The sequence below is a fragment of the Pyrus communis genome, chromosome 10 (assembly GCF_041283825.1).
Source record: "Pyrus communis isolate YQ-2024b chromosome 10, ASM4128382v1, whole genome shotgun sequence".
NCBI lineage: Eukaryota > Viridiplantae > Streptophyta > Magnoliopsida > Rosales > Rosaceae > Pyrus > Pyrus communis.
In genome coordinates, this window is record NC_142574.1 from 21513525 (window position 1) to 21657703 (window position 144179).

Consider the following 144179-nt stretch of genomic DNA (forward strand, 5'->3'; position numbering starts at 1 on the left):
AAGGAAAAGAATACACACACGTAAATATTGCCCTGATCAATGCTAAAACATCTATGTGTGTGTGTGTTTGCACCTTGAAAGAGAATGTTGACACACCCCAACCAAAATCAAGGCGTGACAGTCAACACGTTTTTATTTTGGCTTAGACGGGAGACATGTTATGTTAGTTGTGTCTATACAGGATGTCCCGTGTTGGCGAAGGATGTTGTTATGCTCACTAACCTCATTCCGTTGGATATTGTTGATTTTGATGTTATTTTGGGCACATATTGGTTACATTATAATCATGCCAATATAGATTGCTACGGTGGAGTCGAACCCGGGATATGGTGGAGGCCCAGGCCGGGATGTGACAAATGTACCCAAAGAAAAGAATGTACAAAAATTGTACAATTCACCAAGAAACACTCAGCATCATTTGTACACTGCCACCCAACTTAACACAATGTGAACCACAAGCGCACCGTTAAGACGTAGGCATTAGGGAACACTATGCTCTGGGCTTGGAGGATCTCTATGGGGAAATTGTCGGTGTAGGCAAAGATTTGAGGGATGAGGCCATATACCAAAAGCGGTTACGCCTACAATGGAGGTTAATTAACACACTACACTAGTACAAAAAACACTTTGCGCGACGCAGGTCCTTCGTTGCGCAAAGTCAAAAAACGTTGCCTGAAAATTAGCACGACGAAGCCTTCATTGCGCGCCAACCCTCACACCAAGGTAGTGAAAGCAAGGTTTGCGCGACGAAGAAGTAACATGTCTTTGCGCGACATAGGGACCTGCATCGCACAAAGACACTTTGCGAGACGCATGTTACTTCTTCGTCGGGCAAACTCTTGGATTTTTTTTTTTTTTTTTTTTGGGGCAAAAATATTTTTTATTTAATTTTTAATAAATATTGTAATTAAATTCTAAACAATAATTAATAAACCAAGAAAAAGTATTTAATTATAAAATATTTGAAAATGTACATACAAGATGTCCGAATAAAAAAGAAAAAACTACAACAAATAGTCTTCTAAGTTTGATACATCAAGCTATTGGGTATCGATTGGGCGAAGTGGTTGGGAGGTCAAAGGTGGAGCAAGATCGGGTGCTGGCATCGGGATTTGGAGGCCGAACATCTATAAGGCCCGTACAATAATACTCATCTGCTTACCATGAGAAGCTGACCTTTTAGGGTTGGCACTTCCTCCTTCAAGGCATTGAAATCTCTTGTGGTTAATCTGGAAGATGAGGCACCTGTTTCACTAGGGGTGGGCACGGTGCGGTTCGATGCGGTTCCACCCCTAAATTGGAACCGGAACCGAAATATATTAACGGTTCGATTCGGTGCGGTTCCACTTAAATTTATGACTAGAACATTACGGTTCGGTCTACACCGGTTCCGATTCAGTTCTTGCCGGTTTACGGTTCCTAATAATAAATTATTTGAACACCAAATCATTATGCATTCAAATACATCTTCTAAAACTGATTACATAAAGTTGCATACAACACATCTTTTTAATGCAAATATCTTTGGTAGTGGCACCAAGTCAACAAAAAGAGACAACTAAAATACATATGCACTGGTCAATCAGTCAACAAACAAAAAAATGATGAAACAAATTGCAAGTTTTCAGACTTCAAAGAGCAAGCAAGAAGCAGCAGCTCCTGTACACAATTTTTCAACCTATTTTTCAACCTATTATACCATGACATGTGTGTGTATATATAATTTATTTATTTATTATTAATAAAACGGTTCGGTTCGGTTCTGCCTGTTCTTGGTCATTCGAAACCGGAACCGGAACCGGTTTGAACGGTTCGGTTCGGTTTTTCACTCAAAGTTGACTTTTCCGGTCAACACGGTTTTTTTCGGTTTTTTTTTCTTACGGTTCGATGCGGTTTTGCGGTTTGGCGGTTTTTATGCGCACCCCTATGTTTCACAATCCAGCAAATTTTCACAATCATAAAACTAATAGTTTTAAAATGAAAAATAAATAAATAAATAAATACAACGTAGTGAGAATTAGAAAAAAAAACTACTTGGATGGGAGGCCCCACCCTTGACTCTGGATGTCAAGGAAGTGTGATAAGAAGGCTCCGACTTGTGGCGGTGCTGGTGAGGCCGTCATGCACTGAACGGTTGAACCGACACTGATGACATCAATGATGCAGGCACCTGGGACGCCGTGGGAGTAGCCTTAATAAGGGGTGTAGGCTCCCCAATCAATGGAGCACTCACGCCTAGAGTAGAAGATGCTGATGATGCGGGAGGCGCATTGGTCACACTCCAACGACGAGTGATCAACTATGACATCTATACACTTTTTGAACCATAAAAATAACATTAGAAACTAATCCTTTCTTGCATTTGAAACTAATCAATTAACAGCCAAAGTAATATCATATCCTTTCTTGCATTTGTTCACATATATATAAAGCAATAATGCAACGGTAGAAACAATACTAATTAAAGATGTCAACTATACTTTAAACCAAAGGGATCAGATGTTAACACGGTACACAACTTTAATCTGTCGTATTTTTATTTGTTGTACTTTTATTGAAGATATCATGACAACATGTGTAAGAAGCTTGAAGGCCTCAACCAACTTTGATTATAATATGAAATTATGCCAAGAACGTGTTAATACTAGAATTTACCACACTATAAGCTTAGACTATGGCTAGATAGCCTAGTTCTTTGACCAAAATTAGTTCACTCTGAGACCCTTCAGGTATGGACTCCAATTAAATGGAACTTGACTAGACACATTGTCGAAAGAGAAAAACCAAAACCAGAAGGTTTTCTGGATTGAAGGTCAACCAACATAGTTAGTCGACTTCTTCATTAGCCAGCAGTTGGCTGAAGACCCTTACAATTTAAATATTCCATGCAACTGTCAATCACACTTCAGACTGAAGTTAAGACAATAAAAGAAATATCCACTAAGTTTCTTCAATCCACTAGTGTTACCTTGTGTTTTCCAGACTCCACATATCTGAGAAATGGAATTTTATTAAAAAGCTAAAATTGAGATGAAAAAACCTATTGAACCAGAGGTCCACCCACTATATTATACAGCCCTAGAATCAAATCCAAAAATACACCTCTAACATTGCAATACAACTCTAAAAACTATCCTACAACAGCTCCCCAATTTAATAAAATTACAGAAAATGCAAAATCTCTAAAGGGTTGGAGAAAGCAAGAAACCATAGTACACACAAGAAGGAAGTTAAGCTCATGTCATTACCCAAGAAAGATAGGGAAAAAAATGCAGACAATTCATTCATTACCTCACTGAGAATCCATGACAACAATGCAGGCATCCAATGCAACAACAAGAACCCAAGTGCATAGCATAATTAGCAGTTAATCACCATTGAAAAGAAAAGTGAATTAGTAATTAAGCTATGTATGTGGGTGCATTACATCGTAGTGCAATAATTAATTGTTATTTACAATCTTAAAGCAAGCAACACTCATGTTTTCTGGGCAGAAAAGAAAGAGAGAAAAAAAAATTCATATGCCACTAGGGGATTATACTGCCCTACTCTTGTGGAGATTATACTACCCTACTCTGTTTATGATTCTTTGTTTCTATCTTTTTTTTCTTCTTATAACAGGTAAGAATACAGTTGGGGATAGCATGGCCTGAGGAAATTGATAAAGCTTTTTTGACTAACATGATTATGATTCTTTGTTTCAAAAATATTAATGTCTTGAATATATTGTTGAACTAAAGCATCAGATTCTTTTGGGGGTCTAATTAGTCTCTATGAATCCTATGTTTTCATCTTTAGATTGTGAAAGAAAATGGGATACAGCTGAGGTGACCATTGATGATCAATATATTTTGAAAAATAGCAATTTTGGGTTTCTTATTTCTTGACATGGAAGTGGTATTCATATCAAGATCTTTAACCATAATGTTTAGCTTCATAGTTGTGCATCCTTTAGTTGATCCCCTCTCTTGCAGAAATATTATCTTAATTACCGGATCATTGCAATAAACAACATATGAAATTACCAATGATTTCGAAATGCAATGAAAACTTACCAGATGGCTTAGACCAACACTGTTTTAGCTCCTTGGAAGTTTCTAAGGTATCTTTTCCTCCTCTTCCAGGAAATTTCTCCTGTATAAATCAAAAGATAAGAAAATCACACAATATCCCTGAAACCGATGCTCAAATCTATCTGCTGAAATTAAAGAATGTAAACTTTATAAAAATAAAAAAATAAAAAATAAAAAAATAAAAAAAACTACATGAGACTTGAACTCTATGCAACTCTTCTAGAGCGAAAACGCCGAAAAGTGAAGTGTGCCAAATGACTGAGGGGGAAACATACAAATCTTTTGGATAACAAATCAAATTCTTCAAGCAATAGAAATGTTTTGAATATTTTAAATCACATAAAAATGTCACTACCCAGAAATCTTTCCTTAACTATTACAAAACTTTAAGTTTTGCCTCTCAATTTTGACCAAAGGAAGGTTCATAATTGGAACTTAAAGTTCTTTTGTGTGTTATAACTATATGAGTTTTGATAAATTATATGGTGAGATCTATGGCTGGTTGTAGAGGGTGAAGAATCCACCATTACCGTTGAAGGACTTTGCCAGTATTGAATCCTAACCCTAAAATTCAATTTAACACTAAAACCCCCAATTTCTAATTTAATTTTCCAAATTGAATCTAATTACAATACCAAAATCTTCAAATTAAGGCATTAAAGCCTGATTATGACCTTAGAAAGAAGAAAAAGTACGAATTTAGAAAAGATAGATACCTGATTCTGAGATGAATCTATGGCACAGTTTGCAGTCAAGAGTGGCTGAGATTAGGGATGGAAATAAGCAATGAGAGAGAGGGAAGGATGAGGAGGATGAGGACTGGCTGAGATGAGCGATGAGGAGGACGGATAAGGAGGAGTGATGAGGAGGAAGCTACGGGAATAAGAGAGATACCGAGTGAGAGAGAAGGAAGAAAGACCGACTGTTTTTCAATTGCACGGTTTGCACCTCCATTTGGGAAAATTTAAAAAAAAAAAAAAAAAAGCGCCTATTTTTTACATGGCGGGACCCAGGTATACATTTTGGCGTCGCGGAAGGTATTGTTTTTTTTAAAAAAAAATTATTATAAAATATACTTAATATGTGACTTTACTCCCTTCAAATTCAATTTAAATAAAACCCACAATAATATATTTTTCTAACAAAAACCCGACCCGAACTACAGTAATAAATTTAAAGCTACTTAATAAATATACATACGCATTGTACGAAACTAGTTTCAACGATCCAACCGTCAAACTTGTTTGTATATTTACACTAATGGATACCACAAAATCTTATGTTATACTTAATGAAAGTATAAATAAACTCTAAGTGTTAGTGAATCTATCGTTTTGATGGGATACGCATTCTACGAAATTAATTTCAACGATCCAACCGCCAAACTTTTTTGTATATACTTCGAGATCACATACGCCAAAAATCGCAAAAAACAAACATTCAGATATCAAGTAATGGGATAAAACTTTTTGACGGTTATAAATGAAAAATCATGATTTAACGGTAATTTTAACTCCGATTTTGATGATTTTTTACAGCTACACTCCTTGACCCTATACGAATATAATGAACTAATTCGGTCTTCAATTTAAAATATTTACACGATTGGATACCACAAAATATTATGTTATACTTAATGAAAGTATAAACAAACTCCAAGTGTTAGTGAATCTATTGATTTGATGGGATACGCATTCTACGAAACTAGTTTCAATGATCGAATTGTCGAACTTGTTTGTATATACTTCGAGATCGCATATGCCAAAAATCGTAAAAAACAAACATTCAAAGATCAAGTAACGGGACAAAACTTTTCGATAGTTATAAACGAAAAATCACGATTTAACGGTAATTTTAACTCCGATTTTGATGATTTTTTTTTACAGATACACTCCTTCATTTTATACGAATACAATAAACTAATTCAATCCGCATTTGAAAGTATTTACACTAGTGGACCACAAAAACACTTTGCGCGACGCAGTTTGTTTCTCCTAGAAACAACCTTTCGTGACGCATTAGTTGCTACGTCGCGCAAACAGTCTTTGTGTAACGCATTGGTTGGTGCGTCGCGCAAAGTGTGTTTGCGCAATGATCCAATTGTGACATCGCACAAGTTAGTTTTTTATTTTTTATTTTTTTTTTAATTATTATAAAATTTACTGAAAATGTGACTTAACTCATTTCAAATTCAATTCATAAAACACAATAATATATTTTTCAAATAAAAACCCAATCCGAACTACAATAATAAATTTAAAGCTGCTTAATAAATATATAGAAAAACTAATGAAAATGGTTTGAAAACTTTGAGTTTTAATGATAAGGACAAAATAAAGGGTAAAGTGAATAGTACCGGGATTGACTTCTTAGTATAAAAATGTGGTTTTTCGTTAAAGTGAACAGTACCGTGGGCTTTTCGTTAAAACTCCCTAAATATATATACCATTCAATTTCTTAAGTGTTATAACAAAATAAATATATTTAAAGCTACTTAATAAATGTGACTTTCTTCAATATAATTTTTAATTACTTGCGGTGCATTAGATTTACCCTCAATTCAACCGTATAGCACAAATCAAGGAAATTTCAAGGGGAACCCAACATTTCTTACAAGTTCTTCAGTGTAAATATATAAGTTAACCCCGATAAAGTTCAAATGCTAATTACAAATGAAGCCCAAACAAGTCTTCAGCAATATATATACAGTCTCACTCCTTTTAATAGGTAAAATTAATAAAGATTAATTAAAAATTCAATCCCACAAAACACCACCATTACCAAAAAAGCGCATAGCAAGTAGGCAAAGGTACATATACAAAAATCCCATATGCAAGTTGAAGAAAATACCTTCAAATTCGTTTTTCAATGATATTTTGTACAAAAATCATGTACAAAACAAATTTAGTAGTGTGGAAAAATTCGTTGACTTTGCGCGACGAAGGTGCAGCTTCGTTGCGCAAAGCTATTTTGCTCGACGTCAGTCTGCGTCACGCGAAGTTCTATTGCACAAAATGTCTTTGCATGATGTTTTGTTGCCATCGTTGCGCAAACATACTTTGCGCAATGCAATTTGCTCTATCATGCAAATTGTCATCGTGCAAATATGTTTTTGTACTAATGTTGCTAACCGTGAAGGTAATATAACTCATAAAAGTTTTCAAATTTCAAATCCCTAAAATTTAGGCCAACCAGGTCAACTTTCCCGAAACAATCCAACAAAATGATATGTGAAATTTAATAATACAATTTTGAAAAGAAAAATCAATTAAAAAATGACATGTGGACAATGTCAAAGGACTTTGATCAAAAACTTAAAACCAATAAGGTTTCAATCAATACTATATAACAATTAGGGATGATAACCTAATTTCTCCATAATCTTTTTTTATTTATTTATTTGTCATTTGGCTGGAGATAGTTTTTCCTTCCAATTTAGACTAAATGTGACGTACAGCCCTCGAATGAAGATGATATTAGTTTTTATAAGACGAACTTAATTAAGTTGAAGATGTAACTCATATGCATAGATTTTGTTCCATTTTTTATTTTATAAGACACACTAAATTGAATATTCTGTTTCTCTTTAACATTTAAAGTTACTTCATAAATAACAAGTCATTGAACTCAAGACACCTTAGTGTGAAACTCTAAATAATCAATTAGTGTAACACAATTGAATATCTCAATACATATGCTTTTTTTTTTTGGTCAAAATCTGAAAGCATATGCTTAAAGTTAATCACTTGAAAACAACTAACGAGATGACAAAGCATCATTGGTTGGCATCCTAAATTTTCAAGCACACCAATCACCCTAGACCTAATTCTATAAAAATCTCATGATCAAGCAACCATTGGATACCACTACAAGGAGCACAACATTTTGTCAATAAGGCGCATATGCTATGCAAATTCAAAGTTAAGCTGTATTCTCTAACAATCCATCAATTGCTCAACATTTCTCAAGGGCACTTTGCTAACTCCCTTGAGATTGAATCTACTTTATAAAGATAATTTTTTTAATTAGATTATTGAAAAAAGACTATTATTCATCCCAACTTGTAAGTGAGAGGTTTTAATTTGATTTTTCGTGCATGACGAATTCGATACCAAATTATCATAGTTGGTATATTGTGTGTGGCTTTAGCCCGAATCTTCCACTATTTAGTATAAATGTCACATCCCGGCCCGGGGCGGATCATTTCCCGGGCCGACTCCACCACCGTAGCACGATATTGTCCGCTTTGGGCTTACCATTCCCTCACGGTTTTGTTTTTGGGAACTCACGAGCAATTTCCCAGTGGGTCACCCATCATGGGATTGCTCTAGCCCTCTTCTCGCTTAATTTCGGAGTTCCTACGGAACCCGAACCCAGTGAGCTCCCAAAAGGCCTCGTGCTAAGTAGGGATGAGAATATACATATAAGGATCACCCCCTGGGCGATGTGGGATGTCACAATAAATAATATCGCTTTATTGAATAAAAATTGAAAAAGAGACAAAAAAAATATTGCATTTTCAAAATAAAAACACACCCGACAAAAGATAATTGAGACATTCATAACTAAGCCCTCGTTTGGTATAAAGATTGGGTTTTGAAAACCCCCTACATTTAAGGCATATTGAAGATGGAGGAGAATGATTTCTCATTTTTGAAAGGATTAGAAGAAAATTAAACACGAAGAAAACTTCTCTCTTCTAATCCTACTAATTTGGAAATGCTTAGAATTGATGAATTTCTTTTTTAGGAATCGTTCTCATACCTCTAATTCTGTCACAAATTTTCATTTCTTCTTTTACCATATGTTAACAGTAGTGTCTTATCCATTCCAATTTGTTAAAAATCTCCTAGTTAAAAATGAGACTTAAGCTATAACGAGTAAATGTCAAGTATTGACAACGACGGGGTGGTGGCGCAGTTGGCTAGCGCGTAGGTCTCATAGCTTCTGAGTGATCCTGAGGTCGAGAGTTCGAGCCTCTCTCACCCCAAAATTATTTTTTTCGCTTTCAGTTATTTAGGTTGGGCCTAGGCCCGGTCAAATTCTGGGCTCCCATACTCAATTAGAAAATCATTCGGGTCGGCCCAAAGTCAGCTCCACAGCGACCCACGTCCCAAAGTAGATAAACCCTAAGCGGCATCAGAGCTCCATCTTCTTTCACTTTCCCCAAAACCCTAAACCGATTCAGGGGCCTCCTCTCTCTCTCGTCTCCTTTCTCTCTCTACAGCTTCTGTTATTCATTTCAAGGACACCCAACGATGGTGAAGAAGAGCAGAAGTAAGCCTCTTAACGTTACTGAAAGTCTCTCATTTTTGTTAATTATTGTTCTTTTGTTGAATTAATTGGAATTTGAATTTAATGGGTTAGAAAGATTAAGAGTAAGAGAGAAAATTTCACCGAAATTTTATTATTTTTGTTAATTTGTTTTGATAATTTTGTATTTTGTTTCTGGAATTGATTGTAATTGGATTAATGGGTTGCAGAGAGCAAGAGCAAGAGAGTGACGTTGAAGAAGAAGTACAAGGTCATAAGGAAGGTGAAGGAGCACCACAAGAAGAAGGCCAAGGAGGCCAAGAAGCTCGGCTTCAAGAACAAGAAGGTCGAGAAGGACCCTGGTATCCCAAATGACTGGCCCTTCAAGGAGCAGGAGCTCAAGGCCCTCGAAGTCCGTCGGGCTAAATATATCGAAGAAGAAGAGCAAAAGAAGGCTGCTCGCAAGGAAAGGGTACTGTTTTAGTATATTAGTCAAGTATTGCTGCATTGGTTTCTGTTTTTGTGATTGGTTTTTGTTTGAATTGTTTTAAGTAACAGTTTACAAATTAGAGTTTATTGAGTTTTCGAGCGGTTGGATACGAAATACAGACCTTTCTATTTACTTATGCATTTGACATTCAGCTTGGCAATTGAAATTGGGTTTTAAAGTTCATAGCATATGATGCATTAATAGCTGAGAATGAATGGGTATTTTTCTTCATCGATAGAGTATCCATTTTGTGTGCATATGAAGTTTCGATCTTCGAGTTCTAATGTAGAAGTTGTCAATAATATTTGCTCAGCCTATTTGCGGATTTCATCGTTTAGATACAGTCACTTGGCTGCTTTTAGTACACACTTTCAGCTTTATCTTATTGGTAAGAAAACTCTTTATTCTTATTCAGGCTAAAAAGAGGAAGATGGGGATTGTAGAGGACGAAGATGTCCCCAGTTCAGAGGAATTGGCAGAAGAAAGGAGTATTGATGAGTCTACTGGCTTTGGGAATAATCGGGGTATGTTGTTACTTGGTGTTTTTAAGGAAGGTTCAGCTTGAATATATCACTACCTTTTCTATTTCTTTAATTGTTCTTGAAATGCTTTTTGCTCTGTACAGATAGCTCAGATAGGGCTTTCTACAAGGAATTGGTTAAAGTTATTGAAGCCTCAGATGTTATTTTGGAAGTTCTTGATGCTCGAGATCCCCTGGGTACCCGATGTATTGATATGGAAAAGATGGTGATGAAATCGGGTCCTAATAAGCATCTCGTCTTACTTCTGAACAAAATTGGTAATACATTGCATGCTTTCTAGTATCTTAAGACATTGATTTGCACTTTCATTTATTTTCTTGTTTCTAAGCTTTAGCCTTTATTAACTGTGATGGTTCTTGGATCTCAGATCTTGTCCCGCGAGAAGCTGCTGAGAAGTGGCTGACTTATCTTAGGGAAGAGTTACCAGCTGTTGCCTTCAAGTGCAACACCCAAGAGCAAAGGTCAAACTTAGGGTGGAAATCATCTTCAAAGAAATCAAAACCAAGCAGCCTTCTCCAGACGAGTGACTGTCTGGGAGCTGAAACTCTTCTTAAATTGTTGAAGAACTATTCCAGAAGTCATGAGGTACGAATATCATCTGTTCAGGAAGCAATGCCACACACACACACGCAGAGGCATATTATATATATCCCTCTGAAATTAGGGTTTTCATTGCTGGCATAAGAGTAGGTTTGAATAATTTCATCACATTATTTCTGGTGTAAATGTGAGCTTTTGTCCTTCACAGATCAAGAAATCAATTACTGTGGGTGTTATCGGCCTTCCTAATGTTGGAAAGAGTAGTCTGATTAACAGTTTGAAGAGAAGCCGTGTTGTCAATGTTGGTTCTACTCCAGGATTAACAAGATCGCTGCAAGAAGTTCAATTGGATAATAATGTCAAATTGTTGGACTGCCCTGGTGTTGTAATGCTTAGATCTAAAGAGAATGATGCCTCTATAGCACTTCGAAATTGCAAAAGAATTGAGAAGTTAGAGGATCCAATTGCTCCAGGTATTTACCCATTGTCTAATTATTCGGTTAACCCTTTTAATCTGCTTGAGTGCCCTAAGCATGCATTGATCTACCATGAATTTCTTATAGTGCTGTTGTATATGAAACTTACATGTATTGCAATCCTTCGGGAATTTAGTTGCAAACTAGATTTACTCACTTTACCCTTTGTTGAACAGTAAAGGAAATTTTGAAGCTTTGCCCAGAGAGACTTTTGGTGACTCTATACAAGCTCCCAAGTTTCGATTCAGTCGATGACTTTCTGCATAAGGTGGCTACAGTTAGGGGTAAGCTCAAAAAGGGTGGTGTTGTAGATATCGGCGCTGCTGCAAGAATTGTTCTGCACGACTGGAATGAGGGTACGCATTGACCTTCTTGCATTAGACAAGAACTGTGTTGAACAAAAAAATTCTGTAAATATGCTGAAAGATTTGATAATTGATGTTAAATGTTCGATGTGTTTCAGGTAAAATTCCATACTACACTATGCCCCCAGTTAGGAATCAAGATGAACCTTCAGAGGCAAACATTGTTTTGCAGCTGGGCAAGGCATTTAACATTGATGAAGTATACAATGCTGAATCTTCATACATAGGAAGCCTCAAGTCCGTTAGTGATTTCCATCCTGTTGAAGTTCCTCCGAGTTGCCCGCTCAATTTTGATGAAGATATTGAAGAGGTTTGAACTCTGTGCTAATACCATATCACTCCTGAATCCTTTTCTGTTATTCAGCTTTGAAGTAGTTAAACTATGGTAAATCGAATTGTCTCTGCATGTTTTCGGGTACATTCAGTAGTCTTTCTAGGAAGCCGACCGATTCACATTTGATTTTAAATTTCGTGAAGGATTATCAAATTCTCAATGTAATTTGTTTTCGCATTTTGTCACACACCAGGTTGATGCGGCACAAGGACCATCAAGTCACGTCGATGAAAGTCCTGAAGATATGGTTGATGGAGACGATGACCAGTCCATGGCATGCGAAGAAGAAGATGCCGGTAAACCCAAGGATAAGAAAGCGACTAGAACTATCAGGCAAAATGAGAAATTGTATACAGCTGAAGGTATTCTCAATCCTAAGCTAAAGAAAGCAGAGAAGAAGAAAAAGAAAAAGGCAAAGTCAGCCACAGCCTCAGTTGACGCTATGGACGCTGACGGTGACTACGACTTTAAAGTGGATTACAAGAAGGGATCTGCTATGGATGTTAGTGATGGTCAAGGTATTGGAAAGGTACCCATGTCTGGTACTGGATTCGATGAACCGGAGGAATAGCCAGGACGATGGAATATAATTGTATCATCAGAGGCGCTTCAAGATGCATACCCAAGTTTGGTCTTGAGTTAGCCTGCTTTTTTGTTCTCTTTAAATTATATTTGAATACTGCTGGTTTTCAGATTATTGTTTACGGACCGGAGTTATATCTGCATACAATAGAAAAGCTTTGATTCAATTGTTGGTCCTGCTCTCGCTAAACACACATGATTGATAAATAATTTGATATGGCAACCGCAAAATGCTGTATGCTATAAAGATTGCGGCTTACTCGGTTGCCCTCACTGAACCGACCAAAATCTGAACTGCGATTCAGGTCAAGTCTAACTGAAATTGGATTACAATATCGCAATGGAGGACGTATAATGTAGCTAGCATGTGTATTTCAGTCATCAATTGGCACCCCTAAAACCATGTCATCATCGGCAGGATCTTGTTTATCCTTAGTTGTCGACGGAGTTGGTTCAGTCGAGGATTGATTCACAGGAGTGACGATAGTCGTGGTGGTTGTTGAAGATACTGCTGTAACGTCTTGTTGATTGTTACTAGTGTTATGTCTTCTGTAGTGGATGTCACGATTCCTTGTGCCTCCGCAGTCTAGCGTGCTGCTCTCTCTTTGGCCTTTTGCGCTCTTTCCAGTACGTCTTCCTGTGTATAATCAACAAATCAAGCGTATGCCTTATAAAACTGACGAGCAAAAATGGTGTGGAGGGGAATGGCCTCGACGCACATTATTAGCACAAACACCAACATACAGAAATAAACAGGGGTGTAGAGGGAGAAAAATGGTGTGCAGAAATCACTTCCCGTAATCAACCCCCCACATTATTCCACATGAAATTTAGAACAACCAGTAACAGAATCATGTAGCCGATGATCCCACGCTATTCGCTATAAAACTGGGAATATCGAATTATGTAGTGCATATCAAGTAGAAAGATCTAAAACAGATTTCAATCCATCAATTCTGGAAATATTTTTCGCTACAGAAGTGCTGACAACAAATTTATAAAGCAGAAATTTCACAAGGAGAAAGAATTCATGAGTGAACCAAACCCCGGCAACTGGAACTTCTTACCTGAAACTCGTCAACTTGCTTCTGCTGCTCAGCTTGCAGCCTACCAATCGTGCTCAAAAACTCGCCTACACCGGACTCAATGCGCTCGTTTATAGCTTCACCCAGAGCTTTCCCCAAGAAAAAGGCATCCAGAACACTCCTGCTATCACCCTCACCTGCAACATTCAGCCATCAAACCTTCGCAAATTCCAATTGAAAATTTACATTTCACCAATAAAACTCGACAATTCTGGAAAAGGGTAACGACATACTCTCAATCCATTACCAAAAAATTACTGTTCATCAATGAAATATTAACGCAATGAAAACCCAGTAAGCACCTCACAGAACTAACAAAGAACCACAAAGCCTTGTTCTTTCTTAATTTAGAGAAAACCCCAATTCATATATATCAACAGTTTCCACCACAACATTCATTTCAACAGCAAGCACAGAAATTACATATAAAAAAAAAATTTAAAATTTGAAGAAACAGAGGTAAGAACAATACCAAATCCGGGTCCACCGGGTCCTGCGCTGCTACTGCAGTGAAATATGCTTCTCTGAGACCCTTTTCTTCCATAAAATCCGTCGCTTTTGAGCTTCAAATCTGTGTGAACCTTTCCAGAGCTTGAAGACGATGCAGAGAAAAAGCTGCTGCTTCTGGGTTTAGAAAACCGGGAAGAAAGTGCTTGTGTGGGAGCAGAAGCAGAAGCTAAGACCCCACAAATCATGTTTTACTTCAGAGTCTCAGATTCTGTCACTTTCTCGTTGTTTCTCCCCTTTTCTTGTCAGCTCAACAGAACAAAAATCTTCTGAGTTCACTCGTTGCAGTACGGTCGGGTTCGGGTTTAGGGTTTGTAGTTGGTATTAAAGACATGGGCCAAACTCGTATACAAATATGTCGACATACAAAACAAGTGCAGTCTCTGCTAACTTAATACACGTCTCACACACCTTGCTATCAAAACTTATGTTTCTTGAGTTTGATGATGATTTGATTTGACAATACTATCTTGCTATCAAAACTTATGTTTCTTGAACTTCATGGTGATTTGATTTGACAACACTACGAGCTCAAGCACATCTGTTTGTGGGATTTTGTGTGCTATGGTGTTTGTTAGAGTTTTGTTATTATCAATTGCTTTCATGTGTTTTAATTGTAAGGACGAGGAGATTAACAGTTAACAAGTGTATGAGTTGGGATTGAAAAAAAAAGTTTTGTCAATCCGGTTGTAATATATCGTCATTCGTCATCTGGACCGTTGTCTTGTACTTGACGGAAAAATTCTCTTAAGACTCGTTTGGGTGTGATACTTTATAAATCGCTTTTTATTCACAAGTGTTTTTGTTCGTAGCACTTTTTAGTAGCGTTTTTACGAGTAAACAGTTTATTGTTTTACAAGCAACCAACTAGTTATTTTGGATTCTATAGAAGTGTTCTTGATATTAAATAGTGTTCCACTGTGAAATGAATGCACTTTTAGTACTAATAAATTAACGACTTTTTTCTCAAGATTTTTTGCATAAGTATTTTTCTTATATAATTAGCATACAACTTGATTAAATTGTTGATGAAAATTCAATTAAAAAATTAATGATCGTTAATAAAATGATAAAATACTTAATTGAAAATATATGTAGTTGACAATTTGTTTCTTAAAAACAAAAGTTCACATTATAGTTGCGTGACAATCAAATGTGAAATAAATATTAACCAGACATAAGAAGATTAGCAATTCTTTCTTGTTCAACATCTATCTCTCGCCTATGAGTAAAATTTCATCAACAATTTCTTCATCTCTATGGTCTTCCTCGTGTCCAGGCAAAAAATGTGCAATCTAAACTGGTAAAATCCTGTTTTTGATGTTCTATTGTTGAATGCTATTATACAATAATAACTGGTTTCTAAGGAACCTTGTGTTGCTTTGACTGATTCAGGAGAAGATGGTCGCTCGCAACCATGCTCTTTGCATGTCAGCGAAAGAGGCATATACATCTTATCTGTTAGCCTATAATTCACACCCTATGAAGGACATCTTTAGTGTTCGCCGGCTCAATCTGCAGGTACCCATCTTACTATTGACACTGTAAGGAAACTGTTTCTTTTTTCAGTTCTGCTGTCGTGGTGGGGGTGTCAAAGTGGTTTCTATGTATGTTTCAACTCGTCTAGCTTAGGGTTTCTATATATTACTGTGCATGTAGGATGGTAAGAGATGAAGTAGGTCGTAGAACCTGTGTAGAAGAAGAAAGAAAACTGATTCACTCCTGGGGCTTCCGACTACCACATAAAATACCTGTGTGTGTTATAACTACGAAAGATGATTGTTTTGACATGTGTTTCGACCAATTAATTCTGTTATGTTAAAGGTTTTTAGTCCATTTACCATTCAGTTCAGGGGCGGAGCCATATGAAGGCCTGAATACGCCAGGGCCTATTTTGGAATTTCACTCATTCATATCTGTTGTCTGCTAGTTTATACAATAAAGAGTATCTAGTCCACTTTAAAGTTTCTAGCAAGTCATGAGTTCGATACTTATTTATGCAAACAATTTTATGATTTTCTTACCATCTAAGCCTTATAACTGGCTTTCTGTTTTAGGTAAGTTAGTCAAAATATAGTCTCTTAACACCTTCTTGACAATTTGTAATGTTTCTTTACTTTCAATTAATAAACATTATTTTAGATTGGGTTTTTTTATTAGTAGTTTAGCATCCCACATATTGTTGAATACACCCCACATAAATATGTATTATTGAATCACTCATGTATCTTAACATGAAATGACTATTTAGCCCCCAAAAATTTAAAAGAAATTGAATACACAAATTATTTACTAACATGAACCCTAACTCTAAATTGGTTGTCTAAACCCAAACCCTAAAATCCTAAAACCCCTAATTGACAAAAACCCCCAAATTAATAGAAACCTAAACCCTAAAAATAAAAAAAAATGTTACGAATTCGTAACCAAACATACTTCATTATGGATTTTGTAAGAACTACAACTTTTTTTTGTTATCAAAATCTATAACTACTCCAAAACAAATTTTCGATTTCTCCAAAAAAAGAAAAAGAATAAATCCATTATAATATAAAATAAAAAAAATTTCTCTAAGTGGTAAGCGTGGCAGTTGGCACTACTTCCTTTTAAGTTTTGTACAATAAAAAGAATAGAACCCATTATAATTTTGAAAAAAAAAAAAAAAAAATCCCATGTCCTATCATTTTTTTTTGGGTCAAAATTTTGTGAGATTTGACTCTAGAGGAGTAACAGAGACGGATAAAAATTTTGGATTTGTTCTCTACTAGTAAAATAAACCAACAATCGAATGTCATGTAGTTGATCTCATAATTAGCATTTATATGTTTAGCATGAGTATTGAAATTTAGAGGTGGGTGAGAATGAACAATGAGAGAATGTTGAATGTACGTGAAGAATGTGGGTTGTATGTAGAAAGTTTGGGGTGTGAGGGTAATATAAGAAAGTATGTGAGGTATATTAAGATAAATTTTGATTGAAAAAGTAGATGTATGACGTATTTAATATATGAAGTGTATTCAACAATGTGTGGAATGTTAATAAAACAAACCTTTTATATTCCATTTGTTTGTTCGTCGCTTACCTTGATTATCAACTTCACCATAATTACCATCACAAGCACAAACACTGGTACTCATTACCACAACTAACACATCTGCATTTAAATGGACCTCTAATTATATACATCATGGTAATACAACTGGACCCACATCTCCAATTTTACGTCTTTTCAAGACAAAACTAGCATTCTGTTTTGCTATATAAGCCTTCTAAAGCCAACATTTTTATGATTTTTTTTTAAACTAATTCTTTTTTTCTTTGTCAGTTCATATAATACAAAATCTATATAATGTAGAGGAAGATCTAATTATGTTGAAAGAAAAATCACATGGTAATAATAGTTTCGAACTATCCTTGACTTTAATTTTTTTTCAAATCTAATGTGTTGATCCTTTTTTTATTAAAGCTCGTAAACAAACTTTGTTGTTATGATATAATGATCTCAAATACTAAATTTTTATACAAATTTTAATGCTCTATCAGTGTTGTTTAATTAAAAGTTTCCAAGACAATACAAAACAATAACAAGAAATCTTTGATCGTTCTCCAATTAATTATATTTGTAACTATTTGTTTTTTTCTAATTTCTTTCATGAGTAAATTGTAGCTATAGTCTCTTAACTTTAACTCAATTGGAGCAATAGTTCCTCAACTAAAAATTCATTACCATTGGTCCCTCAACTTTAATTCAACTGGAGAAATGATCCCTTAACTTTAACCCAATTGTAGCAATGATCCTTCCAACATAATTCGTTTTGACAAAATTTTTGACGTTGTTGACGAAAATAACCATAATTACACATTTTGATGAGTTGATGGACCCTAATTATATAAATGGTCATTCCAACATAACTTATTTTGACAAAATTTGACGAAATTGATGAAAATGACTATAGCTACACATTTTGATAAGTTGAGGGACCATTGCTCCAATTTGATTAAAGTTGAGAGACCATTGCTACAATTTACTTTTCTTTCATTAGCTTAAAGTCCCTCTTCTAATGAATTTCTGCCTCGTCACCAATTTTGTTGGAATTTAATGTACGTTTAGGCGGTTGAAGCTTCACTTTGCTTTCCTAGACCCCCAAGGTGGAGTTGACCTAGTTTGAGTGGACGATGGACATAGACAGCAATGCATCAAATTTGTTCAGGAAGAAGGAAGAGGCGCACAAACATAGTGGGAACTGATCGGAATTTTTTTTTTCCAGTAACAGAACTGATCTGATTGTTCATTGATGGTTGGTTGAGTTAAAATATATGTTGTTTGTGCTATATATGCTATTGTGATAAGGATTCGCTATGGTCAATCAAGCATTTGAGCTTTTCTATAGTAGACACGCGTGTGTCTGATCGTAGCACTCCCTCATTATTATAAGGTACAAGGAGCTATGCATGTCTCCAAGTTAGAACAAGAACAAGAACTTGAAAATGTTGATGGTATTAGCATTGAAATCACCCAGTAAATTTTGTTTAATTCTTGTATTTACAACTCATTTTTTGGCTCATCGTCTTATGCGGACTGAGATTTTCGCTGGCATTGGAACGATGTTTAAGAAATACGTGTATGTTTATTGATATAGAAAATTTTATTTTAATCTTTGGCAAAGATGATTTTCAGATTAAAATCATGAGTAAGATCAAGATCTAATTTTAGTCATTTGATACATTGATAACCTCATTTATTAATTATATTTTGATTTTTTAATTATTTCTCTTTTCCTTTCTAATTTTTAATGTATTAATTTTATTTCATTATAATTTTCATTTTCATTTTATTTATCGTAATATATTTTGTTGTAAACATTTAGATAAACTAATTTTTGTTATACAATATATTTTGATGTACATTGTATTCTTCATTTAGGTACATTAAATTCATTATAATACATTTTAGTGCATACATTTAGGTACATCATTTCGATACAAACATTTAGGTAAATTAATTCAATATAATACACTTCGGTATACACATTTAGGTACACATTTCGGTACACACATTTAGGTACATTAATTTAATATATTACATTTCGGTGCATATATTTAGGTACATACATTTCAGTACTAACATTTAAACACATTAGTTCAATATAATACATTTCGGTACACACATTTCGGGTACTAACATTTAGGTACATTAATTGAGTCTTTCAAGTTTGAAGAATGTTAAATAAAATTAATAAATTAGAAAACTCTTTTTTGGTCAAAAAAAAAAAATAAAATTTGTATGTTAATAAATTTAAATATTTAATGGGAGACATTAAATAAAATGCACATTAATTATTTTGAATTAATGACACATCAAGTGTCACATCCCGGCCCAGGGCGGATCACTTCCCGGGCCCGCTCCACCACCGTAGCACGATATTGTCCGCTTTGGGCTTACCATTCCCTCACGGTTTTGTTTTTGGGAACTCACGAGCAACTTCTCAGTGGGTCACCCATCATGAGATTGCTCTAGCCCCCTTCTCGCTTAACTTCGAAGTTCCTACGGAACCCAAAACCAGTGAGCTCCCAAAAGGCCTCGTGCTAAGTAGGGATGAGAATATACATATAAGAATCACTTCCCTGGGCGATGTGGGATGTCACAATCCACCCCCTTAGGGGCCCGACGTCCTCGTCGGCACACCACAGCCAAGATTAGGCTCTGATACCAAACTGTCACATCCCGGCCCGGGGCGGATCACTTCTCGGGCCCGCTCCACCACCGTAGCACGATATTGTCCGCTTTGGGCTTACCATTCCCTCACGGTTTTGTTTTTGGGAACTCACGAGCAACTTCCCAGTGGGTCACCCATCATGTGATTACTCTAGCCCCCTTCTCGCTTAACTTCGGAGTTCCTACGGAACCCAAAGCCAGTGAGCTCCCAAAAGGCCTCGTGCTAAGTAGGAATGAGAATATACATATAAGAATCACTTCCCTGGGCGATGTGGGATGTCACATCAAGGGATTATAATCAATATCTAATCTAACACTAGGTTTATTTTAAATTTCAATCTCTCTTGAAGGATTAAAGTTAAAAAAAACCCTTATTGATATTATACCTTAATGCATAAATTCGTTGTCTGTAATTAATAATACAAACATCAAAATGTTGAGCAAGTTTGTGTTTAAACATAGGACATTATGAGTTAAAAAGAAAAGTTCAAACTAACAGGTTATTACCATGAAAATTCAAGGCGTTGCCTTATTGAGATAATGAAGAGCTCGTTTAGAAGTGCTTTTAAAATGACTGAAAACGCTTTTAGATAAAATGTTTTTGGGTCTCAAAAGTACTTGAAGTGTTTTCTGCAAAAAAACACCAATTATTGTGCTTATTTTAGGAAGTACTTTAACTGCTTTTTCAAAATTTAGTTACATTTTTACTAAAAATTGATCCTAAAAATATTTTAACCGAAAATGTTTTCAGCAATTTTGAAAACACTTCCAAAACGACATTTATCAAGTCTATCCAATAAAAAGTAGTGATCCACAAAATTTGAAATGGTAGTAAACTACGTACGGAATTTCCAATCCAATGACAAGGATATAATTAATTTTAATTTTATTCCCCTATTTGTAATTGATAGGTGGATTGTTCACTCCGCAACAATTAGATGTCAGATTAAATTAGGAATTGTCAATATACCATTAATTAAAAAAAAAAATCTCATTGTTTACTGGAAATGAAAAATATAAATATTTTTGTGAAGTACGAGGGAATGGACAAACTTTATGATGAAGTCAAGTTTATCTGGGTTCCCTAAATTCTTGAGATCATGTTCTGTAACCACTCTGGCACCACTACATTTATCTAATATTATTAATATTATGTGCTTGTAACAAACAGATACATCGAGCCACCCATCTACTAATTCTGGATTAAAATTTATCATATTTTTCTTATGACGTGAATGAAAAAACAAGAGTCGGACTGTCATTTGGCTCATCTTGAACACGTGAGAGCAGTACTGCTACTGAAGTTATAAACTTTATAATTATCCCATTTTAGAAAACTCATGGAGCATGTGTTTGTAGTTTTACTTCGATTATTTAGAGCTGGGAATTAAAAATAGGGTTTTTATTACAAATGATCTGTGAAATTGACTTAACTTATCACTTAGGTTTCTCAATTTGCAATTCAATTTATCTCGTACTTGAATTTTGTCTTTCACATCAATATGGTCTCTGCCATCAAAATTGTTATATTTTATGTTAATTTGATACATGGCACATAGAGCTTACATAACCAATAATTTGACACCATATGGAAGATACAAATCCGATGTGGCAATATTAAAAACTTAATACTACTGTCTAGTAGTATTTATAGTATTTCTCCTTCACTTATAAGCCAGATATCTTATAATCGTTTTTGGTTCGTACAATAACGGGAGAGGTGGACCGGCGGTTGGGATTGATTCTCTGCAACCAGGTCGCCATCAACTCCGTAATTGAAATCCTTTCTCTTTCTTCCAAGTTTTTTGATGTTATGACATTGTTTTGGTGGTGTTTTGGGGGGGGGGGGGGGGGGGTGGTGTTGTTGCTGATGGTGGTCTAGATGGAGAGAAATAGAGGCGGATGGGGATGGGGGAAGTTAATTTTAAAAAAATTATTTTTTAATTTGTCTATGCAGCACCAAGTTATTGGCTATGTAGGATGTCATCATAACAGAAAATTTATTGGATTTTGACGGTAAGGATTACATCGATGTGCAATAATGAATTTTAAGGAAGATATTGATTGATTTTCAAATTGAGAAACCAAAGTAATGAGTTAGTTCAATTTTAGAAACCATTTATAATAAAAACCCTTAAAAATATGATGATCATAAAAAAAGTTTGGGCTGATATTAATGAATAATTGGGGGCAGTTTTTAGGTTTCGCTTGAGGAAATTAGTGCTTAGGTCATATGTTTCCATTGAAATGCAACCTGGTTGGTGGACCATCACTTGGATGTCAACTCAAAATTATAAGTACTTAATTGGGCAGTAATCTTCTTTAATATGGAGTACTTGACATTAATGAATGAAAGCACTTAATATTAACAAAATTATCCAAGGCTTATAGTTTTCAAGGTTTAACTATTGAGCTTTCGTTTTAATTTTTTTTTTTTTTTTTTTTTTTTTTTTTTGGGAAAAAAAAAAAGGGTAGTGCAACCAGCTACCTTATTTGGTCTCACCTTTTTTCTCAAATGCATACAAACTTTCTCTTGTATTTTGATTAATATAACTTTATACTGATACCACTAACGACAACATATCAATTTATTATTGGATGATCGCACAAATTTGATCATATGTTCCGTAGACGAAAATTATCTCCATTCGTCAACATTACTTTAGTAAATAAAAATAGAGTTCAAAATTAAGAAAAAAGTAAAAGAAAGAAAAACGTGTTGGATGAGGTCCTTTGATTTGAAAGAGTTTTGAACATTCTAGTGGGGGCCTATGAGCGTCTCCTTGACTTTGGTAGAAACGACCATTCAAATGTTTCCAAGAACTTCAAAATTCGACCGCAGCTCAGAAACTGCGTGGCATTTTCGTTATTTAGTCTAAAGTTGGAGGGTAGCTTAACAAATTCACAACAAAGACCCCGTCGCTACCTAGCTTCTCATCTAGGCAAAACTCCTCTCTCTCTCTCTCTCTCTCTCTCTCTCATCACGATAAAACCACCGCGACTTTGCTTCTCTCTCTGCAACAAAAATTAACCCTCAGAACCTCCGCCCTCTCTCTCTCTAATCCGCAACCGAAACCTCCACTCTCTCTATCCTAGGTTTAGGGTTCGGGGATCGAATCGATGGGGCAGCAGTCGTTGATCTACAGCTTCGTGGCGCGCGGCACGGTGGTCCTCGCAGAGTACACGGAATTCACCGGAAACTTCACCAGCATAGCCTCCCAGTGCCTCCAGAAACTTCCGGCCACCAACAACAAGTTCACCTACAACTGCGACGGCCACACCTTCAACTACCTCGTCGATAATGGCTTCAGTAATTCCTCTCTCTCTCATCAGATCTTTTCTGATTTATGTTTTTAGTTTCCGGTCCGATCCGCGTCTTGGTCATGGATTTGATCCGCTAATTTTGCTCGATTTGGATTGCCTCCATGTTTCTATGCTATTTTTGGAAAATCATTTATTTTTAGTTCGATTGGCATAGATTTTTCTCGCTTTGAGGCTGTAGGATAAGATTCGTATAGATTCTCAAGCTCGTAATTTCTTGTGCGTTTTTCTCGGATTTTGTTAGGCTGTTTGGTAGGTGAGAATATGTTTGCGGAGAATGATAGAGTCAAAGTTTGTGCTGTGAAAAGGAAAAAAATTGGTAAAAGTAAACCTCGTAACCTGCTGTTGTGAACTTAAATTGATTCGTTTGATATGAGTGTTGATTGGTTCCTGATACGAGAGAAATAAAATTCACGATTGAAGTTTTTATTTGGGCTTTTCAGGATTCAGTTAATAAATATTATTGTATCCGAATTATGTTAGTTGTAGCTTTCTCAAAAAGATTCTGCAAGACAGATGAGCATGGCTTTGTGTCTCTTCTGGTTTTGTAAAGCTTATTCACTTGTGCATTCTAATGGCTTTCAAAAATTCAAAGTGTTTCTTGTTTTCAGATTTAACCAACGAAAAAACTCTCAGCTGAAATAAGTTGAATGAGTACGGTATTTTAGCTTCTACTTTTTTTGTAATTACCGGATTATACTATAGGAAATATGGCAAGAAAGTCATTAATCGTCAAATCTGAATTAATGTTTTATTGTTGAGTACTGCTACACTTACTATCTATTTATACCATCATTTGTATCATCTCTCTATTAGAAGTAGGGCCACCAACACATGTGAGTCCCATCTCTATTGAGCGATGATACAAATAGATGGTAAGAATAGCATTGTTGTTTATTGGTATGTATGTTTCTACCAAGTTTGTCAACATTACCAAAACATAATTAGTTGAAGAAGTTGAAACTGAATTGTCTCACTTTAAGGAACCTGTGGAAATGGAGTACCATGATCGGCCACTGCGAACAGCTCTTATTAATTAATCTGTCAAGATCATTTCTCTGACATGAATGCTTGCACCAGAACCTTGAGTTTTTGAAGCCCCTTGCTCTTGCTTGGGGTCGGAGGCAGCTAGATACCTCCTCCTTTCTTCCCTTCTTCTTTGCCTCTCCTACTTACTACAACCTAGCTCCCTCCCTTCCTTCCGTTTCCTTCCCCTTTCCCCCCCACACACAACCCCCCCCCCCCCCCCCAAAAAAAAACTTTTCCCCTCTTTGCCCCCCTCTTTTCCCCTTCCTCCTGTCTCTTTGTCCCCCTCTTTTCCCCCCCTTTTCATCTTTTTTATTCCCCGCATTCCGCTCTCAATCGTCTCTGCTGGTTTGAGAGTTGGTGGTATGTGGGCTCAGCGTTCTTCGCCGCTTACCCAGCTTTTATTGCCAGTTTTTGCTGTCTTATTTTCCTCTGTTTTCCACCCCTCCTATATATGTATCATGGTATCACCGCTTTTCAAACCCAAGCCTCCATCCTCTTCCATCTCTTCCCTCTACCACCCACCCTCATAATTCATCCACACCCCAAACTATTGCTCAAATCCACGAGCGACGAGCTGAAGATGGTGGCCAAATCCATTTTTGTTTTTCATTGCCCCTACCCCAACCGGCATGCCGGATTCTTTGGCTTCTGCCAAAGTAGGGGTATTTCACATACCCCTTAGCCTCACCACTCTTCCATCTGTTACTGGATTTGTATATATTTGCAGGGTTTGGTGAAGGTAATCTAGATTCGGTGGCTATCGTTCGGATCGGCATTTCTGTGACGAATTTTGGTTGCGGTGCTCATTTGGTTATGGGTTTGTAACTTTTGTGCTATGATGTCTTGGTTCAATTGTTCACTCAGTCGTTTTCTCCAGTGTGGCTGCCTTGGTGACTGCTGGCAAGGTGTTCATGGCGGCGGCGGCGGCAGTTGTTCACTGCTCTTGGACGATAGGATTTAGGGTTCTGTTATGTCTTTCTGCTTATTGGGTTGGGCTTATGTGTGTTTGGTTTCTCCCAATGTTTATTGGTTTCCAGCATCCCTTTGGTTGGCTCCATGTAACCCTTCCTTTGTGTAATGAATTTAAGTTTTCGACCAAAAAAACAAAAAAAGAAGAAGAAAGAGCTGCCTGAAATTACTTTTCAGTGGCAAAACATTTCAGTTTTTATAAGTAGTTGCATGGATATTTAGTTTTTATACATTACACGTAGTTGGATGATGGGTATCTTTTTATTCATTTTTGTTTCGCTCTACTCTTTAAAGTTTGATACATTTATGTCTATAGGAGTTGAACTAACTTTACTCATTCGATGCTACAGCATATTGTGTAGTCGCAGTTGAGGCGGTTGGTCGACAAGTTCCCATTGCCTTCCTTGAGCGGATCAAGGAGGATTTTACCGGTAGATATGGTGGGGGAAAAGCTGCAACAGCAGTTGCAAATAGCCTGAACAAGGAATTTGGGTACTGTTGCTTTTTTGTTTTCCATTCATTGAATTGAATGCGCTTGCCATTTCCTATGAAGTCCTTCTAATCCCACAATTTTGGTGGCAATTTATAGGTCCAAACTGAAGGAGCACATGCAATACTGTGTGGATCATCCCGAAGAGATCAGCAAGCTTGCAAAAGTGAAAGCTCAGGTTTCCGAAGTCAAAGGAGTTATGATGGAAAATATCGAGAAGGTAAGGCCTTGTGACTATTTATATGTACAAAACAAAAAAACCTTTGTTTAGTTTGATCTCTATTTCTTGTGGACATTTTTTTGCGGGATTGATAAAATTTTAGAGATTGGGATTAATGTGGTTCGACATTATTTGATTGATTATGTACTTTGCAGGTTCTTGATCGCGGGGAGAAGATTGAACTTCTGGTGGATAAAACTGAGAACCTCCGCTCACAGGTTAGTGACCGTTTGTCATTTTTATTGTATCCTGCCATAGCTGAGTCAATTACTTAGCACCAGTAACCCTTAGTCGCTGTAGGCTTCGATTAATTATCTTTATCTTTTTGTTGGTTGTGCATTTTGTTTCAGTTCCATTAATTTTCTTCTTTATTATATGTTACTGATTGATTTGGGTGATGCAGGCACAAGATTTCAGGCAGCAGGGGACCCAGATGAGGAGGAAGATGTGGTTGCAGAACATGAAGGTCAAGCTGATAGTTTTGGGAATCTTAATCGCACTGATTCTCATCATCGTTCTATCCGTGTGCAATGGCTTCAAATGCTGATGTGTCCATAGACTCTTACTGCAGACTGGATGACGTTCATTCGTCGCGCTGATTTCTGGTCTACGTATAATTATTTTTGGCACATCCTACTTTCCGCTATATTTTGTATCGTAAGACCGTTTGTATAGCTTGTATTCGTGAATTCTTTCTATAATAGGCCCGCTCGGAAGTGTGAATCGCTCTTTGATTCCTTTTGTTCCGTGGAACTTATGTTGTAGCACTTTGTGACTGATTTGGCAAAACAACTGTGAGTGTTTCTAGATTTGATATTCAACAAGTGAGAAGTGTCGAACATGCAAACGAAAGGTGAAGGAAATGTGTTGCTTTTCGCCTTCAATTGAGAATCGAAAACACGAAGGGAAATGTCCCTTGAGAATAATGTATGAAAATGGCTTTTGCCAAACAGAAAAACGAGTCCAAGTTTTTCGACATTCTTCTATGTATATGAAGTACGAAGTACCAAGACAATGGTCATATGTTGATCTCCATGTTGTCGATCAGTCGAACCTTTCCAAACCAGGCAGCGACACAGAACACAACAGGCCTTCTGATCTTTTCTACCGACTCCAAGCTTTCTTGGTCGACAATCTGGCCGCATAATTCACAAACAATTAGAAATTTCGAGCGAAGCTTCGTTAAGTTTGCTGAAAAATTAGCTTACAAGACGTCTCCCGGAAAGGAGGAACAAATTAATACAAGAAAAACGAAGTAAGGTACAGATTCTTTCAAAATAGGGGTTTTAAAATGCAAAGCTATAAGAAAAGCCAATGCAGTAAAACAAGTTCATTCTACGACGCTCACCTCAGCATAATCAACTCTTCCACCGGCTTCACTAATCGCTTGGATGACCAAGTCTCTCAACTCTTTACAATTAACTTGTCCCTTTTCTGCAGAAGATCTAGCTTCTGACAATGACTTGCTTATAGACAGTGCCTGCATATCACCAAAAATAACACACTAATACTTGAACAGAAGACACTGCTAGAGCAAGAACACTGCACAACTCAAGTTCTATATTCGCAAATAATGAGAAAGGCTAAGTGCAGTTGCAAACCTTTTCCCGTTCTTCAGGTGAGAGGCGCACATTGCGTGAACTCATTGCCAGGCCATCGTCTTCTCGCAGTATTTCAGACCCTATCACTCTAACGGAAAAATCGAGATCTCGAACCTGTACAAATACAAAGAGAGCGATAATCAATAAGCAGCTTCCAACAAATGTGGCTAAACATCATTTAATCAGAATGTCATGTCTAAAACTACTGCAGCAATTAGGTTTGAAATAGCCAACTTAAGTAAAGCAAACAAAGTTTTTGAAACCGGTTTTAACCCAAACCCGAAATATATGATCTGCAACAATTATCCATTCAATTACCGCAAGCAACTCAAATCTTCAATGAACACAACATTGGCATCAGGTTCACACAATAAGTTCTCACACCGAACATTTTGTCATTTCTTATATGAAATCCATCAAAATTTATCCTCCCATGTGCCGCAAAAGTGACAATTTCGTACAAGAATTTAACGGAAGTTGACATACACACGTCCTCGAATTCAAACACTAAACAGAATGCAAACAACAAAGACAAAAATTGGATGCAATTGAAAAAGTAGCGACAAGACAAGAGGTACTAAATCATGTCTTGGCCATCACTTTTCCGACAAAATCTTTCAAAGTTTTACACTTTCATGCTCCAATTCATTAACTTCTAGAAGCTTATGGCGCGGCGAAAATTCCACGAAAATAGATTTCATCATACATTTCGTAGAATTCGCAAAACCGATTGAAAATGGAGCTCAAAAAATTGAACAGGAACTCACCATCCGCTGAATTATCCGCCATTGTTGATAATCCTTCTTCCCAAACACCGCAACATCAGGCTCCACGATATTAAACAACTTGCTCACAACCGTCGCAACCCCTCTGAAAAACACCGGCCTGCTCCGCCCGCACATCCCCTTCTCCAACCTCTCGACCCTAACCCACGTCTCGTGCCCCACCCCCTTGTCCTCCAAGCACGACACCGTTTCGCCGCCGCCGCTCTTAACCGCCCCATTACTCGCACGTGCGCTTGCGTCCGTGCTTCCTCCGTAGTCGTACAGGTTGTGGGGGTTGAAGACGACGTCGACGCCGCCGGGAATTTGTGTGAGCTTCCGGATGTCGCCGTGGAAATCGGACGGGTATGTGGAGAGGTCTTCGGAGGGGGCGAACTGGCCCGGGTTCACGTAGATCGAGACGGCGAGGACGTCGGCGTGGGTGCGGGCTTCTCGGATGAGGGAAACGTGTCCTTCGTGGAGGTAGCCCATTGTGGGTACTAATCCGATGGTCTTGCCTTGGGCTCTCATGGCGCGCGACCACCTCCTCATCTGGCCCTTGTCCCTGATAATCTCTGGTTCTTTGGCCGCCATTGTATCAGCGTTTTGAGGAGGAAAGAGAGAAGGATTGGTGGAATTTAAGAAAGCAAAGGTGAAGTGACAAGTGAGGAGGAAACCGTTTATGTGGCGGGTAGGTTGGGTCACGCCTGCCTAAGCTGACCGGAATAAGGATACGTTTAATAATATAGAAAATTGTAGCAATAATTCCTCGATTTTAACCTAATTAGAGTAATGGTCATCTTAACTAAAATTCCATGACTAATTTGTCTCTTAACTCCTTAAAACGTGCAATAGTTATTTTTATGAACTCCGTTAGAACTTTCGTCAAAACGAGTCACATGTCACGCACATGAGGCTGAATCGAAAGACAAATATGAAAAACTAAATGCGAAAAATTGTAGCAATGGTGCATCAATTTTAACCTGACTATGGAAATGGTCCCTTAACTTTAACTCAATTGCAGTAATGGTCCCTCAACCTTAACCCAACTATAGTATTAGTTCTTCCAACATAACTCATTTTGATGGAATTCTAACAGAGTTAACGAAAAACGAAAATGACCATAGTTGCACGTTTTGATGAGTTAAGAGACCAATGGTTATAAAATTTTAGCTTAGGGACCATTGCTCCAAATTTATATGAAATGTTTGAACCCGAGCAAATTCTCGTGGAGGTAGCCCATTGTGGGTACTAATCCGTTGGTCTTGCCTTGGGCTCTCATGGCGTGTGACCACCTCCTCATCTGGTCCTTGTCCCTGATAATCTCTGGTTCTTTGGCCGTCATTATATCAGCGTTTTGAGGAGGAAAGTGTGAAGGATTGGTGGAATTTAAGAAAGCAAAGGTGAAGTGACAAGTGAGGAGGAAACCGTTTATGTGGCGGGTAGGTTGGGTCACGCCTGCCTACGCTGACCGGAAAATAAGGATATGTTTAATAATAGAGGAAATTGTAACAATATTTTTTCAATTTTAGCCTAATTAGAGTAATGGTCATCTCAACTAAAATTCCATGACTAGTTTGTCTCTTAACTCCTTAAAACGTGCAACTATAGTCATTTTTATGAACTCCGTTAGAACTTTCGTCAAAATGAGTTACATGTCACACACATGAGACTGAATCGAAAGACAAATATGAAAAACTAAAGAGAATTTTAACGAAAAGCTCCCGGTACTGTTCACTTTAATGAAAAACCATATTTTTACACTAAAATGTTAATCCTAGTATTATTCACTTTACCCTTTATTTTGTTCTTATCGTTAAAAATCAAAGTTTTTAAGCCATTTTCATTAGTTTTTCCAAAACTAAATGAGAAAGGCAAATATTCGTCAAAATGAGTCACAAGTCATGCACATAAGATTGAATCGAAAGGCAAATATGAAAAACTAAATGAGAAAAAATTGTAGCAATGGTGCATCAACTTTAACCTGACTGTAGAAATGATCCCTCAACTTTAACTCAATTGGAGCAATTGTCCCTCAACTTTAACCCAATTATAGTACTGGTTCTTCCAACATAACTCATTTTGATGGAATTCTAACGGAGTTAACAAAAATCACCATAACTGCACATTTTGATGAGTTAAGAGACCAATGGTCATGAAATTTTAGTTTAGGGACCATTTGTCACATCCCGGCCCAGGGGGACCACTTCCCGGGCCCGCTCCACCACCGTAGCACGATATTGTCCGCTTTGGGCTTACCATTCCCTCACGGTTTTGTTTTTGGGAACTCACCAGCAACTTCCCAGTGGGTCACCCATCATGGGATTACTCTAGCCCTTTTCTCGCTTAACTTCGAAGTTCCTACGGAACCCGAAGCCAGTGAGCTCCCAAAAGGCCTCGTGCTAGGTAAGGATGAGAATATACATTTAAGGATCACTCCCCTGGGCGATGTGGGATGTCACACCATTGCTCCAAATTTGTATGAATGTTTGAACTTGAGCAAATTCTCTTGGAGAATACTTGTATTCCCTCTTGGAGAATGTACATATTTCTCCACTTATAAATAAAGTATTTTCATCATATAAATTTCCTAATCGGAAATGTTCAATTTCTTAATCTTCATTTGAAAATCATTCTTACAAAAATCATTTGAATTGGAGATCGTTTAGTCATTCAAATGTATCAAATAACCAAAGATGTAGGTATTAAGTATCATATTAATGATGAACCGCTCATTTATTTGATACATTTAGATGACTAAACGATCTCCTATTGAATGTTTTTTTGTAGAGATGATCTTCAGGTTTAGGGTTTTATTGGTAAAGATATGTCATTTGCAAGTGAGGAGCAAACTCATTTCTTCAAGGGAGAATACAAGTATTATTCGATTTTCTTTATCCATACATTTATCATTTAAATATCATTTATATTTTAAATAATACTTGCATTCCCCCCTTTCTGGGATGAGGTTATTCTTTCACTTGTGAATAATTTATCTTTATCGTAAAAATTTTCATAATTGGAACCGTTCAATGTCTTAATTTTGATTTGAAGATTATCCCACGGAGGAAATGTAGGTATTATTCAAAAAATTTATTCAATTTAGAGGCTATTTAGTTATTCATATAAATTAATTCTTTTTTTTTTTTTACTACACACTTGCAAATAACGTATCTTCATCGTTTAAATTTTATAATCGAAACCATTCAATATATTAATTTTGATTGAAGATTATCCTGAAGGAGGAGATGCCTCATGCAAGTATTATTACAAAAAATTATTCAATTCAAAGGCTGTTTAGTTATCCATATAAATTATGTCTTCTTTTTTCTTTCTAATACATACAATATTATCTACAATGAGCTAAAAATGGGCTAACCATAATAATTTGACTCAAATTCACTTTTGGCGAGAATCGAACCTAAGATCTCTCATTTACAAGTGGAGAGGAATGTGACTAGACCATACTACTAAGTGACAAAACAAATCAAACATACTAACAATTATTCATAAAAATATGACTTGTCATCATAACGATTGATTTGTTCAACACATATGAATTGTTAAACAGTCACTGAATTAAATAAAATTTTCAAGACTTGATATAAAAAGAATGAACAATTTGAAGTTGAATACGATAAAATGATGTAATATTATGTAAAGAGTCAAGTATCATCCAAAACATAATACTTTGTTGGGAAGACTAGCACTGATTTGGATACGAAATAGAACCACTAAATTGTTGGTTCTCAATTCACTTTCTCATTACCAACTTAATTCTCTCCAACACAAGCGTCACCTTCCTCACATTATGTACAAAAGGGACCTTATTCTAATTTACCCACCCAACACAACAAAGCTTCTCTTTTTTGTTGTTGGGCCTAACTAAACATACAACCTCTTTCAAATTTTAACACATCTACATATGAACAACTAGAGAAACACTATTAGCATGCCACTTGATCTCTAAATTAAGAGATCTCTTCAAAGATGGGAAGCCTTTTAGATCTAAACGGACCCCATTCATTCATCAACTGCTCAAGCCCCTTCACAAAATCATCATCTATGCTCAATACATCCAATGACTCTGGCAAACAATTCATAGACCTCAACTCCATTAGCAACTCGTCCGCTCGTTTCCTCGACTTGCTCTCCTCGGATCCTGGAAGTCTACTGTGCACCACGTCTTCGAGAACCAAACGGGCCTCTTCGTGTCGGCCCTGTTTGATCAGGCACAAGCCCAAGTTACATGCCTTGTTCGAGTTAGGGTTGATCATTTGGGCCTTTCGATACACAACCTCCGCCATCATGTAGTTACCCTTTTGCACATAGGCCCATCCCAAATTGCCCTGTAAAATGTATCCAGATAAGTCACATTACTAATGTAACATTTTACTAAATTGTGAATCGAGACAATTGACAGCGTAACATACCAGTAATCTTGAGGTCTCCTGTGTAACTGAAACCTGAAACTTCTTTCCGTGAGAGCGGGCGATTTTAGTTGGTTTTCCGTTGAAGGCGGCGCCTTGGTATATCAACCTAAGCTTCCTCTTGAGCAAGTCAATTTGCTCCTCAACTTTGCCACATTTCTTGTACAAGTCAATGAGGACATTATCAAGTGAATCTTGGGCTTGTTTGGAGCAAAGGCCTCTAAAGGACTTGACAGCTTCAATGGCCTCATCAGTTCTGTCCAGTTGCTTCATCACCACAGCCATGTCTTTTAGGGCACTGTCCACTCTGTCTCCTGCATTTATTGCCTTCCAAAACAAAACTATTGCTGCCTCCGGATCCTTTTCAACTAGCTGAAATATTACACAAAAAAAAAAAAATTGGGCTTGATAAGGATGAAAAAGTTGGGCTAGTATTTGGGCTCCCATGGAAAGGCCCATATATATAAGAAACTGTCACTCTCTCCCTATTTTTCACAGACTGGTCCAGATCAAGTGGGCCAACACTTACTATTATTTTTATGACAGTCAAAAAAGAAATACTAGGAATTGATTTTTGTTGTTAAGAAAAAGTATTCAGGCAATTAATTACGACCGTCGACATTCGGCGTAATGCACATATATATAATTAGGTTTTACCTTTGTGAAAAGAAAAAGAAAAAAAACAAATGAGTTAAAACTTATGGGAGGATTTGCATGCATACCTTAGTATCAATTAGGATACCTAATATAACATTTGAAGTGGTTTAAACTTCTATTTTGTACGCAGATATGAACTTAGATAAATTGGTTGGAACATTGTATTTTTTTTTTTATTTTTTTTTATCTCTATGATAAATTGCAAAATATTCACTATTTGCTGTGTTCAAAATATTAATATAGGTGGAAGTATCGATATGCAAATTTATAGAAATATTGATAGATATATCGACATTGGTTGCCTTTGACGGAAACTATGGAAATTTATACTGGATGGGTATATATAAAACTTTTTTTTTTATTTTTTTTATTTTATTATTTTACAAATTTATTATTATTAAAGGGAGGGGGAGGATTTGAAACTTACAATAATTAAGGGGATGATGAGTTTCGAACCCAGGACTCTATCTATTAGAATGTTAGACCACATGGAAAGTTATGGAGTGGGTATATCACCCTTCCTTTCCATATTGATTCTTGAATTTTTGGACATTTCGACAAAAATATCAACAATTTTATGAATATTTTAAACACTGGCTGCGCGCACGTATATATACAACTTCTATTGTTCTACATTCTACGAGCCCAAAGTTAACTATTTCACGAAATTTATTAATGATTAAGCTATTTGGTTTAACGAAAGTATGTATTTAATTATGGATAAAACTTCACTATTGCCTAGGTGAAGATACATATCTTGTAATCAATTACCACATAGTTTAACTATATGTTTGAGATCTGATTTACACCAGTGAATGACATTGAGATCTGACTTACCACTTAACCCCATATAAACAACCTAATTAATTATTAAAAAGAGCCATAAAATTATTGAAAAACGAGGTCGATATTTCGATTGCATGGTAGGCAATAATCAGCTGTGAATTTGGGAAAAGAGAAAAGAGAAAGTGTGTATGAAGTTAAATACAATCATGTATTTTTCAATTGTTGAGGTGTTTGAATTGGGAAAAATTGAGGAAGTATTGGAGCATCAAAAACAAAAATGCTTGATTTGGTAATACTATAATCTCCATGGCAATTGGAGGAACAGCTGGACTCAAGCCTAAAGGGCGCGCAAAACAACAAAGCAGATATAAATGAGAGAGTTTTAAAGATGGATAATACATCAAAGCAAGCAGAAAAACATAGGCATAGCTGGCGATCTATCTCTCTTCTATTTATTTCTTTCGTCACGTAAGTTATAATCATAGTAATGAGGATGTATTTTTGTTTTACGTGCGACATAAAAATGCAATATATGCAGCTAAGAAAAATACATCTTGCCATGGAATTAAGCATGTAATTCAAACTCAATCCCTACTAATCAAACTCATCATATCCAGCAAAAGCAAGATAAGGGGTTTTATTAGGGGTGGTTTGGTATAGGATCTCAAACCAAAAATTTTCGGGATGGAAATTTGAAGATCAATCCCAAACTAAAATTTCGGTATTTTCAATTTTTGGGAATTCCGAAATATTTTTGGTATTTCGGGATGGTTTGGTATTCCCAAATTTCATACTAATTGAAATAGTAATCATTCATACCAAGTTAAATTAACATGCAACCAAAATAAAATAAGTAACAAACCCAAAAGCAAAAAAAATAAGTTACAAACCTAATCTATATGTTTGAAAACTAACAATACAATTTTTTGATTTCGTGTTGAAGAAATGGACACATTTGTGAGGGGTTCATACTGACAAATGTGGTGATAAAGGGCTATGGTTACTACCTTAGACCACACCAATTATATTGCTACTAGTAGTCAGCAACAATTCAAATGTATAATAATACATATATATATATATATAATCATATATATTATTTATTTTCGATTTGGTATGGGATTACCGAAAGATTGAGTAGACAATATCGAATCCCCAACCGAAATTTTGGGATCAGTTTGGTATTTGATCCCGAAAATTTCGGGAATTTTGGTTTGGGACTTTTTTGGTTTGGAATCGGGATTCTTTTGGTTTGGTTTGGGATTTTCGGAAATTTTTTCCAGCCCTAGGTTTTATGACATGAACCAGCTTAAAATTGACCAACGATAACCCCAAAGACTAGATCGCGGACTTAACCGTCGTCAAGTTTGCTACAGTAGTGTGTTCTGCTTTTACACACCCAAACTTCGAATTCTCTTTTTTGTAGTTTAGATTTTATATCGCTATGTTACGAAAAACGACTAAATTGAAAGAGTATTTAGGCTTGGAGACGAACCTGAGCATGTTTGGCTCTTACATAAGGACTATCACCAGAAGGAACCTTGTGAATAACATGATAAAGATCATCTTTCTTCCCCTTTGTGCTGCGGCTGTTCGTCTTCCAACTTCCCTCCATTCTTTCTCCTTTTCCCTCTTAATTTCTCTGGATTAATTGGCTACAATAATAATAATAAAAAAAAGAAAAATAAATAAAAACAATAATATTGGAGGAGCAGGGTCTTCTCTCTCCCTTTGGAAAGAGAGAAGGATAGAAATCACGAGTCCAATTTATACAAGCATCATGAACATTGTTCTATATCACGGCCCCGTTCATATTTCGTATGTTTGTTCTTACGCAACAGCCAATCGAGTACCCAGCGACGTGTCGTCCGGGATACGTGTCACGCTGAAATTCAACCTTTTTGGGATTCCTTGGGCCCCGCTGTAGGGTTAATTTGTTACCATTAGTCAAACCAGTTGCCAATACTAGCTAGATGTATATTCCACTTTAATCCTTTTGATTAGGGATAATGTAATCTTGTTCATGTGATTAATGAAAGTTGAATCTAACCTATGGCATAAACAGATCGGTCGTCATATTTTTCTCGGTAATTATTAAAGGTGGGGTTAGTTTTTCAATTACCTAATTAATATAAACATATAATTCTTCCCTTACCTTATAATCTCAATTTTGGGATGAACTTGACGTGATTATGTTGAGGCTCTTCTAATAACAAGCATTGTGTGTAATCGATGAAAGTTATGCATATGTTGTAAATAAGTATTACGAGATTTCTTATTATATATACAAAAATATATACTATCTGATTGTGTATAAAAATTGACGATTACACAATGTCGATTCTTCTGGCCAAGCTACCGTAACCCTTACCTGCATGTTGCATATCGAACGCTAAATTGCCTTTTATTTATTGTATTAATGGATAGATTAGCATCAGTGGTCTCTCCTTTTTGTACCAAATTCATGTGAGAGCCGAGAGGAAATGGCTTTTTTTCTTTTGAATAATGAACTGTAATAGTATTTTACCACCTAATCATTGTTAGTGCATGCGTCCACTTCGACTAACCAAGCTAATTACATTGCATTCTACGTCCAAATTAAGAAATGAAGAGGTGTGTGGAAAAACAAAAAACATAAAAAGGAAGACAATCTTTTTGAGACAAAGGCGATAGATGTATTGATGAGAGGAAAGAGGATTACAACAAAAGGAGCAGTCAGACCTCAGACAAACAGTCTTCAAGTAAAACATCTCAAATAAAATTGGGTGATTCTTCAAACCAAAGACCAGGGCTGGTGGAATAGAGACTATAGCGGGTAAGTCTATGAGCAACTTTGTTTGCTTGGCGCCTGATGTGGGTAAAACAAATTCCAGTGATCCCTGAAGAAATCTTTCTGGAACCCTCAACAATGAGACCAATATCGGAGAGGTCCAACGAGGAAGCGCAAAGAGCTTGGGTGATCTGGAGCGAATCATTCTCAAGAACAATGTTTTGAAAACCCCTGGAAGACGCCAAAGCAAGACTCTTCCTGACCGCTAAAGCTTCAGTAAAGAGGGGGGAATGGACATGAGGAAGAGACTTAGATAAGCCTGCCAAAAAATTTCCTATCGAGTCACGGAGGACCGCCCCCTATTCCACTAATAAGGCAATTACCAACAAGGCGATTTGCATTCCAAACTCAATCTACATTTAGCTTCAGCAGGCTAGGCCTAGGCTTTACCCACTTTACCCCTGGAGAGGTCGGGAAGCGGCAAAGGGAAGAAGTAGGAGTAGAGATGAGGTGGAAAATTCTCGTCCAGGAGAAAGTGCGAGGGACCATGACATTAGAAGGATCATATTTGCTAGACCAAAGCATAGAATTCTGAGCAGTCCAAATATCATAGGAGTGCATCAAGATTAAATCAAATATATACTTATCCAACATAGGAATGAGAGATATCATCCACTCACCGACCGTGGGAGATAAATTGCCACTGGGTAGACGGCCCAAAACCGATAAGCTCCACACACAGGCTGCAAAAAGATAGTTGCGGAGGATATGGATGCCAGTTTCACCTTCACTGCAACAAAGCACACACTGGGAATTAATAGTAATGCGGCATTTGACTAGGTTGGACTTGGACGATATGATGTCCTTACAAAGGCGCCACGCATTCATTTGGACTTTTGGCGGGACTTTTGCTCCCCAAACCTTCTTCCAAAACAGAGAAAGTTGAGACTCCCTAGAGGAAGAGGCTCGATTAAATTTTCCCGTAGTCAAATCAAGATCAACATGGTAAGCGCTATGAACCGAGAATAATCCTTTCTTATCAAAATGCCAAATAAGCCTTTCCTCCAGGAGACGATGACTAATGGGAAGTGAAAGGATGAGGTTGGCCTCAAATTCCGAGAATAAAGCCATTATAACATGGGATCTCCAGTATTTCCTTTGCGCATTGATAAGATCGCTAACAAAAAGAGAGTTGCAGTATGGGGGCCTGCGCAACTACTTTGACCAGAATCTCACGACTCGTCGAACTTAAGAGCTTCATTTTCCAGTTTTGGAGTCGCTTCCAGAGACGTTCTTTTATAAAGTTGAAGCATTGGCCTATATTCCTTCCCACAAACGTTGAGAGGCCTAGGTACTTGTCATGTTGCGCCATCCGTGTCACCCCTAGATTAGAGGCCAAAGAATCCTGCAAGTTTCACTTCACATTTATGCTAAAAGAGACTTCGCTCTTCTGTAAGTTGATCATTTGGCTCGAGGCAAGTTCGTACTTGTGAAGGATTAGCTTAATTTGGTGGCACTCATCTTCAGTTGCTCTCGCGAATAGAAATCTATCATCCGCAAATATGAGGTGGTTAATATAGGGAGTATTGGAGCAAATCAAAATACCATGGATAAGCCCATCTCGTTCCTTTTTTGCAATCAACGCCGAAAGACCTTTGACATAAAGGAGGAAAAGATAAGGTGACAACAGGTCTTCTTGCCGTAAGCCTCTCGATGGGTAGAGGTAATCTCTTGGCACACCATTGATTAGAAATGCATATGAAATTGTCTAGACACAAGTCATAATCAATTTGGTCCATTTGCTACAAAAACCGAGACACAGAAGGACATTTCTCAGATATCCCCATTCAATTCGATCATAAGCCTTGCTTATGTCGAGTTTCAAGGATAAAAAACCTTTTTTTCCCCTGTGCCTCTTGAACATAAAGTGAGATAGCTCCGTGGCAAGAATTATATTGTCAAAGATTTGTCGACCTAGAACAAAGGCGCTTTGGTGATGGGAAATAACATGCTGGAGAATTGGCTTGAGACGGTTTGCAATTACCTATGAAGCAATTTTGAAAAGCACATTACAGAGGCTAATGGGCCAGAGTTAAGACATGTCTTCCGGGGTCTTAACCTTTGGAATGAGAGTGATGTAGATGTAGTTCACTTTCTTTAGATGATTGCCCGAGTTTAGAAAAGAAAGTATTGCTCTTGATATATCTTCACCAATTATACTCCAAAATTTCTGGAAGAATAGAGGAAGGAGCCCATCAGGGCCAGGGGATGTTGAAGGTTGCATCTGAAAGACAACCCTTTTAATTTCAGCGGGATCAAATTTCTGCATTAGAGAGGCATTCATACCCTCAGTCACACGTTTATCAATGGCTTCAAAAATTTCCCCATTAGCTAGAGGGTGGTTGGAGGTGAAAATATTTGAAAAATAATCAGTGACCACACCCTCAATACCTCCTCATACCAAACACCATCATTGCCCTTCAATTATGCTATCTAGTTCTTGCTTCGGCAAACGGATGCCCTTCGATGAAAAAAGTTTAGTGTTCTGGTCTCCATCTCTCATCCAGCTTGTTTGGACCTTTGTTTGAATAGGTATCCTCTTGGGCTAGAAGAGAATCAAGTTGCTGGGCGAGTACCTGTCTCCAATAGGTTTCCTCTAGATAAATTTGATTGCTAATTATTAGGGTAAATTACATTTTACCCCCTCAGGTTTCAGTGCAATTACAACCTCATACAACATCTTTAAAACATTTTAATCTCATACATTTAGTATTATTTTATTTTAATTTCATACAATTGTTAAAAAATCTGTTAAGTTTATCGTTAAGTGATGACATGGCAAATATAGGATTCCCATTTGTGCTGACGTGGCTGCAACATTTGTGCCACATGACTTAACCCTTAATAAAAAATTTAAAATATTAAAATAATTAATTAAAGAAAACAAAAAAAAAAACAGAAACCCTTTTTTCATCTTATCTACCTAAGCCACCCCTTCATCCCTTCCACGGCTCCACCCCTTTCCCCCATCACTTCTGCACCTTTCTCTAACCATAAATCTCATCATCTTCCTTATCCTATCACCAATCCTTTGCCCCAAAATTTTCCCATCCCAGGTCGCAGGCCGATCCACCCCCTTCCCCCATCACTTTTGCGCTTTTCTCTATTCATAAGTTCCTTTCTTCATCTTCATTCTACCATCACCAACCCTTAGCCCCAAATATTTCCCACCCCAACTCGCACGATGTAATCGCGCCTTGCCTATCATGAAGGAATTGCATGAGGTGGGTCCAATTTCAGGCAACAACAATAACAGGATGCGGCTCGGTGGCGCAGATCCGGCTCGGTTTGGTGTCAATGCTGGAAGTCCCGATTCGAGGAGGCTTGATGTCGTTGTAATTGAACATGAGCTTGGTGGTTGGATAAGGGTGGTTGAAGAAGAAGGTCGAATCATTGGAAAACCAGACGGTGACAGAGGTTAGGGAGAGGTGGTGTGTTTGACGGGGAAGATAGGTTTTTGGGTTTTTTTTTTTTTTTTTTTTTTTTGGGGTTTGAGAAGGAGTTCAAAATGGGGGAAGGGGTGGGTGATGGGGGATGGGAGAAAGGGGTGAGCTCGGGTGAGGAAGACGAAGGGGAATTTTGGTTTTTTTATTTACTTTTCTTTAATTAATTATTTTAATATTTTAAAATTTTTTATTAAGCGTTTAACCACGTGGCACAAATGTGGTAATCACGTTAGCACAAATGGGGACTTCATATTTACCACGTCATCACTTAACGGTTAACTTAACAGATTTTTTAACGGTTGTATGAAATTGAAATAAAATAATACTAAATGTATGAGATTGAAATGTTTTAAAGATGTTATATAAAATTGTAATTGCACCGAAACCTGAGAGGGTAAAATGTAATTTACCCTGATAATTAGCGATCAAATTTATCTATATTTTTTTTATCAAATCCAAATTCTTTTCTTTTTCTTTCTTTTTTTTTTTTAACAAAAAATCTTTTCATTTTTATGCGAGGAATATGTCACTTTAAACCATCTAACTATATTGTTTCGAGTAAATTTGAACAGGAGCAAATTTTCTTGGATAATACTTGTATTTTTCTTTTGGAGAATGAACTTATTTCCAACACTTATAAATAGCGTATTTTCATCATAGAAATTTTATAATCGGAACTATTCAATTTCTTAATCTTCATTTGAAAATCATTCTTACAAAAATCATTTGAATTAGAAGTCATTTTGTCCTTCAAATGTTTCAAATAAATCAACGGTGTAGGTATTAAGTATCGTATAAATGATGAACCGTTCATTTATTTGATACATTTAGATGACTAAACGATCTCGGATTTGAATGGTTTTTTGTAAGAATGATCTTCAAATGAAGATTAAGAAATTTATTTGATAAAGATACATCACTTGAAAGTGGAGGAGTGAGCTCATTTCTTCAAGGGGGAATGCAAGTATTATTCAATTTTCTTTATCCATACTTTCATCATTTAAATACCATTTGTAAAAGTATTTAAATAATACTTGTATTTCCCTTCGGTAGGGTGGGCTCATTCCTCCACTTGCAAATAACATATCTTTATCGTAGAAATTTCATAAAGCCGTTCAATGTCTTAATTTTGATTTGAAGATTATCCCTAAGGAAGGAATGCAAGTATTATTTAAAAAATGTATCCATATAAATTATGTCTTTTTTTTTTCTCTAATACCTACGATATTATCTAGACTAAGGGGTGGGGGATGGGTTAAGCCTCACATGAGCTAGCCATAATAATTTGGTTATGTTGCCCTTGACAAAAATCAAACTTAAGATATCTTACTTACAAGTGAAGATGAATAACACTAAGTGGAAAAATAAATCAAACATATTGACAGTTAATCATGAAATATTACTTGTCATCATATTGACAGTGAATCATGAAAATATTATTCGTCATCATAACCGTTAATTTGTTTAACACATATGAACCTTAAACAGTCGCTGAATTAAATAAAATTTGGATACCAAATCGAGAACCACTAAATTGTTGGTTCTCAATTCACTTTCTCATTACCAACTTAACTCTCTCCAACACAAACTTCATCTCCCTCACATTATGTACAAAAGGGAATTTATTCTAATTTACCCACACAACACCAACTTCTCTTTTTTTTTTTTTTTTTCTTTTTGGTGAACCCAACTTCTCTATTTTTGTTGTTGTTGGTGGTCCTAACTAATCACACACACTTTTTAAATTTTTAACAGACCTACATATGAACAAAAGAACAAACTATTAGGTATTAGCATGCTACTTGATCTCTAAATTGAGAGATCTCTTCAAAGATGGGAAGCCTTTTAGATCTAAACGGACCCCATTCATTCATCAATTGCTCAAGCCCCTTCACAAAATCATCATCTAGGCTCAATACATCCAATGACTTTGGCAAACAATTCATAGACCTCAACTCCATTAGCAACTCGTCTGCTCGTTTCCTCGACTTGCTCTCCTCGGATCCTGGAAGTCTACTGTGTACCACGTCTTCGAGAACCAAACGGGCCTCTTCGTGTCGGCCCTGTTTGATTAGGCATAGGCCCAAATTACATGCCTTGTTCGAGTCAGGGTCGATCATTTGGGCCTTTCGATACACGACCTCCGCCATCATGTAGTTACCCTTTTGCATATAGGCCCAACCCAAATTGCCCTGTAAAATGGATCCTAATAAGTCAGATTACATGTTACTAAATTATGAATCGAGGCAATTGACAGCATAACACACCAGTAATCTTGAGGTCTCTTGCGTAACCGAAACCTGAAACTTCTTTCCGTGAGAGCGGGCGGTTTTAGTTGGTCTTCCGTTGAAGGCGGCGCCTTGGTATATCAACCTAAGCTTCCTCTTGAGCAAGTCAATTTGCTCCTCAACTTTGCCACATTTCTTGTACAAGTCAATGAGGACATTGTCAATTGAATCTTGGGCTTGTTTGGAGCAAAGGCCTCTAAAGGACTTGACAGCTTCAATGGCCTCCCCAGTTCTGTCCAATTGCTTCATCACCACAGCCATGTCTTTTAGGGCACTGTCCACTCTGTCTCCTGCATTTATTGCCTTCCAAAACAAAACTATCGCTGCCTCCGGATCCTTTTCAACTAGCTGAAATATTACACAAAAAAAAATTGGGCTTGATAAGGATGAAAAAGTTGGGCTAGTATTTGGGCTCCCATGGAAAGACCCATATATATAAGAAACTGTCACTCTCTCCCTGTTTTTCACAGACTGGTCCAGATCAAGTGGGCCAACACTAAACAGATAGACTGCGTCAAAATTTATTATTATATTTATGACTGGCAGAAAAGAAAAAAAAGTAGTCAGCCAATTATTTATGATCGGCGAGATTTTGGCGTAATGCATGTATATATAATTAGTTTTTATCTTTGTGAAAAATGAAAACAAATGAGTTAAAAGTTATGGGAGGATTTGCATGCATACCTTAGTATCAATTATGACACCTAAATAACATTTGAAGTGGCTTAAACTTCTAACTTCTAACTTCTAACTTCTATCCAGATATCAACTTAGCTAAATTAGTTAGAACATTGTATTCTCTATCTCTATGATAAATTGCAAAATATTCACCGTGTGCAACGTTTAAAATTCCGATATAGGTAGAAAAATCGATATGCAAGTGTATTGTCGATATATCGATTGCATTCGACGGAAATTATAAACATTTGTAATGAGGTGGGTATATCAATTCATTCAGATTTAATTGAAATTTATAAATAAAAAAAAATTGTTCAAAAAAAATTAAAAATTTTGAAATTTATAATGGGTTCCAACAAATTAGTATAGTGAATAAGTAAATATCATCGGTATTTATTTATTATCCTATATCCCACCGATATAGGTGAAGTTTGCAATTCACTCACCCTTTCTATATTGATTCTTGATTTTTTTGAATATTTCGACGAAAATATCAATAATTTCGTAGATATTTTAAACACCGACAGCGTATCGCGTATATAAACAACTTATGTTCTTCATTCTACGAGCCCAAAGTCAACTATTTCACAAAATTTATTAATGATTAAGCTATTTGGTTTAACTAAAGTATGTATTTATTTTTTTAATACAACTATATATTTTTACACTAAGAGGATGACGAGTTCGGCTAAGTCACGTAATAGACAACCTAATTTAGTATTCGAATTCGCCATCCACGAGATTCGAACATAAAACCTCTCACTTACAAGTGAAGAAGAATACCCACTAGACTGTAGTCCTGAGTGGAAAATAAAATATATATTTAATTATGGTTTAAACTTCACTATTGCCTAGGTGAAGATACAAATACCGTAATCAATTACCACGTAAATTAATTATACATTTGAGGTCTGATTTACACCTGTGAAAGACATTGAGATCTGAACCTAATTAATTATTAAAAACATCCATAAAATTATTGAAAACCGAGGTCGATATTTCGATTCCATGGTAGGCAATAATCAGCTGTGAATTTGGGAAAAGAGAAAAGAGAAAGTTTGTTTGAAGTTTAATACAATCATGTACTTTTCAATTGATGAGGTGTTTGAATTGGGAAAAATTAAGGACATATTGAAGCATCAAAACAAAAATGTTTGATTTGGTACAACAATAATCTCCATGGTAATTGGAGTAGCTGGAGTCAAGCTGAAAGGGCGCGCAAAACAAAAAAGCAGATAGAATTGAGAGTGTTTTAAGGATGGATAGCTAGAGATCTATCTTTCATCTATTTATTTATTTCGTCACGTGACTTATAACGAAGAATATATGTTTGTTTTTAGTGAGATAGAAAAATGCAAATATGCAGCTAAAATAACCTAGCCATAGAATTAAGCATGTGATTCAAACTCAATCCCTACCAATCAAACTCATCATATCCGGCAAAAGCAAGATAAGAGTTTTTATGACATGAACCAGCTTAAGAACTGACCAACGATGACCCCAAAGACTAGATTGCGGACTTGGCCGTAATCAAGTTTGCTACAGCAGTGTGTTCCCCTTCTACACACCCAAACTTCGAATTCTCTTTCTCGTTGTTTAGATTTTTTATCGCTATGATAAGAAAAACGGCTCAATTGAAAGAGTACTGAAGTTTGGGAACGAACCTGAGCATGTTTGGCTCTAACATAAGGACTATCACCAGCAGGAACTTTGTGAATAACATGATAAAGATCATCTTTCTTCCCTTTTGCGCTGCAGCTGTTCATCTTCCAACTTCCCTCCATTCTTTTTTCTTTTTCCCTCTTAATTTCTCTGGATTAATTGGCTGCAATAATATTAATAAAATAAATAAATAAATAAAAACAATAATATTGGAGGAGCTGCTAGGTCTTCTGACTCTTCTCTCTCCCTCTGGAAAGAGAGGAGGAGAGAAATCACGAGTCCAATTTATACAAGCACATATCTGATAATATTTTAGATTTGTAAGATGATCATGAACGTTGTGGTATATCACGACCCGATTCATCTTTGTAGGTATGTTCTCACGCACCAGCCAATCGACTAGATACAACGTGTTGGCCCGGAAACGTATCAAGCTGAAATTCAACCTTTTTGGGATTAAATGGGCTCCGCCCTGGGGTTAATTTGTTGCGATTAGCCAAACAAGATCATATAAGTCGTGCAAACCGCTTGACAATATTAAATGTATGTACATTCCACTTTAATCATTTTGATTAGGGATAATGTAATCCTGTTCATGTGATTAGTGAAAGTTGAATCTAACCTACGGCATAAACAGATCTGTCGTCACGTTTTTCTCGGTAATTATTAAAGGTGGGGTTAGTTTTTCAATTACCTAATTATTATAAACATATAATTCTTCCCTACGCTATAATATTTCAATGTTGGGATGAACTTGGACGTGATTATGTTGAGACTCTTATAATAAAAAACATCATGTGTGATTGATGAAAGTTATACGAATGTTATAAATATGTATATATTAAGAGAATTCTTATACATATACGACAAAACGTAGTCTCTGATTATATACTTAATGTCATCTCTTGTAAAGTTGACGATTACACAATGTTGATACTTCTGGCCTAGCTATGGTAACCCTTACATGCATGTCACATAGCGAATGCTAGATTGCCTTTTATTTATTGTATTTAACGGATAGATTAGCATCAGTGGTCTCTCTTTTTTTGTACCAAATTCATGCGAGAGGAAACGGCTATTTTGTTTCCTTTCTTAATCATGAACCGTAATTATTATCTTACCACTTAATCCTTATTAATTAGTGCGTGTCCAATTCAATTAACCAAGCTAATTACATTGCATTCTACGTCCAAATTAAGAAATCAAGAGGTGTGTGGAAAAACAAAATAAGAAGAAAGTGTTAATGCCCTGCGGTGTTGGGGGAAAGGTCTGCGAAAATATATGGATGAACCTGGACAGGTTCATTGGACTAGTTAGGAAAAATGGTTCCAGAAGAGTAGACGTATCAAAATTTCATATTGTTTGTTTCTATAGTTCAACTATATATCTATCAGCACCGCCTTATAACATTTGATGTATGAAGAACTTGCACTAGTACAAAAAATATTTTGGGTGACGTAGGTCCTTCGTCGCGCAAAGTCAAAAAAACGTCGCGCAAAAATTTGCGTGACGAACATTCGTCGCGCGACGCGCGTCGCGCCACGCCTGTGAAAGAAGGTTTTGCGTGACGAAGAAGTTACATGCGTCGCGCAAAGAGTCTTTGCGTGACGTAGTACCATGCGTCACGCAAAGTGGGTTTGCGTGACCTTGGTGTGCGTCACGCAAAGTGGGTTGGCGTGACCTAGGTTTGCGTCACGCAAAGTGGGTGTGGGTTGGCGTGACCAAGGTCTGCGTCACGCAAAGTGGGTTGGCGTGACCTAGGTTTGCGTCACGCAAAGTGGGTGTGGGTTGGCGTGACCATGGTCTGCGTCACGCAAAGTGGGTTGGCGTGACCTAGGTGTGTGTCACGCAAATTAAATTTTTATGTTTTTATTTTTTTTTTTTGACAAAAATATTTTTGATTTATTAATATTTTTTATTTAATTTTTAATAAATATTGTAATTCAATTCTAAACAATAAACAATAAACCAAGAAAAAATTTAATTATAAACCATATGAAAATGTGCATACAAGATGTCTAAACAAAAAAAGAAAAAACTACAACAAGTAGTGTTCTAGGTTTGAAAACTACTGGGTATCGGGTAGGTGAGGTGGCTGGGAGGTCGAAGGTGGAGTAAGATCAGGTGCTGACAGCTGGATTTGGAGACCGGACACCGCTAAGGCCTGTACAATCATACTCACCAGGGTTAGGAATAATTAATATTTGCCCATCTTATAGAGCAAAATGATAACCATACCCAAATTTTCTTCTCATGTACACTCATGATTAATTTTAATCATAATTTTCTTTTAATCAATTCAGTTTCGGTGACTTAAATAAAAAGAGGTGTGTAGGAGAGAAAAATTAATGATGTGTGGTTATCATTGTGCAAATATGTTCTAGGCCTGCATTTGCTTTTACCAATTGTGCAAAGATCTATATCATGAAATAATAAAAAATTAAAAAAAAAAAAAAAAAAGGTGCACGAATACCTTTCTCGGCTAGTGTTGAAGTGTTCTTTTTCTTCTGGTTGGAAAAGTTGAATTGTTGTTAAGTCTGCTGCTCAACAAGATTTCCTTCAGAACGGGGTTGTTTATATCCTGCAACCACACGGTGTAAAATAAGTTACTTGAAAGAGAACAACATCTTCCAAAACATTGTTAAACCACCGATCTATTCATTTAGAGAAACATGAATGAGATGTAATAAGAATTTGACAATGGAAACATATTCGACTTGTCTGATGCAGATTTGAAATCATTTTAACTTAGTACCAAATCCTATTTCTAATCATAGAAGCCCTATATGACCCAAACTAGTTAAAACCAAACCAAAGCCAATTAAAGGAGTAATCTCAGCCACTGTTTAAAAGCAATATGGACCACTGGATCATTCAGTTAGTAAAGATACTTCGATGGCTGTAGAGCGAAAGCTAGGCTAAGATATTTGTCAGGATCTTTCAAAGTTATCTTTGGCTTATTTTGTTTATTATCATGAGCATTGAATCAATTAAATCCATTACAATATTTTTATGAGTTTAATATTGACTCAAGCAATTTGCCATCGTCCAGAAAAAGCTCACAGATGCTGATAATAAAGAGTGCGGCCAACTATATTTAGGGAGTTTTACTGACTTACAATATTTAATTAAACCTGATGCATCAGTAAGATTATGTTTATGTCTATCAACTGACTTCCAAAAATGTATTACCTTGGGGCATGGATTCCAAGAACTATAAAAGGAAGTGAAGTGAGCACATTCACGAATGTTTCTGTAACACTCTGATCACCTGATAAAACGGGAAAATATGTAAGCAAATATTTGTTTGTCATGCAAGAAATTGGATTGCAAACCAGATGAAGATTAAAAAATGCTTTTATATCTAAAATACCTTGAATGCAGCAGCCCTGGATGGGCTTCAAGCATGGCGGTCTTTGCTGCCACACTCGCCTGAAAACAAGTAGACAAAGTTAAATAAGTATTTGAATGTAGCATGACATCAAGACTGCAGAAATTCATCACAATTATCTTAAATAAATATTATTCATTGCTTAGTCTTGTCCTGTTGATGGGAACTATGCATAATCCAAAATATTAATAGCGTATGTTGATAAACAAGTCTCATTAATTAGGTTTCTCACTCACTGCATAAAAAGCTGCTGATTTGCTCCAATAGGTGAGGTTCCACAAGTTTATATCATTCTTCAAGAGGAAAACTAAGGAAATATTTAAGATGGGCCGACTATATGATGATAGCCACAACAACAGTAGTAAGTCAGATAAAAGTCCCTATATATAGTTGGCCGCACTCTTTATTATCAGCATCTGTGAGCTTTTTCTGGACGATGCCAGCTCCTCTCTTTTGATAGTTTTTTAGCTTTGAAGAAATCCACAAACTTATATTGTGGCTTGGCAGTACTCTGCAGAAGCAGCAGAGCCGCAATGAGCTCTAGAGTTTGAGCTCCAAGCAATGATATTGCCTGCACTACCAAAAAATAAAAAATAAAAGATCAATCGACAGTGTGCAAACTGCATACTTACTAATGCAAAATCAAGCTTCTTAAAATTGAGAATTGCAAACAGTTCCATGTGCTTTCATAGCCATGCTCCCTTGAAACAAAATGAAGCATAGTTTGATGCAAACAGCGGAAAGGATAAGCTAATTGATTACGCAGCGGTTCATCTTCATCATCCTCTATTCACAGCATATGCCAATCCATATCAAAGCAGAAAGTTGAACAACTTTTACATCCAACCCCTAACAGACTACACCTACACTAAAATGCTAAATCATGAAAAGGGAAAGAAGATTGACTGGCTTTTTGCGCACTCTTACCTGTATATCACAATCTAACACATATAGGCGAGTGATTCATTAAAGATACTTCGATGTAGCAAAATATATGCATCCAGGTTTCTGATTGCGGTCTTGTTTTTGGGAAGCTTACCTTTGGTTCACTAAATATGATAACAAAAACCAGAAAACGAAGGCAGATAAGTAACAAGTTTATTCTGCCAACCTTGGGGCCAACGACTCTATCAGCAAGTAAGGAAGTTAGGAAAACCAACATGAACAGAAACCCAAATCCTACGACAGATGCCAACAACAATCAACCCAACATACAAATTCAATCCTAACCCATCAACAATCGAGTGGGCGTGCAGCAAAATCACAAACCCTAATCGTAGTGAAACCCTACAATGAACTGCAATTTCACCCTAATCCCTAAATAACAAAAACCCATCGCAAATCACAAACCCTTACCTTGATTTTGGGACTTGATTCCCGTCGGCTTCGAGATTCGTGTGGCTACCCGTCGTTTAGAACGAGAAGGAAGAGAGAAGTCTATGGGAAAGAGAGAGGGAAGACAAGTCTGGGTTAAAGATTTGGGGATCAAGGTTGCGAAGAGGAGAGATGAGCAAGAGGAAGAGGAAGAGGAAAAGAGCTCTGCAATTTAAGCAAGAGGAAGAGAGGTCTACGGAAAGAAAAACCGAGAGGAAAAGAGGAAAAATTGAAAAAAAACGCCTATTTTTCACTGTGGAGCGCCAAAATTATCAATTCGCGTGACGTAGGTATACAATTCGACGTCACGCAAGGTGGTTTTGGGCGACGATTAAAGCGTCGCGCAAGGTTTTTTTTTTTTTTTTTTTTTAAAGTATTAAAAAAATTACCAAAAATGTGACTTTACTCCTTTCAAGTTCAATTTTTATTTCACATAAACCCCACAATAATATATTATTCAAAAAAAAACCCATAATAATTTTTTTTACATATATATCATTCAATTTCTTAACTATTATAAGTACAAAATAAATAAATTAAAATCTACTTACTAAATACATATATCATTGCACTTGATGGGAAACACATTGTACGAAACTAGTTTCAACGATCCAACCGTCAAACTTGTTTGTATATGCTTCGAGATCGCATACGCCAAAAATAGGAAAAAAAAAATATTTAGAGATCAAGTAACGCGACAAAACTTTTCGACGGTTATAAATGAAAAATAACAATTTAACGGTAGTTTTAACTCCGATTTTGATGATTTTTTACAGCTACACTCCTTGACCCTATATGAATACAATGAACTAATTCGATCGTCAATTTAAAGTATTTACACAAGTGGATACCACAAAATCTTATGTTATACTTAATGAAAGTATTAATAAACTCTTAAGTGTTAGTAAATCTAACATTTTGATGGGAAACACATTGTACGAAACTAGTTTCAACGATCCAACCGTCAAACTTGTTTGTATATGCTTCAAGATCGCATACGCCAAAAATAGGAAAAAAAAAACATTTAGAGATCAAGTAACGCGACAAAACTTTTCGATGGTTATAAATAAAAAATAACGATTTAACGGTAGTTTTAACTCCGATTTTGATGATTTTTTACAGCTACACTCCTTGACCCTATATGAATACAATGAACTAATTCGATCGTCAATTTAAAGTATTTACACAAGTGGATACCACAAAATCTTATGTTATACTTAATGAAAGTATTAATAAACTCTTAAGTGTTAGTAAATCTAACATTTTGATGGGAAACACATTGTACGAAACTAGTTTCAACGATCCAACCGTCAAACTTGTTTGTATATGCTTCAAGATCGCATACGCCAAAAATAGGAAAAAAAAAACATTTAGAGATCAAGTAACGCGACAAAACTTTTCGACGGTTATAAATGAAAAATAACGATTTAACGGTAGTTTTAACTCCGATTTTGATGATTTTTTACAGCTACACTCCTTGACCCTATATGAATACAATGAACTAATTCGATCGTCAATTTAAAGTATTTACACAAGTGGATACCACAAAATCTTATGTTATACTTAATGAAAGTATTAATAAACTCTAAGTGTTAGTAAATCTACCATTTTGATGGGAAACACATTGTACGAAACTAGTTTCAACGATCCAACCGTCAAACTTGTTTGTATATGCTTCGAGATCGCATACGCCAAAATGTGTATAATAATAAATTTAAAATGTGTATAATAATAAATTTAAAATTTAATGCAATGACATTAAATAAGATATCTATAAAACAAAAATATAATATGAGTTTGAATTCAGTACACATTAAGAGACTAAAATCAATATACAATCTGACACCAGATTTTTATTAAATTTTAATCGTCTTAAAAGATTAAAGTTCAAAAATACAATTCTCGACTTGCCAATCTATTTGTTTACTAACACATGGAATTGAAAAAATTTAGCTTGTTAGTTACTAACACGTGGATCAGGAATTTAGCTTGTTAGCTTGTTAGTTGCTGCGGGTGTGCTGCATGCTGCTTCCTTGGCCGGAATCTGCTCCTTCACTCCCACCACAGGTTGCTGTGAACAAACATAAGTAAATACATAGAACTCTGAATAATTTAGCCTATGTGGACATATACACCTGATCCAAATGAAGTCGTTGACCCAAACTGACTAAGTAAAGTCGTTGACTTTGCGTGACGTATGTGGCGTCGCGCAAAACAGCTTTGCGCTTTTGCGTGACGCCACATACGTCACGCAAAGATCTTTTGCGCGACGTAAGTGCACGTGCGTCGCGCAAAGCTGTTTTGCACGACTCACGTAGCCCTGCGTCACGCAAAGTCAATAGAAAAAGCGGTAAAGCTTACTTGCTTTAGCGCCAAAATCTTGCGGGACACACAAAACGTCGCGCAAATGGCCTTTGCGCGACTGCACTTTGCGCGACGAAGATTGGCGTCGCGCAATACCGTTTTGCGCGACGCAAGGGCACTTACGTCGCGCAAAACAGTATTGCGCGACACCAATCTTCGTCGCGCAAAGGCCATTTGCGCGACGTTTTGTGTTTAACGTCACGCAAACATACTTTGCGCGACGTATTTAGCTGCGTCGCGCAAGTTTTCGTCGCGCAAACATGTTTTTGTACTAGTGTTGTTTCAATTGTCAGATGAGAAAAAAGATCCAAGTTGGCGCTCAAACTTCAATTTACCTTAATTTTATGGAGAGAATGTTTACGGTATGAATGTTGTTCACTGTTACGCTTTGTGTCAATGATATAATGATATGCAAGAGAGAAATATTATACTTAAGATTATGCTATTGTCTATTAGCACGAGAGTTCACAATAACAATGTATACTTTTCTATGCAATCTCATCCTCAAAGCAGTAAAGACACCCAGTTGCCTAGGTATCGAGAAACTGGTGGAGTTGGTCTTAAATAACATGCTCTATTAGTTGTTCTTTTAGAAATTTTCACATACAAAGTCTGCTAATATTAACAAAAATAAAAATAAAACTAAGATCACTTTGTAATAATAAACAAAATTTCACAATTAAAATCACTTCAAATATGCCAACTGAATAAATTATCGATTTTGTTTATTTTCTCAAACTAAATTATTAAAATGTTTTTGTTGGAAATTTATAACTATCGAAGTGTTTTTCTTCTAGTTCACTATTTTTTAATAGACAGTATATGATCATCTTTAAAGGAGATGCCAAATCTTAAGTGGAATGCCACGTAATAAAATTTGAAGGCAGATAGGAGCTCCAACCGATATGTCAATCCTATGTGGATTGACATATCTATTGTTGTTGTCAATTTTGGCATATGAGAAAATTTGATGTCAACTTATTTTTTAAATGTTATGTTTTGTGGGTCCTAGTAATGCACCAATCATAAGTCATGAAAATTAGTTTTTATTTATTGTTTTGAAGAGTGGATTGTTTTTATCACAAATGATCTTTGAAATTGACATTCGCCATCAAGATGGCCCCTAAAATTGAAAATCAATCAATGTGGTCATTCTATCACAATTCTGTTAAAAATTTCGTTAAGTACTAATGTGGCACATAAATGGGTCCCATAAGTCATTTTTTCTCACAAATGGTCCTTAAAATTGACCCGCGACATCAAAATGATCCTTGAAATTGATCTGCAACATCAAAATGGTCCCTGAAATTGAAAATCGAATAGTGTAGTCCCGTAAGTAAGTGTCCCAAATCAATGTAGTCATTCCGTCACAATTCTGTCAAAAATTATGTTATGTGCTGATGTGACACATAAATGGATTACACAAGTCTAATTAAATTTAAAAAAATTTACAAATAGGTTGAATAATTTAATAGTTAATAAATGTTGTGAACCCAAAAATCCAATCCTGCAATCACCTCCAATTCCAATCCACATTCCTCTACCTCCTTCGCTATCTATTCTCTAAAAAAACATTCTCAAAACACCCATATTTACACACTTAGACAACCTCCACCAAATTGAACCTGGATCGAGATCATATTTGGTGACGACTTGGCTGATTGACGACTTCTGGGACATTACCGTTAACATCTAGGTGATCAACATTCTCACAATCTTAATCTTGGAAAGCTTGTCCGGTGCTTCCCTGGTGGTCTGGTGACTCAAAGAATGACAAGGTCTGCCTTAAGATAATGAGGTTATAACCGAGGTTTGTCTATTGTTGGTTGAAAACTATTTCCAAACCCCTCTTAGGCCTTGGTTAAGCCTTGTGCCTTTGAGAATTTATGGAAGAGATATCTTTTTAGAGTAGGTCCTACTTTAAGAAAAAAGAGTTCTATGGTGCAAAAAAGTATTTAGACAATTTTTTTAATTAATTATTAAACCCACATCAACAAATAACAAATATTTTTTATAGAATTGTGGCGAAAGAATTATATTGATTTGCGAAACCTATTTTCAAGACTACATTCATCGATTTTCAATTTTCGGGACTATCTTTATGGTGTTGGTCAATTTTCAGGACCATCTTGATGGTGTGAGTCAATTTCAGGAACTATTTGTGATTAAAACCCGAAAATCTTGTGGGGCTCATTTATGTGCCACATCAGCACTTAACAAAATTTTTAACAAAATTGTGATGGAATGACCACATTGATTTGCAACATTTATTTTCAGGAACTACATTGATTAATTTTCAATTTTAAGGATCATCTCAATGGTAAAGGTAAATTTTAGGAATCATTTGTGATAAAAACCCTTCTACAAATATTAATCGAATAGAAAAAAACATGAGTTGGAGCAAAATAAAATTTGACATACATAAGCCTTCCAATTTACATTTATTTATTTTATACAACTTCACCGAAAATGATCTAATTGAATTTTGAGGCATTGGGCAACGTGGTTAAGATATCAACTTTGATGATGCAATAGCAATTGACTCCTTTCTGGCGGACATGATGATGTGGCATTTAAAAGCAATTCTTACCTTGCAAGTTGCAACAGCTCTAAGAGTTTTTTTTTTGGGAAAAAAAAATTGTTAGTTTAATTGGTGAATTTATAATTTTAGCCACTCAGTTTAGGGTAGCTATTGATTAAGAACGTTAAAATAACTCGTTAAAATGTTTTAAGAGATAACTATTGATATATTTTAAAACATAAAATAAATATATTGAGAAAAAAAAACATAAAATAAATAAATGTAATTAGACCGGGTACATTTAGATAAAAAAATATCAGTACATATTAAATTAAAAAAAATATGAGCACATATTAAAATTTAAAAGTATGGGTACAAATTAAAATAAAAATAATATTGGTACAATTTTAAAAAATGGGTACAAATTACAAATAGAAATATATGAAAAATACTAAAAATATATATTTGAAAAAGTTTTATGTTCTTGAAATTGACATAGCACATATAATTTAATATTCAAATAATGATATGGAAAAAACCTTGATAAAAAAAATAAATTTCAATTAATGAAAAAATTTAGAGATGAGAACCAATTATATTCTATTGGATTCATGGTCCCTGTGGTGATAAGGTATTCGGAAAATTGCCCATGTGGTAAAAAAATTAAGATTTAAACCCTTGTGGCAAAACTTATTAGCAAATTTAATCTAAATGTGAGATTTCTATTAAACCTCAGTTAAATCCTAATTTTTAGCCTTCGTCTCTCTTCCCTCTTTATGTCTGTGTAATTGTACATGCTCTTGGCTCACTCTCCAGGCTTTCACACATTTATTCTTTGTTAGCCATTTTCTTTCTATCTTTGTAATCTTAAAAATGTAAGGATTGTTGCAGTCCTATTAAATTAGAAATGTGATTGTGTAAATCCTAGTATATCTTGGAATATCTCTCATATTCCTATTAGGAGTAGATTACCTATTAAATGTTGTAATCCTAAAGGGTAAGGAATTAACCTTCCCTACTACTAAAAATAAAGGCACAATGTGGTGGAATAACACACACCTCACAATTACACACCTCTCTCTTCTCTCTACTATTGCCGCACCTTTCTCTCTCTATGACCACCATAATTGTTAAGTAAATTATGTCTACAACACGTTTTCAGCACGCTCTTGACTCTGCTCTAAAGAGAATTTATTCTTCAATTAGGCGAGTATTACTTTTTAATCATTCTTTTTATGATTAATCTACATGCTATTGATTCAATTTAATCTTTCTATGTTGAACGTGATACAACACATTGGAGATGCAATTCCGGCTTTCCGAGAAGAATCTTCTAAAAATTCAAAGGCTTTTTATTGTTTTCTGCCAATCAGGTACGCTTAAAATAAAGTAAGATATTTGAAAAGACCATGAAGGCTTTTTATTATTCAGCATTCTAAATAATTTTAACCTGAACATTATTATTATTTTTACTTCTACAATCGACCCTATATGGTCCGATTGATTGAATTAATTAAAACCTGCAGTCCATTAATCTGACAATTAATCCAAAATTATTGGCCTGAAGCTCACTTTTGGACATTAATGATTCAATATTTTATTTCTTTTCTTTGAACCATTGACTCACTTTCGTAGTCCTGAAGTGCTCACACTTGAGTTCCTGAAGCAACTCAAATCCACTACACTTAGTTGTATATTGCATTCTGTGTTCTTCCAGGAACCTCTGTTTTATGAACTAAACGTTCCTAAACCAAATTGAACCTGTAGTTTCAAATTTAGTGCCTTTGAAACCCGAAGTTTTCATAAAACAATACACCCATGAAAACCCGAATTTTTCATGAAAACCATGTCTTAGAACCTGAATGTTCTAACTTTGATGCTTATGGATGATTCATTCCCATAGCACCAATCACAATCTTGTTCCCTCTAAATTCAATGGATTGTCGAATTGTCACAAGTTTGATTTCCCATATTTGGACGTTTCTAAAGTAAACCACTCTATGTGAGGTACAATACGTGAATCTCCACTTGACTATCAAGAAGCTGAGAAACCATTGTAGCTAACAATGGCATGGAAGAGCTGAATAAGCCTCTACCATGATCTTCATTCGAAGACTTATACCCAAAGCATTACAAATGGAAATACCTTTCGAACGAGGATTCCATGGCTATTTGGCTCGCTCCTACATACCGTTTAATCATGAAAGACATTGCCTGAAGCACACTATGATTACGTCCATGAATGTGTACAATTCTGAAGTTTATAAATCCGATCAAATTTTGACTGGAGAATACTTTTCTCATCCTTCCATGTTTCTAACTCGCGCCTGCAGCAGCAGTGTAGAAAGCGGAAGTTTACCAAATTCTCAGATCTAATTACTACCACAAACATATGGTAGAATCAGGGCCTGCCAAGGTGTGGCATTATGCCCGAAGCATGATCCTTGGTATCTAAAACCTAAAACTTAAAGAATAAGGGATAATATTCCCGAACCTCAACCCTGTAGAATCTACTTCCGTCTTGATGGAGTAGATCATTGGTTATGTACTGTTCGTGCCCCTACCAATGTTGTTGAGGAGTACCATTCTCATAGTCAATATGTGAGATTGATTTTGCTTTACCGAACATCGTTGGAAGAGCAGAATTTTGACATGGATGGCCTTGTTAGCCGAATCTCCTTAGTAAACCACTTACTTCGAGAACATTTTTCCATGTTATTAGATTCAAGCTTAGTGTATGTTTTACTTATGGATAATCTTATTGATATTGTCCTCAAATATGAGTTAATTGAATCATGTTTCTTAATACATGTGACCAATTCAATTAAACACGTGATTAGGTAGGAATGTGGGAAAGTTAGTTGTCCGGATGAATGCGCACTATGCACACTAGCTTTACAGCTAAATCACATTTTAACAATGACTTCATGTCTATCCAACCTGATTAAGAGCATTGGCACGCTCCTCGTTGTATGAATGGTACTGCATCACCATTTAAAGGACCTTAAATTCTCCATGTCATTAAGTTTTTAACGATATTCGAGATGACAATGATCATGAATGAAACCACTGAAGAAAATAGAGTGAAATATCTTTGCACCACCTCCAAAAAATGAGCCTCAAGCTTTGATTTGGAGCCAATAGGCTGTCTCCCAACTGGGGCATACGCCACATGTGGCCGGCCTAAAGTTAGTTGATTAAGTAGTTTACTTGTTTTGGCATGACCATTTGGGACACTTAGGTCGAACAATAATGCTACAACACATCTTCTTTACCTGAAGTAAAGATCTTGTGCCTACAAGCACACTTTGCCAAGCTTGCTCATCAGGGAAATTGATTTTCTAAATCATCCCTTGCAAAGATACGAAACAACTCTCTTTTCACAGTGGATTCAAGGGAATAAATGTGGACTAATCCAACCAAAATGCGGACCATATAAATACTTATGGTTTTGGTTGATGAATCGACAAACTGGTCACATGCTTGTCCACAAACATTGCTGCTAAACCTCATGGCCGATTAAGGGTTCACCACCCTACATATCACTTAAAGTCCGAGAGACTGGATAATGTCGGAGAGTTTATATCGATAGTTTCTCGATAAAGTATTGCATGTGTTTTGGGTTTATAGTTGAACTTTGAATTCCTATGTTCACCCCAAATAGCCTCGCCTAGCGATCATAAAGCGCAATTTAAACGATCGCCCAGATTTTGGTAAACGTACCAAGTTTTCGATTTCTGCCTAGGGCTATGCAATCTTGTACGTAGTTATGTTGGTTAGCCTTGAGGCCCATTGCCACCCAACCTATATGACGTTACAATTGGTTACTAGGTAAGAACCTGACAATTTTCGTATTTATGCATTTGGGTGTGCATTCCATGTGCCAAGTTGCGCCGCCGCAACGTACCAATATGGGTCTTCAAAGAAGGATGTGAATCTTTGTCAATTATGATTCTCCTTCATACTAGCTCTCTTTGAGCCTTTGCATGCGATCCCTTTACCTCTTATTTGCGGGTTGTCCCTTTAATAAGACAATCTTCCCACCATTAGGGGAAGACAAAGACGTCAATGTTTCTGGAGAACGACGCGAATTTTTGTGGACATGGCCCACCATGTCTCATCTCGATCCCCATACTGCATAAGTGTGAGAAATAAATGCGATTAATTCTAGATTTCAGAATGTTGCTCCAAACGAATTCCTCTGATCTAGCTAAAGTGACAAGATCATATACTAGTTACAAACATGCTTGCAAAGATACACGTACTTAACGGATGTTGAGTCAACATCTCTAGAGGGTGTGCCGCCCCTGTTGGACAGTCTAGTACACTAGTGGATAGCCAATCAATCTGTCTTGGCCTGGAGCACGACAAATCATTCGGTTTGTAAGATTCACTTCCCTAAAAGAGGAAGACATGGTACAATAATGAATTCATACTTGATTGCTGTCTCGAATCATTTCCATCTCATGAGATTAATCCGGATTACTCCCGAGACTTAAAGTTCTTAGTCCAGTATACTAGTTTGGATGAGCTAAATGGAATTGAAATGAGATTACCATTGATGATTGTGGATGCAAATTTCTTCCTTCTTGTTCTTAGACAAAATTGCACCTACAAAACAAATAACACCTTAGGTCAAGGCCAACAGCCTCACGCGCCCACGATGAATGGGGGAGAGGGGCTTTGGCCGAAGAACCTTCGATGCCAAAGTTAGAATTTAGAGAGAAAAAGTGTTTGTAGACCTAGGTTTTTAGAGAAAATGAGGTAGTATATAGAGGGCATGGGGGAAGAAGGTGGCCGGCCCTTTGTGGTGTTTTTTAGTGTATTTTGTAGTTAATTGGAAGTTTAATTAGCCATTAATAGATTAATTAGGTAATAAATCTATTAATTAGCTAATTAACATAATTTAAAAGGAATATTTTTGGGGTTACCTTGTGGAGAAGATGGATGAAATAGGTTTTGAATAAATACCTATTTTGGGCACTTTTGACTTGATTGTGGGATGATCGTCCATTGCTCGAGCGTGGGAATTCCATTGCTCCTCAAGGGTAATCTTGTCATTTATGCCCAAAAATCCACGTGTCGTCTCTTGATTATTTTCGGCTCCACAAATGCTCCCACACATGTTGGCATGCTCGCAAGAAAGGGCAACATATGTAGAGATCTCCAACTTTGATGCAAATTCTCTCTTGGACTTGGAATTAGATTCTTCGATGACAAGGAAATAAATCATCTTCAAAGCCTATTTAAGCCTACCTTAAGTAGGGGATTAAATCAACTTCGGAGGGCAATTATTTATCCCTACAAGAAAGAGAGAAAGCTCGAGGATATTTGTTTCCTTTCCTCTAGCATTCTTCTTTGCTTGCCCGTGCAAAGAACAGTCTTCCGTTGATTTCTTTGTCTTCTTCGCGCTGTACCAATGTAAGAAAAATTTAATTCTCCTTGTGTTCATCTTGGGAGGTACTGCCACGGGGCAGCCGTCGAGGTGGTGCGGCACATCAGCTAAAGGGGGCCAGGATTCGGCTTGGCATAGATCAAGGAGGAGGTGTGGTAGAGGCCATTGCTTGTGCTGTCTGGCTGGATTGAAGCCAAGGATGGGCTTGGTATGGGCTGAGGAAGTGGCGTGGCATGGGCAATGGTTTGGGTTGCCACGTTTGGGCTGCTTGCCAAAAATGAAGAAACTGCTTGAGTTTGATTTCTCAGCTGCCGTAGATGAAGCAGTCAAGGATGAAGCTGGCAAGATCGAAGCTACTGAAGATGAAGTGTCAGATGAGTGAACTGTTAAGTGCAAAAGTGGCTGTTGCCCCCTGACCATTGGATGCCTAGTTGATCTTCAAGCATTCGATCTTTTGAGCTATGTGGCCTCCTCGCACTAGAAAGCTTACCCAGATGGGTGTCGAGGAATTAGTTTACCCTTTCGCACTGGAGAGCAATTAGTTTATCCTCTCGCACTGGAAAGCAGACCCATATGGGTGTCGGGGAATTGGTTTACCCTCTCGTACTGGAGAGCAATTAGTTTATCTTCTCGCACTGAAGAGCAGGCCCGGAAAGGGTTTTGAGCAGTTGTTATAGACAGCAGTTGAGCCAGACTTATGAGGAACTTTTTGAATTTTCATTGAGAATAACGAAATAAATCAACTATGTAAAAACTGCATAGCAAACTGGATAATCTTTGGCTTGTGAGGCCTTGTTCATCGAGCTACTTGAGACTTCGAACTTATTTAGAAAAGCCTAAATAGGGTTCAGGGGGTGATAAAGACTTCCCCTGCTTGTGTAGGCTGTTTCATTGACCTGTCAAGATACTCATCGCATCGACCTTCATTTGTCAACTTCTTAAGGTATTGCTTCCACTTCAGGAAATCGTTGGTAGTGTGGCCTAGTCCTTGATGAAGTGTGAAAAACTTTGTATTATCTAGCCTGGTAAAATCACCTTTCATGGGTGGCGGCAGTTCGAACCAAGGTTCGTTCTTGAGCTTGCGGAGAATTTGGCCAATTGGAACTGTGAACTTGGTGAATGTTTCAGGCACTGATTCTTCTTTGGTCGGGGAACGTTCCATGTGCTTCTTTTCCGACTCGTTTTTGTTAGACTGCTTGGCCTCGTCCCATAGTGCATGTTTTTCTGCCAAAGCCTACGAAGCTGCTAGAGTTAGTTCTTCTTCCATGATCAGTTTTCTGAATAAAGGATGTTCGGTGGGAAGCCCATTTCTAAATGCTGCCATTGCTATGTCCTCGTTATAGCCAACAATCTTGGCCTTCTTTACTTTGAACCTCTTAGTATAGTCACGAATTGTCTCCCAATGGTCTTTTTCGATGTTGAAGAGATGGTTGGATACACTTTTAATTGAGTGGTTAGACAAATACTCCTTAGTGAGAACAAAAGAAAGTTCGTTGAAACTCCAGATCGACTATGGTGGTAGAGTGTGAAACCAATCTTGCGCCTCGCCTTGTAGAGTTGTGGCAAAATTTTTGCATATAAGCGTGTCGTTGTTCCTGTAGAGGATCATTGTACTACGGTAGTGCTTGAGATGTCGATCCGGATCTTCGTCCCCTTGTACGGAGTGAAGTGAGGCATAATGAACCTGCGAGATGGATCTGTCCGCTCGATCTCATTCATAAGTGGTGAAATGCTTATGCTGGTTATGTCTCATCGAAGTGCATCGTCAACAGCCTCATTACGTTGGAAATTACGCAATCGTTCAGTTATGAGCTTCTCAACTTCTTCTTAAATTTACCAATGTTGGGGCAGTGGAATTTTCGGCTGCCTCTGTCGTGACCTATGGGTTTGGGCCACTCTTCCCTATGCTTGACTCGTTTACGTTGTGGCTGCAGTGTATGTGGCATGTTCCTGGCAGGCAAATGAGTTGCTCGCAAGCTGCCGGTTTAACTTAAGTCAGATTGAGTGACTGTTTCTCTTCGTCTGCCATGGTGCCTACTCCGATGTTAGGTGGAGAATACTCCTTGTAAGCCTAGTTGTGAATGAACACTTCGTCTGGAAGGTTATCCATGTTGATAATCAGAGTGTGACCTCAACCGTGAATGTATGCTCGTTTGTGGGCTTGATCAGGATTGCACACTCCTCCGTGCGCTAAGACGAGAGTATACACTATCCCAATGACCTATGCAGGAGGGTAAACTGGCAGAACGCTCGAATCGTGGCTGGTTGATGGGCTGCTTGTCGGGACGCTGGTAGAGAGGTTTGTCTGCCCTTGTCCTACTTTAGGACACCTTATTCGAGGCACGTTGGATCTTCGTGCGTTGCAAGAGTTGATTCACTAAGGTTGTCTGTTGTGCAAGGGCGCTTGTCAACTCTATGACTTGTCGAGACAAGTGTTCTTCGCCATTTGGATTGGAAGAGCTTAGAAAGAATATGCCTCATTGAGCAGTGGAAGTGTAATAGGCTCCGGGCGCGAGATTTGAATTGGGAAATGTCAAATCCGCAGAGAAACGTGGTGAAAATGCCTTCGGTTCAATCGTAGGCCCATAAATTTGAAACCGGGACTGTTGAACTAATCTTGGACCAATTTGGGTTGCTTGGAATGCCACGGGGGCAGGCTGGGCCGCAAGAGTGGGCTGCTTGGCGAGAGCAGGCTGGGCCACAAAAGTGAACCGGGAGCATGCTGGACCATAAGAGTAGGCTGGGCCACGAGAGCAAGCTGGGCCGCGAGAGTAGGCTGCTCGACGGGAGCAGGTTGGGCCATGAGAGTGGCCTGCTCGGTGGGAGCAGGCTGGGCCATGAGAGTGGCCTGCTCGGCGGGAGCAGGCTGGACCATAAAAGTAGGCTGGGTCATAAGAGTGAGCTGCTCAGCGTACGGTGCATGCAGATGTGAGGCTTGGGCTCAGCTTGGCAATGAGTTGGGCTCACGTTGGGCATTGAGTGACTTGGATTGGGCCGTGACCTTGGTGCCGTGAGCCTTGGATGGCACGGCTCAGGCCATGGTGGTGACACCATGGACTTCGCCGCAAATGGCTATCGTGGTAGCCACCACGATGGCTCCCGTGGTGGAAACTCGTGGTGGTGATGCCACTCCACTTATTGTTACATTTAGCCTCGTGGATCGTCGCAGTCTCATCTCTTGAATATTGGAATTTTCACTTTTTGAATTTTCTAAATTTCTAGCCATTGTACTTCTCTTTTACGTTTTATCAAAGAATTTTTGCAAATAAAAAGTTCTAATAATAAAAACGTATGAAAATCTATAAATTGATAGGAAAAATAGAAAAACCTTGGATGCGAGAGTCTTCTACGAGTGTAGGACTCAACTCTCAATGAAAGCACCAATTTGTGGATGCAAATTTCTTCCTCCTTATTCTTGGACAAAATTGCACCTACAAAACAAATAACACCTTAAGTCAAGGCCAAAAGCCTCACACTCCCACGATGAATGTTTTTTTTTGGGGGGGGGGGGGGGCTTTGGCCGAAGAACCTCCGATGCCAAAGTTAGAATTTAAAGAGAAAAAGTGTTTGGAGAATTTTGAGTATTTCGTAAGAATGTAGACCTAGGTTTTTAAAGAAAATGGGGTAGTATATATAGGGCATGGGGGGAAAAGGTGGCCAGCCCTTTGTGGTGTTTTTGAGTGTATTTTGTAGTTAATTGGTAGTTTAATTAGCCATTAATAGATTAATTAGGTAATAAATCTATTAATTAGCTAATTAACATAATTTAAAAGGAATGTTTTGGGGGTTACCTTGTGTAGAAGATGGATGAAATAGGTTTTGAATAAATACCTATTTTGGGCACTTTTGACTTGATTGTGGGATGATTGTCCACTGCTCGCGCGTGGGAATTCCTGTGCTCCTCAAGGGTAATTTTGTCCTTTTTGTCCAAAATGATGTTTTCACTTATATGGTAGCTACCAACATAAATGAAAAACGACGATATCGAACCGTGTTCTGTTGATTAAGTGACAACGTAGAACTGATTAGACAACTGAAATTACAATCTAAGTCAAATTCATTACCAAAGTGTGTTTGGACCTGTCGTTCCTACACTGCCCAAGGCAACCTTATTGTGTTACAAGTGGGAAAAGAAATGTTATGAGATAAATGAAATAATGAGATATGATGCACACCTTACGGTGCAAGGTTTCTCTCAAACATCATGTGATTGATAACGGCATGATGAAATGTGGTTAGTGTTTTCTCCATGGGGATATAGATATGAAGATTGACATGTAAGTTCTTGAAGAATTACATGGATTGGTTCAAATAGTTCCAAAACCACGGAACACCCTTTTAACTTGTTTGAGGCGTTCACTTACAATCTGACGGATGTGGTATACCCGTCTAAGTGATTATTTGATCAGTCAGAGATATGAATTATACCCTTCAGTGTTAAACTATGAAGTCTTATTCCAAATTGCTACAATTACAGTTTATGTCGTTGACATACATCTCACTAAGACTCTAGAAGAGCTTGAGAAAACTGCCTCGCACCTGAAGATGGAATTTGAGATGAAGGATCTTGGGAAAACTCGTTTATGCCTTGACCGAAGTTGAAGCATTGTTCTGACGGTATTTTGGTCTACTAGTCCAACTACACCCTGAATGTGTTACCTTTGAGTATACCTATGATTGTCCATACGTTATATGCAAACGAGACCCTTGAAGAGGTTATGGAATCCGAAATTCCATATATAAGTTCAACTTTGCGCTTCGTTGTACTTAGCTCATTGTATTTAGACAGGACATCTCATTCGCTGTTAATCTTGGTAAAGATGCAGCACCGTGCCGACATGCATCCACTGAATTGGTATTAAAGACGCACTTGAAGGTACCACGAGGGTAATTCGCAACGTATCTCGAACGGATCTAACCCTCTGATCCTTCAAATGATGCTTGCCTTATTATTATGCTGATGCAGGTTACTTATCAAACCCGCATAAGGCAAAATCCCCAAATGGTTATGTCTTTACCATTAGGGATATCACAATATCTTGGAGGTCCACGATATGACCTTAGTTGTGAAATCTTCGAATCATTCCAAGACTCGCCTCACTTCACTACGCCACAAGTGAGACATGGTTAGGAGTTCTTGTTGAGCATATTCGAAGTACTTGCTATTTTCATCCGTCATTGAGTCTTAACAATGATCCATGAAGATTATGTTGTATGTATCCACCCAACCAAGTCATGATACATCAACGAAGTCAACACCAAGACATATTGCGTCTACATCTACATCAGCAAAGTATCAGGAGATTGAAGCCATGCAAGCCAATCCCATACAACCTAGCTAACCTCTATAGGACGTCACTGCCGATGTCAACCTTCCAGAAGCTTGTCCAAGGAATTGGTATACCTAACTATCATATGCAATGCTTGTAGTTCTCATTTGGAAGTTATGTCAAACTCAGGGGGAGTATTCAGAAATATACTCCCTTGTGAGCTCTTCTACTTGTGTCCAGAAGACGTATAGTTTTGACTTAATGCAACTTCTCACTTTTCTCCTTAGTCTATGAATTTTATCCCTCTTGGGTTTTATCATAGTGAGGTTTTGTGAGTTTTACTTTTTTTATGCATTCTTCTGTTGATTTGAGACTCGTATTCGCTCATTGTGCCGATGACTTCATCAACTATACTTGCTTCATCACTGAAGACTTGATGCGCCATTTACTTGAGTATTTACACACTCAAGGGGGAGTGTTGCAATCCTATTAGATTAGGAATGTGATTGTGTAAATCCTAATATATCTTGGAATATCTCTCATATTTCTATTAGGAGTAGATAACCTATTAAATGTTGTAATCCTAAAGGGTAAGGAATTAACCTTCCTTACTACTATAAATAAAGGCACAATAGGGTGGAATAATACACACCTCACAATTACACATCTCTCTTCTCTCTACTATTGCCGCACCTTTCTCTCTCCCTCTCTCTCTCTCTATGGCCTCCATAATTGTTCAGTAAATTATGCCTACAACAAGGATAACATTATTTGAATGTTTACAAAAAAAGATTTCACCTTTAATGAAAGCAAGACTGCAAGACAGTACCCCAAAAGTAACCCATTTAGGAATGTATCAATAATTTCCAGTTAAGTATTCAAATGAAGAATTGCAAACTTGAAGCATTAAAATTCAACTCTAACAAAGTAATAACATAAGAGATTAAAAGCCAATTAAGTAAACACTCAAAGTAAATCCAATGATTTCAACAATTTACACTTATCAGCAAAATTAGACCGATACTGGAGGCATTTGTGGAGCAAAAAATAATTAAGAAAATTATGAAGGCGACACATATACTTTTGGGTGAAAATGACAAAATTACCCTCGAGGCACATCGGGATTCTCACGCGCATGCAACAGACAATAACGACTTAATAAGGAAGAGTCAAAGGTGATCAAAATGGTATTTATTCAAAACCCTCTCATCACTCCTCATCAAATCCTCACTCAAAAGATAACTCCCAATTTTCCTATTCAATTTGGGATTAATTGCCAATTTAGTTGCGAGATATTATTTCACATAATATCTTGCAATTACATCCACAATTTGACCAAATATGGCCGGCCCCTATTCTCCAAATAAGGCCGGTCACTCCCCTATAAATAGCCATGTTTTCCCACTAAAATGCTAGGCCATTCTCCCCCCAAAATTTCCTAAACACTTTCTCTCTCAAATTCTAATTTTGGCATCGGAGATTCTTCGGCCAAAGCCCCCTCATTCATCATGGGTGTGTGAGGCTTTTAGCCTTAATCTTAGGTGTTATTATTTTGCAGGTGCATTTTCATCAAAGGAGAAGACAACAGAAATTTGCACCCACAAATTGGTGCTTTCATCGAGAGTTTGATTCACACGCTCGAAGAAGACTCTCGCATTCAAAGTTTCTCATTTCTCGTTCATTCGTAAATTTTTCATACTTTCTTATTACCTAGAATATTTTAATTCTTTGAATAGAGGTTAGGGAAAATACAATGATAGGAAATTCGGAAACCACGACGAACGAAACTTTCTACGTTCAAGGATCCAGATCAAATGATAGAGGACGGGACATAGCCCCACCACGACGATCCACCAGGCTCAACGCGATGGCCAGAGGAGCAACTTTGCCACCATGAAAAACCACCACCATGGCAGCCACTGGGACTACCGTGGCAGTGGGGAGTGGGCCAGCTCCAAAAGGCACAAACCTTGGAGGTAACCCAGCTTGTTGCCAATTCAGCAGCCTAGGCCCAGACGCCAGCAACAGCAGCCTTACACACCCAGGCCCTTACTATAGAGCAAGACCAAGCCTAGGCCTGGGACATTTAGCAATGCCAAGCCTAGGCTTGGGCCACATAACTGCAGGCCCAAGCTACGTTGATGAGAGAAGAGGCCCAGTTCACGTGCGCTTTCACGGCCCAGCCTACGCCAGCAATCCAGCCCGTTCCAGCAATCCAACTCGTTTCCACGGTCCAGCCTACTCCCGTGAACCACCAAGCAATCCCAACCGGTAAAAAATCAGTTCAATCAACCGACTTCAAATTTCTGGACCGACGATTGAACCAGAGGTATTTTCACCTCATTTCTCCGCAGATTTGACATAGCCTAACTCAAATCTCGCGCTTTGAGTCCATTACACTTCCACTACTCAAGGAGATGTATACCGTCCAAGCTCTTCGACCCCAAATGGTGAACAACACTTGTCTTGACAAGTCATAGAGTTGATTTTTTTTTTATTTTAAATAAATAATTTAACCATGGTTATGTTAGTGGGCAAATGGCAAGCTTTAAAGGTAATGGTAATTGGTGAGCGTACACCAGAGTTTATGGCGGTAAGCAAAAATGCTCTCTTAAATCTATAGAACAACTATTCACAAAACTCAACTTAAGAGTGGGATAAAGATTCCCTTGGAGATGACTTTTATGAGTTTGGCTCTTCAAACTAGCTTTCCAAGAGATTGAAAGTGTCTTTTAGAAATGCTTTTAGGTCTTCCACATTAGGACGAAGAAAGTGAGTGTGGTACTAATATATTGGACTCATATAAGAATCACACTCCTACATTAGGCTGGAAATTTGAGTATTATACAAATATATTGAACTCACACTAATATAGCATGAGTGTTACATGTATCAAACTACTGCTGCCTGATTTTTATATATAGGTATTGTGGAAGCAAATTTCTTCCTTCTTGTTCTTGGACAAAATTGCACCTACAAAACAAATAACACCTTAGGTCACGGCCAAAAGGCTCACCTGCCCACGATGAATTGCGGGGTGGGGGGTGCTTTGGCCGAAAAACCTCCAATGCCAAAGTTAGAATTTTGAGGGAAAATTGTTTGGAGAATTTAGAGAATTTTGCAAGAGAGTTGGAATTGAGTTTTGGAGAAAATGAGGTAGTATTTATAGGGATATGGCTAGCCCATTTAGGAGGATGGGGATCGGTCACTTGGATGGTTTTTTGGGTGTGGTTCATAATTTGTTAGTTAATTAATAAATTAATTGTGTAACAAATCAATTAATTAGCTAATTAATATAATTAGAAATGAATGATTTGGGGGTTACCTTGTGAAGAAGATTTGATGAGGATGGATGAAATAGGTTTTGAATAAATACCTATTTTGGGCACTTTTGACTTGATTGAGGGATGATTGCCCATTGCTTGCGCGTAGAAATCTCGGTGTGCCTCAAGGGTAATCTTATCTTTTTCACCCAAAAATCCATGTGTCACCTCCATATTTTTCTTGATTATTTTTTACTGCACAAATGCCCCCATACTTGATGGGCTGCTCGTAGGAAAAAACAGCAGGTGTAGAGATCTCCAACTTTTATGCAGATTCTCATTTGGACTTGGAATTAGATTCTTCAAAGAAAGGGAAATAAATCGCCTCCAAAGCCTCTATTTAATCCTAGCTTAAGTAGGGGATTAAATCAACTTTGGAGGGCAATTATTTATCCCTACAAGAAAGAGAGAAAATTAAAGGATATTTGTTCCCCCTCCCTTAGCACTATTTTTTGCTTGCCGATGCAAAGAACCGTATTTCGTTGATTTCTTTGTCTTCTTAGTGCCGCACCAATGTAAGAAAAACTTAATTCTCCTTGTCTTCTTCTTGGGTGGTGCTGCCACGGGGCAATCGTCGGGGTGGTGCAGCACGTCGGCTGGCAGAGGCCAAGAGTCGGCTTGGCATGGGCCAAATAGATGGTGTGGTAGAGGCCATTACTTGTGCTGCTCAGCTTGACTGAAGCCAAGGACTGGTTCGATATAGGCCGAGGAAGTGGCGTGACATGGGCCATGGTTTGGGCTACCACGTTTGGGCTACTTGCCAAAAATGAGGAAACTGCTTGAGTTTGATTTTCAGCTGCCGTAGATGGAGCTGTCAAGATCAGAGTTGCTGAAGATGAAGTGTCGGATGAGCGAACTGTTACCCCCTGACCATTTGTTGCATCGTTGGTCTTCAAGCTTTCAATCTTTTGAGCTATATGGCCTTCTCGTACTGGAGAGCTTACCTAGATGGGTGTCAGGGAATTAGTTTACCCTATCGCACTGGAAAGCAATTAGTTTACCCTTTCACACTGGAGAGCTTATCCACTTGGGTGTTGGGGAATTGGTATACCTTTTCGCACTGGAGAGCAATTAGTTTATCCTTTCGCACTTAAGAGCATACCCTTTTGGGTGTCGGGGAATTGGTTTACCCTCTCACACTGGAGAGCAATTATTTTATCCTCTCGCATTGGAGAGCAGACCCATATGGGTGTCGGGGAATTGGTTTACCGTCTTGCATTAGAGAGCAATTAGTTTATCCTCTCGCACTAGAGAGCAGACTCGGATGGGTGTTGGGGAATTAGTTTACCCTCTCGCACTGGAGAGCAATTAGTTTATATTCTCGCACTAAAGAGCAGACCCGGATGGGTGTCGAGGAATTAGTTTACCCTATCGCATTGGAGACCAATTAGTTTATCTTTTCACGCTGGAGAGCAGTCCCAGATGGGTGTCGGGGAATTGGTTTACCCTCTCTCAGTGGAGATCAATTAGTTTACCTTCTTACATTGGAAAGCTTACCCTCATGGGTGTTAGGGGATTGGTTTACCCTCTCGCACTGGAAAGCCTGGAAGTCTTTGTCGTGAGCGCAGTTGAGGAAAGCTTGGACAACTAAAATAATCTTCCGCCTGTGAGGTCTTGTTCGGAGATCTGCTTGAGACTTCGAATTGCTTGTGGAACCTACGTAAGGGTGTAAGTGGGAAGCGCGATGAGCTGCTCCTAGACTTTCTTCAAGTATTGCCCCATAATTAGATGTTTCATCGTGTTCCCTTTTGAGGCTTGGTTGGTGATCAGCTGAGAATCTGGATGGATTGCAAGTTTCATCACCGCTGAGCTTTTCGCTTACAGTGACTGCTACTAAAGCCTTGTCTTCTGCTTTGTCGTTAGATGCTTTGAAGTTTGGAGTGTCGAGCTTGGTCGGCCCGGTTAGGAGCCACAGGGCGAGATTGGTAAGGCTGGGAGCCGTGGTGCAAGATCGGCACAATTAGGAGCCATAGTGACAAATCAAGGGTTGCCGGGAGTCGTGGAGCAGGTAGGCACAATTAGGAGCCATAATGACAGATCAAGGGCTACCGGGAGCCGTGGAGCAGGTCGGCACGGCTGTGAGCGTAGAGCTGGGGTTGAATTAGGCCAAATTGTGCTCAGTAAGAGGAATTGGACCACTAGGTCCGTGACGTTTTGGTACTGGTGATGTGCTACTTTAGTATTGAATCGTCTGGAGTGTTAGAGAACAAAGCCTGCCCCCAGTTCTTAGTAGTTAGGCTAGTGTGTCCTTCTGGTTCTCGTTTACCTCGACCCACCATTAGGTTAAGTTGCTACGTTTGTCGAAACAAAAGTAATCTTTGTATTCGAAAATCTATATGGGATAGTCACATCTGCTTGATCTTGTAAATGAAAGGTGACCCGCTTATGTTGGTTGTCTTATCAGAGCGCCTTGTCAGTATGTTCATTGTGCTTGAAATCAAGCACTTGTTTGGTCGGGAGTGTCCAATTTCTTCCTCAATTTTCCTCTAGTGGGGTAACAGAGTTTCTGGCTTCCCCATGTCGTGACCTGTTGGTCTAGGCTTCTTTTCCATGTGCTTGGCTCGTCTATGTCGCGGTTGCAGTGCATGTGGTACGTTCCTAGTAGGCGAGCGACTCGTAAGCTGCCGGTTGAACTTGAGCCGGAATGAGTGACTGCTTCTCAGGTCCCTCGTGTTGCCTACTCCGATGTAAGGTAGAAGATGCTCATTGTGAGCCTAGCCACAAATGAACATTTTACCTAGAGGGTTACTCATGTTGATTATCGAAGTGTAGCCCCAACCTTGAATGTATGCTCGTCCATGGGCCTAATTGAGAGTGTATGCTTCACCGCTCACTAAGACGAGAGTATACACTATCTCGGGAGCTCAGTCGAAAGTGTATACTGCCAGAACGCTTAGTTCTTGACTGGTCAAGTGGTTGCATACCGAGATGCTACTGGAGAGGTTAGTTGTTTGCCCTTGTCCTACTTCGGGACAACTCGTCTGGGGCACGTTGCATCTCGGTACGTTGCAAGAGCTAATTCACCAAGGTCATTTACTGTGTGAAGGCGTTTGTCAACTTTATGACTTGTCAAGACAAGTATGCTTCGCCATTTAGGTTAAAAGAGCTTGGATGGTAGGTTTCTCCATAGGTGGTAGATTTCAGGCGCGATATTTGAGTTGGGAAATGTCAAATCCGTGGAGAAATGTGGTGAAAATGCCCCTGGTTCAATTGGAGGCCCTAAAATGTGAAGCCGAGACGGTTGAATTAATCTTGGACCAATTTGGGCTGCTTGGAAGGCCACGGGAGCAGGCTGGGCCGCGAGAGCACACTGGGTTACAGGAGTAAGCTGGGCCTTAGGACTAGGCTGGGTTGCAAGAACAGGTTGACCCACGGGAGCGGGCTGCTCGGCGTGTGGCGCACGTGGGTGCGAGGCTAGGGCTTGCCTTGGCAATGTGTTGGGTTCGCATTGGGCTTGAGTGGCTCAAGCCATCTCACCTTGTTCTTGGGCCCGTGTGGGCTTGAATGCCATGGCTTGGGCTGTGGTTGTGGTGCCGTGAGCCTTGCCGAGGGTGGCTGCCGTGGTAGCCACCATGGTGGTTGCCACGATGGTGCCCCGTGGGGGGGGGGGGGTGCCGCTCCACTCATCGTTGTGTTGAGCCTTGTAGATCACCACAATCCTAATCCTCGAACGTTGGAATTTCCTTTCATTGAGGTTTCCGAATGTCTTGCCATTGTACTTTTCTTTTACGTTTTATTGAAGAATTTTTAGAAAAAAAATCCAAGAATAAGAACGTAGGAAAAATCTACAAATGAACAAGAAAATGAAAAACCTTGAATGCGAGAGTCTTCTACGAGCGTTTGATCAAGACTCTTAATGAAAGCACCAATTTATGGATGCAAATTTCTTCCTTCTTGTTCTTGGACAAAATTGCAACTACAAAACAAATAACACCTTAGGTCAAGGCCAATGGCCTCACGCACCCACGATGAATTTAGGGGGGGAGGGGGGTGTGGGCTTTGGCCGAAGAACCTCCGATGCCAAAGTTAGAATTTTGAGAGAAAAATGTTTGGAGAATTTAGAGAATTTTGCAAGAGAGTTGGAATTGAGTTTTGGAGAAAATGAGGTAGTATTTATAGGGGTATGGCCGGCCCTTTGGGAGGATGGGGACCGGCCACTTGGATGGTTTTTTGGGTGTGGTTCATAATTTGTTAGCTAATTAATAAATTAATTGGGTAATAAATCAATTAATTAGCTAATTAATATAATTAGAAATGAATGATTTGGGGTTTACCTTGTGAAGAAGATTTGATGAGGATGGATGAAATAGGTTTTGATTGCCCACTGCTTGCGCGTAGAAATCCCAGTGTGCCTCGAGGGTAATCTTGTCTTTTTAATCCAAAAATTCACATGTCACTTTCATATTTTTCTTGATTATTTTTTACTCCACATGTATTTACTCCACATGTATCACACTCATAACTACTGCTACTTGATTTTTATATATAAGTATCATGCTCATAACTACTGTGAAAGACCTTAGAGTGCTATTTTATGGACTACAATGTACTGAGCACCTGTTGACCACCCTTCTAATACTGGACTCCATCGATGCATGTTAAACTCTTTTTTATTGTAGAGGTGGTATGTAGTTGTCAGTATGGTCAAAGATCATTATTCATCAGACTGAGTAGGAGAAACACTTGGGTCAAACCGGCTGATCAATTGGACGGTCTGACCAATTAATATCGATAAGCATATGTACATGGCCTCGATTATAAATGTCTTTCATACCATTAATGATATCGATACTTCGATTGTCAATATCATGTCTATATGTTAGTGGAAGCTTACATGGTTAGTAATTGACAATGTGGGTTCGCTGGTCTGACCCTTCGGATAGTCATGCAGTTTGACCCAAGTTTTTCTCGAGTATTGGAGTACAAGGATGTGTGTTACGCTGCCCAATGACACACATAGTCATTTACTTTCTGTCTAGAACTCCGCTCGCAAGCATATAAACACGATATCAACAACTATATACCTAATCGAAATACAAATCGTATAGATAGAACAATAAGGTCGATAGTCCATGACATGTGAATATGAATACAGAATGGTTCGAAATTCCACTGAACAGGAGTGGTCTGACCTAAGCCTGGAAGCATATAGGCCATGGTCGACCACCATCTGAGCTTTATCCATACTTTATCGGGCTAGGTTTTACCTACTTGGGAAGTCCGTCGAAACTTGTTTGCCAAGGCAACTAACGAAAAGGCAATTTTGGAGGGTCCTTAAACCCTTGGAAGGCACAAAGCAAATGTTATCATTGAAGATTTTCTACGGTACTCCGGGATATCACGAAGAAAGCAATACATACAATAGTTCATGGGAAAAGTTTTCACACATTTCAAACTGTAATTTGTCGAGAAGTAGAAATGAATTTCAAGGAGCGAATGGGTAAATAGGAAGTTAACATTAGTTTTAAAGAAATAAAGATATATTTTTAGGAAGCACTAGATACAATAATGTCAAAAGAATTACAGCAATACTAAAACCGACCAATTTTTTGACCCGGCGGCTACATGCAAGACCCAAAACAAGGCTGCCCATACCCACAAAAATATAATGCAATGCAGGAGGAAAACATCAAAATAGTAACTGATTAAACAACGCCAAACATCGAAAGGCCACATTTCACGCCATTGAAACAGTACTCTCATAAAAACCCACCCTCACGGGCCAGAGGGCATATGCATTGTAGCTGAAGCAAAAAATATCACCAATTTTAGATTATACTTGGTTTCCAGTTCCATCACCTCTTGTGTGCTCACCCGTCCGTCCTCTTGCTCGGTTGTACCCTCTGCCACCTCTGCCACCTCGTTCATATCCACCGGCACCGCCTCTCTCATAGCCACCAGCACCGCCTCTTCCATAACCTCCACCAGCACCACCTCTTTCATAACCTCCACCAGCACCGCCTCTTTCATAACCTCTGCCAGCACTGCCTCTTTCATACCCACCGCCGGAACCTCTTTCATACCCACCGCCGGAACCTCTTTCATATCCACCACCAGCACCTCTTTCATATCCACCACCAGCACCTCTTTCATACCCACCGCCAGCACCGCCTCTTTCATACCCACCGCCAGCACCTCTTTCATACCCACCGCCAGAACCTCTTTCATACCCACCGCCAGAACCTCTTTCATATCCACCGCCAGAACCTCTTTCATACCCACCGCCAGAACCTCTTTCATAGCTACCAGCACCTCTTTCATACCCACCACCAGAACCTATAAGAAAAGAAAATAATATGCTTGAAATAGTCAGTCCATTGCACATATGTGACCAATGCTCACATGCAGATCAATCAAAGAACATATTCATATCTGAAGCACACATCTTAAGCGGTTAAGTGTATCCACCAGACTGAGAGGTATAGGGATACTATTGAATACATGCACCCAATTGAAAGCAAACACAAAAACACAATAATCCAACACTCTTCATAATAGAGTACAATGCCAACCATTCAAATATGGCCAACTCTTTTGTAAATAATCCCTCAACGTCCCCTAACCCAAAATGCTGCTCAGTTTATTCTCCTTGTACAGGCAATTATTAAAAAGAATGCATAGACTCATCAACAAGTTTGATTATTGCATAGACCCTGTATAGAAAGTTAAGTAAACTTACCACGGTTACCCCAACCCCTACCACGTCCACCACCTTGTCCCCGATTTGGATATCCACCATTATCTACCAGAAAAGAAGTCCAAGTCAAGGACAGATTTATATTATATAAATTATACACACACACACATGTATATATGTATATATAATAAAGAGGGACTTCATAAAACCATAAGGAGATTACTTAAATCCCCAATGTAGAAAATAATTGTGTGATTTCATTATTGTACCTTGATAGTTTCTATAACCACCTTGATAGTTCCCAGATCGACCTTGATGATTTCCATATCCGCCTTGATAATTGCCATACCCTCCTCCACCCCTGCCCCAATTCCGGCCTCTTCCTCTACCACGTCCCCGTCCTCGGCCATATGAATCTAACCACCAAATAAAGGAAGCATGTTAAAATTGAAACATTAAAACGTGCTTAAAATAAAAGCTACATGATAAGTTGTCATTACCATCACCTTCATTAACAGCATTGTAAGAAACACGTGTTTGTTTTGGTTGCTGCTGCTGTTGGTACTTCGGCTGTGGCTTTGATTGATCCGCAACATATGGGGCTTGATACCTATGGAAAGGGAACATGTCAAAAATATTAAAATTAAAAGCACTAGAAAAGGAACAGGAATCACGTTTCCGTAAGCTCAATATTTTTATGCATATACCGCAGAAGAATTTCAAACTTAATCTAAAAATCAACCTTGGTGAAGATCCCAACATATTTCAGAACTTACCCAGGAGAATTTGTGTTTAGCTCCTTAGTTGATAATGTGATTGAAATCATTGAGACATGACGAGTCGTTTCCACACTGCAACACATGTTTATAACTTAATACGCCCATTATTAATTAAGCAGAAAAAGAAAATAACCATGCATACGAACATAGCATACACTAAAAATTTGTTTAAGCCATTTCCTTACTGGACGAAGTAATCACCATAAATATATTCATGCGTACAAAATTGTGCAGTGGAAATTTATTTTGCGACACTTACGGGAGAAGACCTTCTTCCATCGGTTCAAACACATCAGTTATGCTTACAGAGCTGATGGCAGTTTCTTGATGCAACAAGGGAATTCTATTCTGTTTTCAAACACAAATGGCTGGTTAGTGTGCAATGAAGAGACAGAGATTGTTGGGTAGTTGTCAGGAGGGGAGAGAGATAGTGACCTTTATAATTTCAGCAATTGCAACTGTCTTGTTAATTGCCTGTCCCATTGCCTTCAAGACGATTTCTTTTCCGCGCTTATCCTATGAAAAATGTCCACAGAATTGGTAGATTAGCTCCAAAAAATCAGATGTGAGGATAGATGAATCACCATAACCATGCATACAGACCACTCAGACAAAGTATCATTTAAGACACTTGTTCTATAACATAGATCTTCGAGTACCAGCTGACAGAAAAAAACACAGGGAGAGAAAATAAAGTTAACCTTAGGATTTCTAGAACATAAAAAGGTAAAAGAACAACAGTTATAGCAAAGAGACATCATAAAGAGAAGCTCAAACAGAACATGTACATACTGATCTTACAGCCGTAAATAGGTACGAATTCTTGCCCATTCTCACAATAAGTATTATTATTATTTATTACCTGAGTGGTTTATGGAACACTCTCGTTAATGTAACAATTTTTTCTTATCATGTCAATGTGTTTCGGCCAAGCGTCAAAGGTATATTCACCCACAGAAAGGCTGAACCCTGATTGAATACAGGGGTCAACCAAACTCTTGTAAGGCCTTATTGTGACTAAAAACAGTTAACCGCCTCGTTGATAGATTTTGACAAGTACACTAAAGGAAACCCTTCCCAGGTGGAGAATCCATCACAAAATGGAAAGTACCATTCATACCAAAAAGGGCCTTGTGTACTTGTTGGAGAGAAATTATCGGCATTAAGAACCATAATTCAAAAGTTCACTCATGTCTTTACAACCACAATTTTGGAACATTGATTATCCTTTTTCACAGCTTCAGCCTTCACTGAACTCTCAGCCTAATTGGTCTATAACCAATGACATTGCGTATGATGCAAACAACTACACAACTAGATTTGCAATACTGCATACAACACGGGTTGTCCAGTAAACTGAATTATTGACGCAAACATGAAAACTAAGTCTACCCAACTCCTCACTGAAGTCAATAGAACTATTCTGACGTAAATAATTGATAACTGGCATTCCCAAAAAACTAAAACTGTCAATGGACATTTTTTCAGTCAAGACCTATCGGCTAGCATCTCCCACGCCAACACGAATTAACAATCATGAAGGACTTTCCGCATACAAGTAACAAAAACTTAGCCGAGACCATCAATTTAAACAATAACAACAGCTACATTCATGTGATTCAAATTTCAACCATAACAAACAACCAGAAAAGTCCATAAAACAACATTCAAATGCATTTATCATTACCAAATGCATTTATCATTACCAAACAACCAAGACCAAATACCCACAAATAACAAAATGGGCGAAAAATCCATCCATATTGGAAGCAAAAACAACCCAATAAACCGAAAGGACAAAACCCAATGCAAAAACAAAGACATGCAAAAATACCCAGAAACCAAAAATACAAAAGAATGAATCAATATAAAAAAACACGACGACGCTCGAAGGGAGAGAAGATGAACCTGCAGCAGAGTGGTGGCATAGCTGATGTAGTTTCTGATAGCGCCTTGGGTGGTGATGCGGATCTCGTTCTCGTTGATGGGCAATTCGGGCCTCGGCTTCTCGACTCTCTGAAACTTTTCCATGGCGTTTCGGAACTTTTGGATTTGGGAGAAACAGAAAACCCTATAAAACCCTAGCGGAGGAGCGAGAGAGTCAGAGAACACTGAAGAGAGGAGAGAGACAAAGTATGAACGGGAAGCGGTTAAAAAAAGGGCGAAATTTTGGTTTTCAAAAGCCCAAGCCCAATTCGATTTCGCTCCATATTTCACAAATCGACAGCCAGGGTTTAGTAGCGTACATGTTCCAACTCATCGTGTGCCTCCACGTATCACTGCACAGTTGATAAGGGGTGGTGCTCCACACATCTATTTTTGGAATAGGATCCGCTCCGGATGCTATTTGTAAGGATTCAAATGATCATTTAATCGTGTATGTTTATCTAATATCGTGTGATTACAAATTATTTTAAATTTTAAATTTTAAATTAAATATAAATAGTATTTAGTGAAAACTGACCACACGATGTATGATGAACGGACACGATTGATTGATCCTCTAAATTCCTACAAAGAGGATCCAGAGAGGATCCTTGTCCTCCATTTTTTTTTACTTTTTAAACACCCCCTCTTAGTATTCTGTCGTTGAATCGAATAAATTGAAAAAGATACGTGTCTCTAAATTAACAAGAGTGTATGGATGGTAAAAACAAGTGTGTGACTACCTCTTTCTTTATAATAAAAAAAAAAAAGAAAAAAAGAAAAAAGAAGTTAAAACATGAATAACTACCCAACCTTTTAAAATCTTCCAAATAACACCTAACATTATGAATCATGAACATTTGTTAAGTCACTAGCATTAAATAATGACATGAACAAATATTGAAGTAGATTTAAACTCTCAAGTCATTTGTAGAACTTTGAATCCTCTAATCAACCCATTTTCGTCCTTATTTTCATTTTTATTAATTAAACCTTATTCTTTTTCCTTTTCTTTTTTTTTTAATCAAAATTATTTAACTTCCACATCATGATTTGAATATTAAATAATTTCAATTTTAAATTTGAAATACTTATTCTATAAAATATATTATTTTAGTATTTTCACATATTTTTATTTTTAATTTGTACCATATATTTTTAATAGGTTGAAAACTTTAATTTTCGACCCATAATTTTAATCTTGTACCAATATTCTTTTAATTTTAATTTATACCCATATGTTTCTAATTTCTTTTTATGCCATATATTTTTTAGACATTGATTTGTACCCATAATTTTAAATTTTTATATGTACTAATGTACTTCATATTTATTTATGTACCAATGTTCTAAAAAACGCTAGGCGCTAGTCGGGCGGCCGGCTGGTGCCTAGTGCCTAGGCGGCTAAACGAGGTCTAGGCGGCCTAAGCGAATTTAGGTAAATTTCTTTTATATCTTGTAAATAAGTGCATATTGACACTTACAAAAAATTATTCTTGTATATCTTGAAATAAATATATTATATACCATATGAATTAGTTAAATTTATTTTATAGTAAATGATTAAATATTGAGGAAGACGTTTTAAAAAAAAAATATATATATATATATATATACACACACGCATATCTAATATAAGAGTATAATATAAGCTGATCTTATTCCGATCATAAAAAGAAAAATAATAAAATAATATAATGCAAGAGTGTAATATAGACTTTAAAGAGATAAAGGTGTCAAATATGTGGGTGTAGAATGCAAAGTGGGACATCAGACGCATAGAGATGGGGAGCTACACCAATACTTAATAGCAAAAGTACACCTAGGGACTCACATCCATGTTTTTTTTTTTTTTATGAGAACAATCAATAGCTAGGTACTGATAGCTCTTTTTTTTCCCTTGAAAAATCATATTGATGCTAGCTGTCCAAATGTGATTCGACAAAATTAAATAGAAAAGTTTGAGAGTGGTCACGTGAATGAAAAGAAGAGAGAGAAACTTATTTTCTCATCTTCTTCCTTTTTCGTCTTCGTAAGAACACAGAACCAGCAACCCAAAAAGTTTTGAACGCAATTCATTCATCATTTCTCAAGTTCAAAAATAAAAAAAAATTTGAGATTCCAAACCGTCTAGGCCAACCAGTCGGCCGCCTTGACCCTCGCCTAATCCCTTTGCCAATTTTCCTTCCGATTAAGAGTTAATTCCGGTGGCTAGCCATCGCCCAGTGCCTAAACGCCGTCTAGGCTGATTTTTAGAACACTGTTTTGTACTCATATTTAAAATAAAATAAAAAACAACAACACCTTTAATTTGTACCCATAATTTTAATTTTTGATATGAACCCATATTTTTTAATTTAATTGTACTTATCTTTTAAATTTTGTACCAATATTCTTTTAGCTTTAATTCATACCCATATGTGTATAATTTTTTTTTTATGTCCATTTTTTTATACTTTGATTTGTACCTTTAATTTTAAATTTTGATATGCAACCATATGTTTTAATTTAATTTGTACTCATATTTTTTATTTATTGTTAGATCCCACATCGCCCAAGAGAGATGATCATCTATGCCTTATATGTACATGCCTACCTCCTTTAGCACGAGACCTTTTAGGAGCTCACTGGCTTCATTGGAACTCCGAAGTTAAGCGAGTTCGCACAAGAGCAATCCCAAGATGGGTGACCCACTGGGAACTCGTGTGATTTCCCAAAAACAAAACCGTGAGGGTGTGGTCGGGGCCCAAAGCGGACAATATCGTGCTACGGCAGAGTCGAGCCTTGGATGTGGTGGAAAGTTCTCGTGTGAGTTCCCAGAAACAAAACAGTGAGGGTGTGGTTGGGGCCCAAAGTTGATAATATCGTGCTACGGCAAAGTTGAGCCCGAGATGTGGTGGAGCCCGGGTTGGGATGTGACATTTATGAATGTACCCATACTAATACATGAATTTATTTTGTGTTTTAAAATATATCAATAGTTATGTGAGTATTTTTTTTTTTTTTGCAAAAACTATGTGAAGAACAATATTATTTTGTCATTGATTTTAAGAAATTATTATATTTTCAAAATACAATTTGAATTTGTTTAAATTTCATAATTTGTGGGTTATAAATTTGATAAATACAGGAGTTAAATTCCCTAAATGATGCACCGTTTAAATGTTAGACTTTGATCAAAATATTTGGCTAAATAAGATTCCAAGCAAACAATTGAGGGACCGCAACCAAAATTATCCTCGAATTATTCATAAGTCCGTAATGACTCCTCTTTTTTGTTAACACCAAGTAATTTTCTCATTTTTAGTCGCCTTCCGGGGATATCAACTTTGCAGCTTCTTCATTGTTAATGTGAACCATGCAATTGAGGAATTATCAATAACTTGAGTTCTAATCCTTCATAAAAAATAAGAAATTCTGTATCAATAACTTGAGTTCTAATCCTTCACAAAAAATAAGAAATTCTGTATATTTTGACCAATTTATGGTGAAAAATGGGGTTGCCCCCTCAGCAAAACAGGGACAAAGTTGAGCCAGAAGATTCCGATTCAAGATAAATTCATGAAAAAGCAGAATCTCTTTAGAATCTACTCCATAATTTAGAAATTGATTAATTATATTGATGAGTTTTTGAGCTAGGATGGGATGGGTGGTGGATTTTGCAACGGAGGAGGATTATGACCCTTCATAATCTCTCTCTTTTCATCCCCTCATACTTGAATAATTATGATTAAATTATGTCAACATTTTAAATTGATATTTTTATAAGAACAAAAAGACAAAAAGGAAAGTGCGAGAGGAAGAGAGAGAAGGAGATGAGAATATGAGGGAAGATAATTCTACTCCTTTTGTAACAGCTATCATGGAAGTGATGTTTTCAACTTGGAAATAGATCCTCTCCGGATCCCTTTCATCAAATCCACCCAATCAATCAATTCGCGCTCTTAAAATTTGATCCAACGACTATAAATAATGGCTTCTTTAAAAGTTATAATAACTTTAGTCGTTAGATCAAATTTCAAAAGTTCTGATTAAATGATTGGGTGAATTTAATGGATAGGACCACCTATTTGGTACCAGTATCTGTTGGTGCGGTTGGGAACCACCTCGTTGTGATTGACATAAATTCTTGTATATCATGGGTCTTGTACAAAAATTAGAGGAATTGAATAATATATGACTTATTTATCAATATATGACATGTTGTGGGTTCATGCAATGACATGATACGCCTTTAAATTAGAGGAATTGAATAATATATGACTTATTTATCAAAGTACCTCCAGAACAGTAGTTTAAGTATCACTTTATTTTTACTTTTGCTACCGAGTCAGATTAGTGTCTCACGTTACCTGAATTTGTCAATTATGTTACTCAATAACTTTTGATCATAGATATAATTTTAATCATTCTATCTCATATTATTGATATCACGTCGATATTATAGAATAATAATTAATATTTAATGGATAAAGTTAACCAATACAAAATAAAATTTTAGACGACAGATTGATACAATTGTAAATTTGGAAATGCAAGGGATAAAAATATAATTTCGTAATAGTTGATGGAACATTTTTTATAATAAAACAATCATATCTAGTTATTTGGCTAAAATGAATTTTCTATAAGAGCAACTCCACTAGTTCCAATTGCAACGGCAATTCGGTGATTCAATCCCTTTGCTCCAACAAAAACAGCTTTAGCTCACCCAAATCATATGTTGACAAAATTTTTTGCAGGTGACGGTGCATTAGTAGGAGATGGTGATCGAGGGAGGAGTCCGGCTTCTCTGCCGTCGAGAAATCTGGTTTAGAAGACAAAGTGGCTATGCGTTTCGAGAGGGAGAGGGAGAGACAAACGGAGCGAGGGAGGGAGGGACGGATGGTGAGAGAGGAAGAAAATGAGGGAGATGGGAGAGTGATGAATTAGGACGGAGGAAATGAGACAAAAAAAGAAAATAATATTATTTTTATTTACTTATTAAAAATAATTTTTTAATACTAATTACCCGGACAATTATCGGATTGAGTCGCTATAAGGGTTTTTTTTTCTTCTTCAATATTCAATTGAAGAATTCCCAAAATTTCCCAAATCGCCTTAACAATATTATTAATAGTCAAACCACGACATCTGATATGCGTTTCTATTTTCATTAGTAATACGGTCGAGTAGTATTCATCTTCCGTGATAAATCTTATATTTGATTCTCGCAAAAGGCAAATTGAAACCAACTTGTTATGACTAGTCCATTAGGAAGTTTAAACAATTTCATCGAAACCAAAACCACCGATTACAAAATGTTTACCAAATACTAGGGTCACGAATATATTACTACACACAACCACATCAAATTGAAGATCAATACAATAACATGTAGATAACAGTACATATTTTACAAATTCTGGAAAACTACACCGAACAATACAAGGAACTATGATGTTAATAACCGCGCGAGTTGGCAGATAACGCAGAGGACGTTGACAATACTCCTCCGATTCAATTCCTCCATCTCTTGTATGGAAGTTTCCTGACCAAGTGTTTGATCTTGCATCTTTCTCATGTGCATTGCTGTCAAAAAAGACTGCAAATGTTGGGAATTCTAACGAAAAGTCTACAGTACTGTTCACTTTAACGAAAAACCACATTTTTACCTTAAAAAGTCAATCATGGTACTATTCACTTTACCTTTTATTTTGTCCTTATCATTAAAACTCAAAGTTTTCAAGCCATTTTCATTAGTTTTCCTTTAAATGTTAGTATATCATTCAAGGCATCATTCAAAACCGAGGTAGGTTGGTACATGAACCCAAAAAATTAAATTTATCCAACGGCAAATAACGTGAGCGTAGAGTAGATATTCAACGCACGACTGAAGAGCTAAAATCTCCGCAGAGTAATGTTAGGGAGACTAAATTTGGAAACTAAAATTGCAAACTAAATGATGTGTCACCAATACAAATGAGCACGATCCATATCAAGGAGCAGTAACCGCACACTGTTTATACTGTGTTTTCCGCTTAAAACGGGTAATTAACACTAATCGGGCATGCTTGAACTAGTCACATAAGCTACTGATCTAAACTTAATTTGGCATAAAACCCATTGTTAATTCAATCAAGAAGCATCACAGTGAATGAAATCGAATCCTACTTAACAAAATCAAACCCACCAAAACAGCAATTGCAAAATCAAACAATCTTAAGATGATATCAATGAAGAACAAATTATGAAAATTGATGAATTCATACCATCAAACCGAGGAGGGCAACATTATTCCAACATAGGCTGCAAATCGCCAACACCGTCCCCCTCGCCCTCCCCTTCGCCGCGAAGGATATTACGGAGCGAAACCGTCGAAGAAAAGCTGACAACTTTATGGAATTTATTAACAGGGGAAGGCAATTGGGGCATTCTCCTCCAGCTATACTTCCCCGAAGGTCCACCATTGTCATCGGAACCAATCTCACAAACACAAGCCGGATACTTTTTATGATACTCCTCATTGAACACGTATATAAGATTTCCCAATCCCACACACTTCAAGCTAGCAAACTTGTCTTCCTCATCGCCGTCGACCAATCCATACAACAAGTCCTGCGGCATGATGGCGATCTCACTGAACTCTATTGTGGTCTCCTCCACCTTCCACAGGTTGAAAGAGGGCCCGAGAAGGCCGTTGCATATTCCGGTGAGGATGAGGTGGTTGGTGGAGGAAATCAGGAAGGAGAAGACGACACCGGGCGGGTGGAGGGTCTAGACATCGCTCCACGCACGGGTGCGGAGATCAAAAGACGCAACGAAGCAGGAGTAGATTCCGAAGACGTAGAACCGGCGCTTGAAGAAGGCGGAGGAGAGCGACTGGGACGAGTTTCCGGAGCGGAAATCGGCGGGGAAGGGAGGGCATAGGAGCCAGGAATCGGGGTTGTAAATCTCGACATCCAAACGGTCATCGATGTCAACCAAATTGTTGATGAATCGGACGCCGCCGACGACGACGAAACTAGGGATGGGGGAGGAGGAGGGGGGGAGAATCGACGCCAACAAGGGGGTTGATGCGGGAAAATCGGAGAAGGGAGGTGGAAAGCCAGTGGTGCTTGAGAATAGGAGAGAAGGTGAAAAGGGGGGCGGTGATGAGGAAGAAGTCGTCGGCGCCGAAGAAAGAGGAGGATTGGGAGGGGAAGGTGGGCGAGGGGAGGCGGAACCAGAGGTTGGAGAAAGGGTTGAAGGCGAACGACTGGTTGAAGTTGGAGGAGGTATTGTGGATGCTGTAAAGGAAGAACCAAGGGTATTTATGGGAGTGTAAGGAGGAGAAGGTGGAGGAGGAGATGAGGGAATGCCAGTGCTTGCAGACGGCGGAGGCGCGAATGAGGGTGGGGATGGGGAGGTAGGAAAGGATGAGCTCCGTCATGTCAGAGCTGAGGCTGCTGATTTCCGTCATTTGTGGGGTGGATTGAACCGAGTCAAACAGAATTGAGAGAAGAGGTTGGAGGAGAAAGGAGAGGAGGGGACCGAGGGGTAGGTAGTTGTTTGATGGAGGTGGAGTTTGACTTTATCGGAAGATTAACTCACAGATTCTCCGTCCTCCCTTTTTCCCTCCATATTTCTCATCAGTATCCATTAATACTACTTACTCGTAAAAAGAATACAGTAGACTGTAGAGACTTACAACGTTATGCGATGATTTTAGTCTTTTTATTATTATTTTTTTTTTTGGGTCAAAAACAAAATGCGATGTTTTTAGTTTGGTAATGCACTTGTTTATTTATATTGACTTTAAGTTTTTTTTTTTTTTTTTTTTTTTTTAAGTTTTGTATTCAAACATATTATAACACTACTTACATTTATTCTAACAAAATTCAACAATATCTAAAGTCATATTTGAGTCATGATCTCTTGATCTAATGCCATGGATCATTAATATTGCAAAAGAGAAATGCTAATGAGACTTTCATAAAAATAGGACTCTTCATAGACTCATTGGCACGTCATATTTTTTTCACAATGTTTTATAGCATGGGAACAAAAACTAACATTAAATTGTGAGGTGAAAGAGAATCTATGAAAAATTTTCATTTTAAGAGACTCTTCTTAGCATTTCTTATTGCAAAAAACTATTCTTGTTTTAAAGTCTTCTTGAAAATTAAAGAGACATTTTTTTTTTGTCAAAAAAATAGATTTTGTTAGATTAACCACCGACAGGGTTCGAAACCCACGCCGTCATACAATAACTCAACACCTTTCTACCACTGTGGTAAAAGACTACTTGCTAAAGACCTTTTCATTAGCCAATAAAAATAGGGAAGTTTTATTGGCACTCCTAAAATCTCATTCTACACTCCTCACAAGTGTATTTTTCTTTCCAAATAAAGAAAGTTTGGAGTGTAGAATGATATTTTTGAAGTGCCAATAACAATTCCCTAAAAATAAGAGGAAAAATGTTGTAAGACTACTTCTCAATGTCATTAATGGTTATTTTTTAGGCCTATTTTTTATTCAGCTTATGTGAGTTGCACATGCACATAAGTGATTGTCAACAATTATTGTTAATATGTATCGTAACGCATTAATAGTTGATAACTATTTATACGTGCATCAGCAGTTGTTAATAATATTTGTATCTTTTCTTGTTAGGATTGTGTTACTAGACTGTGTATATGAACAACACAACAGAAAATAACTACCCAGATTAAGAGTGTAAAATCATACTTTAGCAAGATAAAGTCATAAATTAAAGCGAAATACCTAAAAATGGGACAATTTCTTAATCTTGAGACAAAAATAGGACAAACCGGCTATGTACAAAATGGAAATTACTAAAATACCGACATATAAATGGGTTATTTCGTCCTATTTTCTGATTTCTCTCTCTACTATCTCTCTTTCCCTTCCTCTCTCTTCTCTCACTTTTTGCCTCACGTACTCTCTCTTCCCTTCTCACTGTGCACACACGGTGCACTGTCATCCCGACCACACACTGTCCAAATCGAAGCCACCACCAATTATATCTCATCCTCATGAGTCCAAAGCACCTAGCCTTGTCACGAATCTCATCTCTGATTGTTGGGATTGACTCAAGCAGGCCACGAGTTTTTCGGCCATTTTCCGGCAACACAACAAACAAATCGAGGCTTGAGACCACCACCACTGGACTCGTATTGAGGGTAGGAACAAAGCCTAGTCATTAAATGTTGGTGTTTTGTTGGATGAATTTTTCAAGATTTGCTCATTCTATGTACACGACATGCACATGATATGCTTACAGATATGAAGTTAAATACTTAGAAGCCCAGTCATTAAATGAGTTGTTTGTAAGATGAATTAATACTTAGAAGTTAAATTAGGGTTCGTGTTTCATGTTGGGGCCTATAGGTTGTGGAATAAATTTAAGTTTTGACGTGCTACAAAATTGGGATGGAACAATTTTTGGTTCAAGTGTTCAATTGCAAAAAATTTTCCGTAATGTGCATATGGTGTGCATGGCTACATCTTAATATGAGAAGCGAAAATGTTCACTAGTTATGATGCATGTATGTTGTGCCTCAGAATTTAGTGAGTATGACCACAACTTAGTCGGCTTTAGCGAAAAACAAAATTAATAAAGCTTAGAGGACGTTAATGGTCATGCGTGTCCATGAAATAATGACAACGAGTATCATGTTTTCCATCTGCACGGTTAATTGGTGAATGATATACATAACAAGATTTTTCAAACCGCCACTGTAACCTTATATATGTAACAATTATGTTTTAATTGTATCCACTATAGCAATAGGTTGCCGTTAAAGTTTCTTATTAATGTGAAAAGTAGCTCGTTGCGCGATGTCTAGTTCTGTGCATATCATGTGCATGTGCTACACAAATTCTGTGCATGTGGCGTGCATATAGTGTATATGTTGGTGACGTCATAAGTGATGATGTCATTTTTTTGATTTCGAAGAGAGAGTTGTGAGCTCTGGGTTTTTGGATTGGCTCAGATCTATGAGCATATCATATGCATATTGTGTACACACATGAGCATATCTTGAAAAATTCATCCAACAAGACACCAATTTTTGCCAATTTTTAGTAAACACCATCACAATTAAATCCTATGATATAGAAGAGGGAGAATTGATTAAATTTTGTTTCACTATTACTTCATACAACTTCTGGGTTTATTCTCCCTTTCTCTTCCCCAAATATGAAAAAGCTCACTTCTTTAATCCCACTAATATGCAAATATTGGAAGGAAGAGAGCAAAAAACAAATGGGTTTTGTGCACCAATAGTTAATGACTGGGCTTTGTTCCCACTCTCGATGTGAGTCCAATGGTGGTGGTCTTGAGTAGGGCTGGGCAGGGTTGGGCCGAGCTTAAATTTGGAGGAACCTGGACCTACCCATTTTAAAATGTAGCAGGTCGGGTCAGGTTGGGTATAAGGTTTTTAGTTTAGGAACCAGACCTAACCTGACCCGTTTCAAACGGGCCGGTTCAGGATGGGTCAACGGGTCTAATTACTTTTTTTTTTCTTTTCAGTTTGGGAACGGTACCGATCTGCTAAGCAGAAGCAGAAGCAAAACCAACCATTTTAGACACTCATTTGCACTACTTAGAACACAAAAAAACAAATCCTACAAACATTTTTGCACTACATGTGTTTAAACACAACCAAATCAATGTATATACTCCGCACATGTTAATGATTCTTCCATGCATGTCCCGAAATAAGCAAACCATGAAATCTCAGATCCATAGTTTCTAACATAACCCATTACTCTTACACACAAAACTACAATAAACCAATCTCACAAATAACCAAATCGGCAAATCGAATCAGTTAAATCGTACACTGAAATTACATAGAATTAAAGAAAATCAGAACCCTAAGTCTCAATTTCTTGGCATCAGCAAGCATTACACATAAATTAAAGAAAATGGAAAAGGAATTACCCTAATTGGCTGGCTTTTGAGGCTTGGCCATGCTTTCTACTCTCGCTGATCCTCAAATTACTTACAAAGTCTTCCTCCGTGAAAACAGCATCATTAGATGCCAGGAGCGCGAGGCCTTGCGATGGCGCCAAAGTCGTCGAAAGAAGGGAGTTGGTGCCCGGACTTGCTCATCCAGATCTTTGACTCGATCTCCGACATCAAGACCCTCGTTGGTATTCCTTCAGATCTTTGACTCAGCATCTGAGACGTGGTATCGAACGAAAAACTTTACCGGCACTACAAATCTAAGACTGCCTGAAGAGTACAAAGGCTTCGGTGAAGTGGTGGCGGGGCTGAGCGACAACATCAGTAAAGTGAGGTGAGTGGGCACTGTGAGGAGGAGAAGACGGTTGAGAATTTAAGAGTTGGAGGCGAGGGAGTCGAGGGACTGAGGGAAAAGGTTTAAGAGTCTGATTTTGGAACTCGGGAGGAATTCACTAGGGTTGAAACCAAAGGTTGAGATTGGATGATAGGTTATCATTTAATCTCGACCGTTCATTATAATTAGAAACGGGTCAGTCCGAGTACCCGTTTTTCTAAGTATCTGGACTTGGCCGGCCCTATAAATGAAAAGGGCCTGGCCCAGCCTGCCCCATTTGTTCTCTAAAATATTAGGAACCGCCTCGTACCTGCCTCGAACCGTGATTACCTGCCTCAACCCACGATTCCTCTACTCGTTTGCCCAGCCCTAGTCCTGAGCCTCGATTATTTGCCATGTTGCTGAAAAACTCGTGGCTTGCTTGAGTTTTGATCCTAACAATCAGGGATGAGATTCGTGACTAGGCTAGGTGTTTTGGAATCGTGAGGACGAGATGAAACTAGTGGTGGCTTCGATTTGGACGGTATTGGTTGGGATGACTATGCACCATGTATGCACAGTGAGAAAGGAAGAGAGTGCGTGAGGGAGAAAGTGAGAGAAGAGGGAAAGAGAGAGAGAAAGTAGAGAGAGAAGATAAGAAAATCAGAGGAAATAACCCATTTATATATGAAAACAATTAAGTCATTTCAAGGTGTAGGTAAATCCTATTTATGTTCGATTGTTGTGCATGCCGTGTGCATATTTGAAATATCATATTTCTATCCATAATTAAGAAATTGTCCTATTTGTAGGTATTTTCCTAAATTAAATACCTTATATTACTAAAATGTGGTTGTTTATACAGCTTGTTTCATACTTATTCTTTTGGTTTGGAGTAGATTGTTTGCAGTGAAATTAGTGAATCTGAAAATTATAACCTACTTAGATGCACGAAATGGAGAGTAATTGTTGTTTGAAAAATGGGAAAACCAACTTTTGTTCTCTTGTTTTTGTTTGTTAATGGAAATTGGAAAGGAGACGAAATCTTAGCTACTCCTAGCTTACAGATTTTATTATTGCACTCAAGAAATCACAAGTACAAGAAAATTATCCTGTGGGACTAAATTACCAAATGAGTAATGGGTCCAATTTTGGTGGTTTGAAAAGCAGATTCGCCTAATTCTTGAGAGATTTTTTAATGTGTTCGAAATATAGGATAGTGGGTAGTACACTATATGTTATTATACAAACAAAAGAATATATGAAAAATGAAACTTTACTTGTATAATGACATGCGGTGTACTACTCCATATTCCGGCACATTGAAAAACCGGTCATAAAAACACTTTTATGTAATAAAAAGCACTTTGAAGTGCTTTTCTAGAAAGCGCCTTCATGTTAGTTGTTAGAAAACACTTGAATTTTTAATAAATATCTTACTGTTGCTTTTAATAAAAACACTTCTACTACATAAGTATTCTCAAGTAGACTCTAAAATAGATTCAACCAAAGCTCAATTGAAACTCAAGTGAAGTTAAAAGTTAAGTTATTGAGGTTAGTTCAAGCAATCACAATAATTAGAGAACTGAATTAGAATTAAATTGGGTCAAACGTTTGAGATTATTTTCCACAATTTTTAGAGAAATAGCGTTAATGAATTTAATAATTAGTTATTAGAAGGGTGAAGAATATGTGATAAACAAACTAGGACTAGAGTGCCTAGATATAATTGTTTTCCGTGGATACACTAAAGCGCCATAGGCTATTTTCCACCGACTTAACAAAGAAAAGTGACATCATTTTCAGGGCTTTGAAGCAAGAAAAGTGACACATCATATTCAAGACTTTGAAGCAAAAAAAAGTGATATATTATTTCCCAAAATTTTGAAGCATACTTGGTTGGTCATTATCCCATTGGCCCGGGTGTTTTTCTAGAATCTTGAACTGGTCCAGCAGCAGGAAAATATACACCTAAAAATCTGGAATTTGTTTATAATACACATATTCATTTAATATGCAAGATCGTTTGAAAATATTTTTAAAATGACTTAAAGAATTTTAAGTTAAATAATTTTTTAATTATTTTAGCCGTCGGATTTAAATTTGAACCGTTAGATTTTTTTTTTTTACCGTTAAATTTGATTATATTCGATCTCAGCCGTTGTATTTAATACATATATAAATATAAAACTAAACAAAAGATTTGAACGTGGACCATTGAATCAACCAATAGCTCAATTGATTGTGGCCGCACGGTTAGAAAAAGAGCCGTTAGGCTCATAATTCCCAGCAAACAAGTGGGAGATAGTGCCACGTGGATGGGCCAGGAAGCTTGAGCCAGCCTAGCACGCGTCTAGGTTGGTGAGTCCAGTTCATTCCTTTGTTTTACTCTCACATGTGGGCTCCACAATTAATTTTGGGCTAAATCTTGGCTGTGTGGGAATTTTATTTATTTTTTATTTATTTATTTTTTTTGAGTTCTAACATAACCTAATTTTAGCACAAGGGTTGGAAAGAAATTGTTGGGGGTTTTTTGTTTGGGGGGGGGGGAATAGAAGGAAAATTTTAGGACTTACTCCAAGAGTTGAAGTTAGTCTTACACATTTCTTTTTAATTTTGCTCCTTGTTTAAGTTTGTTTTGTTGAATCTAATAATCAGAAATAAAATGTTAAAAATAAATAAGGGTGTGGTAATTGTGGTTATTATTCAATAGCCAAATTACTTAAGCGTTGGCCTAAACCAAAACTCTCGACTACGAGCCCGTGGCCCAATATCCAATAGTCACACTACCCGGATAAACTCTTTGTTTCAAGTTCTTCAAAGTCTAGTCATTTAGTATTACGGTCTAGTGGTATTCCTCTTCATTTATAAGTGATAAGTCTTAAGTTCGATTCTCGCCAAAGGTGAATTTGAACCATATTATTGCTAGTCCATTATGAGGCTAAGCTCACCTATTTTCCCTCAGTATAGATATATCGTTTGGTCAAAAAAAAAAAAAAAAAAAAAAAGTTCTTCAATGTCTCTTTTAGGAGAAATTCTTTCGTGGGAGCTAAGCGAGACTCCCACACTCTTGTGAGTGTGGGAATGTGGGAGTGCGGGGTAATCCCATTCTTTGTGAGTGTGTTTCCGGTTACAGCAGCATGATAGAATTTCTCCCGATTTGGATTAGAAACGAAATCTTTGCGTAATCTTGGTATTAGGTAATATCTCTATCATCTTCCAAATCGTAATGTTAAGCTGGCGAAATAATAATGTAGTTTATCTTAAGCTGTCTTAACCAACCAATTATTTTGTACAAGATTATGTTTTAACTTTAAGTTAGGGACATCCTTCTATGTACTTATCAACTGTAACAATATTAGTTGTATTTTCTCGATTTGTACAAAACTTAAGAATATATCAATGGCGAATTATTTCTAAAAATGTTATGAAAATGTTTGTGGAAACTTTTAATTGATTTTGGGCAACACTTCAAATCAAGTAAGTTCATGGAGAAATAAGCTTCCTCAATCTCATGTGGGGAAGAGTTTGCAAGACCAACATAATTGAGCCACACAATGTGCAATTTAAAATCGAACAAGACTTGGCTGCTGAAATTTCAGTAGCCACTCCTATTTACACCCAATCCTGTGTGGACACGTGTCCAACTTTTGATTAAAAAATCAAAAGTTGGACACGTGTCCACACGGGATTGGTTGTAAGTAGGAATGGCTGCTGAAATTTTCAGCAGCTAAGTTAATTCCTTTAAAATCTCGCTTTCACCGAAATTTGATATCTACACACGTGACAAAGACTTTGGGGCATGATAGAAAAAAATGATATTCGAGGTCCACTTGTATATGCTGAATTAGTATTTACATGGAAGACTAAGCAGTTGGTCCTTTTCCTTGCATTGATTTGTCGTTTCAATCTTTAATCTCTCACAAAATTTAATCAATAATTATGATACAATCACTAAGCAGTTGATCGATTCGGTTGCGGATGAATATGATTCTTCGATTTGATTTTCATAGCTCTAGCACCACAACTGTTCAAGCAAAAACATAATTCCAGGGTTAATTAGTTGAATATATAGAGTACTAGCAATTTAAATTTAAAATTCAAGTAATTAACAAAAAAGAAATGATTAAGCAGAAACTATACATTCTGAGTTTGAGGTGATCCAGTTCCCTTTCTTGGGCTCCAAGTCATCCAGGTGTTGAAATTTTGTCGAATTCAAAGATGGAAGGCTTATGATCTGGTCATTCTTGAGTGAAGATGCTGTTGAAAGTGCTGTATAGGCAGAGGATGTGGTGGAGCAGCTCTCCAAATCCCATCTGAACCTGATCTTCGGTGAATCGTTGCTTAGTTGATCATCATATGCTACCGCTTTCAGAGTTGCCCGGTTTTGAAATTGCATAACCTGGATGGACAACATAACTCAAGTCTCAACCATAAATGATACCAATCATAGATGGGTGGATGTTACTTTTAAGACTCCACGAGCACGTTATGAGAAACATAGAGTTTAAGTAATGCAATATCTGCATAATTTAGGACCAGTTAAAGTATGTAACTTTGATTTCCACCTGGAGGTAACAAACATTCACAGTAACAGTTTTACTAGATTCTCTAGTTGCAATGTGTGGTAGTAAGTTTGAACATTAATGGCTAGAGAAGGTCGCAAGAACAACATATGGCTGCAGAACTAGTAATGTTGTGGACCTGCTTCTCTCAGAATATATATCAATATGTCCACGTCCACCCAATAAAAAATATCGGAAAAACAAAAAACGAAAACTAAAAACAAAATGGTTATCAATGAAGTTTAACCAAACAAAAAATAAAATTGTACCTTTCGAGGAAAGTATTTTCCACCTTGTCTGATTTTGCAGCAGCAGCCCATCTCAGAAGCTCCTTCATTCTTGACAGGGTTTGGTTCTGTCCCCTTTAAGCGTTTCTTTCTTCTCTGACGTGCCACATTGTGCATTTGTGCTCGTTGAGGTTGAATCAGTCACCGGTAAAACCTTGTTGCCTACATTCGCCGAATCCGCCTTGGTGCTACTAATTCCCAGACCTCTTGCAATATCTTCTTTCTTCATGATCTTCATAGATTGAATCCAATGCTGCCTTGCCTGCCTTCTGTTTACGCTACTAGGTCGCTTCAGCTGAAGAGTGCTATAAAAGCAAGCCGTTGCCACATCTTTTCGACGTAGAAATGTAAATGGCTTGAACTTCTTGCTACCCAATTTGCTTTCTTCAACTCCTTTTGATTTTCGATAAACACCAACGCTGCCGCGCCTAAAGACGATTACGTAATTTGGTTTTAACTTCTTGATCTGAAAATCAGGATGGAAAGTTCATAAATTAATAAATTGGTTAGTAAAATCTATGTCCTAATGTTAATGGTCAAAACTCGGTTTCACAGCCAAAAAACACTTAAAACATCGTTTTGAAGGGAAAATAAAACATGAACCCAGCTGTTATTGCAATCGACTATTATCTTAAATAGTTTCTTATTAAAATTGACAATTATCGACGAAACTGCCCTGATTAAGTAAATCGAGTTTGATATCTTACAATTAGTTGTTGCCTTCTTGTTGGTAGAACTAGAAATCTCCTCCCTTTCTTGTCCAACTTTAGCTCTAAATAGCCATTGAAGAAGCTGCTTTGTTTACAAGAGAGATCAGTTTTGATCCAAAAATGCTACTATATACAAATATTTACACGCTTTTTTTTTACCTGCATGATTCATCACTCTTATTGGTCCCCTTGTGTGCATAGCATTTTAGCTAAAATTGTTTTTGAGAATGGCATAACTCTTTACCTTGGTCTTTCACATTAAAAATTAATAGAAGTGGTCCACGAGTTCGTCTACGGCCAATCATTTTGGTATTTCCGGAAAAATCTCCATTAAATGGAAAAACAAGTAGGGGAATGATTGGAAAAAAAATATTCTCAACTTAATGGAAGTTTTTCACGGAATGACCAAAATGATTGACGGTGGACAAACTAAGAACCATTTCTATTGATTTTTAATGTCAGGGATTAAAATGAGTAGTTATGCCAATCTTAGAAATTTTTTTGGCTAAAAAGCCTATTAGTTTACTAGTCCAAGATATACCTCTGTAAATATAATTTACCCTAGTAAACTGAGTTTAAGTGGGGGTAAAAATTAAGCTCGTTGGCATGGGAATTATTGCAAGGTTAATTAGGATAATAATTTGTGAGCTAGAATACAGGACCTTGCAACTTGACTTGCAAACAAAAGAAAGAAGGGGCACATTAGAAATGCATATTAAAAAAAATGTTACAAATTAAGGAAGAAAAGGGTCATCACCGTCTTCCAGATTCCATAACATTTACAATATTTTGGCCACACACACATACTATGTTATCTATATTCATATACACACACATACTATGTTCGTATGCGTAAAATTAAGTTAATATTGAATTTACATGTTGCTTGAGTTGAGCATGTGGGAAGGAGATATTTTAGGGCTGCGTCAGTTATACTTGGTGCTTGCAAGAACTTCTTGTGTTTCACGTGGGGCTAGAAACTAAACTCGGGGATTCTTCTGTGTAATCAGTTGTATATTTCTCTATCTCTATTTCTCACATCACGTGAATAGTTACGTAATGTGAAAGATGAGGAGAGCAGAATATAGAACCGGTTATAGGCCTAGAGGTCTTGTTTGTGGAGCTTTTGTCTCTGTCTGAGCCTTCTCTGCCCTTTCAGTTTCATTGGGGTTTGATGGAATATGTGAGCTCCCCTGAACTTGTGGCAGCAACTGCATCTGCAACTCACGGCAATCTCCGCCATTGAAGCAAATAAAATCAAGGCCTGAGGTTGTGGGAACTACGTTGTACACCACATTCTTGATGAAGGCCAAGGAAGAGAGACGTGGCTCATGCTCTTTTATATCTTAATATTTGGTTCCCCAGAAATGCTCACTGTTGGGAAGGAATAAGTTGCTCTCACTAATCCTGTCATTGTTTTATCATTCATGTCAAATTCTGCTTGCCTCTCTTGGTTGTAATACCATCCACGCTCTCTCACAAGCTGTCACAATGTGCTCAGCAACACGAACACGAGAAGCTTTCGGCTGTGATGGTTTTGACGGGGGTCATTCTTCGTCTTGGCCGACATTTCGTAGAATTAGCCGCGCTCTCGGGTGATTACGTTCCCCGTCGGCCGATCTTTGAATGAGAATTAAAAGCTTAACATTTTCCATACAATACAAAGTCGAAACGAATAACCATGAAGTTGGGCAAGCTTCAAACTTCTGCCAACACACACACTCGGCTTGCTTGAAAATTTCAATCTTTTATTCAACCTGAAATTTGATTGATGCATAAACTATTTACATTTTAATACAAACAAAGTCTAATGTTATTTATAAACAAGCATAGAGTAGAACTGATATCGACTTCATAACCATATCATACAAGTACGGAATAGCATTTGGCTCGTGTCGGCCAGAAAGTGAAAGAGTTATGGCTCAACTTCTGTTGGCACCCTCTGCCTACTTGAAATAGAGGATTAGGGCTGCTAGACGTGAACCACAGGCTCATTCCTCCCACAGGTAAAGAGAACACGGGCTTAAGAGAATCCCCTTCAAATTAGCACCGCCATTGCCCCACAACGATCAGCTTGATCTTTTTCAACACTCTTCTAAGTTCCAACAAGCTGATGCAGTTCTTGGAGCAGGCAGTCTCATCTGACTGGGATTTTCTGCAGTTACTGGAACAATTGTCAAAGACACCAATGGAGTCAACCAAAGGCAATTTGATATAAAAATCCAGTATATATCAATTTTTGGTCAAGGAACTGTAAATTTTTACCAGATTAAAAGGACACTTCTCATGGTCGTTCCTCATCAGACCTCAAGCGTGTTAAACGCCGACGCCTTCTGGGGATTGGAGACAAATCTCTGTGATTAATCATAGGCATGTTGTCATCATCATCGTCCTCATCATCGTCATCATCGTCATCATCCTGAAGACCTAACAAATTCTCACCCCAAAGAAACCGGCGTTCATTTAAAGCACCTGCTGACCGCCGATGTCTTGTCCAAGCCCTTGATCGAGCCCTTGGTTCCCCAGCACGGTCAGTTGAGCCAATCATCTGAAACAAAAACAGAGTAGTCCACCAAGGCCCATTAGTTTCACCTGCAGCACTTTCCCCTCCACCCGGTAGCCTATCTCCATTTTCAATAACATAGTCCCCAACCACAACAGCACCTGGCATGGCTGAATGAATAGCACTTGCAACATCACCAAATTCTCTCTGGTGCTCAAGGTGTCGCCAGGCTCGTTCTCTAGACGGGTCAATGTCAGAGGGTCTAGTGGTTGGGTGAACTCTCCTGGCATGCCGGCGCAACTCCTGGTAGTTTCCAGAAAATGAGCATGATTCCCGAGAACAACTTCGCTTCTTCAGGTTAAGATATTTTCTGGTATCTTCTACAACCTCCCATCCAAGAATGGCTCCACGGCACATAGGGCATTTCAAGCTCAATTGTGACTCTGGTGAAATTTCCCCATCCAAATCATCATGTTCAGCCCTTTCCTGAAATGACTCAGAATCAACCATTTCCATAACACCTTCTTGTTGTGCTTCAAAAGGCCTATTTAAATCTTGAATAACATGTTGTTGTGGCGGTCCAGGTAAATTAACAGATAATACAGAATTGCTTTCAATCAGGTTGTGACTTTCATTAGCTTCATTTGAGTCTATTCTCAGAGGGATGTTCAGATCAGAAGTAATACTAGGACCATAACGGTTTATAGGTAAAGGACTGGGTAGAGTTCGACTGTTCCTAGTATTTTCCCTCAACTTTTTAAAACGGTCCAGGCAATTTGAATGCCTGTAACTTGTATCACATATATAAGATCTGCAACCTTTATCATGCGAGCTACAAAGCAGGAGAACGGCATTATGTGGATGGTCCATGCAGATGGGGCATGAAACGGCATCCAGTTCTTTGTTAAGAGCACAAATATCTGAATCAGTATCTAATCTTCGTTTCACACCAGCCATCTTGCATACACTGTTTGATTTACTAAGCAAGTTGAAGTTATTATGACAAAAGTACCATCATGCATAATCAACGTTCATCAATTATATAAGCAGGAATACACTATGGTCATGTTGTAAACAAAAGCAATTTATTCTCTTATCACAAAATAAACAATAGAAGCATCAAAGTGGATTGCACAGGGTACAAATGTTTTCTGGTATATATTTCTGCACAATGTTTCACATTATCCCTTCCCCATCCAATTCACATAACAATATGTCTTCAAATCGGGAGTACTAACAAAATTTTGAACAACTGCCAAATTCAATTTGACTAGCAGGAAGATAAGAACCTACGCAAAATCTAGGTCAATGACAACGTACAGAAAAAAGTTCAATCAGGTTTGGAGTTTCTAAAAGAATGTAGTCAGTCTAATACAAAAGAAAAATAGTCATCTACTATGAGGGTTTATCAAATTATTACTGCCAGGACTGTAATTCCTTTGTTTCCAAGAAATTAACATTATGTGCAATCAGAATAATTATCCATCCAGACAAACATCCCTAATATAAAACACATATGATTTGAAATATATCAGATATATAAGTAACCATTGAACTACATACACTTACCAGAAGGCAAAGTTCTAAATCAATTCCCTACTCGGGCTTCTGATCTCTACTGCTTTACCAACTGAAAAATACCAAATCTTTACTTGACTCTAACAGAAATCACAATGCAACCACTCTTACAAATGCTCCAAACGTGAGATAAACAATGCAGCGAATGGACAACAGTACAGAGTGACGGAATTGAATTCTTGATTTGTTATAACGACTACGTCTTAGGCCACAAGGTCACAAATGCGGCTGAGACCTGCAGTTATATGACAAAACATAAGCGATGGCATGTACACAACATCTTAGTTCAATCATGGCAATTTTTCAGCAATATATAGAAGCAATATTAATAGAAACACCATCATGTATAAATGTATCCAGACCAGATGAAATTTGAACTGAAATTTTAAACCTTAACCACCATCGTATGATCATTAACATAAACCGAAAACACTATATCATGCACCCCATTTACTTCAGACCATGATTACAACACATACAATCGGATCATGCAACATCACCACCTAAGTATTTTGCAACAATTCTATAGCTATTCTTAGATTCTAAAAGCGTTCACCCCTTCTGTTTAGAGATTCTAAAAGTTCTTATATCCACCCGCCCCGTTTCACATGAACAAAATGAGTGAAAATTCAAAGTTTAAGCAACCATAATCCTCTAAATTACCAAAAATAGGAGGAAATAAGCAAAATTAAACAAAAATTGAGCATTATAACGGGTAGGGATCAATATGGTCATTAAATCATTACAAAAATCCGATCTTTACGCGATCAAAAAATCAGTATCTAAACCCCACGTATAAACCCAAAATCGCTTCCAAACCCTAATCCTAAATCTAGCACACTTCAGATTCCAAATCATCATGGGATCAGAAAACCAAACAAAAAGGTATTAAATTCAGGTCTAAAAAAACACAAAAATCCTTTAAAAACCAGATTCGTAAAGATCAAACTAGATCAAACCCACAAAAATGACAAGATCAACACAAATTAAATTACTGGAAATTCCAAAATTGAAGACACGCAAAGAAATCGAAGATTTACAAAGAGAAATGATTTGATTTCTTCCTTGAATTTGGTGGCGGTTGAGAGATAGACAGATTGCATGAAGAAGTCGCTGAGATTTTCGATCGAAATTTCGGAAATTTGGGAAATTTTGTGAGGAAACGCGGTAGATGAGATTAGGGATTTTATAATGCGTTTGGGAAAATGGAGGGTAACCACAAACCAGCGGCTCTTGCAACCGCCATCATGGATGGAGCGGTCGAGACTACCTCCCCTTTCTGTTGATGACACGTGGCGGTAATCAGGTAGATGTCGGGCCTACTGGCAGGTCCATTTGATCTCGCGTTTTGATCCTCCATCCAATAGACCAAACGTTTTTGCATCTATAGTGTCGTTTAGGGGTGGGTAAACGGGTAGAGGACCTGTGGGTCGGAACGGATAATTACGGTTTGAGGCGAGTTCAGCTTTTTTTGTTGAGAATAAACAGGGCATGGCGGAGTGGGGCAGTGATATATACGGGATAGCGTGGGTCCAAATCTTCAGACCCACGGGACCCCAGATTGGCCCGTTTTTATAATGCAATGGAAGGCACTACTGAGGGAATAGAAACCCTTGAATGGATAGGCTCATTCCTATAATGATAATACAATGAAATTGGCCTTGTTTCTACGATAATTATACAAAATGAAACCTTCTTAGGCTTCCAGAGTGTTCTCCTTTCTTTGATTTCAAACTGAAACACACCCATTCTTCGAGTTCATGTGTCTCTCATTTCTTTCTCACTCTCTGCAAGTCCAACAAACTTCTTCATGTCTCTCATTTCTCTCTCACCCCCAATTCGAACATCACCAAACTTCCTTAGATCCCTCTATTTCTGAATGTAATATGCTCAGCCTCTCCTTCGATTTTATCGAAATCTCACTCAGATGGACAAAGATGGCGCATGGGTCCAGATCAGAGAGAGATAGGGGACTAAGAGGGTTACTATGTAGAAAGAGAGAGGGGATTGAGAAGGGCGGAGCTGAGAGATTGAGATGGTGAGAGCAGAAGTACTAAACGAGTACAAAGCTTTGTTACAAGCGACGTAGAAGTCGTTCGCCGGAGACGTGACGATGCTGAACGGCGCAGCGGCGGAGGTCTGCAAGAAGTTTGAAGAGAGCAGGCACGTGACGTCAGACGCGGAGATCCAGAAGCGAGGCCTCCCATTTCATCAGTGAAATGATCGTTCAGGCCAAGCTCAAATAACCTAGAACCTTCCAAGGTCCAACCCATGTTTAGTGGCGGGGGGTTTGGGTTTCTTCAGAGTTAAGAGTTTTCAATTTGACTGGGGTTTTTGTTTCCGTGGGATTTCTTATTCTGTTAACGAATGATTGGAAATTATTCAGTTTTCTACACAAAACTAATACATTTGATTAACCTCTTGTTTTATTTATTGATGCAATCACTGAATTGACTGAGACTTTGGTTCACAAAGTATGTAAGCTTGCACGTTAAAGTGGTGAAGATCATCAAAGCTTCAGAGCATCAAGTTTGCAGTGCCTTTCAGTCATGGTAGTTTTATGATTCGACTTCTTGATGTCGTTGGGCATCTGGGTTTCGCGTCGGAGGAAGACAGACTTGAATGATGTCGTTCCCTTCTGTTGGACTCTTGTACCCGGCCTGAACGGCCAATTTCAAATAGGCCGGGTTATGGCCGGTTCCAACTTCAGAAATTTCAAAACCCGGCGCTTTACATTTTAAAGCGGGTTCGGTCCGGTCCTTTCAAATTTGGGCCCGGCCTAGCCCGTGCCCATCCCTAGTGTCACGCCCCGATCCTGACATACGTCCAGGATCGACACATGACATCACCCAAATACTCGTATATCTCACATACCCCGTCTCTGGGATATGGCAACTCACAATTCGAGAATCAAATTGCAAAGAAAAATTCATTTACCTTATGGCTGCATCCAACCTCCTCGTTAGACTGCCTACGTACCCTCAATAGGGATCAAGCCATTCAGAGTTCACTATTCACAAAATCAGACGTTTATCCCATTGAGTTCAAGCAGAAAAGCATAGCATTCCTTAAACATTTATTATAACCTGACAGCATGAAATTCCTGGGCTTAGGCTACATAACAAACCCTCATGAAATCATGATTTCTCTTTCATCCAACATATAAATCATTATGTCTCATCACGATATCACAGTTAACAACATACATTATATTTAAGAATCGACAAAACACAAAACCTTTCTCTAGCCACATTAATTAATTAATTTGATCAAAGTAATAACAATCATTCTCATATCTTCTAAATTCATACCTTATGAAATCATAATTGAATCGTAGAAAATCCCGAAGGAGTCACCCAGACGTCCAACATCTTTTCTAACTCAATTCACAAGATTCTCGAAACCATTGACACAAATATATATAAAACTAAGGCTAGAGTGACACAGTTAGGCCAAGCCTACTTCTCCAAATAATGGGATTTCAGACCACTCTACGAAATCCAACAACCTCGGGTTCTGGACCACTCAATGGAACCAAACCAAATATGATCGCCTAAAAATGTACCATGTACAACTAGTCATCATCACCTCTAGAATGTGTATGGTTCCCCATCGCGGATTTACCAAGTAGGACCATAGGCATAAACTCATTGTGCAGGCAGTGATCACCAATCGCGGATATACCAAGCATGATCACCCATGAATACATATGGTCCCCCCATCGCGGATATACCAAGCAGGCCATCCATGTACCACAACTACATGGTGCAATCTCATCATCACACATTAAACATAATTATACGCATACATGCCATCGATTCCACATATCAACCAGCATCAAGTCAGATGGAGCACAACACAAGGAATTCCCTTAATTACTATTTCTACTAAAAATCTAATAAAGTACCTAACTCATCTCTTGACTTCCATCTCCATCTATTGCTAGGTAGTAATGCCAAGTTCAAATAGGTATTCAGTTAGCAAACATAACCAAATAATTATCAAACAATATTTAGATCCCATAATTGTCATAACATTCATCATAATTAGCATTCACATTATTAAAAATATAATTAAACTCATATATATCACAAACATCATCAGTACACAAGCCAAATCATAGTTAATCATCATAAGTCTATGGCTAAATATATAAAATTCACATTTCAATAGAAATCATAATTATAAGACTAATTCATATTCACAAATGATACTAATATAAGAAATTAAGATAATAATCATATTTCATATATTCAAGTCGCTATCAAACCAATATAGGCCCACTAGATTTTCATGGTAATTCCCTAAGGTCCGTAAACCATATCTACAATAGCATACTAAAATTTGGTGTCAATTCAATGGTAAGATCGTCAATTGTTAAAATATTCCAGTGGCGGACCTTATCGAAAATATACTCAACCAATAGTATTTTATAAATCGAATGTTACATATAGGAAAATTCGACTTTTTCCAAAAATTCTCAAATTTTACAAGAATGAAGATCTCAATAAGTAGAGTAAACTTTATACTTGCAGTCAATGCCAATTTGGTTGGAAAACACCCCAAACTGGCCACGAACCGCCGGAACCCGAAGGTGGGTGTTCTTCAAATTGACTTCCTCGATGTCCCAACGCCCATACAACCAGTTGGGTCTTGTTCTTGGGTCCAAGGGGAGTTGACTAAGGGTGGTGGTGGGTGATGAAACTCACCGTAACGACGGAATCGTTGTCAAAGCTCCATTGGTCACCAGCACGGTTTTTACACGATTTTGGACCTAAAAACCCTCACCTTGGGGTGGAAATGGAAGATGGGAGATGGTGGAAGAGGTTGTAGGTGATGGATAGTTGAATTTTACTTGAAAAAATGGTGGAAGTGGCCGAAAACCACTCCGGGTTGGCACGGGTAAATGGGTCCACAGGAATGGAGGGGAAAATATCCTTTTTTTTTTTTTTTTTTTTTTTTTTTTTTTTTTTTCTCTCTTGGTCCTTCCTTTCTTCCTTAAGTGATTGGGCCAAAAACCAAGCCTTACATTGGTTCTCCATCCCACCTAGTGGGAGTTTTAAAGAAAATTAAAGTCTATAGTTTAGAAACACCACTTCAGATGTTTATAACTATACCGTTATAATCCAGACTTGCAAACGGCTTTCGCCTATGCGCTCGTGGCTTCGAGACCTATTCGAAAACGTTACTTGTGACCTTGAAAGGTCAACGAGTAAATAATAATTTTTCAAACTTCACTCTTCGTAACTAGTTTAATTGAAATCTAATTTCAAATAAATTAATATAAATTCTCGAAAAATAATATAAAATCTCAATAATACAAATACGTAGATTATAACAGTGAAATCCGGAAATGGGATTTCACACCTAGTGTCGTTGATCACACGTTTAATTCTCGTGATTATAGTCTTCTATGCATTAATGAAATTTGATTAATCCTGGCTTAGGATGAACTTTAGTGGCAATGCTTAACACATGCAAGTCAGAGGTGTTTGAAGTGGTGGACGGGTGAGTAATGCATAAGCACATACCATTGGGAAATCACTGGTATGGCTATCAAAATCGTAAGCATCAACTTGTATCCTTTGTTACAGTAGAAGCAGAAGTGTTGTGGATTATTCAAGAATCGAAGTCAATTTGCTTTATAAAAAGAAGATATTAATGAACTTTTATGAAATGGTTTCAGGATTCAGCCAATTGTCTTGATTGTAGAATATCATTGAGACTCCAACTCTTGTTGTTTTTCATTCTGTTTCTTAGAAAATAGTTGCTTCACCTCTAGCCATTCAATTTTTTTATATTCCTTTTTATTTCTCATCAAAAGAATGATATCTTCTTTTGGAAATCCTAACTATTATTAGCTGATATTGGAGAATTTCATTGCTAGCACTCAAACAAGCAATAAACATATGCTTACGTATTCATTCATAAGAATGAATTGTGTAATTTAGTCCATGCCAGCAACTTAAATGGTGAAAATTGACCAAAAACAATGGAACCTAGATTACCATATACTTATAATTTGAAGCATACAGACATTTTGAAAATTCATTTTTTAATCGATTACTCATATCTATAAAATGTGAGAATAGTCAAAACATAAATAATAACACCGCTAAACAGTATGCACCCCATACTTGTGACATCATGATTTGCTTGTTTGAGATATTGGCACATGCACAGACAAACCTTAATGCTTTCACCATGTCTCACACCTTCTATAAGTTCTAACTAAGTTGGCTATACAATTCCAATAAGTTATAAATAACTTTGTTATTTGGGAGTTTATGATATTTCCGTCATCTTCAACTAGGTTTGTTTATTTCTTTGGGACATTGTCTAATTCTAGTAAATTTTGTTTAACATAATTAACGTGAGACATAGTTTGGTTGAAGTACGAAAATACTAAAGCACAAATGTAGTGATTTCACTAATCACATGTAACCAGTCACCTTTTAAATCTTTGGCCAAATTTCCAAAGAATGACAAATATATCAATCACATATTTGGATGAAGAAAAACAAATTTCCTTTTAGATAAAATTAAACAACAATTATGTTGTTTTCTTTATTTAATTACCGAATACTAATCGTTTAGAAAGCATAAAAACCAAAACATCCCTAACTCACCCCCTTTATAAAATTGTAAGAGTCATATGATTCATGTTTCCTCAACCATCATTTTTCACATTTTGTACACTATTATTTGTTTGTTCACCCAATATGTAGGTTTAATATTACTATATGTTGAGATATGGAATCATTTAAGAGTTCATTTAGAAGTGTTTTTCAAATTACTAGCTTTTATTGAAATTGATTTCGGCTTCCAAAAACATTTTAAGTGATTTTTTAGGATTTACTTGAATTTTTAATAAGAATTAGTTTCAAAAATATTTTATCCAAAAACGCTTTCAGTCATTTTAAAAACACTTTCAAACGAGCCCTTATTTTAATATATAAAGTAATTAAAGGAAGGGTAAACTGCTATTTGACCCCTTAAACTATTACCCCAGTTGAAATTGATCCTCTGAACTTTTTTTTTGGTAAATTAACCACTTGAACTATTTGAAATTAGGCAATTAATCCCTTGTAGGTAGATTCCATCCACTATTTCGTTAAATTGAAGGGCAAATTAGTCTTTTCATTATTAATTCTTACTTGTTAACTACAATCGACAATAAAATTGTGATATATGGACACAAAATAATGTTTTACATTATTTTACACATTTTTTTTTATGTTTTCTTTTTATGCTATATATGTTTTACACATTATTTTGTGTCCATATGTCATAATTGTATTGTTGGTTATCATTAACAAGTAAGAAATGATGATGAAATGACTAATTTGCCATTGAATTTGATGGCATGATGAACAAAATCTAAAGACAAGAGGTTAATTGACTGATTTTAAATAGTTCAGAGGTTAAATCACATTTTACCCTTAAAGGAAATGAGCAAGAAGTTTCAGGTTGGACAATAGTAATATACTCAACTTTCGTCTAATTTTACGCTTCGACTTTTAATTTTTTTTTAGCTCTAAAAATATTTAAATCAATTTTTTTTGGGGTCAAAAGTGAAATTTATTGCCAGCACAACAAATTTATATAAAAGGAGGTCCAAATACAAGTGAAGCACAAAGCATAATAATGGACCTTCCACATAGCAAAGAAATCTCAACCCAACACAAGGTTTGAAGCCCAACATAGCAAAACACAAAGCAAAAAACCTAGAAGCCTATTATCTTAGCCGTCGCCAGAGCAGCCTCTAATCCTGCACTAGCCAACACCTCCAGAAGATGTCAAGATCAAGCCATTCTGTTTGGGTTAATATTTGAACATTGGGCTGCAATGTGTGGAAGCCCAGAGAGACCAATTAAAGGGAGACTTGCCCGAGGCCCAAGCATCAAGTCCAAAGACAAATTGGCACATTCCCATTAATGCATAGCCCATGTGCCTATGATTTGAATGTCAAGTGATGGGAACTAACTCACAATCAGCCAGAAAACACTTTTCAGTGGCAATACAAGTAAAAAGTTAATGACTCACTACCTTCCAAGTGCTTTCAGACAAGAGCAAAGTTGCTACAATCGGGCTAATCTGTCTATAAAAGGAGGAAGAGGCCCAGAGATAAAGACACTCAACCAATCAAACAAACAAATATACAAACTTTGCTCTTAAGACAGATTTGCATCCAAAAGCTGTAATCAACCCAAATCTCAAACATTTTCAGGATATCCCTCACAAAAGCTATTATTTGTCTAGTTTAGAGCTCTGCTATCAACCCTAGTGGCGTAATATCGATTTTCTTGTGTAAACTGGTTTACTATCCATCTTTTTTTTAGCATAGAAACCTCTGTAAACTCAAAGAGAAGTGATTGCAAGAAGTTCAACCTTGCCCGACAAGGTGAAATCTTGCTTAAAGTTTTTTGTGTGTTTTCTAAGATAATAGATCTACCGCTTAATGTATTTTCCAGCATGTATTCAAGTCATATCCATTTGTTTTCCAACTTTAAGAGTCTCATTTACATCTGGATTTGGTCAGCTTAATGGATATGCTTTCATTTAAAACCAATCAAGAACCAAACAAATGACTTAAGGGACCTGGACTTCTCTCAGTCGAAATATATAAGACTATGAACTGAAAGTCCTTGGTCACAAGACAAGAAAAAGAACTTAATGTGGACTTAACTCATCCACGAAAATCCTTTGATAACAAGAAGTCCGAGTAACTTGGGGCGCAAGTAATCGAATAAACACAATCTTGTTCTACATATGCTATACTGAGATATTAGTGACACGCTTAGCGCTTGGTTAGTTTGATTGTGAGCCTCAAGGCCTGCACCTAAGGCCTCATAAAGGCACCTTTCAAAACTAACTCAGTTCTCTTCTTGCAGCATGTCACATCTCGGCCTGAAGGTGGATCACTTCCCGGGCCTGCTCCACCACCGTAGCACGATATTGTCCGCTTTGGGCTTACCATTCCCTCACGGTTTTGTTTTTGGGAACTCACGAGCAACTTCCCAGTGGGTCACCCATCTTCAGATTGCTCTAGTCCATTCTTACTTAACTTCGGAGTTCCTACGGAACCCGAAGCCAGTGAGCTCCCAAAAGGCCTCGTGCTAGGTAGGGATGAGAATATACATATAAGGATCACTCCCTTGGGCGATGTGGGATGTTACAATCCACCCCCCTTAGGGGCCCGACGTCCTCGTCGGCACACCACGGCCAGGGTTAGGCTCTGATACCAAATTGTCACATCCCGGCCCGGGGGCGGATCACTTCTCGGGCCCGCTCCACCACCGTATCACAATATTATCCATTTTGGGCTTACCATTTCCTTACGGTTTTGTTTTTAGGAGTTTACGAGCAACTTCCTAGTGGGTTACCCATCATGGGATTACTCTAGCCCCCTTCTCGCTTAACTTCGGAGTTTTTACGGAACCTGAAGCCAGTGAGCTCCTAAAAGGCTTCGTGCTAGGTAGGGATGGGAATATACATATAAGGATCACTCCCCTGGGCAATGTAAGATGTTACAGAGCACATCAGCAAGCAAGAGCCCAACTATACCTCCAAAGTGCTAATCCCTTGGGGAGCTATGCTGATAGCCGAGAAGCTATCTCCGGAGAAATCTTCGTCCGAACATAGTTTTGGCACGCTCGATGTGACACATTTGGTCTTGTATGCCAAGAAGAAAAAGGAAGGAAAAAACCTTCAGGTGGAATACAGAATACAGACCACTCCAGTGTTTACCAAAATCAAGCATGACAGATTACCAGGAGAATGTTCCCTCCTTACAAGGACCCGTTGTCCTGAGAAGCCCGACCTTATATGAGAAGTCGGGGCGAATGGTAACCAACGAAGACTTTTAAGCCACCATGGTGCAAGTGTTAAGAAGTATGGAGAAGATTTCCCTGAAAACCAGAGGTGAAGTAAGTTTGCTTGAGCCTACAAGGATGGAGCCTGAGAGAGTCTACACCGATAGAATGGTCTTCAGTCATCCGAGTTTGACCCTAGCCAAAATGGTCTTCAGTCACCCGAGTTTGACCCTAGCCAACCATCTCAAGCCAATTTATGTAATTGTTTATCTGGAGGGAGTGCCCTTCAAAAGGGTTTTGATTGATGGGGAAGCCACGATCAATGTGTTGCCTTTCAAGCAGATGAAGTAGGTATGTAGAAGTGAGAAAAATCTCATCCCCACGGACTTAACAGTTTCCAGATTTTCTGGAGCCATCACTAGAACTCATGGGATATTACCCTTGGAGGTTAACTTGGGTTCCAAGCAGATTAAGTTAGCTTTCTTCGTTGTGGATAGTACTTCCACATATGGAGCTTTACTAGGCCGAGATTGGATTCATCAAAGTCTCTCTATGTCTTCCACCGTGCATCTAGAAGTAGCAGTTTACCATGAAGAATGAGCCTTGGGACCAGGATTTTGGGAGATCGTAGAGGCCGAGCCACGACCATTCCTCCCTACTGCCAATGTGGTAAAAGCCAACCTTTATAATCTTAGTATTGGGATTCTCCAATGCTTAGGAGCTGATAAGAACGGCCGCTCAACTAAGGTGACGACCTAAAAATTTTGGAGCAATGATTGTTCCTTACCAGGGAAGAATGGGATAGTTCATATTGTCTCAACTACCCGACACCAGTAATGTCAGAACAAAGAAGGAATGACTAAGTGATTGCAATCAGATCTTTAATCAAAAGATTGTTAGTGTATGGAAGAGAGAAAAAGCAAGAAAGGGAAAGCTTGGAAAAGGAATAAGAGGAAGAAGTCTCAAGTGGCCATGACATAGATGAAGAGAGGATTATTGGGAGAGAATTAGAAGCAGCCATACGAATGGCTAAATGTATATATGACCTAGATGGGCTAAAAGACTTGCCCGAGAGTCTAGAGTTAGTTGAATTTTTGTGCGCAGAACATGAGAAGCCATCACCAGAGGTACAAGACCCTTTAGAAACCATTGATTTGGGAACTAAGGAAGATCCAAGGCCTATCCAGATCAATGGCTTATTAGAAACTGAGGATCGGAGAAAGGTAATTAGCCTTCTGCATGAGTTCAAAGACTGTTTTGCTTGGCATTACATTGAAATACCAGGTTTAGATTCAACCTTAGTAGAACATAGAAAACCTATTAAGGAGGGGGTATAAACTAGTGAAGCAAGCACCACGGAGGATGTCAAAAGAGATTGAAGAAAAGGTCAATGAAGAAATTGAAAGGCTGGTAAAAGCTGGATTTATTAGGTCTGCCAAATATGTCGAGTGGTTGGCCAACATTGTACCTGTATTAAAAGCTATAACTAAGGCGGTCCGATGTTGTGTTAACTATATGAACATCAATGGAGCCACACCTAAAGATGAATATCTCATGCCCATGGCTAACTTATCCATAGATACAGTTGCCAAACACAAAGTCTTATTTTTCATGGATGGGAATGCTGGTTATAATCAGATAAAAATGGCTAAAGAAGATATACACAAAACAACTTTTAGGTGCCCAGGTCATGTTGGAGCATACGAATACTTAGTGATGCTTTTCGGGCTAAAAAATGCCGGTGCAACCTATCAAAGAGCGATGAATGCCATTTTTCATGACTTGATTGACCATAGCATGGAAGTATACATTGATGATATCGTGGTCAAGTCTAAAATTGAAGAGCAGCGCTTGGTATACCTCAGATAAGCCTTAACAAGAATGAGGATTCATAAGCTAAAAATGAATCCAAAGAAATGTGCTTTTGGAGTAAGGTCGGGTAACTTATTGGGATTCCTTGTTCATCAAAGAGGTGTAGAAGTTGATAAGAACAAAGCTCGGGCAATCATGGAATCACCTCATTCCACTAATAAAGTACAATTGCAAAGGCTGCTGGGAAAGATCAACTTGTTAAGAAGATTCATTTGCAAAGGCTGCTGGGAAAGATCAACTTCTTAAGAAGATTCATCCAAATTGGCGAGTAAGATTCAGCCGCTAACTCTTTTGCTAAAATTAAAAGACAAAGAAGAATTTGAGCAGAGTTCACCACACCAAGAGGCATTTGACAGAGTAAAGGTGATAGGGTTAAAGGCATACCACAAAGTAGCACACAAATGTCCTATTGATTTTCCTTATTAACACTAAGATTTGTCAATTGTAGCATATGAAAATAAGGGTCTTTCCCGCAAAAGATTGTTTCATCTAACTACTTAAAATGTCACAAAAATTGTGTTGCTGTCCCTACTAACCAGTCACCGAAAAATAATTATTAGACTGATTTACACTTATCCAAAATCTACGAAATTTTATATGAAGACACTAGACACACAGAGCTACACTCACACAAATTTTTGGGATTTTTGGAGTTGATTTTCTATTTAAATTAAATCGAACAAAAACAAAACAGAAACAGATTTTTAAGTAGTTCACAAATTAAGAAAAATGAGTTAAGGGAATTGCTATCCACCACCAAATAATCATGTAAACATGTTATGTTTCATTCAAATTCCTTTCATTTTTGGATGAAAATGCTCAAGTTGGCTCAATGTTAGAACTCAACCTATTACTCTTTCTTATGTAGTATGTTAAGAGAATGTCGTTTTCAACTTAACTTAGTCACTCACATGCAATCTCGAATGGTGTGTTCATAGATTTAACAAGTAGAAATCATTAAGAATGAAAAGAGTTTAAGTCATCATAAGGCATCGTAAGTACTGGCGTTGTCTTACTTATCCTAGAAATTGGTTCACATGTTAATCGCAATTAACAAATACTACTCTAGAACATATGTAGGTCCTCATTTGGCAAGGGCAGGCACACACATATTCATAGCATTAGAATCCTAGATATGCTTACTAAGTATGCATCCGTAGAAAACACATAAAGAATTCATCAATGAGACAAGTAGTGAACCAATTTTCATCAAATTATAAAAGTAATTCAAAAGAAATGTCATAACAAACTTGCAATCATATTCGGGGCTTCAAAACAGCCCCTAATTACTAAAAATTAGTTACACGTAATTCTCAAATTAAACCAAAAGAAAGACATGAGTTTGAGAAGATAAAACCGAAAGAGGAGAATGCCAAAATTTCCTCCTTCCTTTCCTTCATTTCCCAACGCAGCAGCCTTCTTTTTTTTCCTTGCTTTTCTTCATTTTTTTTTCTATCTTTATTTTCAGCTTTTCTTCCCCTTTGCTGCTGCAACCTGTAGGTCTTTTCTTCTTTTCTGTTGCCACAGTTTTTTCTCCATAACTCACCCTACTAACAGCCATTTAGTGATGACAATAAGTGAGAGGAAATGCTAAAATAATTGTAACCCTTTGGGCAGCCTTTATGCCCATTACTCTCACTTAATTTTCCATTTCCTCTGATATTTGAATAGGTGTTAGCTGGCTTGTTCTTGGCTGCATCAGTTTTGACTGTTAGTTTTATTGGATTTATTGCTTTCAATGCTTTCTTGTCAGTTACAAACTGCTCAGCCTCTTGGGAACCTTTCAGTGTTAAAACGGCCATAACTTCTTCTAGAAAAATGATATTAACAATTCGCGAATGCTTTAGAAAATAGACATATGTAGCTTTCCAAGTATATAAGGCTCATTCTCTAATTCATTCTGAGCTGTCCGCAACTTGCTTCCAAAGTCAGCTGACCTGTACAGGCAGTTTTGACGAATTGTTACTTAAAATTTCACTTGTGCTATTTTTTCTTTTCTTTGCTTGACAAATCCTACAAAACACAAAAACAAAGTAAATAGCTCAAAAATATAAGGAACTAACTAAGAAAAGACAAGTGAATTTGATGTAAAATATATATAGATATGAGCTTATCAAAAGGCTTACTTGGTCTCTCTACCAGTGCTCATGACACCTTAGAGAGGGAAGCCTTTAAAGCTTTATATTTCTGCCTTTGAGAAATCAATGGGAAGCTTGTTGGTTCAGAACAATGAAGGCGGAAAAGAACAAGCAATCTACTACCTTAGTAGAATCCTTACTGAAGTAGAGACAAAATATACACCAATGGAAGAGGTTGTGCTTGTCTCTATACTTCACTGCATGCAAGCTAAGGCATTACATGTTACCTTGCCATATCCACATTATTGCCAAGACTAACGCAATCAAGTATATGCTATCAAAACCAATGCTAATTGGGAGGATTGGAAAGTGGATTCTAGCACTTTCAGAGTTCAGCTTTCAGTATGTACCCCAGAGAGCGATCACGGGGCAAGCAATTGTAGACTTTTTGCCTGAACACCAAGAGTCTCAGGATGAGATTATCAACATCTCAAGAACTCTGGAGGTAGCCAGTATGTGGATCATATCGAGCAAAGCCTTCTCGGGCAGAGAAGAATGGATCCAACAAGAGATAAAAAGAATAGCTAGTCTCTGGATCACTCATTAGAGACTGTATTTTGATGGTTCTTGCACTCAAACTGCTACTGCAGCCAGGATTGTTATCATTGATCCCAAAGGTGCTCATCATTGTTATTCATTTCTCCTAAACTATTAAGAGACTACCAATAATTGGGTAGAGTACGAGACGCTAATAATTGGCCTGGAGATCTCGATAGAGCTAAGGGCAACTGAAGTTAAAGTATTTGGTGTTTCAGAGTTGGTGATCAATCCACTAAATGGAGAGTACAAATGCAGACACATCACCATGACAAGTTATTATTTGGCATCTACACAACTATTGAGCTATTAGGGCATTGAAATATCAATTAGCCATATCCCCAGAAAGTCAAACGCAATTGCCAATGAGATGGCACAATTGGCTTCTAGAGCACAGATCCAAGAAAGAAAGTTTGAAGGGGATATAGAGCTTCAGAAAATAAATCTCCCTTCTATATTTGAAAGGGGATTCAGCCTATATGTGATGATTGAAGAAATAAAGATTGAGGGTTGGAGGACATCTATTATTCAGTATTTAAAAGAGTCATCCTTCCCCACAAGTAAGAAAAATAGACAACAAGAAACTAAGTATGTTTTGTGGGAGGAAAATCACTAAGAAAGACTCCAAATAGACTGATTCTAAAATGCTTAGGCCAGGAAGAATCAATCAGGGTAATGGCCTAAGTACATGAAAGAATCTGTGCATCACATCATGCAGGAACCAAGATAAGGTGGTTGCTTAGGAGATATGGTTATTTCTGGCTTGACATGGAGAAAGACTGCAAGGCCTATGCTCGAGGATGTGAAGAATGTTAAAGACATGAACCTCTCCAACATGTGCCCTTAGTACCTTTGAACATTGTGGTTAAGCCTTGACCTTTCCGAGGATGGGCAATGGACTTTATTAGGCAAATTCATCCAGCTTCTAGTAAAGGACATACATTCATAATCATGGCAACATTTTATTTCACTAAGTGGGTGGAAGCTTCAGCTGTAGGTTCAAGACTAAGATGATCCAATCTAGTCCTTACTACCTTCAGTCAAATGGTCAAGCAGAAGCCATCAACAAAGTCTTGGTGAACATTATCAAAATGATGGTGGTAAATAGTCCAGAGAAGTGGCATAAGAAGTTGAGAGATACTTTGTGGGCTTACAGAACCTCCAAGAGAACAGGAAATGTAACTACTCCTTATGCCTTAACCTTCGGGCAAGATGCTGTTCTCCCCATGAAGATAAATGTGAGTTCTGTTAGGATTCAAAATCAATTTGGGTTGCACAGTGAATAATATATTTAGGCTATGTGTCAATGAGTTGAAGATCTAGATGTAGCCCGAATCAAAGCTCTAGATAAAATTCAAGAGGGGAAGAAAACTATTGCCCGAACATACAATAAGAAGGTGAAGTTGAAGAACTTTGAAAAATGAGAGTTAATGTGGAAGGTAATTCTGCCTTTGGGAGCTCAGATTAGAGGCTTTGAGAAGTGGAGCCCGACTTGGGAGGTCTTTTCATTATCAACCAAGTATTGGACAAAAGAGGATATTACATGGCAGATTTGGAAGGAAGCTTGTAGAGGAATCCATCAATGCTAAGTTTTTAAAGAAGTATTACCCAACCTTGTGGGATGTTGGGAATTATTACATTGAAGAAGCTTAAACATTATAAGGGATTCGAGAGTCAGTTTATTTGCTCATTATAGTTAGCTTCAAGGAGAAAATACAAGTTAAAGAAGATTAAATAAGTCATTTTCATTTCATTAATGTTGAAATTATAGATCAATAGTTTTACATCCCTGGCTAAGGTAACTATCCTAAAATGGCTAACTGAGCTTCAACATCTTCAACTTCAACATTTACTTTCTTAACTATCTTCTGGTAAGGCTGTTTCGTACGGACGGTTACTCTTCTAACCTTTTAATCGCAGAAGACACTTCTATAATCTTTACCTCTATAGTAGATCTTCCACAAGTTCTACTAAAGTCTTTGACATTGTCGTGGTAGTTGATCCTGAAGCATACATATATGATGATGAATTGATCAAGAAAATATAAGCTATGTGGAAGTCTGGGCCTTGTGGATACCAGTGCAAGGGAAGATAACTTTATATTCACAAGAGGAATCTACCGGTGCGATTAAAGCTGCCTGGCTACTCCCCAAGGCCATAGAAGTCCTAAAACAGAAGTTGGACGTAGTGCGCCTTACTAAGGATGCTACAGAAGCCAATAACTGAGAAGTTTATGTAGGTCCCAAAAAGTGCACTCCTCCCTTCTCGAAGAAAAGTTCAGTGTGCAGGCCTGCCCGATGGCGATGAAAGCCATTGAGAAGACAGCCCATGGTGAAAATCCCTTCACCAGTCTCGCAAGGAGATTGAATTCAGGCAACTTTGGGTGCCATTGAGGACTTTGAGAAGAAGATAGGAGGAAAAGTTGGAATTAAGGAGGGAAGGATTGAAGAACTGAGAATGCAAGAGTGTACTGGAATTTCTGAGAATTTGAAGGCTTGAAATGGTTAAGGTGCATTGTTGAAGAGGTTAAGTAAGGATTATATAATAGGTGGTTACTTAATGGTGGAGTTCGTGGGTTAGTGCAAAGGTTTTGTTAACCAACGGTTGCTTTAAATGGTGCGAGCCCCAAGTAAAGGCATGCGACAGTTGTTAATGTGCGACGATTATTTAATCATTATTAGTACCTGGGATTGCAGCCTCAACAATGATTAAAGAGGGCACTGTTTGGGTTAATATTTGAACATTGGGCTGTAAATGTGTGGAAGCCCAGAGATACCAATTAAAGGGAGACTTGCTCGAGGCCCAAGCATTAAGCCCAGAGATAAATTGGCACATTCACATTAATACATAGGCCATGTGCCTATGATTTGAACGTCAAGTGATGGGGACTAACTCATAATCAACCAAAAAGCACTTTTCAATGGCAATACAAGTAAAAAGTTGATGACTCACTACCCTCTAAGTGCTTTCGGGCAAGAGCAAAGTCACTGCAGTCGGGCTAATCTGCCTATAAAAGGAGGAAGAGGCCTTAGAGACAAGGACACTCAACCAATCAAACAAACAAACATACAAACTCTGCTCTCAAGCCAGATTTGGATCCAAAAGCTGTAATTAGCCCAGATCTCAGCCATTTTCAAGATATCTCCCTTACAAAAGCTATCTTTTATCTAGTTTAAAGCTCTGTTATCACCCCTAGTGGTGTACCATCGATTCTCTTATGTAAACTGGTTTACCATCCATCCCTTTTTTAGCATAGAAACCTCTGTAAACTCAAAGAGAAGTGATTGCAAGAAGTTCAACCTTACCCGACAAGGTGAAATCTTACTTAAAGTTCTTTGTGTGTTTTCTAAGATAATAGATCTACCGCTTAATGTATTATCCAACATGTATTCAAGTCATATCCATTTATGTTCCTACTTTAAGAGTCTCATTTGCATATGGATCTAGTCAGCTTAATGGATATGCTTTCATTTAAAACCAATCAAGAACCAAACAAATGACTTAAAGGATATGGAATCCCATTATTCGAAATATACAAGACTATGAACTAAAAGTCCTTGGTTAGAAGGCAAGAAAAAGAACTTAATGTGGATTAAAACCCATCCACGACAATCCTTTGATAACAAGAAATCCGAGTACCTTGGGGCGTAAGTAATCGACTAAACACAATCTTGTTCTACATCTGCTATACTGAGATAACATTGGCACACCTAGCACTTGGTTAGTTTTGATTGCGAGCCTGAAGGCCTACACCTAAGGCCCCATAAAGGCACATTTTAAAACTAACTATGTCCTCTTCTTGCAGCACATCAGCAAGTAAGAGCCCGAATACACCTTTAAAGTGCCAATCCCTTAGGGAGATGTGCTGAAAGCTGAGGAGCCCTCTCCCGAGAAATCTTCGCTCGGGCACACTCCAATCCCCAAAATCGGAAAATAAGAAATATTCAACATCCACAACCAACCACAACAAAGATCTAAACCACAAAACAAAGGAAGCCAACGGGAAATAACATGGCAACGGAGCCAAGAACGGCAAACACAAGGAAGGTAATGGTATGTGTACCCAAGTCAGAGCTCTACACAACCTCCAATAAAGTCACGAAACACTATGAAAGAGGTGGTTGCAGATTGGGAAATCGTGGAAAGGAGGGATGAGAAATAGGTCTTTCCGATCTTGGGCTAGGAGCGGTTAAATCAAAGGCAGGGAGATTTGGAGAACCAAGAAAATTGGGTTGAAAAACATGGGGAAAAACAGGCAGACAAAGACGGAAGGAAAGGAAAATAAGAAGGAAAAATGACTGCCACTAACCTTTGCTAAGGCAAGGGCCGACAGCTAAACTACTTGATGGAATTTGAAAGCTCACACGAGCAGTGAGAAAGATTCTCACGAAACGGAGAGAAAGGCTCTAATGAGGAGAGAAGAGAAAATTAAATTGAGTTATATTTAAATCATTTGAACTATCATATTTATCATAATTTAAGTTAATTTATCTATTTCAATGTACGAAACTTACGCTCAATATAAAGAAAAAATTCACCAACTTTGACAATGGGTTAAAAAAAATGTAGAAGCTTACAACATCTCTAAAAATTAGCCTCGATAGATTCTTTCATATATTGATGAAATAAATTAGTACATTACATGTTATAATATAAATAAATAAAATAATTTGAATAAAAAAGTGAAGAGAATACATTCATTTTTGGGGCGTTTTGATATAGACCCTTCATTTTTAGGCTTCTTAGATTAAACATCTATTCATTTTAACAATTTGATTAAACATTCTCCTACAATTTTAGGGCCATGTGTATTTTAATTAACCCATTGTAATGTAGCTAAATTACATAATTTGCTATAGCCTTTAACATACGTGTTTCCCGTATCCAGTTTCTTCACGCCAAACTGCACGCAAGGCTCCTAGATTCTTGCTAACTAATGTCTTAGAGTTTTAATCCAAGTAGAATACTAATTGTTGAATATAAGAAGGATATTAATAATGTTATTTATCTCTAGTGAATTCAATTTTCCAACTGCACTTTTTTCCTTTCTATGAACGTACCATAAGTTTCAGAAGCCTTCTTTCCGCACTGAGGTTGACGTTGGTATTCAGGTTCTAGTTATTGATTTTTATTCAAATTATCAGTTGGATGCGTTGATTTTGATTATCTTTTGAAGTCGAAGGTTTTTGATCTTTTTGTGTGTTGGCTATGATTTGGTTGTTGCACTTAGGTTGGGCATTGCACTTAAGAAACTAGCCTTGTATCCCCTGCTGTATCGCATAATTCCTTCGGTACCTTTCAAAAATTGCCGCCCACGCCATAGATAGGATTGAAACCGCCAGGCCTATCCCCACTCTCTGAAGCTGAGAAGCACCGTGGGGATGGCCAGTGATGCGCCTGGACAGCGGGACTAATACAGAGTAGTAGAGGGACTGTATGAGAAAGATACTGAGGCGAGGAAACACTAAGTTTCAGAAGCCTTTCTTTCCTAATCCAAGAATTGAATGAATCAGCACATTTCACCGTACTTGCCAAAAAAATAAAAGTCAATCAAAACACTGCATCAGCCTAACATTATGTTGTTCCGTAACCAAGATTTCATACCAACTGCATAATCCTAACATTATGTAGATCGCAATTTTTAATTGGTAGCTTTTGGTACGTTTGCAGCCTAGGATTTATGAGCCGTGTAGTGTGCTATATATATATGATTCGTGTGGACATCTTGCAGCTTAGAATTTATATATATATAATGGTACAAATTATTTGACTAAAAATATTTCAGGTACATCATGGCACGTTATACAATGTGTATTTGTAATGTACCAGGTGTTTGGTACGTTACGTAATGTTACATTGACTCATATTGATAGTTTGATTCATGAAATAATATTAAATTAGATCATTCCAGGCGTTTGGTGCGTAATGTTTTTTTATTTTTGAAACGTATCCTTCTGGAAAAACGTTACACAATGTGTATTTGTAATGTACCAGGTGTTTGGTACGTTACTTAATGTTACACTAACTCATATTGATAGTTTGATTCATGAAATAATATTAAATTAGATCATTCTAGGCGTTTGTTATGTATAGTTTTTTTATATTTGAAACGTATCGGTCTGGAAAAACGTTATACAAAATATGTTTGTAATGTACTAGGAGTTTGGTACGTTACTTAATGTTACACTGACTCATATTGATCGTTTGATTTAGAAAATAATATAAAATCAGATCATTTCAAGCGTTTGGTACATAAAGCTTTTTATTTTTGAAACATAAGAAGCGACCGAAGTGTTGGTGTATTAATCCAAATGTACCAATTATTTGGTTTGTCTTTTATCATTAGTTAGACGATTAATGATCAATTGGTATTAAACTATCAACTAATAGGTACGTTAATTAGCATATTAATGCGATAAGTTTGAACTATTGTAAATTACCATGTAATTTACTGAGCGATATAGATAATATTGATTATCAAATGGTTCCCTAATATATGAGTTTTTGGGATATCGAGAATATTTTGAAGATGAGCTGTCTTTCAAAAGTGTATGATAACTGATCACATACAACATTAAGTATGAAAGATAAGCGTTTATAATGGTAAGATAAAAAAATATAATGATTTATTACCAAAAACATAATATTGGGCAAAATCAAAAGGGTGCTGAGCAAATTAAAAAAAAAGAAGATAGATATGATTGATAATCATAAGGGAGTGTTCTTATTGTGGTGTCCAAGCTTCTTGCACCTCCCACACTTCATTGGTCTTGATTTTTCCCCATTAGACTTAATCCTCTTAACCCTTGGTTTGCCGGGTTGTTTTCTTGTCACTGGAGGCTTGATGACAAAATCCTTCACTATATCAAGTGGGGGTTGATGGATGTCAGGAATCGGTTCAATTGGAAAAGAATACGAAGACTTATAGTAATCAGCTGTGAAATAGTCTTCAATGTAATCATAAGGATTGCCATCGTTGTGCATGATAGCTGCAACTACGTGTGAGCAAGGGAAACCTTTAATCTGCCACTGACAACATGAACAATACCATTTTTCCAAGTCCACCATTACCGAGTCATCGCTACGTACTTCAAATACAAACTCGCTTGACCGGCTAATGTGCCAATGTCTTCCCACCTCCATTAACTTATCCAACTGGTTCTCTATTTCGGGGCATAAATAAGAGTTTCATTTCTCTGCAGCAATACGTCTCTCAACATTCATCACCATCAATTTAACTCTTATGCTTTCTACCAATTGGAATATTGGTAATAGTCGTTCTTTCCTAATCCAAGAATTGAATGACTCGGCAACATTTGACCACATCTCACTGTACCTGCCAAAAAAACAAAAATGTCAATCAAAACACTGCATAATTCTAACATTATGTTGTTCCATAACCAAGATTTCATACCAACTGAGAACTCCTAAAAATATACTGTTCAATGAAAGCATAATACGAGAAGGAATAAAATTGAGGAAAAGGAATAGTGGTAGGACGGCATGTCTTAAACCAAATCATGTACACAAGCACCTCTTCATTAAATAGTTCTCTTTGGGCAAATCCTCCAAAAATTTGTCAATTAGTCCACCACCCTTTTTTCTCAAAATCTGCAGGTTTACGTCGAACACTTCTGGAGTGGATGAATAAGCACAGTTCTTGAATAATTGGACCATTGTCTTACGAAACTTTTTCCCAAAGCCAATGGGATATGTTTTCTTAATATTCTTTTCTATGTGGTAAATACAAAATCCATGTGGAGAAGTAGGGAAAACATTTGCCACAGATTGAAGCAATCCTTTGTGCCGGTCCGATATGAATGTAATGGTACGTTCATCTTCAGATAATACGGCAGATAAGTTCATCAAAAACCAAGTCCAGTTAGCCTCATCTTCAGCATCAACCAAAGAAAATGCAAGTGGGAAAAAACCTATACAAATGAAAAATATAACAGAATTAATACAGCATGATGTTAATTAACATACAAAAAGAAATACTAGTATTTAAGCATAAACGAGAAGAAATACAAGCAAACAGAGCATTAAGCAGCAAACACACAACAAAATAATCAATCCCAATCCCTTTTCGAACCCAGACTAAAATCGATGAAACGCACAACAAGATAATTATCTGAAAACCTTATGAACGTACCATAGACAGCAAGGTCGACATTGTAGAGAATCTCAATAAAACCTTCTAAACGTAACAGCCTCAAGCATTCAAAAATAAAGAATACGTCTAATTATCTCACATGATATCAATATAAAATAACGAAAATAACCACCAAGTGAAATGGACAAGTCCATTCAAAATTCAAATATGAGATCACAAAATTCAAACGTGGAAGAAGAATTCTGGAAACACAAACCTGCGGCACATCCTACAAAAAAGGTCACATACAGAAATACGGTTTAGGAATATATTAGGCCAAAAGAATATATATGGAATTTAATAATTAACATTTTAAATTAAAAAAATATGTTATTTAAATAAATATAAAAATGCTGACATGACTACAATTTAGATATCCTAATTAAATTTCAAAATAGAACCAATGTTTGATCTAAAGAGTCATAAGTGAAGGTGATTCTAATTTTCCGTTCATTTTTTCGTGTCACTTCACTGTGTTTTGTACTAACTCAATGCATTTAAAAATCCCAACATTGTAAAGGCATCGAGGGTAGTTTGGACATTGCGAGTCTGGCACGCTCATATAATCGCGCTAGCAAAGTGTCGAGTCCATACTTCCGAACTCAGTCTGACAGACAAAGATTGCCGCCAACTTGTCCCTCCGCTTCCAATGGCCGCCAGCAATCCGTCGCAGCTGCTCCCATCAGGTTTGACCACTCCTTTCCCTTTTCTACATTCCCGTATTTTCTCGAGAAAATTACTCGGAAAATTTGAGGTGTTTTCCTGGAAACGGCGCAGAGTTGATCGACCGGTGCATAGGGTCGAAGATTTGGGTGATAATGAAGGGAGACAAGGAGCTCGTAGGGACTCTGAGGGGTTTCGATGTCTACGTCAACATGGTACTGGAAGACGTCACTGAATAGTATGAATTTCTCCTTTAATTATGTTCTTATGGAACCCTAAAATTGGGGGATTTTTACTGGATTGGTACAGGATTGAGTCTTTAGTTTTGTGAATGCTTTAACTGTTTGATTAATTGGTGGAAAGTTTAGAAAAAGGAGAAGAGAGTAGAAAGTTATGTATTGGGTCTAATATGGATATGGGATTTAGTGAGACGGAGGTATTTTTTACTGGCTTGGAAAATCTGAATTGGCTTTGTTAGTATTTATATTAGAAATTTGTTCATGGCAATCAGTTGATTGGAAGTCCGAATCGAGCACTTGCAATTGCAGTCGGTACAGATTATCGAGCTTCAATAATCTGCTAGTAAAATGTCAAGCACCCCAATACTCCAAAAACTTGTCTATTTTAATCTCGAAAGATGCTGGACAGCCTCTAGAGCTTTGAATCTTAGTTATATACAATGGCAACTAGGGTTTTTAATTCTGAAAGGTTAGATTTCATTGGTGGTAAAGCACATTGTGGATGGTTGAATACATCCTCGTTTATGTATTAGAATTTTACTGGTTATCTTTTTTTTTTCCTTATGATTTTTCTTATCTGGATACCAAAATACTTGGATTGGTTTTTATATGGAACAGTTGACACATCAAATTATACTAGATTGAGAAAGCTGGCAAAGTCATGGAATTGCTTAAGCTTAGTTTTAGGACATTTCTTAGTTAGACTATGTTGAATACAAGTTGTTTTCATAAGGTAGATAGAGTCCTATGTGAGGCTCCTATAGCAAGAGTGATTTCATATGGGCACTGAGTGTGATGCGTAAAATTGCAATTAAAAATATGACCGACGAAGAAACTAAGCAATAGAAAGGCATACTTCTTTCTCCGCCAGCCTCCTTTTTTCTGCGCACTATTGATTTTCACTGGTCATATCAATGTACTGTAATGTTTTGGGATCAAAAGAGAAACTGGACTAGGATATCTCCGGCGACAATACTTACATGTTTGTTTCACAATTACCATATGACGGTCATAGATAATTCATATGAATGTACGTATTTAATACAATCATCATCTGACCGTTGAGATGGTGATTGTATTAAATACTTGAAAGTATTGTAGCCAAATCCATTAGTTTATGTTAGCCATTAATTATGTTCATTCACTCTATTTACTATATAGTTTTCCACGTTTGTGATCTATTATGCATGCTAAAATGGAGGGCCTATGCTATTTTATTTGGATGTACAGTGAGATTACTCCCGAAGGAAGACGTATAACCAAGCTTGATCAGATTTTACTCAATGGAAACAATATTGCCATTGTAAGTAAAACATGGGTCGTCTTTATTTTGCCTGGATGAAATAATTGAATTTCCAGTGAATATGCATGCGATTGTTAGGTTTTCTTTGTCAAGTATAGTACTGCACCTTTTGTGGCCTTTTTCTTTGCTCGCCTTATATTTGACAACTTAATCTTTAAACTACTTGCACAAGCTTATGGCATCTACTTCTTGGCCTTTTCAATAGAAGCTAGACCCAGCATAAAACAGAGATGAAAGATGTTCAAACTTTTGTAATAAATTGTCTAATGGTTTGTGCACAATGCAGCTGGTCCCTGGCGGCTCACCTGAAGCGGAATGAGAGGGTAACTAGCCACCCTGCTATTGAATATTTAAACTACATGTGGTTGGGGGGAGATTGTTTCTCTTTTTTTTGTCCACCCGGCACTCTTGTTAGTAGGAAGCGACGTGGTTCTAGGACATGTTAAGGATATGGTGTATTATGTTTCTTCTAATTCGGAGTTGTGTTGATTTTTCAAATACATTGACAGGCTGATCTTTATTATTGTTCACAAGGCATATTTGTCGATTTGCCTCCTGTACTTGTATGGAGCTGTCAATTTCCTCCTTGAAACTTTAATTTTAGCTGATTACCCACTTGAACTTTTATAATTAGCCAATTTTCCCATTGAACTTTAATTTTAGCCGATTATCCTCCTGAACTTTTATAAATAGACAATTCCCCCCTTGGCATTAGATTTTTAAAAAAGTTCAAGGGGCAATTAGCTAAAATTAAAGTTCAAGGGGAAATTGGCTAATTAAAAAAGTTCAAGGGGCAATTAGCTAAAATTAAAGTTCAAGGGTAAAATCAACAAATACCTCTTGTTCACAAATGTGATGGAAGTTAAAGAGTTTCTGTTGCTGACCCAATTTGTGCAGTTTTCTGATAATTTCATGTCTTTCGGTTTAGGGAAACTCTCTGGATTCTTTCCTTCTAATCCACCAAGTCTAAGGATCCAGGTTGATGAAATTTGATTAAACGGTTACAAATAGGAGCTCATTTTAAAAGTTATAATAACTTTAGCTGCTAGATCAAATTTCAACAATTCAGATCCTCGAATTTGATGAATTAGGAGGAAAGAATCTGAAGAGGATTCCTTTCCAGAAATCACGAAGCCATAGCACTCCTGCCTGCTACTTTGGCGGCCGCTGTGGCAAGCCACCGGTCATGACACTCACGCCACCTAAAAAATTAGAAAATTAAAAGCAGAAGTTTCGATATGCAGCCGGTTTCTGTTTCTATGTGACTGAAGTACCATAAGGGACCAAGCCCAAGTATTCACTCATTGATAAAGACAGAAAAGAGGTAAAATTGATGTTTAAAGCGAGAAAGTCGTGGAAAAGCTGGCATGTGTTTTGCCAAATAGAATTGAACGAAAGCGACGATCAATAATTTTTGCTTGTTCTGTACGCAAGAGAAAATAAATAACTTTTTAGTTAATGAGAGTGAAATAGTTTTTAGTAGTGGAGAAACTTTTACATGTATTAGAAATATTATTGGATGTACCATTTCATGTGTTATGTTATGGGTATTGAGTTGTAAGAATTTAAGTAATACTTTCAAAGGTATAATTTAGGCTATCATAAAAAATCGCAGTAATTCTCTAATTCTAAGAAGTAGTTCCTTTAGAATTAATGAACAACAACCATTACTTAGGTATAATGTTAAACATATACATAATACATGTGTTACAATTTAAATGAAAAATAACAAGATGTTGCGGCGTTATAGACACACCTATTTGAATTTACTATACATATGTCGGTTTATTGACTTTCTAAGGGAGTATGATTCTCTCCCTTTTTTTTTTCCTCCCCTCCCCTTCCCTCCTATTTGAATGATCACGGTTAAGCCACGTTAACATATTATATTAATTTTATATAGAAAGAGAAATACAAAATAAAGAATATGAGAGGAGAGGAGGGAAGGAAATGGAAAGAGAATGAGAGATAATCCTAGTCCCTTTCTAACCTTAATTTTCTAATGTCAAATATTCGCCTGTCAATTCACTTTCCAAAAATTGGATTTTGTGGTTCTCTTGGTATTATTGATCCTTGGAACATCAACCAACCAATTCTCAAGTTATTACAATCAATATTACCACAACAGTGAAAATAAATTTATACCTTTCTTATTATTGAAAATAGATTTATACTTTTTTAATTATTGAAAATATATTTATAACTTTTTTCATTATTGAAAATGATTGGATCCTCTTTGTAAGTGTGAATTTAGTAAAAAAACGAAAATAAATTGTCAAGCTCCCATCCAGTGTTACGGTCTTGATTTAAATTGTGAAAATGGCTTAACTGTGAAATTCCCGATTCATGAAAATTGCTATGAATCTAATTACAAAATTCAATAAAGCAGAGAAATACACCAAATTCATTAAATTATATATATTGAGGTCAAAGAACCACTTCAAGGAAGTAAATATAAAATTCTTAGCAAAATACACTTTTGCATGTTTATAATTGTAAGTACAACTGAAACACAGCTCCTCGTACATTAACTATAATGTCGTCTGCAAGAGAAACTATGGTGGGATAGGGTAAACGTGGCTGCTGATGATCATAATCTTCTTGGCGCTGGATGCTTTGGCCTTGTCGCCGTCGTCGGCCAAGACTCCTGCAGAAGGGGAAGCAGCAGTAGAACTAGTAGGGCCTGGAAGTAGAGACCGGAAGCATTGGAGAATATCGTCGAGAATCAAGCTTTTAACAGATCTTCTCTTCGCTGGAACCACACCCCCAGGTTTTGGTTTGAGGCAATATGGCTTCCCTTCTCCTGAATTTATCTTCTTTTCCATCTCTCTCTCTCTCTCTCTCTCTCTCTCTTCACAGTGTGTTGTGATAATTTGGTTCTGAGTATAATTCCGGATGGGTTTAAATAGAAAAAACAATGTTACTGCGGTTGTGGGAAGGAATCATAAAAAACTAGAAAGGAAAATGCAGATAAACTGAACTAACTAAACGACTAACTACATTCGTGCCGACATACCCCTATCAATATCGGCATAAGGTCAAATAAATCACATCAATTTGACTTCGAGAATCTCGAATGAGCTCCTTAAATGAGCATATATCTAATATTTAGGTAGAATTAAAAAAATCAATTCCAATCATGCTCCCTATTCAAGATAGGGATTCATTTAGGAGCTCATAGTGGTTCTATATAGTTAAAATTAACTGTTTTAATATTATTTTAGATAAATAATTAATTTTTATAGGCTAATTATTAAGTCATAGTCATTATAGCTCTCTAAAGTAGAGATCATGATTAGAGTAAAGAGCTTCTAAAATAAGTTTTAGATTGTTTTAGCTAAAATTTTGTTACAAAAGCACTTTCATTCATTTTAAAAATATTTCCAAACGAGCTCTTAGAGTATTCACTGTTCAAATTATCATCAAATGGTGTTATAATTCACCTAAATTAATTATACTAAATGCCTATGCATTTTATTAATATATTCTAAAAGTACGATGTATCAATATTTATAAAAATACACCACCACATGACAAGTATTACAGTTCCAACGGCACAAAAAATTTACGTTCCTATCCAATTTAAAGACAGAAAAGGTCTGCCAAGAATTCAATACGTAGGTTTTGCACTTCCATGCACCTTCCATTTTTATAATACGCATAGTATTTTGTTAAGAATTCAATTTGTTGGTATAATACGCATGTTTATGCTGAGAAGCATGACTCAACCGTTCACTATAGTACGCATAATACGCATATATATAATTACGACCCCATGAGTAATAATTACTCGGGCATGGACTTGGAAGCTTCCTCTCTAAATGGACTTGAAACTTGAAAGCTTCCTCTTTGCCATATAAAACACGTTTTCTATTGTTCTTCCTAGAGTGTAAAACACGGCCAATCTGTCATTTAACAGCATGCTACAACTGGTTTGCGTCATAGATTTGATCGATTCAAATGTGTGCGTCACCTTATTTAACAGCATGCTACAAGTGGTTTGCCTCATAGATTTTATCGATTCAAATGTGTGCGTCGCCTTATCACCCCTTGTGATTATTGTATTTTTATCATACAAATTTTAGTATTTTTGTTTATTTTCTTAATTATTGTTTAAAGATTGTCTATACAAAAATCAATCAAAAGAATTCTTTAGCCACATATATGTGTCGAATAAATAAATGGTATCGGTATCAAGTAACATATTTATGGTGAACCGTTCATTTATTAGATAATTATGTAAATGATTGAACGTTCTCTAATTTGATTGATTTTTTTAAAAGATAATCTTTAAGTAATGAAATTTGTATAGTAGTGTACTAATACGTTATTTGTAAAGAATGAACAAAAGGTAGTGCACCCCCAAATTGATTCAAATTCCCTTGTTCCCTTGTTTTCATTTTTTTAATAATCTTCATCTAATTAAAGCACCCACAACAAAAAGGAAAAGGAAAAAAAAAAAAAAACATTCTGTACTTTAAACTGTTGTAGAAAGTACATCAATTCAGCAACTTGTGTTCCTTAATAATGTCACCCCAACAACAACAACAACAATAATAATAATAATAATAATAATAATAATAACTAGCAAAAGTGACACACTCTGTGTGGTGAGATATATATTTTTTAAGTAACGTTAGAGAAATTAAATTTGTAAATAAAGTTTTGAAAATTAAAGGACATAAAAGTTGATGATTGATTTATTACTTACATGTTGATAAACGTGCTTATTCTTATTGGTGATACATCATTTAGTTTATAAATTTAGTCTTCCTAGCATTACCCATATATTTTTTATATTTTTTAAAAATTGGAAAGAGGATCTCTTCCACTAAGGCCACCAGATCAAGTGATCCGAACATTTGAAATTTCATCTAACGATCCACCTGTTTTGGTCCCTTAAAAGCTATAATATTTTTTTGCCGTTGGATGAAATTTCAAAGGCTCGGATCACTTGAATTGGTGGCTTTGGTGGAAAAGATCCGGAGATGATCTCTTTACTTAAATATTTGTATTTTAATTTTTTTTATGAGAGGAGTTATTTGTTTTTAACAGGTTGGCAAACATCACAAAAAAAATAGGGGTTGACAGATAGGAGGGAGAGAGAATGAGTTGAGAGGGTATTGATAAAGTAATATAGCTGTGAGTTTTAGAAAAAAAATAGAAAAGCTTGTTTGTTCAAAATTACTTTAATGGCCACATTGTTTTCTTTTCTATTATCTTCTTTCAGTTTTGTATTAAAAGGGTATGCAAGTAAATTTGATTAGTTTTTGGTTGACAAACAATATTTTATTAACATCTAGTTTAGATAACAACAACAACGACAATAACAATAATAGCAATAGTAATAATAATAATGTTCCTTAAGCAACGCTCTCTAGGTTTAACATTCTTCTACATCTTTCTGCTGCTTATTTCTCTTTCATATTTTTCTCCAACATACATATCATAGGTGGGATTGCTAATTATTATATAATAAATATTGAATCACATAAGAGCATGCATCATGTATGCAAATTAGCCTAGGCTAGTGTCATTTAGCATTAAAATGAAAAAAAAAAAAAAAAAACTTTTAATAGGACCTATCTAGCGCATACTAAAATAGCCCAAGATTCTTCAAGGAGCAAGTTTAGCCACATCTCTTGCCCAAAGCTTTTTTAAAACTAGTCATCTAACACTTTTAGCTCTGCCCCCTCACATTATTAGAACAATAAAAAAAATTGGAAGATTAGATTTAATGAATCGTGCATGATAAAAAGAAAAAAAAAATGGTCTGTCATTTTCTCACATTAAAATGATTAAGATCCACATTTTGGAATCTTGCATATGTTCGTCAAGGTTCATATCACCACTACCGAATGGTGGGCGGTGTAGACCGGCCCTCCTCGATCATGGCAATATTCCAAACCCTGTATGACGTATATATGGTGCTGACCGGTCCTTCTCAATGACGTATATATGGCAATATTCAACATGTAAAGTTGTTTTGTAGCTTTCGTCGCACCTTCCTTGCAGCTTTTATGGTCGGCAATTCATTAGGTTTGGCTTTGATCGATTAACACGTGATATATAGATGCATGGCATTCCTCACCAATTCACTATTGCAAGAATATCGGGGCAGAAAGACGTGACCCGACATGTTTCAAAAGCCAAAAATATTGTAGAACATGACCAATCGCCAGTGGATTAATGGTTTCGGCAATGTTGAAGAATGGTCTTTGGTGTGGAGTTTTACTACTGCTTCAAATTATTTCGAGTTCAAATTATATATACAAGGGCTGGGTTGGTTTATTTGAACTTTCTTTCGGGACGATAATCTTATTTTATTTTATTTTATTTTTGAGGTAGTCTGCAATCCACAATAAATTGATACCCTATTTTTGTTTTAACATCCTTATGCAATTTTTGTACGGCATAATGTTGATCAATTCTGTTTTTTTATTTATTTTATATTTTATATATTTTTATAATTTTATAATTTGTTTATTTTTATCTAACTTTATTTTATTTTTATAACAGAGGGTTTCAAATCATGGACCTAACCTACTCCCATCATCCTACACAACAAAAATATATTGGATTATTTCATAAAAAATCATGCTCTTGACTGACCTCTTTGGTGGAATTACAGTCCCAGTTTTTTGTTTGAACTAACGATTTTCGGAACAATATTTGAAGAAAACTAAGATTAGTGTTATTAATTACATTTTCAGCGGTGCAATCTCTATGCAACCTGGTAAGCAACAAACTAAATCCAAAGTGGATATATGAAGGCGATTTTACCATTGAACCACCCGAATGCAACACTTGTTACCGGAAGCATTGGAGAATATCGTCAAGAATCAAGCTTTTAACTGATCTTCTCTTCGCTGGAACCACACCCCCAGGTTTTGGTTTGAGGCAATATGGCTTCCCTTCTCCGTGAATTTATCTTCATCTCTCTCTCTCTCTCTCTCGCTCTCTCTCTCTCTCTCGCTCTCAGTGTGTGTTGTGATAATCTGTTTCTGAGTAGCATTCCAGATGGGTTTAAATAGAAAAAAAAAATATGTTACAGTGGTTGTTGGAAGGAATCATAAAAAACTGGAAAGGAACATGCAGATAAACTGAACTATCAAATCGACTTAATAGTTTCGCGCGCCGACATATCCCTACAATATTGGCATATGGTCAAATAAATAACATCAACTAAGTTAGAACTTCTCCAATGAGCTCCTATCTAAAATTTAGGTAGAATTTAAAAACAAATAATAAAAAAAAAAAACAATTCCAATCATGCTCCCTATTCAAGATATGATTCATTCAGAAACTCCTAGAGAGAGAGAGAGAGAGAGAGAGAGAGAGAGGAGCTTGTAGTGGTTAACTGTTTTAATATTAATTTTAAATAATTAATTAATTCCTATTTTTTAATTATTGACTCATAGTCATTATAACTCTCTAAAGTAGAGAGCATGATTAGAGAAAAGAGCTTCTAAAATAACTTTTAGATTATTTTAGCTAAAGTTTTGTTATAAAATAGAGAGCATGATTGAAATGCTCTTAGTGATGCTTCATCGTCACTACTTCATCACTGACAGACTTTTTATGACTCATTTGGAAATGTTTTTGTGACATCCTGTCCCGAGATTTATTGTATTTTATTCTTATTAGTAGTGAAATTATCAAAAATCCCCTGAGATGCCACATAGGCCTTCCACGTTGGACTTTAATTTTCCCTTCACTTTTCCAGTTTTATTTTACTATTTTCGAATAGTACTCATTTTTACGAACACGCGACTGCAAACGGAACTCAATTCGAAATTATAATGAAGAAGTTATGTTCAAAACAATGCAAATTCACCTTAGATAGGTTCAAACTTTAAAAACCAACCTCTTGCAGTGTGCATTAGGGCTGATCACGGGCCGGGCCTAATTTTGAAGGAACCGGAGCTTAAACGAAACGGGCCGGGCCGGGTACGTCATATTTCATTACATGAATTGAATCGAATTCGGGCCGGGTCCACGGTTCCCCCTTTTTTTTTTATGTTGGTTAAAAATAAAAAAATAAAAAAAAAATTTGCACAGAGTGTAGCAATTGCACATAACAAATTATAGCCAGCAATTGCTAAGGGTACTTTGGCTTTGAGATTGAGACATTACGTAAAAATCTGTAAAAATTAAATAATGAAAGTATATTCATTAATCAAATAAAGATATTTAGAAATATACACACCAATTAATGATCAAAACAAAGAAGAAGCACGTTCACTGTTTTCCCACCATATAGTAATCAAAACACACACAACTAAGCTCAGCACACAACACTTAAATGCACACCACACAGAAATGCACATTGCACAACACAGAAGAAGCAAAAACTGCAGTTTTGCACAGATTCAAAAACTGCACAGATTCAAAATTGCACATATATATATATATATATATTCAAAAACTGCACAGATTCAAAACTGCACATATATATATATATATATATATATATATATTCAGAACTGCACAGATTCATTCATCTGAAGATCTCTACCATATTCCAAGTTTCCAACTATATCGACAAACACTGAACTGTAGTTTTATTGCATACATACCTAATCCAACTAGATTGTTTGTCTGATCACAGAACTCAAACCAAAACTCAAACTAACTATTGAGCATACCATTCAATCAAAACTCAAACCAATATATTATATATATCAAATATTTCCAAGTAATCAGCTAGATAATCAAACCCAAATCAGAAAAACTAAAAATATAAAGAATACTGAGAGGAAAAAAGAAATAGGAGAACAAATATCACCTTTCTTGGCCAGCAATGTCCCAAATTTGAGCCTTGATGAGCTTGGAATCAACAGTCAAAGTCTTGGTGGTGAACTCGACGGCGACACCAATGGTAGACTTAGACTCCAAATTAAACTCGTTCCTGGTGAACCTGGAAAGCAGGTTCAACTTTCCCACCCCAGAAAGTCTTGGTGGCGAACTCGACGCCGATGGTAAACACTATTAGACAGTAGCTGTCAAGGGAGTCAAGGCTTGAGGGAGTGACGATGAAGAGGTGGGGCGTGGGAGTGAGAGAGTGAGTAGCATGGTGCATGTGCTTGTCTATGTGTGTGGCTTGCTTGTGGCTGGCTGGAGTCATGTCAGAGACGGTGGACGAAGGAGCGGCATTGCGAATTCGAGAGAGCTAAGAGGGTTGAAGTGTCGGAGAGATCAAGACTGAACACTGAAGTCTAAAACTGATCTGGAAACCTAGGTTACAAACTAACGGTTAAGATTGAATGATAGGTTATCATTCAATCTCGATCATTGATTATAATTAGAAATGGGCCGGTAAGGGGCCCTGTTTTTCTAAGGTTTAGGAACCGGCCCGCCATGCCCCGTTTTTTCCCAAAAAAAAAAAAGGACCTGGCTCCTACCCGCCCCTACCCGCGATTCCTCTGCCCGTTTGCCCACCCCTATGCACCAATGCCTTGGTTCAGTCGGCCCTTCTTTCTCTCTCTACTTACACACTCAATCATTATTATATTCATCCTTACTATAACACTCTTATCTCACATCTGTTTCTTTAGCTTTCTTTATTATTTCTCTTTCTTCACTTCCATTCTTTCTTACCTCTCATTCCCGTGCATGTCTCTCTCTCTCTCTCTCTCTTCTGAAAATCATTCTCTCTCTCTAACTCTCAAACGCACGCGCTCTCTAAGCTCTGAAAGCTTCACCTTAGCTTCACCTCATTTCCTTCACAAATCAAACTTGAAACTTATATCTTTGGAATCCTTGAGACTTAGGGAACCTAGTGATGGTTTTGCATGCGCCATTAGAGCACCCTCGTGTGCTCTACCATTAACACCGAGAGCTTGAGATCTCTCAAACTTCACCTTAGGTAAGGTTCTAATCCTCAACGTGGTTTTTGTGGGTTATAATCTTGTTTGAGCTGTGTTTTTATGTTGAAATTTCAAGGGTTAAACCCTGTTATGAATACATGCATGCATATCTTCTCCAACGACGAACTCCAGCAACCTCCGTGGCTTTCGAGCCAATTTTTGAACAAACCATGACGAGTTAGCCGTCAAGAAAGTTTTCCAATGAGTTACCCAGTTTTCGACAGACCAGTCATCTTTCAGGCCATTTTTCGACCATCTTCAGCCACCTTTTGAACTCCAAACAGGTACAATATTGTTCTACACTTTCCTAGCTTCGTTTTGATATATTATGGAAAAAATTTGGTTCTAAAATGGCTCTGAACGGAGTGTTTGAATTCTTCCCCAGATTTTTCGACGAAAATCTGCAACAATCCAGAAGAAGAACAAGAAAAGAAAAAAAAAGAAAAAGGAGGGGGCTAAAGCCCCAACCTTTGGGCGTTTGTTCCAACCCAAGTCCATTTTAGATTTTGGAGGGAATATTCCCTTGGACTATTCTGTTAACCTCTCAGTTAACTTTAACAGAATATTCCATTTGAGAATGGAATATTCTGTTAAAATTAACTGTTAGTTGACTTTGTGGACTTTTTCGAAATTTTCTTAGAAACCTTCTTAGGCTAATTTCGACGTCTTGAGTTTGTTTTTGACATCCATTTAGGAAAATTCTGAAGTTTTAACATAGTTGACCATCGGGGCATCTCAGTTGACTTTTAGGGTTGACCGTTGACTTTAAATTCGCCTGGAACCTCTTTTAGCGTATTTCGACACTTTGATTCCAAATCCGCACTCTGTTTTCTCAAATTTGATCATGTTAGTTGAGTTTTACTGATGGGACCCAATATTATGGTTAGGTGCGATTACTATTTGGGACTCCGACTTTCTTAGCTCGAAATGATGTGACATCGCAAGTACCTATGAGTGAGTCTTTTGTTTTTACGTGTGTGTATATATATATATATTTATATGTGATTTTCCCAACAACCGCTTTTATATATTATGATGTGACATGCCATGTTTAGCTTTACAAATAGACTTTTCGTGCACTTTATGTTTTTAATATTATTCGTGAGCATAAACTTGTGGCATGACATCCTTGTGTTTTATCTACTCATTATTACATGTTTGCATTGTGTCGCTTAGTTATTTGTACTGTCCTGGGCGAAAGACTAGCTTCACTTGTAGTTCACATGCACCGTTTACATTTGCTTTGGATCCAGAGTTAGGTGCCAGTCTATCCTTTTGTGTGATGGTCTGGACTTGTATGTGATGTGACTAGCGCAACTCACGTGATGTAGTACTAGAATGTAAAACCTTCACCCAACTTGTTCCATTGTTTGAATATCTCTACAGTGGACTTGTGTGCCTACATAAATTAATGAGCATTGATTTCTTAAAATAATGGTTTGAGATTTAATGTTGAGATACCTTGTTGTTGTACCCTACATCTTTGAATCACTTCTACTGTAGGGTACCTACTACATACTATTATTATAATATTTTTGGGAAACCATATACTTGTTTTACAGCGAGGGGTTACACTTTTCGAAAAGGTTTTACAAACTTTATTTTCAGGCCCACTCATCCTTATTTTTCACCCCTCTAGGATTTTTAGTGGCAGAGGTTTTTGTGATGACGAGGATTGTTGGTAAAAGTTGTTACGTAGGAGACTTCTCCTTTTGGTATAAATATCCTTACTCTTCTTTTACTGCAATTTATCTTTGCTCTAACATCACTTGTGTGATATGGATTCAATCCCACTCACATGCGCACTCTAAATTAGTCACTTTTAGGTTTTAATTTATTCACATTTTTTACATCACTACACTTTATAGCTTCATCACCTTTCAGGTGTTGCCCAACACATCTCGATTCAGGTGTCCAGGTGGACATTTTGGGTCGAGGTGTGTCACTTTTGAAATAGTTTTAAAGCATTTTTTGTGAAAACGTTTTTGGAATCAATCCTTAGAAAAGGCGTTTCAAGAAGCAACAATTATGTACTTTTTGCATGAAGCACTTCAGTGCTTTTGGAACCAAAAACATTTTCTCTAAAAGCACTTTCATTCATTTTAAAAGCACTTAAAATTCACCTAAAATATACTACATGTCTATGCATTTTATTAATGTATTTTGAAGTACAACGTATTAATATGTATAAAAATACACCACATGACAAGTGTCTGAGTTCCAATGACACCAAAAAAATCAAAAAGAAAAAATCGAATAATAAATTGAATTAAAGAATTCATAGTAACATAAGAAAATTAAAATAAACAAAATCAAAATTAACATAATAAAAGTAACTAAAAATAAATAAAATAAAGAGCCAAGCTATGGGAAGATACTCAACCGTTAATTTCTTGTAAGCTCAAGGTGAGAGAATAAACTCAACCACTAAGAATGGAATAAAATGATATTTCCATATGCATGGAAAACAAGTCTTATAGCTCAAGGTGAGCTATATCCACCGAGATCAAATTCATAGGAGAATTATAAAAATTTTCTCATAGGTGAATTATAAAAATTTTCTCAACCATTTTTCGTTTGTTTTTAATTAAGGCTTGGTAATAAAATGCACCAAATATTTTGGTGAGGCAGAGTCATGCTCAATATGTCTTATTACATAATCACAAAGCTAATATATATACATGCTCAATATGTCTTATTACATAACCACAAAGCTATATATATATATATATATATAACTATATATATATATATATATATATAGTTAAAAATAAAAAAAAAAAGGTTTTGGTTTGCATGTTGTAATTAAACAAAGAAACTTTCGACTTTCAGTTATTTTGAATCTAACGAACTCTAGGTTTTGATTCAATAATTTGTCACTAGGATGTGTGCAATTTCATTTCTAGAAAATGGACAAAAATAATTTTCTCATGAATGTCAGAGAAAAATACTCAAGGTAGTTTGAATCTACCACATCCGACATATCCATATACCCATTTGGCTACAGGCGTAATGAGCTATAGGCTCCCAATTGCTTGAACATAAATATTAAATTTGTACTGTATAGGGCTACATACCCACCTATCCTTATCGGATAAAAATTGTTGATCAATGGACTAAGGTCCGATTATGATTGTATGATGAAAGCTAGATGGACTAGAAGTCCTTATCCCTTATATGGTATAATGAACTTATCATAATATAGTGCGCTGAATCAAAATCATCCATAAAAGCATTATAGGATTAAAGAGATCAGTTTTAGCCCGTAGAAACAAATATCTTTGAAGGCGGATATGTGTGGTCCAAGAAATGATTAAAGGAGGAAAACGTTATTGGCCTCTTTACTTCCCTACGTTGGAAGATTAATTAGCTAGGCATATGAAATATCATAATTAATTTTAAGATACCCACAACGAAAAACGCAGATTGTAAATATGACATTTTTATATATTAGCTGGATATTCATATATGATAGTCATTGCTTTTATTTACTAGTAGTAATAAAGATAATTGATCACTTTTCCAATTGATTATGACGTGGTGGTAACAGTGGGAAGGAAAACAAACGGCATAAGGGCAAATTAATTACGTCTGAAAATACTAAGATACATGCGCCATAAAATGATATAGAGCAAAATACGAAGCATGTTAGGAAGTCGTCATCTGGGTTCGTCATCTTCATGATTATATATGTTTGTGTATATGGAGCACTATAGGCTTATACATATATACGTGCGCATTATATATATATATATATATATATATATATATATATGTATATATATATGTATGTATGTATGTATGTATGTATGTATGTGTGTATGTATAAAGAGACAAGAAAAACTTATAAGACGAGATTATAATCATATAAAGCAGACGGCATAATCATAAGATATATATGTGATTGTCAGTCAATTAATCTAGGTAGGCAAAAAAAAAAAGAAAAAGAAATCAGAACTCTACGGCATAATCACGGATTCATCTTGCCATGTACATATTTATACGAAATGAAACTTTACCAAGTAAGATTGAAATACAATATGTATTACAATTGAAGAATAATTGGGAGCATCATGAAATCTAATGATTGAGTATGAAGAGAATCTAAATCACCTAATGACTCTAGCTATATTTGAAAAAGAAAATTATCTTAAAAACGTACTGATAACGTATTAGCAATAAAGTACATAGAGAGAGAAACAAGAGAGAGATTGGAGAGTGAAAAACAAAGTGTGTTTCTATTATCATTAGACCATCTTTACATATGACGTCAAATACATGAGTTATATCATCCGAAGATACCCCAAGAGCCTCTTTACATTTCTAGGGCGTTCATGATAGTTTTCTACCATACAACGTACAAAGACATCCCCATTTTGTTCCACAACAAAATTGATTTTTAAATTGAGAAAGTCGTGGAAAAGCTGGCATGGGTTTTGCCGAATAGCTAGGATCAAATGAAAGCGACAAACAATAATTTTTGCTTCTTCTGTACGCATTGAGAAAATAAATAACTTTTTAGTTAGGAGTAATGTTAGGGAAATTAAATTTGTAGACTAAATTTTATAAAGTAAATGACCTGGAAGTTGGTGATTGAATTATTACTTAATTGTTGATAAACATGCTCATTTCCTATTGGTGACACCTTATTTGGTTTGCTAATTTAATCTCATTAGTATGACTCTTTAGTTAAAGAGAGTGAAATAGTTTTTAGTAGTAGATAAATTTTTACATGTATCAAAAATATTACTAGACATATCATTTCACAAGTTATGTTATGAGTATTGAGTTGTAAGAGTTTAGGTAATACTTTTAAAGTGGCTTTCAAAGGTATAATTTAGGCTATTCATGAAAAATCGCAGCAATTCTCCAACTCTAATAAGGTGGTTCATTTACAAATACATGTATTATAATTTGAATGGAAAAATAACACCACGTTGTAGTGTTAGAGGCGCACCTATTTGAATTTACAATATGCATGTCGGTTTGTTGACTTTATAACCTTAATTTCTAATGTCAAATATTCACCTGTCAATCACTTTCCAAAAATTGGATTTTGTGGTTCTCTAGTATTGATCCTTGGAACATCAAACAACCAATTCTCAAGTTATCACAATCAATATTATCACAACTGTGAAAATAAATTTATACCTTTCTTATTGTTGAAATAAATAGATTTATATCTTTTTTTTTTATTATTGATAATAGATCAAGCCCTTTTCATTAAAGCTCACTTTTTATTATTGAAAATAGATTTATACCTTACGATGAATGATTGGATCCTCTTTGTAAGTTGTCAATTTAGTTAAAATTGTCAAGCTATCGTCCAGTGTTATGGTCCTGATTTAAATTGTGAAAATGGCTTAACTGTGAAATTCCCGATTCATGAAAATTGCTATATGAATCTAACTACAAAATTCAATAAAGCAGAGAAATACACTAAATTCATTAAATTATATATATTGAGGCCAAAGAACCACATCAAGGAAGTAAATATAAAATTCATATCAAAATACACTTTTGCATGTTTATAATTTGTACGTACAACTGAAACACAACTCCTCTTACATTAACTATAATGTTGTCTGCAAGAGAAACTATGGTGGGCTAGGGTAAACGTGGTTGCTGATGATCATAATCTTCTTGGCGCTGGATGCTTTGGCCTTGTCGCCATCGTCGGCCAAGACTCCGGCAGAAGGGGAAGCTGCTGTAGAAATAGTAGGGCCTGAAAGTAGAGACCGGAAGCATTGGAGAATATCATCAAGAATCAAGCTTTTAACTGATCTTCTCTTCGCTGGAACCACACCCCTAGGTTTTGGTTTGAGGCAATATGGCTTACCGACTCCTGAATTTATCTTCATTTCCATCTCTCTCTCTCTCTATCTCTCCAGCGTTTGTTGTGATAATTTGTTTCTTAGTAGCATTCCGGATGGATTTATATAGAAAAAAAAATGTTAAAGTGGTATTGTGGTTGTGGAAAAGAATCATAAAAAACTTGAAAGGAAAATGCAGATAAACTGAACTATCAAAACGACTAACTAGTTTCGCGCGCCGACATATCCCTACAATATTGGCATAAGGTCAAATAAATAACATCAATTGAGTTAGAGCATCTCCAACGAGCTCCTATCTAAAATTTAGGTAGAATTTAAAAAAGAAAAAAAAAAAAAAAAAAAAGTCAATTCCAATCATGCACCTTATTCAAGATAGGAATTCGGAGCCCCTAAATATAGGGAGGGAGAAAGGATCTGCTAGTAGTTCTCTATAATTAAAATAGCATATGGGCACACACAAATTGTGTGAGAAATTTTTTTATTTTTGTTTTTTAATTAGAAGGAGAGAGGAAGAGAGTGATAGAGAATGTGGGAGTGGGGAATTTTTTATTTTTTTTATTTTTTTATTAGAGCTATGTTAGGATTATATGTAGGTGAGACTTTGAAAAAAAAGAGTAAAATTTGGTTGTGTGAAATTACATTTCTGCCCCATATTTCTTATTCATGTTTTGTTTTAATTAGAGTGATAAACTGGTAATTTCATAGGATTTTGGTTGACCATGAGTGTTTTATTAATTAGTAGAGATTAACTGTTTCAATAGTATTTTAAATAAATAATTTATTTTTATTGACTTATAGTCATTATGACTCTTTATAGTAGGGAGTATGATTGGAGTAAAAAACTTTCAAAAATAACTTTTAGATCGTTTTAAGTAAAATTTTGCTATAAAATAGAGAGCTTGGTTGAAATGCTCCTAGTGATGGTTCATCACTAAGCATTTTTTATAGACGTTTAGAAGTGATTTCAAAATAGTTGAAAGCGTTTTTGGTGAAATTGTTTTTCGAACCAATCCTTAGTAAAAAGCATTTCAAGAAGCAACAAGTATGTGTGTTTTGCAGGAAGTGTCACATCCCGGCCCGGGACGGATCACTTCCCGAGCCCGCTCCATTACCGTAGCACGATATTGTCCGTTTTGGGCTTACCATTCCCTCACGGTTTTGTTTCATGGGAACTCCGAAGTTAAGCGAGGAGGGGGCTAGAGCAATCCCATGATGGGTGATCCGCTAGTAAGTTGCTCGTGAGTTCCCAAAAAGGCCTCGTGCTAGGTAAGGATGGGAATATACATATAAGGATCACTCCTCTGGGCGATGTGGGATGTCACAATCCACCCCCCTTAGGGGCCCGATGTCCTCGTCGGCACACACGCGACCAGGGTTGGGCTCTAATACCAAACTGCCACATCCCGGCCCGGGCGGGACCACATTCCGGGCTCGACTCCACCACCGTAGCACGATATTGTCCGCTTTGGGCTCCGACCACGCCCTCACGGTTTTGTTTCTGGGAACTCACACGAGAACTTCCCGATGGGTCACCCATCCTGGGATTGCTCTCGTGTGAGTTCCCAGAAACAAAACCGTGAGGGCGTGGTCGGAGCCCAAAGCGGACAATATCGTGCTACGGTGGTGGAGTCGGGCCTGGGATGTGGTCCTGCCCGGGCCGAGATGTGACAGTTTGGTATCAGAGCCTAACCCTGGCCGCGTGTATGCCGACGAAGACGTCGGGCCCCTAAGGGGGGTGGATTGTGACATCCCACATCGCCCAGGGGAGTGATCCTTATATGTATATTCCCATGTGTGCCGACGAGGACGTCGGGCCCCTAAGGGGGTGGATTGTGACATCCCATATCGCCCAGGGTTAGGCTCTGATACCAAATTTTCACATCCTGGCCCGGGGCGGATCACTTCCCGAGCCCGCTCCACTACCGTAGCACGATATTGTCCGCTTTGGGCTTACCATTCCCTCACGGTTTTGTTTTTGGGAACTCACGAGCAACTTCCCAGCGGGTCACCCACCATGGGATTACTCTAGCCCTCTTCTCGCTTAACTTCGGAGTTCCTACGGAACCCGAAGCCAGTGAGCTCCCAAAAGGCCTCGTGCTAGGTAAGGATGAGAATATACATATAAGGATCACTCCCCTGGGCGATGTGGGATGTCACAGGAAGCATTTCAAGTGCTTTTGGAATCCAAAAATATTTTCATTAAAAGCACTTTTAGTCATATAGGCGGAGCCATTAAGGGGCCACAATGGTCCTAGGTCTATCCTGACATTTTTTTTTTTTTCATGCATAAAAGTTTAATGAGATGCTTATGATTTTCAAGGATTTTAGTTAATTTCTTTCTTTGGGTATGATTTGAGAATGGTGGCTCCTATGGAGTTCAAGCAATCAGTTGCTTATGAGCTTTGAGGAGGAAGGAGAGAGGAAGAAAGTCAGAGAGGCTTGGGGTTTAAGTTTAAGGAAGAGGATGATAAGGACGACACATAGTAGACCGAAACGACGAGAGTTGATTGCTCACCACACGACAAAGTATTTTTTGTAAGATTAGGAGAGCATTTTAGATTGAAACTTTTGGGTCCCTTCTAGGCTAAAATCCTAGCTCCGTCAATGCTTTCAATTATTTTAAAAGAAGTTCCAAATGAGCTCTTAGTTTATTCACTATTTAGATTGCCACCAAATGGTGTTATAATTCACATAAATTATAATACATGTTTCTGTTTTATATTAATATATTCCAAAAGTAAGATATATCAATATGTATAAAAATATTAGTGAGAATCCTCTCCGGATCCTTTTTGTGAGAATCCCGGAGATCCTCTAATTGTATCCGTTTATTGTACATCATACGGCCAGTTTTTGTCAGGTACCGTTTATATTTAATTTTAAATAAAAAAATTTACAATAATTTTTTACTTTACAATATACAATAAACGGATATAATTAGAGAATTCCCGGGATCCTCACAAAGAGGATCCTCATTCTAAAAATATACCACATTACAAATATTCCAGTTCCAACTACACAAAATTTGCGTCCCTATCCAAATTAAAGACAGAAAAGCTTTGCCAAGAATTCAATACGTAGGTTTTGTAACTTCCATGCACCTTCCCCTATTATAATACGCATATTATTTTGTTAAAATTCAATTTGTTGGTATAATACGCATAATTTTGTTGAGAAGCATGGCTCAACGGTTCACTACAGTACGCATATAAAACACGTTTTCTATTGTTTTCTTAATTATTGTTTAAAGATCGCCTATACAAAAATCAATCCATTCAAATTCTTTAGTTAGCATATGTGTTGAATAAAGAGATGGTATTGATATCAAGTAACATATTCATAATAACCCATTTTTTTATTAGATACATATATAAATGGTTGAACGATCTCTAATTTGTTAATTTTTTAGAAATAATTTTTAATAAATGATGATTAAGAAAATAAATAGTTTTCATTATGAAATTTGTATAAGTGTACGTAATACAATATTCGTAAAGAGTGGATAAGGTGGTGCACCCCATGAAATGGATGCATGTTCCCTTGTTCCCTTCTTCTCATTTTTTTTAATGATTTTCATCTAACTAAACGCACACACAACAAAAAGAAAATAAAAAGGAAACGTTCTGTACTTAAACTGCAGTAGAAGGTGCTGAACCAAATCTTGATATGTGGCATATCATCAACTCAACAACTTGTTCTCTTTTTGTTTCCATCGTGGACTAATGCTAATGCTAGTATACCTATTGATCCTTGAAATTATCAAACCACTAAACAAATCAAATAAGATTGTTTTATATGCAAGTAGCCATTCTTCTCTAAATGAAGTCATTTTGTCCAACACGGCAACACGTATACAAAATATCACAGTAAAAAACAAAAAGAAATTTATTAGACGATATGGGGTGACTGATGCTACATATGATTGATGCTGCATAAGTCAAGTTGCCTGATACTGCATATGGATATTAGACGATATGAGATGATTGATGCTGCCATATTTTATGTTCCCTCTTTTCATGAGATTCTTTATTAAGTCTAGTCCCTTAATTTGAGGAAGATTAACATCTAGATGACTTGTTGATAGTTGTGTGCTAGCTACATGCTGCACTTCCTTAATTTAAGGAGTGACAGCTTTAGGGTTTACCGGGTTAGTAGAATTTGCCAAGGTAGGGTTGCTTGTAACCTTCTACCTCATTATATATCCCCCCTCCCCCCAATCAATCTATGAAAATACATTGAAACTTAAAGTTAAAATTTCCATATGGTATCAGAGCGAGTTCTTTCGTAACTCGACTTTGCCATTCTTGCTGTTGCATTATTCCCTTCATTTTGAGCCATGGTTGAAGAAAGTTCAGTAAATCACGATGAAGAAACTCAGCATAGCCTTTCCCCAAATTTCTCAGACGTTGAGGTTAACAACAATCAACGTCTGTGTTCAATTCTCTTGAACGAGTTCAATTATCTTCCTTAGTCTCGAGCTATTTCACTAGCTTTCGAAGGCAAATGGGAAATTAGGGTTTGTCAATGGAAGCGTGGTGGCTTCAGATAGCTCCTCATCAACATACAATGCATGGCTTTGCAAGGATCAGCTTGTCATGTCCTTACTTCTCAACACCATGGAGAAACATCTTGCTGAGATTTTCAGCTATTATAATTTGTCACTTGATCTTTGGAAAGCCTTGCAGGATATGTATGGAAATCAAAACAATTATACACAAGTTTTTCAACTTAAGAAG

General features: G+C 37.1%; 9 protein-coding genes, 2 long non-coding RNA genes, 1 other non-coding gene and 4 pseudogenes across 23 annotated transcripts; 5 read left to right on the forward strand and 11 right to left on the reverse strand.

The window, feature by feature from the left end:
- Positions 1-929: 929 nt before the first annotated feature.
- LOC148693710 (uncharacterized) lies at positions 930-5044 on the reverse strand. Its single transcript, XR_015952025.1, has 4 exons — positions 4790-5044; positions 4056-4134; positions 2035-2315; positions 930-1245 (listed from the first exon to the last, which is right to left on the reverse strand). It is a non-coding gene; the product is annotated as an uncharacterized LOC148693710 (long non-coding RNA).
- A 3934-nt stretch (positions 5045-8978) lies between these two features.
- Positions 8979-9063, forward strand: TRNAM-CAU (transfer RNA methionine (anticodon CAU)). Its single transcript is given in 2 exon segments — positions 8979-9016; positions 9028-9063. It is a non-coding gene; the product is annotated as a tRNA-Met (tRNA).
- A 141-nt stretch (positions 9064-9204) lies between these two features.
- Positions 9205-12822, forward strand: NSN1 (GTP-binding family protein). The gene is made up of 9 exons (XM_068468685.2): positions 9205-9350; positions 9557-9798; positions 10232-10340; positions 10442-10615; positions 10726-10943; positions 11107-11371; positions 11551-11730; positions 11838-12049; positions 12267-12822. The coding sequence occupies exons 1-9, from the start codon at positions 9332-9334 to the stop codon at positions 12642-12644; spliced, it is 1797 nt and encodes a 598-aa protein (XP_068324786.2). The 5' UTR covers positions 9205-9331; the 3' UTR covers positions 12645-12822.
- A 114-nt stretch (positions 12823-12936) lies between these two features.
- On the reverse strand, positions 12937-14654 carry LOC137729682 (uncharacterized; annotated as a pseudogene). The gene is made up of 3 exons (XR_015952488.1): positions 14213-14654; positions 13723-13877; positions 12937-13292 (listed from the first exon to the last, which is right to left on the reverse strand). The product of XR_015952488.1 is annotated as an uncharacterized LOC137729682 (transcript).
- Positions 14655-22748: 8094 nt separating this feature from the next.
- On the forward strand, positions 22749-26803 carry LOC137727869 (putative vesicle-associated membrane protein 726). The gene is made up of 5 exons (XM_068466706.2): positions 22749-23273; positions 25633-25774; positions 25872-25992; positions 26148-26210; positions 26396-26803. The coding sequence occupies exons 1-5, from the start codon at positions 23084-23086 to the stop codon at positions 26537-26539; spliced, it is 660 nt and encodes a 219-aa protein (XP_068322807.1). The 5' UTR covers positions 22749-23083; the 3' UTR covers positions 26540-26803.
- Positions 26804-26846: 43 nt separating this feature from the next.
- Positions 26847-29087, reverse strand: LOC137727868 (pantoate--beta-alanine ligase). Its single transcript, XM_068466705.2, has 4 exons — positions 28361-29087; positions 27594-27707; positions 27341-27472; positions 26847-27127 (listed from the first exon to the last, which is right to left on the reverse strand). Exons 1-4 carry the CDS (start codon positions 28946-28948, stop codon positions 27011-27013), a joined length of 951 nt encoding a protein of 316 aa, XP_068322806.2. The 5' UTR covers positions 28949-29087; the 3' UTR covers positions 26847-27010.
- Positions 29088-32044: 2957 nt separating this feature from the next.
- On the reverse strand, positions 32045-35967 carry LOC137729834 (protein SULFUR DEFICIENCY-INDUCED 1-like). Its single transcript, XM_088678431.1, has 3 exons — positions 35723-35967; positions 32788-33156; positions 32045-32703 (listed from the first exon to the last, which is right to left on the reverse strand). The coding sequence occupies exons 1-3, from the start codon at positions 35840-35842 to the stop codon at positions 32326-32328; spliced, it is 867 nt and encodes a 288-aa protein (XP_088534557.1). The 5' UTR covers positions 35843-35967; the 3' UTR covers positions 32045-32325.
- Positions 35968-41982: 6015 nt separating this feature from the next.
- LOC137729604 (protein SULFUR DEFICIENCY-INDUCED 1) lies at positions 41983-45402 on the reverse strand. Of its 2 annotated transcripts, none has more exons than XM_068468582.2 (3): positions 45134-45402; positions 42771-43139; positions 41983-42695 (listed from the first exon to the last, which is right to left on the reverse strand). In XM_068468582.2, the coding sequence occupies exons 1-3, from the start codon at positions 45251-45253 to the stop codon at positions 42294-42296; spliced, it is 891 nt and encodes a 296-aa protein (XP_068324683.2). In that variant the 5' UTR covers positions 45254-45402; the 3' UTR covers positions 41983-42293. The 2 variants fall into 2 exon arrangements, with proteins under 2 accessions (XP_068324683.2, XP_088534556.1); XM_088678430.1 differs by having other exon boundaries at positions 42804-43139; positions 45134-45400.
- Positions 45403-47095: 1693 nt separating this feature from the next.
- On the reverse strand, positions 47096-50095 carry LOC137738429 (uncharacterized). 4 transcript variants are annotated; one of them, XR_015952583.1, is made up of 7 exons: positions 49879-50095; positions 49450-49571; positions 48759-49093; positions 48505-48563; positions 48324-48402; positions 47605-47712; positions 47096-47295 (listed from the first exon to the last, which is right to left on the reverse strand). It is a non-coding gene; the product is annotated as an uncharacterized LOC137738429 (long non-coding RNA). The 4 variants fall into 4 exon arrangements; XR_015952584.1 differs by having other exon boundaries at positions 48759-49098; XR_015952582.1 differs by lacking the exon at positions 49450-49571 and having other exon boundaries at positions 48759-49098.
- Positions 50096-54027: 3932 nt separating this feature from the next.
- Positions 54028-54165, forward strand: LOC148693711 (U4 spliceosomal RNA; annotated as a pseudogene).
- A 20066-nt stretch (positions 54166-74231) lies between these two features.
- On the reverse strand, positions 74232-78388 carry LOC137729978 (Alba DNA/RNA-binding protein). Of its 5 annotated transcripts, none has more exons than XM_068469039.2 (9): positions 78094-78342; positions 76621-76701; positions 76445-76533; positions 76183-76257; positions 75907-76016; positions 75676-75822; positions 75449-75511; positions 74929-75045; positions 74232-74757 (listed from the first exon to the last, which is right to left on the reverse strand). In XM_068469039.2, the coding sequence occupies exons 1-9, from the start codon at positions 78214-78216 to the stop codon at positions 74543-74545; spliced, it is 1020 nt and encodes a 339-aa protein (XP_068325140.2). In that variant the 5' UTR covers positions 78217-78342; the 3' UTR covers positions 74232-74542. The 5 variants fall into 5 exon arrangements, with proteins under 5 accessions (XP_068325140.2, XP_068325135.2, XP_068325139.2 ...); XM_068469034.2 differs by having other exon boundaries at positions 74232-74880; XM_068469038.2 differs by having other exon boundaries at positions 74905-75045.
- Positions 78389-83366: 4978 nt separating this feature from the next.
- LOC137729979 (F-box/kelch-repeat protein At3g24760 pseudogene) lies at positions 83367-85746 on the reverse strand (annotated as a pseudogene). The gene is made up of 2 exons (XR_015952628.1): positions 84363-85746; positions 83367-83682 (listed from the first exon to the last, which is right to left on the reverse strand). The product of XR_015952628.1 is annotated as an F-box/kelch-repeat protein At3g24760 pseudogene (transcript).
- Positions 85747-93385: 7639 nt separating this feature from the next.
- On the reverse strand, positions 93386-95105 carry LOC148693712 (uncharacterized; annotated as a pseudogene).
- Positions 95106-96667: 1562 nt separating this feature from the next.
- On the reverse strand, positions 96668-100377 carry LOC137729208 (uncharacterized). 2 transcript variants are annotated; one of them, XM_068468069.2, is made up of 4 exons: positions 100062-100377; positions 99013-99256; positions 97206-98410; positions 96668-97095 (listed from the first exon to the last, which is right to left on the reverse strand). In XM_068468069.2, exon 3 carries the CDS (start codon positions 98398-98400, stop codon positions 97225-97227), a length of 1176 nt encoding a protein of 391 aa, XP_068324170.2. In that variant the 5' UTR covers positions 98401-98410; positions 99013-99256; positions 100062-100377; the 3' UTR covers positions 96668-97095; positions 97206-97224. The 2 variants fall into 2 exon arrangements, with proteins under 2 accessions (XP_068324170.2, XP_068324169.2); XM_068468068.2 differs by having other exon boundaries at positions 96668-97104.
- A 19714-nt stretch (positions 100378-120091) lies between these two features.
- Positions 120092-120451, reverse strand: LOC137728361 (uncharacterized). Its single transcript, XM_088678097.1, has one exon. The coding sequence runs from the start codon at positions 120449-120451 to the stop codon at positions 120092-120094; it is 360 nt and encodes a 119-aa protein (XP_088534223.1).
- A 1615-nt stretch (positions 120452-122066) lies between these two features.
- Positions 122067-124300, forward strand: LOC137729454 (sm-like protein LSM5). The gene is made up of 4 exons (XM_068468410.2): positions 122067-122221; positions 122313-122436; positions 123668-123740; positions 124027-124300. Exons 1-4 carry the CDS (start codon positions 122185-122187, stop codon positions 124057-124059), a joined length of 267 nt encoding a protein of 88 aa, XP_068324511.2. The 5' UTR covers positions 122067-122184; the 3' UTR covers positions 124060-124300.
- Positions 124301-144179: the final 19879 nt, after the last annotated feature.

Coding starts and splice junctions, on each gene's coding strand:
- LOC137729454 (XM_068468410.2), top strand. CDS start 122,185: ATGGCCGCCAGCAATCCGTCGCAGCTGCTCCCATCAG. Junction 122,222..122,312: donor GTCGCAGCTGCTCCCATCAG/GTTTGACCACTC, acceptor GAAACGGCGCAG/AGTTGATCGACCGGTGCATA. Junction 123,741..124,026: donor ATGGAAACAATATTGCCATT/GTAAGTAAAACA, acceptor TGCACAATGCAG/CTGGTCCCTGGCGGCTCACC.
- NSN1 (XM_068468685.2), top strand. Junction 10,616..10,725: donor CTTACTTCTGAACAAAATTG/GTAATACATTGC, acceptor CTTGGATCTCAG/ATCTTGTCCCGCGAGAAGCT. Junction 11,731..11,837: donor TCTGCACGACTGGAATGAGG/GTACGCATTGAC, acceptor GATGTGTTTCAG/GTAAAATTCCATACTACACT.
- LOC137727868 (XM_068466705.2), bottom strand. CDS start 28,948: ATGGCGGCCAAAGAACCAGAGATTATCAGGGACAAGGGCCAGATGAGG. Junction 27,708..28,360: donor GGCGGATAATTCAGCGGATG/GTGAGTTCCTGT, acceptor GTATTTGTACAG/GTTCGAGATCTCGATTTTTC. Junction 27,128..27,340: donor GAAGAGTTGATTATGCTGAG/GTGAGCGTCGTA, acceptor TTATGCGGCCAG/ATTGTCGACCAAGAAAGCTT.
- LOC137727869 (XM_068466706.2), top strand. CDS start 23,084: ATGGGGCAGCAGTCGTTGATCTACAGCTTCGTGGCGCGCGGCACGGTG. Junction 23,274..25,632: donor CCTCGTCGATAATGGCTTCA/GTAATTCCTCTC, acceptor TCGATGCTACAG/CATATTGTGTAGTCGCAGTT. Junction 25,775..25,871: donor AGCCTGAACAAGGAATTTGG/GTACTGTTGCTT, acceptor GGCAATTTATAG/GTCCAAACTGAAGGAGCACA.
- LOC137729604 (XM_068468582.2), bottom strand. CDS start 45,253: ATGGAGGGAAGTTGGAAGATGAACAGCTGCAGCGCAAAAGGGAAGAAA. Junction 43,140..45,133: donor TTAGAGCCAAACATGCTCAG/GTTCGTTCCCAA, acceptor GTAATATTTCAG/CTAGTTGAAAAGGATCCGGA. Junction 42,696..42,770: donor AAGAGACCTCAAGATTACTG/GTGTGTTATGCT, acceptor TCCATTTTACAG/GGCAATTTGGGTTGGGCCTA.
- LOC137729978 (XM_068469032.2), bottom strand. CDS start 78,216: ATGGAAAAGTTTCAGAGAGTCGAGAAGCCGAGGCCCGAATTGCCCATC. Junction 76,702..78,093: donor ATGCCACCACTCTGCTGCAG/GTTCATCTTCTC, acceptor CATTTTTCATAG/GATAAGCGCGGAAAAGAAAT. Junction 76,258..76,444: donor ATGGAAGAAGGTCTTCTCCC/GTAAGTGTCGCA, acceptor CATGTGTTGCAG/TGTGGAAACGACTCGTCATG.
- LOC137729834 (XM_088678431.1), bottom strand. CDS start 35,842: ATGGAGGGAAGTTGGAAGACGAACAGCCGCAGCACAAAGGGGAAGAAA. Junction 33,157..35,722: donor TAAGAGCCAAACATGCTCAG/GTTCGTCTCCAA, acceptor GTAATATTTCAG/CTAGTTGAAAAGGATCCGGA. Junction 32,704..32,787: donor AGGAGACCTCAAGATTACTG/GTATGTTACGCT, acceptor TACATTTTACAG/GGCAATTTGGGATGGGCCTA.
- LOC137728361 (XM_088678097.1), bottom strand. CDS start 120,451: ATGGTGGACTTGGAAAAATGGTATTGTTCATGTTGTCAGTGGCAGATT.
- LOC137729208 (XM_068468069.2), bottom strand. CDS start 98,400: ATGGCTGGTGTGAAACGAAGATTAGATACTGATTCAGATATTTGTGCT.